General features: G+C 43.3%; 2 protein-coding genes across 2 annotated transcripts; one reads left to right on the forward strand and one right to left on the reverse strand.

Annotated features, from left to right (window-relative positions):
• The first annotated feature begins 3120 nt into the window (after nucleotides 1-3120).
• On the forward strand, nucleotides 3121-13478 carry LOC127054521 (steroidogenic acute regulatory protein, mitochondrial-like). Its single transcript, XM_050960757.1, has 7 exons — nucleotides 3121-3174; nucleotides 4150-4250; nucleotides 6889-6978; nucleotides 7903-8061; nucleotides 10723-10907; nucleotides 11917-12010; nucleotides 13377-13478. Exons 1-7 carry the CDS (start codon nucleotides 3159-3161, stop codon nucleotides 13476-13478), a joined length of 747 nt encoding a protein of 248 aa, XP_050816714.1. The 5' UTR covers nucleotides 3121-3158.
• A 9232-nt stretch (nucleotides 13479-22710) lies between these two features.
• On the reverse strand, nucleotides 22711-117796 carry ADAMTS14 (ADAM metallopeptidase with thrombospondin type 1 motif 14). Its single transcript, XM_050959302.1, has 23 exons — nucleotides 117715-117796; nucleotides 115948-116369; nucleotides 95924-96080; nucleotides 93704-93718; nucleotides 89474-89670; nucleotides 60593-60676; nucleotides 55267-55423; nucleotides 49454-49559; nucleotides 48292-48435; nucleotides 46670-46802; nucleotides 45722-45835; nucleotides 41444-41592; nucleotides 40175-40350; nucleotides 38452-38585; nucleotides 37471-37594; nucleotides 35367-35450; nucleotides 32695-32858; nucleotides 31588-31753; nucleotides 28697-28829; nucleotides 27903-28110; nucleotides 26719-26848; nucleotides 25715-25825; nucleotides 22711-23339 (listed from the first exon to the last, which is right to left on the reverse strand). The coding sequence occupies exons 1-23, from the start codon at nucleotides 117794-117796 to the stop codon at nucleotides 22711-22713; spliced, it is 3819 nt and encodes a 1272-aa protein (XP_050815259.1).
• Nucleotides 117797-134365: the final 16569 nt, after the last annotated feature.

The raw sequence follows: 134365 nt of genomic DNA on the forward strand, positions 1-134365 counted from the left end.
GTGAAATATGATGTAACATCCTGAGATAAAAGTGTACTGTGCTAAACATTTTATACTGTAGCTTTCATTAATTTATGATTTGGACAGGAAAATGTTTGAGAAAACTGAAAAAGGCAAACTCCCCTCATTCCTCCACTGGAACGTTTTTGACACCCAAGGTCAAATGGAAGTTATGGACTTGATGCAGGAATTACTGGATGAGTTTCTAAGGCCTGTGTTACACAGAAGGCCAGATTATATTATCATAATGGCCTTAAATTCTAGGACTCTATACATATGGTTCTTTTCTGCAAGCTACCAACAGTGTAATGGGATTAGAAATTTTCACCATACCACTTAAGTGTCCCTCATTTTGAGGGATGATACTAATTTTAGTCCCCAAATTGTCCCCTTACCTTTATTGTTGAAAAAACTGTTTACATTAAACTAAAGTATAATAAGTACTGAGGTTATAAAAAGACCATTTACCCTGATGGAAGCAATCCCACAGCATCTGAAGTTTCCTATATGAATATTTGGTTCATGGTCCTTATTTTGGGCCATCATCACAAATTTGGCCTTGACAGTTCATGAGGCCAACACATACCTTACTGAGAGGAGTCCTGCTAGCTCAGATTGAAAAATCAGAACATTTCTTGTGAAAAATTTTCTGTAAACTTTTTGCATGAAAAATTTTGAAACTCATCACTTTTCTGCCAGGTAAAAAAATTTGAAACATTTTGGTCACCTCTACAGTTCCAGGCAATTTTCTGGCAGTTCACCAGATTCTTCCCTCTCCAAACAGTTGATTGCTACTCTACCATGGCTGGAAAAAACACCTGCCATGAGGCACGAGGGTTCTTAATTTTATTTTCCAGCTAAAATAAACTAAAGCATAAGGCATTGAAGTGCCTTGCCCAAAAGCCATCCACAGTCATCCAGTCGAGTAACTCTAATTAGTGTTCTCTTTGCTCTTAGACCTTTGCTTCAAGCTCCAGGCCAACGTGCCTCCGTACTGAATGTGATACATTTTAGTAGTGGTCTATGTTTGTCCCCCCGTAGGTTTGAAGAGAATGGCTCTCTCAGCTACTGGGCATGACACAAGAGGACTCATGTCAAAAGGATCTCACTGCATGTCTTCTACAGTTCCTGATTATATTCGGAGGATAATGTGGAAGGGCCCTGGTAAGAGTTCTGTTTATCACAGATGCTTGGATGTTGCATGTCCTAAGAAATCTCCCATAAGTGGTTCCTACTGCAGCTGACACAGCCTCTGTGTGCTACCTGCAAACCAGTGGATGGAAGGATGGATGTGTATTAAAAGACTGTTCTGAATGTGGCTGATTAACCAGATGTAGTGCTATACTGCAGGGAGCACAGAATTAATGTTATTCTCATCACATGAGAGGTCTCAATACCTTGAATAATTCATAACCATCTCAATGGCTAGAGGCCAGAGTTTTGTAATACCCAATGGTATATTCATCCTGAGACTTGTAAGAGAAACAAAATGAACTCATCACAAAATGAAATCCAAAGACTTGTAGAAAAGGTTGAGTCCAATTAACAGTGTTTTGTTATATCTAGACAGTGTTTTTAAGCCCATCTAATAATTACCTAAAGATTTGCAGATGGGAGCTACCTGTCCTGTTCTTTTGAATCATTGGGTGGAGAGGCAATGTGATGTGTGTAATGCTACTAAATAGTCCCCATCTGCATTCAGTTTCTATCACATTACTGTTGGGAACTAGTTTTAAGTGCCATTTTTTGAAAATACTTTTCAGCAAGTCAGCACATAGTTAGTACCTGTCTCCTGCGAATGGTTTTGATTTTATAAAGCCCCATCTCTACTGACCAATACAACTATGGTCACTGAAAATGGTTTTTATACCTTGTACTGAAAAACAGTTTCTTATAATGGTAAAAACTGTGACGTAGATGCCGATGCCGATATGTCAACACTGAGCTTTTGAGAGCCATTGTCCAAGTGAGGCTGTTGTAGAAGAGCCCTTTCATTTTGTTTTATATACGTGGTTTGATTTCAGGAAAATTTTGTTATAGTCGGTGGAATGATGCTACCTGAAGTGACTGGGCCAATCAGCATATTGGCGATAGTTTATTTGGATATTAATGCTATTGCTTAAAAAGTCACCTGTTTAAATGGTTTTCTACTTGAAAGATATTTTATGCCGCAGTTGCGATGTCATGACTAGGACTCATAGCCTTCTGACATCAATGATGGGAAAACTGACTAAAGGCCTGGTCTACACTATGCGTTTATACCGATTTTAGCAGAGTTAAACCAATTTAACACTGCACCCGTCCACACAACGAGGCCCTTTATATAAATATAAAGGGCTCTTTAAACCGATTTCTGTACTCCTCCTCGATGAGAGGAGTAGCGCTGAAATCGGTATTACCATATCAGATTAGGGTTAGTGTGCCCGCAAATTGACGGTTTTGGCCTCTGGGCAGTATCCCACAGTGCACCACTGTGACCGCTCTGGACAGCAATCTGAACTCGGATGCACTGGCCAGGTAGACAGGAAAAGCCACGCGAACTTTTGAATTTCATTTCCTGTTTGGCCAGCTTGGAGAGCTCACCAGCACAGGTGACCACGCAGAGCTCATCAGCACAGGTAACAATGCAGTCTCTTGAGAATCGAAAAAGAGCTCCAGCATGGACCGCACGGGAGGTGCTGGATCTGATCACTATATGGGGAGATGATTCTGTGCTAACAGAACTCTGTTTCAAAAGACGAAATGAAAAACATATGAAAAAATTTCCAAGGCTATGATGGAGAAAGGCCACACCAGGGATTCAGTGCAGTGCAGAGTGAAAGTTAAGGACGTCAGACAAGCCTACCAGAAAACCAAATAAGCAAACGGAAGGTCCGGGGCAGGGCCGAAAACATGCCGCTTCTATGCTGAGCTGGATGCAATTCTAGGGGGGGTCCGCCACCACTACCCCACTCCTGTCCATGGATTCCGAGGTGGGGGTGGTAATCTCAGCCATGGCTGAGGATTCTGTGGACGGGGAAGATAAGGAGGAGGCAGAGGAGGACGAGCTTGCAGAAAGTACACAGCACTCCGTTCTCCCCAACAGCCAGGAGCTTTTTCTCACCCAGACGGAATTACCCTCCCAGCCCTCCTAAGCCAGTATCCCAGACAATGAAGCCATGGAAGCGACCTCTGGTGAGTGTACCCTTGTAAATACAAAACATAGTTTAAAAGCAAGCGTTTTTTAGTGATTGATTTGCCCTGAGGACTTGGGATGCATTCGCGGCCAGTACAGTTATTGGAAAAGTTTGTTAACATGTCTGGGGATGGAGCGGAAATCCTCCGAGGACATCTCCATGAAGCTCTCCTGGAGGTACTCCAAAAGCCTTTGCAGAAGGTTTCTGGGCGAGGCAGCCTTATTCCGTCCACCATGGTAGGACACTTGACCACGCCATGCATGTAGCAAGTAATCTGGTATCACTGCATGACAAAGCCTAGCTGCGTATAGTCCCGGTGATTGCTGGCATTCAAGCAACATCCGTTCTTTATCTCGCTGTGTTATCCTCAGGAGAGTGATATCATTCATGGTAACCTGGTTGAAATTCAGGAATTTAATTAAGGGGACAGAGATGGCCATTCCTACTGGGCTGTTTGCCTGTTGCTTAAAAGAAATCCTTTCTTGCAGGTAGCCAAGTGGGGGGAGAGGAGAGGGGTAATGGCGCTGAGCTTTTTTGCATTTGGCTAGCAGGGATCTTCCCTGCTACCAGCCACGTGGTGGGGGAGGGGTAAAGCAATCATCCCAGAGAATTGGATGAGGGGGGAGTGGTTTCTGCTGCTGCATGTTAACAGGAAAGCAGCAGCACTGAACGGGCTTTGCTTGGTATTTGGGAAAGGAGGGCACTGTGTATATGAAGGCTGCAGAAGCTGAAAGACAATGGCTTACCATGGCCGCATGCAAGCTGAATTCTGCTGCCCGGACCTGAGTCTGTGAGATCTCTAACACCGGAGCCGCAGGCACTCAATATTAAGATGCAAAATGCGACCTTGGAGTGAAATCACATGTGCTATGTAAGGTGAATAGTGTTGTTCACTGTGAAAGAGTATAAGCATTGTTCTGTAAAATGTATCTTTTTAAATACTTCTCTCCCTTTTTCCCCCTCCCTCATGCAGCTGCACATTTTTCAAGCCTCCCTACTCCATCCCGAAGGCTATCTCAGATAAGGCAAAGGAAAAAAAAGACGCAAGATGAAATGTTCTCGGAAATCATGGAAGTAACCCGCAATGAAAGAGCTCATCTGAATGAGTGGAAGGACGTGGTATCAAATTACAGGAAAGATGCCAGTGAACGTGAGGACAGGAGGGACCAATGTGAGGAGAGGAGGGACGCTCGAGATGAGAGGTGGTGGCAGGAAGATCAGAGGTGTAGGCAGGAAGATCAGCGGTGGCGGGATGCAATGCTGAGGCTGCTGCGTGATCAAACTGACATCCTCCGACGTCTGGTGGAGCTTCAGGAACAGCAGCAGGGTCACAGAGTGCAGCTGCAGCCCCTGTGTAACCACCCTCACCACTCACCATGTTCCATATCTTCCTCACCCAGACGTGTAAGAACACGTGGGGGAAGGTTTCGTGCACCTGCCCACTCCACTCCCGTGGACAGCCCAACCAAAAGGCTGTCATTACTTTGAAATATCTTTAGTGGCCTTTTCCTTCCCTCCTATCCTCCTCCCAAACCACACCCGGGATACCTTGTCAGTTCTCTCCCTCTTTTTATAATGACTTTTTAATAGAGAATACATGATTTTTAAACGATAGTGACTTTATTTCCTTAAGCAAGCTGTAATCAAAGGGGGAGGGTGAGTTGCTTACAGGGAATGAGTCAATCAAGGGGGGGGTTCATCAAGGGGAAACAAACACAACAGTCACACCGTACCCTGGCCATGATGAAACTCGTTTTCAAAGCTTCTCTGATGCGCACCACTTCCTGGTGTGCTCTTCTAATCGCCCTGGTGTCTGGCTGCGCGTAATCAGCGGCCAGGTGATTTGCCTCAGCCTCTCACCCCGCCATAAAGGTCTCCCCCTTACTCTCACAGAGATTGTAGAGCACACAGCAAGCAGCAATAACAAAGGGGACATTGGTTTGGCTGAGGTCTGAGCGAGTCAGTAATGTGCGCCAGTGCACCTTTAAAAGGCCAAATGCACATTCTACCACCATTCTGCACTTGCTCAGCCTGTAGTTGAACAGCTCCTGACTACTGTCCAGGCTGCCTGTGTATGGCTTCATGAGCCATGGCATCAAGGGGTGGGCTGGGTCCCCCAGGATAACTACAGGCATTTCAACATCCCCAACTGTTATTTTCTGGTCTGGGAAGTAATTCCCTTGCTGCAGCCGTTTAAACAGAGTAGTGTTCCTGAAGATGCGAGCGTCATGAATGCTTCCCAGCCATACCACGTGGATATTGGTGAAACGTCCCTTGTGATCCACCATTGCTTGCAGCACTATGGAAAAGTACCCCTTGCGGTTTACGTACTGGGTGCTCTGGTGCTCCGGTGCCAAGATAGGGATATGGGTTCCATCTATCGCCTCCCCCCCACAGTTAGGGAATCCCATTGCAGCAAAGCCATCCACTATGACCTGCACGTTTCCCAGAGTCACAACCTTTCGTAGCAGCAGCTTAATGATTGCTTTGGCTACTTGCATCACAGCAGCCCCCGTAGTAGATTTTCCCACTCCAAATTGATTCCCGACTGACCGGTAGCTGTCTGGCGTTGCAAGCTTCCAGAGGGCTATTGCCACTCGCTTCTCAACTGTGAGGACTGCTCTCATCTTGATATTATGGCGTTTCAGGGCAGGGGAAAGCAAGTCAAAAAGTTCCATGAAAGTTCCCTTATGCATGCAAAAGTTTCGCAGCCACTGCGAATCGTCCCACATCTGCAAAACTATGCGGTCCCACCAGTCTGTGCTTGTTTCTCAGACCCAAAATTGGCATTCAATGGCTAGAACTTGCCCCATTACCAGAAGGATCTTCAAAGCGCAGAGGCCCGCAGTTTGAGATAATTCTGTGTCCATGTCCTCATCACTCTCGTCGCCGCTCTGCTGTAGCCGCCTCCTCCTCGCCTGGCTTTGCAGGTCCCGGTTCAGCATAGACTGCACAAGAATGCACGAGGTGTTTACAACGTCCACGATTGAGGTCTTGATCTGAGCAGGGTCCATGCTTGCTGTGCTATGGCGTTTGCACAGTTCACCCAGGAAAAAAGGCGCGAAACGGTTGTCTGCTGTATCATGGAGGGAGGGGTGAGGCTATACCAAGAACCACCCGCAACAATGTTTTTTGCCCCATCAGGCACTGGGATCTCAACCCAGAATTCCAAGGGGCAGGGGAGACTGCAGGAACTATGGGATAGCTACCCACAGTGCAAAGCTCTGGAAATTGACGCTAGCCTCGGTACATGGACGCACACCACCGAATTAATGTGCTTAGTGTGGCCGCGTGCACTTGACTTTATACAATCTATTTTACAAAACTGGTTTATGTAAAATCGGAATAATCCCGTAGTGTAGACGTACCCTAAGTGGCTAGCTGGCAATGGGCTGTTGCTCTGTACGTTATATTGGAGATGGCCTCCCCAAGCAAAGATGTTCAGGTCTGGACTTCTCCAAAGTCAGAGAAGATTCAGATCTATCTTCTTCCAAGCCTGGGCCTGAGCTGAGAGGCCCATCAGTGCACACTAATTCCACACACAACTCATAAAACAGCAGATCTATCACGTAGCCTTATCAAAGGCCAGAGTATATGGGCAAAGTAGGGAGGCTTTGGAACATTCATGAACAAGCACTTTGCGCTTGCTCCTGTAGCGGCGGGTGAAAAACATGGCTCTGAAGTTAACTCCAGCTGGTTTTCAAACACGGAGCTTTCCTATGTGAATCAAGGAGAAGCCGCCCTGCATGAGGCTTTAGGGATACTGCAGCAGCAAAATGGCTGGCAGACAGAAACCTACCAGGTACAGTCCTTGCACTTGTTGCTTTTGTTACTCCAGTAGTCCAAAAAAGCTTCCATGCTGAGAAAATCTTGGGGAATGGGAAAGGGCTAGATGGAATCAATCTCGATCACTCCCTCTGATTATTGTTAATAACTATCTCTAGCAATGCCCTCCCCCACAGATCTCCTTTCAAGACTAAAAGGCCAGTGTCAAAAGAACAACGGCAATGTGTTTATCACATTTCCACCTGTCTGTGCATGGAAAGGACTATGGGTGAATTAGTTTGAAAGGCTAGGGGGCTGTGTGTGGGGGAGAGTGGGTGTGACTGCCAGGGCACAAGGTATGTGTGAAGATACAGAAAAGCAGGTAGATAACAAGAGTGCTTACAGGAAACTATTCTACATTATGGTCAATGTAAAAGGAAACAGGTGAAACTTCTAACAGACAATTGGCTAAGCACACACACAAATACATTAAACAAATAGACAAGATGAAAAGGCTTTGAGGGGAAAACTCAGTCAATCATAGTCCCAGAGAAAGTTCAGAATGTTTATGCTACAAAATTAACAGACACCAGTTCATGGCTGTGTTCTGGTTTTTGTTATTTAGGTGTTTATATAGTAAGATCTTTACTAGGATAGTTTCCGTTAGCTAGAAAGGAAACAGCAAGCACAGAATGAACTTCTGGTGGTGAATATTTTATAAACAAATAGCAATGACGTGATTTAAATATAATGACTTTCATCTATAAAACAAATGGTGATGAAAAAGGACCAAAATCATTTATTAGAAAGGCCCATTATGTCAGTGAGCGATTCAGTGCCCTGAGGTGCATGATCTGACAGGGGGTGTGGGCAGGCTAACTGACATAGGCCTGGGTCCTGATGCCAGCACACCTACATCACTGTGGTCAGAATTACCCTGCCAGGTGTTCTTTCATCCCAGGGAAAAGGAGAGTTGGTGCTGAGTACAGTTCTTCCCAGGCTCGGCAAAGTCTTCCGAATGGAGACAGTGCTGGACGTTCCAGTGGACCAGCTATACTATGAATTGTTTGAGAAGCTGGAGCAAATGCCTGAGTGGAATCCTACCCTTAGTCGAGTCAAGGTAAATGGAGAGATGAGTCTGGACAGTCTATTGCCTCCAGTTTCTCGTCTGCTACTGACTTGCCTGCTCACAAATCTGTCCCAAAGCCTCCTGCAGTTATTTTACATTTATATAAATGCTCTCAGGACCCTTGACAGAATTGAAAACACAGGCAAATTAAATACCCAAATATAGGTAAAGTGCAGCTGTGTCCTTCAGTATAACCCTCCAGCAGCAAGCTAGGCAACTCAGGAGGTCAAATCCCCTTTTCCCTCTAAGTAATTCCCCATTTATGACAGCTTCCCACTCCCCTCCATTTCCAATGCCTAGATACAGAGCTGAAGTTTGTAGCATGGCCTGAAGGTCAGCAGGCTGGGGTATTTCAGGCCAAGGGGAAGGGTGAATTCTGATGCCATGGGGCCATTGTTAAGAACACCCTGCCAGCAGCCCCTCTGTGTATTGTATAAGCCAGCAGGGCTTCAAGTCCAGCTCCTCTGCTGATCTCAGCTGTGACAGTATGTCACAGGGAAAGAGGTAGTCTCTCCGATAGGTGGGACATAAGCCATTTAGGGCTTTGTAGGTCAAAACTAACACTTCAAACCTTACTTAATAACTCACAGACAGCCAATACTGATAGTGGAGCTCCAACAGAACGTACTCGTGGTAAGATTCTCCACCTACCAACTAGACCTAGGATCACAGGAACCTATATAGGATCTTAGAAGAGAGAAATGTGTTGAATGTCAATGCCATTCCCTGAAAGGGCAGGATATAAACCCACAGACAAAACTGCACAGAAGGACTCCAGCTATTTAGAAGAGGTGGAGCCTATTACATACAACTATTGCACCTTGCTGAGAATAGACATGAAACTAAATGCAGTAAAAGAGCAGGTGTTAAAGTGGAGCAAGGAGTTGTGCTACACTAATATATATGTTAAGATTTACTTGAGAGTGTGAGGGAGGGCTTTTTGTTTTGGATACCATATTCATCAAGAAAGAGGAAGTAAAATAATTCCCTAGGGCACCCTGATTGTAGGAAACTTATATTGATCATTGTCCAATATATTAGTGACTGGCCCATGAGCTCAAAGATGGAATCAGAATGAGAGGGTCATCCCCTCATTGTGTGATCAGCTGTTAGATATTTGCATTGGGTCACAGCAAACAGTAAACTGGAATAGTTTAGTTTTTATACAGAAACAAGCTGCTGCCTTTATGCCCCTCCTGCAGACATCAGTGTGCAGAGTTTCTTTATAAGACCATCAAGTTAAGGGCCCATGAACTAATGCATAGAGAATACTAATTAACTGAATGAAATGAATGTATGTGCTAAGTCATTTAATGAAGTCCATGTAAACCAAAGTTCACAAGTCAGAGATGTACAGCAGAAACCTATTGGAATGCTGACAGCTACCTGGATAATTAAACTGATTATACAAAGATCTTTGACAGGGTCTTTCAGCAATAAAATAGAGAAACACACCTCCTTTCCCCACCCCAAAAACAGCAGAGGGTTGGATTCTGAGATGGGCCTTAACAGGAGGTCAAGTACCTAATCAGAAGTAAAGAAATAACTAGTCAGAGCAGAAGCAGCATTTTCCCATTGGCTAACAGGCTGTAGATCTGACTATTCCTACCCTGGGATGTTTTCCCAGAAATGTTCTGTTCTTCTCAGGACTGCTAGTAATGCTGCTGTACTGCAGGGAGAAACACAGCACTGGGAGTGAATTTTGAGTGCATTGCAGTTTAGAATTAAGTTTCTCTACTTTGTTTTGATTTGGCCTCTAATTCCTGCTCTCCTAAGTTTAGTAACTTGCTAGTCAGAGATTAGTGTTACCTCTACTGCATTATAGCTCAAGGCACGTCCCTGGCGAGCTTCTACTCAGGCTAGTGGAGTCACACAGTATTTCCTAATCAGTATATTCTTTCTCTTTCAGCCTAGCTTCCACACTAGTATTAGAAACACTCCCCACCCTTTTAAAGGAAGTGAAGTACCTAACCCATAAACTGTTGCTAGCTAATGACATTTCTTCTTCCATCAGTAGGACTAACCACTTCTTTCAGCCCTCACAGCCTATCCCTCCTAATATTGGTTAACCCAAGTTCCTAGGAGCACATCCCCCTTATACTGTACTGGGAGGATTACTTAATTATCCACAGCTGGTCAAGCTCTCCCACCCTGCCAGTCCCTGCACTTAGCGCTTGCAGCTGTGATCTTTCCTCTGCTGCTGAAGATAGTGTTAACCCCATCCCTGCCAACTCTTAGGACAGGCTGATACTTTCCCAATCATTAAACCTATATAGGCAAGGAAGCAACAAGTTCTAAATGGGACATGAAATCCAACCTTTGCTACTGTACATATGCCTTGATCATAGCAGCTTTGGAAAAAGATGGGGGGATGGTTAGAAAATTCCACCTCTACTACTCAAAGATCTACCAAGAATATATTTAAAGATGGGTTTCCACAGCTATGGAAAGGTGCCAGCAACAAGGAAAACAAGCATTTGTTTTGCAAAACCATTAGTGCCTTTAAGGGAACAAAATGGCCAGCCAGTTCAAGGGCTGTTGTCACTCCTTATGCTTGTTTGGAAGGGGACCATGTTTTCCAGACTGTTTGGTTATTGCAGTTTCCAATCCAGTAGTTTCTATTCAGTTCTTTGGTTTGTGTTCTTGCTAAAGATCCTCCAAAGAATTGGGAAGGATACCCTGTTGACTCATGAGATCACTGCTCAGCATCCTGGGAACCTCATTGGTCAAAGGGACTTTGTCAGCGTACGGCACTGCTGGAAGAAGGAGACAACTGTGTATCTGGTTGGCACTGCAACCCACTCCGAGTTCATGCCCATGCAAAAGGGGCAAGTCAGGTGAAGGCTCTGAATGTTAACAAGAAACTGTGCATGCATTATTTTAGCATGTGTGTTGTGCACTCAAGAGGTACATCTTCCCTATAGATGCTGTTGTGTGCGTGTGTGTGAGAGCACGAATGCACAATTTCAGTGGAAAACAAATATGTTCAGCACAACACACATCTAGGGCCACACAGAAACCACTCTTCTGAACAGTTAGCACCTAGCAACTGCAAGACAGGTAAGATGTTACATAATTGAGTGTTTACATTTTATTTTTAACAAGGCACCATTACAAGTGAAGATCCCAGCCCTCTTTTGGGCCCATCAAGTGCACAGATGGACACCAATATCAGTCTCTAATCAGGAGAAGATCTGAAACATAATAAGGTGCAGCTCAGGAATGTGATGTCTTGGTAGAGGGGGCAGGACTGGAATGATAGGGTCTGATGCAGATTCGGCCTGAGGTGCATTAGACGGGCTGTATAGTGTGCTATGCCTGGTTTCTAGCCTGCATCGCTGGTATACTCCATTATGTTTATGAGCACTAAATTCACTTGCAAAGTACAGGCCTGACCCTACAATAACATCTGTACAGGAATGCCCACGTGGCCATGCAGAGACACATTAGCAGCAGGAGTCTGCCTACATAGATGTCATGGAAGGACTAGGCAAGGAATCTAAAATGAAATGTTACTAGTGAGGTGATGCCTATTAAGATGAGAGCTGATACCTGTATACTTCAATGGTTAGACAAACTTCTTCCCCCAGGAAGAACTACCCATCTGTGGCATTATTATTAGACCTCAATAAATGTACTTTTAATCTATTTGTATTTAATTCATGCACAAGTGGCTCAGTCCAATAAGAAGGGTTGTCATGGAGAGCTTGTAAGCAGGTTTCAGTGTGAGCAGATGTGCTAATCCAAACCTGAGGTGGCTGGGACTACTTTAGTGTTCAAGGCAGACGGTTCAGTCGGTCTCTCATTGGAAAGAAGCTAAATTCCTTTTTCTCCCGCAACTGCCAGGGCCGAGTCTGGGTTGAGTTGCATTGTTCTGCAACCGCTGGAGGGTGACCAACGTCAGACTCGCTTCACCTGGCTCCTGTGCATGGACCTCAAGGTAAGTTCATGCTGCCTTGCTAGGATATATGACCACTTTGCTCCTGGCACCTGTGGGAGGCAGACTTGCGGTATGAGGAGGACTCTAAGGCAATGATCCTTTCTGGGAGCTGGGGAATGGATCGCTGTAAAGTAATAGCCAGACACTAACTTTACGTTCCTTAGCATGGTGTGTCATCACATTAATGCTGGTAGCTAGCCAGGCTGTTTATACTCTCAGGAGCCCCTGGGATGGGTGCATTCTCTTTTCCTTTGTTTCAGAGAAGGAACGCACAGTGCAAGCTGACACTGTACTCCTGGGGGAATTCTGTGCTACTGTGCATGTACCGAATTTATGTTCCCTGCAGATTTCTTTGCTTCCCTGTCAGAAAGTCATTTTTCTGCAGGGAAGCAAAGGAAAGCCACAGGAGCAGTTATGCAACCTTTCCCAGCAGTATGCTTCAGGTGCCCAGGGCAACTGGCAAAGAGATAAATCACTGTGGGGTAGGGGGCAGGACCGGCTGGTGGCTCCTATCCTGCACCATCACACCCAGACCACTGTGCTGAGCCCCAACCACCTTCACCTGGACCCCCCCTGCAGATTCCCATTATCATTGCGCCCAGAACCCCCCAACAAACCCCTGTGCATCCAGATCCCCCACACACCTGGATTCCCCACTGAGCCAACTGCATCCAGATTGCCCCACACAGAACCCTCTCAATCCACACCTGGATCCCCCCACACTAAGCCCCTCAACACTTGGATCCTGCCTTGCCAAGCCTGCCTGCCAGCACACACCTGATACACCTGGTACAGAGGGGCAGGGCCCTGGGGTGTTTCTGGGGCAGGCCTGGTCCTTGCACTGTGTCAGGGTCAGGTGCAACCTCACTGCTGAGTCTGCGTCCAGGGGGAATCTGTGCACAGAATTTTTATTTTTTTGGCACAGAATGCCCTCAGTAGTAAGGGATGTGCCATGTGGGCATGATTCACCCCTGTGCTGCCACTGGGGCAGGGACCAAGAGGAGGCATCTTGCACAGCCATTATTCAGACTAGCTTTAATTGCCCAGTCACAGGATAACCTTAGGTCTCTGTCCTTGTCTCCTCTAGTCCAACCTTCTATGAACCCCAACGCCAGGGCTACTGCAGTGGGGGCACAAAGCCGACACAGTCGGTTCTGCACCTGCAAAGTGCCCCTCTCCCTCCGATCCACATGCTCCCCACCCCCACACTGGTGGTACATTCTCCAGGACGGACTCCAAGCTGCCAGACTCCTGAATTTGCACCTACATGGATGGAGCCCTCTCTCCAAAACTGAGCTGAAACTGGAAAATTTGTTGCCCTGACATCTTCAGCCCTGCTTATTTAAATATGTTTCATTTTTCTAAGGGATGGATCCCCAAGTCCATTATCAACCGTCTTCTACCTCAGTCTCAAGCGGATTTTATCAGATACCTACGTCGGCACCTTTCCACCACAGCACACCTCTGAGAAAGCAGTGACCACTAAGATACACACTGCTGCCTTCTCCACATTGCAATCAATTGCCATTTATAATTAATGTTTGAATATGCTTATCACTTATTATTATGTAATGTGTTGACAGAGTTCTTGGTGCTTCAAAAAACAATGAAAGACACTGTTCCCCCAAAGCTTACAGTCTGATGGATTTGTATGTAGATTATACACAATTTATATATCTGCAGTCCATACCCAGATTTGCCAGTAACAACTACAAGATGATTTTTAACCTGAGATAGAAGATTTTGCTTTGTGATATTCCCAAAACAGGCAAATCATATGAATTTTCTCATCTATTTAAAAAAAGTTTTTGTTTGTCATTATTAACATAAATAAACTTTCCATACAAGTATTAACAACTCCTATTCATAAGCTGTATTTGCTACCTTTAAAAGTCCCATCTGTGTTTAGTAACTTCTTCTTGTTTATGTATTTATTTTGTTCAAATTCCAGAAATGGTCATACATAATATAAAATCTACTTGAGCCTGACATAAGGCTGTCCATCGTTTTTTTAATGGAAAGGATTTCCCATAATTTATTTCTCTTTGCCACTAATGATGGGGTATTTATCTTTTTCCAAAAATGAGCTATTACACAGCTGGGTGCTAGCAGTAATTGTGTTAGCAAGGAGCCCTACTCCAAGTTAGTAACTTCTTTTAAAATGTTACCTAATAGACTCACTATGAGTTTTGTGGGTGGCCTCACTTTAGTTACCTTGAAAATTCTATTTGTTCTTTTCTCCAGAAATTCTATTATCTTAGGGCATTCACAGCATACATGCAGAAAGGTCCTTATTTCTCTCCATCCTCTCCATTATTTATATATATATTACTTCACTTAAATGGTATGAGGTACCACCGATAACATATTTTGTAGTAATCTTCCTTAATGGTTACCCAAATAGATGAGACTTGAAATTAGACGAAGGTTTCCAACCATTAGGGGAGTGAAATTCTGGAATAGCCTTCCAAGGGGAGTAGTGGGAGCAAAAGACATATCTGGCTTTAAGACTAAGCTTGATAAGTTTATGGAGGGGATGGTATGACGGGATAGCCTAATTTTGGCAATTAATTTGGCAACTGATCTTTGATTATCAGCAGGTACGTATGCTCAGTGGTCTGTGATGGGATGTTAGATGGGGTGGGATCTGAGTTACTGCAGAGAATTCTTTCCTGGGTGCTGGCTGGTGAGTCTTGCCCACATGCTCAGGGTTTAACTGATCGCCATATTTGGGGTCGGGAAGGAATTTTCCTCCAGGGCAGATTGGCAGAGGCCCTGGAGGTTTTTTGCCTTCCTCTGCAGCATGGGGCATGGGTCACTTGCTGGAGGATTCTCTGCACTTTGAGGTCTTCAAACCACAATTTGAGGACTTCAGTAACTCAGACATAGGTTAGGGGTTTGTTACAGGAGTGGGTGGATGAGATTCTGTGGCCTGCGTTGTGCAGGAAGTCAGACTAGATGATCAAAATGGTCCCTTCTGACCTTAAAGTCTATGATAGACTCTCTCACAGCACAAGGCTGCCATAAAGGGAGGAGGAGGAGGATGCAGGAAACAAGCTCTAGGCCTGTGCCTTTCATGTTTACTTAAATGCTGCTACAGCCAAGGCGGCATTACAACTGGAGAGCAGCTGAAAAGCAAAATTCTGATCCTGGCATGAAACACCCCAAAGCTTGGAGGGTGTTCAGCTGCGGCACATGGGCTGCACCCATTGTAGGGCTAGGGCTATAGGGATGGTTTGGGCTTCTCTCTACTTACGTCTTTCTCCACCACTTTTCTGCCACGAGCTGAGCTGGGCAGTGACCCCAGCAATATACAAGTTGTGTTCTGGGTAGCTTGTAACACCAATAGGAGCTCAGTTAGTGGGCTGCTGTGCTGTGTTCAGAAGTGGGTGGATGTCATTGAAATAATCTCTGCTCATTAGCACTACATTAGCTCAAATGACAAGGCACTTGCCTAGAGAGCCTAAGGATTACTCCTAAGTGTGAGCTCACCACTTCCTGTACTAGAACAGTAATATGGTGTCTGGCTCCCTCTAGTGGTATGTCACCTCCTACCAGAGGACCTACAAGGTATTTCATACTTTTTCATATTGACTTCTGTTTGACGTTTATGAAGCAAAGTTTCTTTCTCTGCTTTAGTCTGTTGTCAGTTTCATCTGACACTGAAAACTTGGGTGGTGTTCTTTGGCTTGAAGTGGTCAGTCACCTTTTCTTTAGAAAGTCTAAACTGATTTTTATTTTTCTCTAATTTGATGGTACCGGATATAAAGAGGGAAGCTTCAGTCCCCAGAGCCCTAGGTCCTGTCTGGACTGGCAGAAAGGGTGTGTTTTTCAAACATGTTAGCTGGTGTGTTGATGGAGCTTTCCAGTCTTATTAAGCTAATGCATTTGAAGCCATGTTAGCAGGCTGTGCGGTAGCCAAGGATGTAGCCTAGGTTAAAACAGGGCCAGGTAACATGGCTTCGAATGCTTGAGCCTAGGTCGTAATGCTAATCATGCTAAGCCAAGTTGAATGAGGTAACAGGCTTTTTGTCCATCTAGACAGAGCCCTGATAATTAAACTGTACAGAGAACAGGGATGGAATTGCAGTGAGTTACGAATACACTTGGATTCCATCCAGGGATTCCAGTAACATTCTAACCTGTGAGTAGAGGTCATGATCTGTCCATGAGATGGGATTTCCTGGTGGTTGCATTGCTACACATTTATAACTAGGATAAATCACACTTACTACTCCAAATTTGTAGCTTAAAACCACTGGGAGCAATTTCTTTGGCCCTTTAACCAGCATGGCCTTCTTAAAAATGGGATGTTTGTTTGAATGAATCCATCCCCATTTTGCTCACCGAACAGATGGCCGTATCTCTCACTGCACAGAAACTATGAAGCATAATTAAAACCAAACACTGCAATAGCGGGTCAGACTGCATGAACCAAGCAGGCTCATCCAGTTTTTATGAAATGTAGTTATTGCAGCCCTTTCAATGTGCTTGCTAATTTATAAGTGCATGTGCTTGTGTGTTTCTTGGGCCATTCTCATTTACTGAATAGAAACACTGCCAAAATATCTCTAAGATTTCATGGGACCCAGCCAGGTGTGTGTCTGTATGGGATTTGTTGAAGTTAAATAAAGAAATGAAATACTGTTCTTCTTAAAGCATGAATTAACTGATACTGCCTTTGATTTATACCCCAGCCAGAGAGGTGGACTGGAGGTGGGGAAAGGGTTATTGAACACAGTCCCCTAATGATAGAAATATGGACAAAGCTCATTCTTTGGACGTTACACTCCACTAATCCAGACTCAGTAGTACTGAATACTCACTTTAAACAGGTGCAAGACAGTGGAGATGAGGCCCATATAAGGACCTCAAAGTGCTCTACAAACTAGTGTAATGGGTCTCTGCACTTGGCATTTTACTTCATCTAATGATGGGACTTTTCCCATCACTTTTATAATCTTCCTCCCCATATCACTTTTCCTGAACCCGGAATGAAATCTACTTCCTGCCCATTCCTCTCCTCTTGCATAACGTGCAGACAGATACAATCTGGGACTACTGCCCAGGACCCCTGCTACTGCTCAACCCACTTCTCAATAAACACACACAGGTTGCATTATTCACATGGTATATTTCCCACACTGCCCTCAAAAATAAACCAACAGAAAAAAGTGAGGGCATTGAATGGATTTTTTACATTAAGAGTTTCAAAAAAACACCCAACAACAAAATTAATAAATATTAAAAAGCTCTGAATCTTTTATGTACAAAACTTTACACATCATAACACTGGACAAGTTTACATCACAGGAATGATTTGACGTGTTCATCGGCCAAGGAGGAGATAGGAAACCACCCCAAGTCCCACCTCCACTCACCCTGTTAGGTAACGGCTGCAACATACAATCTTCTTGTAGGTGGGAATGGCAGAGGTGGGAGGAGACAAATTTCACTACTGCGGGAGGGAGAGATTGGTGATGTGACTTGCCCCATACACATAGTGTCATTAGCTGGTGTAACACTGGTACATCCCTGTGCAAGACCTTAAACTGCACCTCCTTCATATACATTTGAGTCTCACTGTTGTGCCCAGCTCTGGTGGTGACTAGTGTTTTCTCTGGTTTGCAAACCAGGTATGTATTAGGACCTCACCAACATCAAACAAATGCCCAACTCGCTACAGATCAGTCTACACTAAGCAAGAAAACCATTTTAGGGACATCAGTTGCATCAACTGGTTTGTTGTGTTGCTTGTCCTCGCAACATTAATACTTTTGCATAACTCTCTTGCTACATCCACACACAATATTACAGCCACTGTTGTACCAGTGGGTTCCAGGTTCCTTGAAGCACCATCCTATAGTGCTCTATCATGTTGCAGGGAGTGAGGGCTTTGGGGTAATTTCCAAACCTGACACACTGCACTGTGGGACATAGGCAGCAGAAATGGGTGTACTAGTGTAGCTGCTAAGCCTGTAGCTTCCTGCTCACAGTAGGTACAAACTACTTATTCAGCCAGTCCTGAAACAAAGACTTGCCCCCAGATGCTGCAATAGAAAAGTCGTACAACACCTAGGACAGCTGTTGTGTGTGAAGTGCAAGGGCCTGCACATGCGCTGCTTTCTGGAGACATCCCAAGCAATGATTGTTAGCAACCGTTTTTTAATGCTTGATGTAAACAGGTTTTGTGGGGGGCAAAGAGCAAATGTGTTGAACCTGCTTAAGGGAAAAATTTTGCTTCACTGGGAAAAAGCTGAAAAACTGCCTATGTTCATCTTAATGCCAACACGGTATTCAGTTGCCACAGAACTAGCAGGAGAGATGCATGTTATCATATCCACCAGGGAACAGTTCCCTCCTCTCAGCTTTTCCCTGTGGATTCAAAGTAAATGTCATAGCAGATGTGGCCTACAAGTCACTAGTTCACATTATGACTTTGGAGCTGATGCAGTGAGTCATCACAATTACGTACTATGTTTTAGTGCATAATTTATATTAATTATGTGCTATGTTTATATAATGTGTCAAACCCAAGCCCTGAAATCAGGGCTCAGTTTGACTCCACATGTGACAGGTTTCCAGACCTTAGCTATGCTGGTGCACTTGGAGTAGTTGTTGGTGAGATGGCAAATGGTTCCTACCCCACCCCAAACTCTCCAGAGGCTGGGGCTGAAGTGGAGCTGCTGGCATTCTGGCACTCAAACCTGCTTACAATACTGATCAGGGATGACCACTGGCTACAGACAGGAATTGTGGAGGATGATGCGGTATTTCCTAACCCGTTCCTCCCAGTGGGTGTTGCCATCAAAATAATGTACCTTGGTGGGAGCTGTTAGCTTCAGGTGAGAGTCTTAGAAAAGAATGCTCTTTAAAGTGTAAACAACACACAAAATGAAGCATTATCTTTGGCATAATAAATAAACACTGACACTCAAGCACTCCCTTAAGAAGTTCATAATGATATTTCAATCAGAGGGACAAGCCACTAATGTTGTGTGCAGTTTGCAGTAAGAAGTCGTCTAAGGGCCAGACTCTGATTTGTTACACCCATGTAAATCTGGAGTAACTCTATTAAAATCAATTAGGTTACTCCAGATTTACACTGGTGAAGCTCTTGCCAGAATTGGGCCCACGGTCTGCAGCAAACCTATGAAAGGGTCCATGATGGTTCCAGAAACCTGCATGCCTCTATCACAGACGTCCTGTTACTCCGTTTCCTTACATGGGTTGTTAGTTTTAAGAATGCTTGTTTGTTACATTTTGGTAAGGGGTCTGCAATGGTCTGACATGAAATTGCACTGGAGTAAATGAACCTTTGTAAGCCAATCAGGTTTCCGCTTTCACTAAACCCGTTTTATATATCAGTAAATCTCAGGGCTGGGAAAGTGTCTCTGAGGGACAATGGGTCACAAGTAGTTTGCATTCAGGGATTGGTTGATCTGATCTCCAACAGCTTCAAATTCCCTACAACAGAATCAGCTACAACAGACCAGGCAGGTATTATTGATACAGCATGCATAGCGTACCAACTAGGCACTCTGTCCATGGCTTCCTTTTCTTGGGCTAAGTCTCCAGCATTACACTGGCCTTTAAATACTTAATGTAGCCTTCAGAAGCATATAGCTGGGACTCTGAGTTCCGTGCCTGCCAGTGACCTCACTCAGGCCCAAAACATGTGGGCACCCCAGCTATGCCTCCCCGTCTCAGATTCCGAGAGATGGTTCCCTACCCATCTTGTCAGCCACATGTGCGAGTGCAGAGAGTCACTACCAACCCATGCATCTGACAAAGTGGGTATTCACCCACGAAAGCTCATGTTCCAATATGTTTGTTAGTCTACAAGGTGCCACAGAACTCTTTGCTGCTATTACCAACCCAGATACTCAGCATTTTTTGCCCTTGGCTAAAATGTCACAGCAAGCCTTCCAATGCAAAAGGTAAAAAACAGAAAATGTAAGAGGTAGTAAAGAAAGAACGAACCATTTTTCACTACTTCCCATTCCTGCCAAAAGGTCCCAAAGGATTTCATTAGTTTAACAAATTATTGGGGTTTTTTGAGCATTTCTACCCCTTTTGTCACTTTGGTGTATATATACTTCATTCATACTATAGAGCCCTTCTTCTTGCAAACACATCATTTAAAATTAAAGCTTTGAAAGCATTAACCAACAATATATGCATACGGACTGGATTACACCTTGTTATGGGTTGAGTTAAAACCTCACTGAAACTGACATATGAATGTGACTTCCACTTAAAATAGCTGAGAGACATTTAAGGGACCACACTTAAAACAAGGCCCAACAGAGCCCACTGAGGAGTTTTGGATCATGTAAGTGAAGGAGTGAGTTGGGGAAGAAGGGGAGAACACACAGAAACTGAAGACAGACAAGAATAGAGAGGCACGCAAAAAGCAAGAAAGCCAAGCTTATGAGCACAGTCTGACTCCGGACAAAGCTAGTGGGAAAAAGCTTTTGGGCCCGTTGGCTAAAGAGGCTTGGGACAGTAAGCTAAGGAAATGCTCCTTTTTCTCTCGATTCCTCCTGCAATCAGAGAAACAGGGCTTTGCACATTCCTTGTAAATAAACAAGATTGCAGCAAAGAAAATACTAGACTCCATCAATTGTTACTTCCAGCTGGAACATCCCAAGGCCCTGAAATATGACTAGCTGCTCGGGTCAAGAAGGGGCAACAAGATCTTTCTCTTTACAGCATCCGTTTGAGGCAAGTGAGCGTCCTGGTCTCTGACACAAGAGGAAGATTATCTAGGACCCACCCCTTCAGGATGCTGGGCACCACCTACAAAGGGCTAGACTTCCTCAGCAGCCAAGTCAAGACGAGGTCTGGACTCAGCCCTTCACACGAGGCTTGAGGTGGATCTGACTCTTACTGAGCTCTGAACACTCCTTAACTCCATCAGGCTTGCAGTCTAGAGACTGAGGGCATGCTGCAAATCAGCTGACCCACATTCTTTCCTGCACCAGTGACAACTACAGGGGTGCAATCCTGCTCCCACTGAAGACAGCAGGGAATTTTGCCACTGATTTCAGTGGGAACAAAAGCAAGCCCAGAGTAAGCACAAATGTCAGAAAAATGTGAGAACGGATTTGCAGCCGGACTCATGTCTCAACATCTGGCTGCCAAGCCAGGCCTGGCCTTCAAACCCACCTACTATTCCAGCAAATTTGCCTACCTTATTCTCATTTGCAATGATCCCTCACCTGCCTTTGCCCAAACTGTTGTCTTGTCTTATTTGTATCCATCTTGTCCAGATTAGGCCTGGCTCCTGCAAAGCACCAAACGCCAGCTGCAATCTTCTGAGAGCCCTCAACTCCCACGGAAGTCAGCCCTCTCAGGAGACGTTCAGCACCTTGCTTGACTGGGTTTAATCCTGCCTGTGGGAGTTTTGTCATTGACTTCAGTGGGAGCAGGAACAGAGTCAGACTAGATGGGTATGTCCACACTAAAATTAAACACCAGTGGCTGGCCCGTTTCAGCTGACTGGGGCTCACAGGGCTCAGGCCACAGGGCTGTTTAACTGCAGTGTAGATGTTTATGCTTGGGCTGGAACCCGGGCTCTGGGACCCTCCCCACTCACAGTGTCTCAGCAGGAATCAAAACAGCACCTTACAGAACAGTTTTAGAGGACAAGCACACATACCCCCAGCCAAAATTTCAAACGAAGAGACGTGCATTGTCAGATCCACACATCGCTAACCAAACTGTTCTACACAGGGGATGCTCTCCTCGGGACCTTCAGGGCAACATACTTCTTTCACAAACACAGGAATTTGCAACATATTTATGTACTGAATTCCCTCGTTCTCTCTGCAGGTAATGCCACACTTCTTCCCTCACTTCTGCCTCTTTCTCTGGTGACTGTCCTTGCCATTGCCTCACTAGGTAGAACCTCTAGACACAAACACCACTGCCAGCCTTGAAAGGACACTCTACACAGCTGGAGACAGGTTGTAAGCACAGTGCAGTCCAATGACCACCCACCCTCCTCCCCCGCCCCAAAGAAGCCAAACACCCCTGCCATGTACCATCCCTCTCCCAGTTGGGTCAGGATACTGACAGCTCCTCTCCTGACCCTGCTTTTGAAACTGGGTCTCCCCATCTACACGTAAAGAGTACAAGTCCATCTGGCCTGCTGTTCCCCTGCCCCCTTGCTCTGCTCTTCACTGAGGTTAAGAATAGAAAATCTATTTGCAGCACCATTTCCAACAGGATTTCAGAATCCACTGTGATCCTTGCCACATGGATAACAGCAGCAGGTGAGTGAGGACTGAGCTGAGGGTCAGCGGTCCTTTCGGTTGAGTTTTGTTTTATTGCTTGAAAAATCTCTTTGTAGCACCTTGGAAGGAAATGCCCAATTGATTCAAGCCACTCTCTGAGGTAACCAGGTGTGGTCTACAAAAGCTGTGCGCGCTCAGCCACTGTTTGGGGTTCATTTGCAATCCAGTGGCCAGTGCTGCTTCTTCCTTTTGTTTCTTCCTTTAATTTGATCTTTTTTCGTTATTCCAATAAAGAATTAAAAAGTGCCACTGCTGAAAAGTCATAAAAATGAAGTCGTTTTTTCGGTAGCCTTCTGTTTGGTTTTTAAATCTGTGTCTCATCCGTTTCCGAAAGTGGCTCGGAAACTTGGCTGCTCTGCCCATGTAAACCGTCGACAAGAGAGACACTGGGAAAATGTTTCATGTCACAACAGGGGAGGAGGTCCTGAGACTGTTCCCCAGCTGCTCGGATCCCGTACTATGCCTTCTCCATTGTGCTACGCCCTGGGAGGGGACAGAGGAATCGCTTTTGCTGTTTACACCGGCAGGTTTGTTCAAGGCAGGAGAAAACCATTGAAAGACAGTGCTGCCCCAGAGTTCCCCAGAACTCTGCCCTGCTGCAGCATGCCGGCTAGGAGGTAGTGGTCTTGAGGTGCCAACTTTTGAAGTATCATCGACTGGAGTGCCCTGAGATTGAGTTGCAGCATTAGCCCAAGAGGTTCCATGGGCAGCAGAACCTTCCGTGCTGGGCAGCTGGGCATGAGCAGCTTGGGATGTGTCTGTCTCTTTGGCAGCTGGGCTTTGTATCCTATGAGGGCGGTGCCAGGCAGTGGGATGAAAAGGCAGGGGTGTGACTGGGCTGGGAAAGAAAGCAGCCACATGAGTTCCAGTCTCTGAAGCACCTTGGTTTACACTGGGCGGCACGCTGGTGGTGGAGACCTTTTTGCCACAGGACTCACAACAGAGTTTGTGGTAGCCAGGGATGGAGCAGTAGCGAGCCAGAACTTCCATCTGGCAGAATATGGACTTGTCTCCAAGGCAAGGCTCTTCTGTTGACAAAGACATTTATAAAGAAGCTAGTGAGTATAACCAGGACGTACAATAATAATGTGCACAAAATACAATCCAAAATCACTGCATACATGGGTTTAAAATTATCCCATAAAGCTGCTGTCAGAGTAAAATGCCATATTACACTTGGTGCTACATTATGTTTAGCATTGGTCAAATTTCAAATTCAAGGCTTGATTTAAGCATTGAAAACTGTGAATTCTCCTGTGACCCTCTCTGAATCTGTACATCTTGACTTTCTGGTTTCAGGCATGTTGGAAGCACTCAGCTCCTCAAAGGAAAGGTGGAACAGAAGTACCAAAATATTAATTATTAATTATTATTATTAGATAAACTGTTCATACCAAAGCTACAGCTTGCTTCTCTGCAGTATTTTGGTACTCCCACCTCCTAACAAAGTCAAGACGTGCAAACATGCACAGATGTTTTCTTAAATGAACCAAAATGGTGAAATGTTTGGCTGAGGGGATTAGCAATAGGATGTAGGACCTTTCACCTTTAGGAGACCAGTTGAAATAAGGCCAACATTTTAGAGGGAGTTTACAGACTCCAGATGCAGCCTTATAAACATTGCTACTATTGTCACTAGAAATCAACATAACCGAATAACTCCGTTGTTTTGATTTTACTAGATGACGTTAGCGTTGAGTGGTAGGTGCTGGAGTCACATTGCTGCTGAAGACGTCCACTCACCCACAGGACAGAAGAAGTAAAATTAACAGCCATGGAAGTTCCTCCATGCCAATAGGCCTCAATGCTGCTGAGGAAGAATCATCTTTAAGGATGAGACGCTAATTAAAGACTCCAGGTTCATTTAGGGCCTGATGCAAAGCCCAGTGAAATCAATGGAAGGCATTCCAAGGGCTTTGGATCAGACCCTTAATCCTTCTCATGTCTACTTCTTTGGAGCCCTGATACAGCAAGGTACCTAAGAAAATGCATAATTTTTATCATACATCCCATTGACTTGAATAGAATTACTCTGTATGCATGTGTTAAAATGCCTTGCTGAACTGAGGCCTGGGGCAGGGACTTTGTCTTCCTCACATCTAGACAAGAATCTAGCATACTTTTGGCAGGAGCAGATACAAATGATAAGAAAGTCATTTGTTAGAATCATGTTATGATGTTGACATTTGCCCACTAATAGAATGGGACTATCAGCTTAATCCAGAGAGGCCATCAAATGATAACAACTTCCTGTCACTACCTCCTTATGTCAGATTTGAAATAACTTAAAAGTTACAAATTCCCTGTCCATGTAGCTATGCAGTTTCCTAACACAACCCAAGAACTCTAAGATTAGGAAAAGGCCATCTGACCCAACGTGTCACTGCTCTTTGTACCACTACAAAAATAATAACATTAAAAATAATGACAATATTTACAAGGGAATTCACTTGCCAAAAAATATTGGGGTTTGTGCATGTGTGTATGTAAGGAATTACCTTACAAGTGGAGAACCAATGTTGAAGGCCATTGGAAATTGGCCTTCAACATTGGTTCTTCACTTGTAACATAACTCCCTTCTCTTCATGTGCCAATATGTATTTATGCCTGTATCTGTAATTTTCACTCCATGCATCTGAAGAAGCGGGTTCTTTACCCACCAAACCTTATGCCCAAATAAATCTGTTAGTCTTTAAGGTGCCACCAGACTCCTCGTTGTTTTTGTGGATACAGACTAACATGGCTACCCCTCGACACTACGAAAATCCTTGCAACTGTGTATCAAGGGCCACTAGATGGCACCCTAATTTCAGGGTTAGATACAAAAGTGAAACCTCAGTAACTTGTTTAATTGTCAAGCGAAAGAGTCAGAAAAGAGTTTGGGTCATTCTCCAACTGCAAAACCCACAGAAGGGAGCAGGGAGGATGGCAAGGGAAGAAACAGAGAAGGGAACCTACAACACTTGAACAGAGTACCGCAAAGGTCTGGTTTCTGAACAAGCAGCTCAGGTGAGTGCTGAATGCAGACTTTAGGGAAGGACAAAGAACAGTGCTAGTGGTCTAACTTCAATCTCACTACACATGAAATAGGAAGGTGGTGGGGCACTTCCCAGCACACCCATCTTAGCATGGTAGCATTTCATAACTTCAGACTGCAACCAAGCTAAGTTTGTATTCTCCTCTGGTGTCCGTTATGGGGCTTTAACCTTTTGATCTCCCTTTGAGAAAAGTCTCCCTCCACTAACCTTCAAAAAATGGTGTCCTCCATTAAGTTATTTCCACTTCAGTCACGGAAGAGGAAGAAGGCAGCTTGTAAACATTTAACAGCAGAATCCCTTCCTGAGTAATGCAGGTAAAGAGAGTTCTGCTCCTAGAGACAAACTTAGGAAGAAGGAAAACTTACTTGAAGATATCTTGTTAACAGGATTTTTGGGCCCATCCTGGGGTACCCACTGTACTTTCGGAGTCACATGATCACTGGTGTCTGCGTTTGCTGCAATACTTGGTAGCTTTCCTGTAGGTAGATCAAGGCCAGAAAGTTTAGGCATAAAGATTAGCCCAACAGAGGCATTTCCAAAAGAATCTGAGAGTAGGTATGGTGGGGAGGGTTCCTTGCACTAGCCCTTGTCTTCTAGAGACACACATCAAGATTTTTTAAAGTAACAAGGGTTTTGGGGTGCCTCAATTTTTGGGTATGCAACCTGAGCCACCTTAAAAAGGGACCTGATTTTCTGAGAGCAGGTGCTCAGCTTTCTGCAAATTAAGCCCCTGTAAGGAATCTTAGATTGGGCACCCAAAACCGAGGCATCCAAAACCACTGTTAAAAATCTTGGCCAAAGATTAAAATAAATTTGATGGTCTCACCTTAATCATCAATTATTCACACATCGTAACACCATCAGAAAAGTTTACACGAGCTCTGGTCCTAAAGAAAGGACAAAAACTGGAAAGGCCAGGAGTGCTGTACATTTCGGAAATGTCGGTCTTGTCTGTTAACGTTTTTCCCTGCTGGTCCTCAAGGTCACTTCAGCTGTGTTGCCATTGTGTCATTAGCATTCCCCTGAAGCTGATGGAACATCAGGGCTTACTGACTAGTACAGTTAGCAGCGCAGCACAGGTACTCTACCAAGACGGCTGTTTTAAATTGAAGCGAATGGGAATATGTGAATACCTGTATCTATGGAAGTGGATTTTCAGGAACAACCTGAATCCTTAACTTATATCTTATAACACCTTCTTCTGCTCCTCGGCATGTAAACTACATCACCTTCCATAGCCTTACACATCAGTAGAATAGATCTCCATGCAAAGAAGTTCAACTTGTACCACACCACTGACCGTTTCTCAATTTGATTCCATGACTGACTCTAGGAGAGTCTGCTCCAGCGACATTTCAGCTCCTCTCACCTGGGCACACTGCCATTTTGCAGACTTGAACAGTCTCTGGTTTCTCATCTTCACATTGCCCAATGCTATTGTCACTGGCCTTGCACACCACCTGGCGCTGCTGGATGCCTTCTCCACAGCTGACTGAGCACTGTGACAAATCATCAAGGAGGGGAAAAAGTACACCTATCAGTGCCGGGGGGAAAAGCAGGGACAGAGACATCGAAATGCACCTCATGGTACAAGGGGCTTCAAAAAGAACTCTGTGTGTGTGTGCACATGCGCAAGACTATGTATATAAATACACACAAATTAGTATTCAGACCAATGGATAGAGATCTCCCCAGCTCTGGTGAAATTTGTTCCCTTGGTTGGATACTGCGTAACCTTCCAACTTGAGAATGACTTTCATCTCTATATCATAAAGGTACTTCTGGAAATGAAAGGTTTGGCTTCTCAAATGCACTGAAGTGAATTACATACCAAGCATTTCCCCCTAAGTATAATACCACTGGCCCCCAAAATCTTCCATCCCTACTCTGCCACTAATGTCTTAGCTTTCTTCTTGGCTGGACAGAGGCATTACCATGCCCACATATACACATCCCTGTCTGCCTCTAAAAGGACTACACAGAAAGCTACTTTTCTCTTGTCTTTCTACAAACCCAAACAATAATGTCAGCAGCCGTCTATGTCATTATCTAGTTCACTATAGAATTCATTTGCTGTCTAGGTGATTTACATTAACCCATAACAAATGTGGTCCTCCCACAGGCCTTGTTCTCTAGGGCCTGATCCAAAGCCCAAGGAATTCAACAGAAATCTTCCTATTGACTTCACTGGGCTTTGACTCAGGCACTTAGAATGAAATATATCTCTGGATAATGTTATACTGTGAGTGCTGTATAAAATTATCCTCCTGACTGTGAAAACGCTCTCAGCTCCCACCAGAATAAGAGAGGTTTCAGTGCTAACCCCCAGCTATTCAGCATGGCCACTGGCCACCAATCACCCAAGATTGGTGAGTTTTCCATAGTAGTGAAGCAGGTTCTTTTGCATGCCAGCTGGCTCCCAAGATGTATGATGATCATGCTTTCTCGAGTTTTTGAATCAGGTAACAACTAATTACAGATCTACAGATCTGCGGAATAAAAGCTTTACTATGTCCCAACATCGTATGCATTGCAGAACCTGAGCTCACGCACCTGGGACCAGGCTCCTGTCCTCCATTGGGTTGGACAGGGCAAGCGGCTGCAGGGCCTGCGTGTATCTGGTCGATCTCCTGTGCAGTATTTGGTGTGTACCGTCCGGTTCGTGCCATTCAGGAGGTGCTGGACACACTGCACCACCCTTATCTGAACTCCCAGCTTGCCACAGGACTTGCTGCAGGCTCCCCATTCATCTGCCATCCAGCTGAATCATTAAAATACAGCACTGTCAACAGGTTGAGGGGGAGAATATTTGGACTTTTTCAGATTCTGATTGGCTTATCTTTCTGAAGCTTTGAGATCACAGATTGAGAGTCTTTGGAAAAGATCTGGAAGCTCATATTCCTAGCTGTAGCATAGACGTCAGATTAAGGAGCAAATCCTCAGCAGGTGTCAACCAGGACAACTCTACTGAACTCAGTGGAGCTACCTGATTTACAGAAGCTGAGAACCTGTCTCTCTGAGCCTTACAGTTGGGTTTTGTGCTGATCTAATGTGTTGGACTCCAGTAGGCCAAACAATGGCAAGTTTGTCTTGGTCCCTCTACGACAGCCTGCATAACCCATTAGGAATGGTTATGCCTTCCATGATTTAAGTCATTGTCAGTTCCTTCGCACATGTCCCTGCCTTATTTGGACAGTACTGGGTCACCAAGATTTTATACTTTTCAGGGGGGTTAAAAGAAAACTACAATTTTCAAATAATGAAAATGACCAGAGCCTCCGGCCTTAACCCTGAGCCCCTTCCTGCAGGCACAGCAGAGTGTCATGATCGTAGGGGGGAGAACTCACACTGGCTGGGAGCACTCCTGTGGGTTACATCGCCTCCGGATTGGCTTGGGTTTCTTGCCATTATCGCAGAAGTTCCGATGCACCATCCGGTTATCGCTTTTCCTCCGACAGCCATACTTGGTGTACTGGATGCCTGAAGGAACCACAGAAAGAAAAATACACAGGGAGTAAAGGAATCACTAGTATAGAAACAATTTAGTTTGGAACTCCACCTTGATGACCATTAGTTGGATCCCCCTAACTAGCTCCTCTTGCTTTTCTGCTATGACTTTGCACTCCAACTATGGAGTTCAGCATGTCATACAAGGGGCCATAATGCAGCCAGACAATACTTACTGTAGGCTGTACACACACAAACACACAAAGGCACCAAATATATTTGCAGTCAACAAGGAGGTGGTGGTGAGATATTGCTACTCAAGTCATTCCCCAGTCATTCCCATCTTCCTGCCTGACCCATATAGTTGCTGGCTGCTATGCAGCCAATGGGAAATGCCACTTCATCTCTGCAAAAACTAGGACCAGATTCCAGATTGCATTCTGACTGCATCCAAATTTTGCTCAGACACAGGGTGAGTGTGCAAGGGAGTAGCTCTAATTTAGGCCACTGCCATAAGGTCCCTAAGGGATGACAAAGGGGACTTAGCAGAAGAGCCTCTGAGCTCTGGTGCATTTTGTGACTATTGAAAAGAGTTTGATGGACCTCACTTGGAGCTTACTTCCCCTGATGGAAAAGAAAAGAATCCACATCACAAAAGAGCCCCAAAATGTTGTTAGAATTTGGCACACTGGTCACATTTGCTTGGAAAAAGACCAGATCTGGGCTAAGCTAGCCTGAAGCATGAGCTTCCATTCACTCTCCTAGAGGTTGATCCCTCCATGTCAGGATTGTGTTCATTGGTGGAGCACGTACAAGAGAAGGTCATATTGCAGCAACTTGTAGCTAAAACAAGGATTTCAGTTCCATCCCTGCCAGTCCCTGAAAACCTTCCCATATGCCAATATTTATTTTAAAAAAATCACAGTTACAAGGAAATGAGAACAAGATGGAGCCATCAGATCTGCTTTGCCTTTTAAAAACTGATTTATTTCAGTGCTCTGGATAGAGTTTACATTTATTTGCTCCATAATTATGATGATTTCACCCGCCTTGAAACGGGTGCTATAAGGATTTGTAACTTGTGTAAGTGTGGCATCTTATCCATTCATTTGCGTAACAAGCACCCCAGAATCTGCACACAGACACACACACTTCCTGTTCCTCAGTGTAGAGAATGACTCAGGTACCGGCGGGAACAAACCAGCAATAACAGGTGGAAGTGCTACTGGGTCTTACAGGCCTTTCTATTTCTATAAGTTCCTATGATTAGGCCCTTCCCCAAATCTGTAAGAATAACAGTGAGATGATTCTCATTTGTATAGCGCCTGGGTCTGTGCTTTTAAGCAAAGCTGCAGAAACCTGACTTAAAGACCCCCTGGTTACATTTTCAGGAATCCTCCTTAACTGAGATTACAAAAATTGCTAGTGCACCTTCTAATTGTGCAAAACCAGCATTCAAACATAAAAAATGGCACCTGTGTGCACAATTACCTATGCTGTGTGCACAAAAGATATCCACTCAAACTTCTGCAGGTATCATTAAAAAAGAATGTTGAAAAATATGACATTGTGCGTTTGGAGTAGAGCTGCATCAGAGAATGTTCTGCAATAATTGCAAGGGTCTTTATAACTGTCATGGGGCAGCCCCTTAGGGTGCCCCCCAGCGTCATGCCGCAGCACATCCCGGGCACATGCCTGTTTCCCCTTCAGTGGATCATCTCAGAAATAGTCCACAAAGACTTTCTAAGGATACCCAGCCTTTGCAGGGTTAGTTTATTGCCCAATAAAGCTCTGTGCACATAAACCATAACAACAGTCCCACAACCATAATCCAGAATTCCCCAGCACAGTCCAAATAGTACAGTTAGTTTCCAAGTCCCAATAGTCTATGAATACACTAAGTATGGCCCCATCATCTCTCACCATACTCAGGTTCTCTGGTACAGCTCCAACATCTCTCACCACGCTCGCCTTTCTAGTATGGCTCCACTGTCTCTCACCATGCCTCCCCCAATCTTTAGTCCTCTTCTGGCTCTCCAGCTCAGCTCTCCGGCTCAGTGAGCCAGCAGCTATCTCTCTCTGCTGCTCTCAGCCTTCAGCCCTTTCCAGCCTTTTCTGGCAGAGATGGAAACTCTCTGGCCCAGGAAGCTCAGCAGGCTAGCCCCTCCATTGGCTTCCTGGCCCTCAGCCCTTTCCTTAGCCAGAGAGCCAGTGCTGGGAGGCTGAAAAGTCAGCAAACTAGCCCTCCTTCTTTTCAGCTTTCCCTGGAGACAATCCTCCAGATTGCTGATCTCTGACAGCTCTCACCTTCCAATCCCCAGATTGACCTGGTCTGTTGTTAGGCTCTTCCACTTATATGGCCCAGGTCCCATCTCTTAAAATCCAACTGGGAAGCAGCTGACATATCGCAAGTGCATTGGACCACTCCAAAAGCTCCTAAAGGGGCCAATCTCCCTGTGACACTCAAATTACCATCTCAGAAATCCCAGGTTTTAAGAAGCCACAGAAATCTTAAGCAAATGAGAGAATCAGATGATGCGTCAAACCAGACTCCCAAAGAAAGCAGTATATCAGAGTACTGCCAAAGGAAGTTAGATTGGCTCCCCAAGCATCCTGGAACTTAAGGCTTGGAATTGCTAAAGAATAGAGAATTAGGTAATTAAGGTATATGGATATCTAAAACTCAGAGGTCTACTTTGACTCACACTGCCCTACAGGTCCAAAAAATCTGAGCACGACATATATGTGACCATGTACTACAGCTTAACAGACACATAAAAGAGAAACAGACCTCCTCCGCAAGCCTTTGAGCACTGAGACCAGCTCTTGAGGGCCCACTCATAGGAATCCGTCTCTTCAAGAAGGACATTATTGTTGCCAATCACCGGCAGCAGGTCTTCATGGATAATGTACTTATACATCAGGCTGCTCTTCGACTCATCTTCCTGTGGGATAACCTGGAATCAGAGAAAGAACAAAGGCAGTGTAGAGGGAGCAAAGAAGAGAGAAAGAGAATGAAATTGTGGGAAAGGGTGAGAGGGGAAGGAGGAGAGGAATTAAAGAGGATGCAAACAATGACAATGTAGCATGTAGACACATAACATGAAAAGTAGAAGAAAAGAAAGAAGAAGAAAGTAATAGGAAAGAAATTAAACAAATACCACAGATAGAAAAGAGAAAACTTTTAGTTAACATGAAGAACTCTTGATCCATTCAAAATATTTCAATTAATCTAAAATGACTGGAAGGATTCTAAAATACTCACAGAACATACTCTGTATTGGACCACTGTACATGTGCAGAAAATGCCTATGACATATCAAAATATATGTTCAAACTCTAGACTTCATACACAGAACTTTCTACCTTATCTGCATAAATAGAAAACTGTACTATAATTTTAGAAATACAAGGAGGCATAGAAGTGTTGTTTGTAACACTCTATACCAATAAGTGAACACATATTCTAAGACATTGCAGGGCAGGGAGGATGAGCTTTTCTTCCACTGAGGCATGGGGAATCTAGAACTCGTTAATGCTGGGATAAGCCAGAACTGGGTGTGTATGGTAGGCTATGGTCGTATGCCTTGATACTTTGTCAGATGCAAGGTCAAAAACATTCAGGGTTCTGAGAAGTGCATTCGTAGCGTATTTCTGCACGTCCTGAAGTATTTTAATCGCTATTAGATTATGGCTAGTTAATTTCATTTTTTAAAATAACTTTTAAGAGTTTTGTGGCATTTACGCCATATGTCCTTCCACTATGAAATTCCGCCATTCCATTCTACATTGTATATCAGGCTTTTCTAGCATTTGCAACAGTGATTTCACTGTGTGCTCTGCTTCAGTGAATGATTGTGCCCATCACATCTCCTGAGGACAAGACAGTGTGACTCACCAGCACACTGATTGCTTCATGCAGGGGGCCGCTGGTTTTCAAGCTCTCCTTGCCATTCTCGATTGTGTATTCCCACTCCAAGCCCATCTCAATGAAGGTTTTGCTTTTGGCTTCCTTGTCTTTGGCATTAAGGATGAAGTTTCCAGTAGCTTGATTCTTAACAGCTGGGAAAAGAAGTTCACAAAGTAATTTTCCCCTGCTAAAGACCTTTAGGGACAGAAAAATGAATTGTGAGCATAATGCATGGGAATTTAACTGACCAGAAGAAATCCCTAAGGATGAGAATTGTATGAATAGACCTTCATGGTGAAAATATTCCTCATTACAGACCAGATATTCATAAAAAAGATCTCAGAATTTGGGCTCAGCTGGTTGGTCTTTTGAAAATCCAGCCATTAAGTATCACAGTGGGAGCAGCTGGGAGCTGAGCAATTAAAAATCTGGCTCTTGTTTAGGTGCCAAAATAGCACCTGCAACTCTGGCCCTATATACACCTCTACCCAATATAATGCTGTCCTCAGGAGCCAAAAAATCTCACCACTTTATAGGTAAAACTGTGTTATATCGAACTTGCTTTGATCCGCCAGAGTGTGCAGCCCCTCCCCTATAAAGCACTGCTTTACCACGTTATATCCGAATTCGTGTTTTATGGGGTCAAGTTATATCAGGGTAGAGGTGTATTAACAATTGTATACTACTGACTGTAAGCAAAGCAAGTCCTATTAGTCTTTCGATTGTGATCTAATCTTCTGCCAGAAAGGTAAAAATAATGTTATTCACGGACGAGACTGCAGGCCTGGACTGTGCCATGGGTTAATGCACTAGGTCTTTACAGAAAAACATCTGGGCTCAAATAGTAGCTTAAATGGCAAGTGAAATGGGTTTGCCCACATCACAAACCGACCATTTAAGATAACACCCCTAGGAATCTGTGTACAGGGAGGCCCAAAAAAGAGATAGCAGAGGTGCTGTAGGTCAAGAGTGAGATGTACTGGCAGAGCTGTGTAAGGCCCAGGACTGGAATAGCAGTATTGCTTGTTGGAACTGAGAGGCACTGGCAGAGGCCTCAGGCCCAGAATTCGAGGGAATATGCAGGCAGATGAAAGTGTCCCTTTTCTGCCCTTCTAAAGAAAATACATCGTTGTGGGGCTTGTGTCTGCAGTGCAGAGAACAAGGCTGTGAGCAGCTGCTCATGGAAGAGCCTGAATACATTCCACTGAATGAACAGGCATGTGCGTGTAGGGCTGATCAAGACAGACCAATCCCCCTGACATTCCTACTCATCCTTTGAATTAATGGTCTTCTGAGCAGAAAGAAAACATACAGACACATACACACCCTTCCTATGTCTGAAAGAGATTTGGCTTCAAGACCCAGCCCTCTGAGAATATACCTCACACAGAGGAGCATTGTGTGAATTCTCACTACAGGATCACACAGCCAGCTTCACTGGAAGGTTCACTAAGAAGGATTTTGGAGACAGCAGAGGAGAGCTGCAAATTGAGATGCAAGAGGCTGGGAAGCAGCTACTCCAGCTTAACTACTTCGTCATTTTCAAGTAACTTTCTCTCTCAATCATATGCGCACACACAAATACCCACTCACTCCAATGTGCTTTTAAACAGTGCAGAGTAAGAGAAACAGAAGGATCACTCTATAGAAGACTTTAAAGGCCAGGATGTTGCCCTGCTGTGCCTCCCTGGCCCTGTTCTAGCAGCACAAAGGGGCTGTTAATCTGGCTTAACCAGATACACGGGCTTCCCCCAGTGTGGAGAAATCCTCAAGTGGCCTAGGGCCAGCACAGCAGCTCCTACACTATCCCCTATGCTCCTGGTATAGACAGGAGTGGCTGAGGAGCTGCTCTATCTAGCCAATCCCCAGTTGTTGTAAGGTCCCTTGGGAGCCATTACCAGCCAGTGCAGCTTAGAACAGCCATGAAGATGTTCTTAGATGCAACTCATGACATACTTGGCACCCAGCAGCCACAGGACTGGGTGGAGTAGGATGGATTTTAAGGTTGCCCCTTAACATCCTTCCTCTGTCCCAAGGATTTGGCCCCAGGACTCTACATTTTCTTTTTTTTCAGCTGACTGTTAGTGCTCATGGAAGTGACAGAATGGAATCATTGGCTAGTGCCAGCCATGAACAAAGGCAAATGTTGTACAAATTCTTTGGCCTCCTGCTCCCAGCTCTGCCAACATACCTCAATTCTGACATGGAACACGCCTTGCAATTCCACTCCTGAGCACACATACCCAGTTCTGCCAAAACAGTTCAATTCTTCACCACCCACTGCTATTCCATTCCAAGGCTCCTCCTAAGCAGCAACTGATATTCCCACAGAACCGGCTAAATTGTCTGCTAGTTCTGTGTAAGAACAAATGTTGTTGTTCTCTGACTTTTATGCAAGGAAGTGGGCTAAGGGCTACTCATTTCACTGGGATCTGGGTGATAAATCAGCCTTTTGCACTCAGTTTCCCATTTTATCCATGCACTTGAATATTTTGTGCATGCAACTGCCCCTTTGCACTTCCATACACATTTTGAAAGTGTGACTACCACATCTATTTTAGATAACCCAAGCCTGAAAGCTTTGATTAATCAACACTAGGCCAAACTGGCTAATACCCATCTCTGAGTCTGTCTGTGCTCTCTGGTTGTTCAGTACTCACCAATGCTATGGGAGGCCGGCTCCATCTCTTCTATCTGAATGTATCTGGCCCCAGCCGGAATCTCAAACATTTTCAAAACACCCACTGAAAATTAAACAAAAGTAAAGCATTCTCAAAAAACTGATAGCAAAGCAGGCAAGTTTAGATTCTGTGGAACAGTGCCACTAGGTTTTGAAACCACAGGTTTTTATTAACTATGGGTCAAATTCATAAGATCCAGTGATTCAATTCAGATAATCATCCAAAAATGTGGATTCTTATCTGGAATGTACATGAACATGAGTTGTTTGCCCTCTCATTCTGCAGTTCTCTCATAACTCCCTGTTTTTTCCTCCTGAAACCTCCCCAAGATTTGCCTAAGAGCCTCCTGGCTCCTCTTCTTCTTTCTAAATCTTACTTCAATGAGAGCCTTCCAGCTTCCTATCTTTCTCTTTCTGATAATCCTACCCCTGCAAAAGTATTGCATGATCCTTCTCATCTCCTGGTCAGGTTCCCAGCATTCCGTGGCTACCCCCTGCACTCTTCCTTGCTCCTATCACATCTCTCCCTTCTTGCAACACCACGTTTCTCTAGAAAGGCTCTTGCCTTTCCACTACTTTGTCCTACTCCTAACCCCTGTGAGAGATTAGGTAAAGAGACAGACATTATTTTCACATGGATTGCTAAAGATACTGTAGTATCTTGACTACTCTTATGCAAAGGGCTGCCCTCAGCAAAGCTCTCTCATTTCTGACTTCCTTCGTAGTCTTGAGGGGTCAGACTCCAAGTGGCATCAGTGTGATCCCACCCATCTGTTAGCAAAACACCTACATGGGATGTATGTCTTACAACATGCACTGAAGTTGGCAAGGTTGGGAGCTCAGGCTGATTGATCTACAACACAAGCAAGTTCCATAACCTTCACAAGGTACGCCCTGGACTCTATCAGCTAAATGAAGCTGCCATATGTGGGTGCAGACAGGGAAGCAGTTACTGTGATAGCCTGGCCCCAGTACATCAAGGGCTTTGTAGATGAGGCCCACAACCTTGAACTCAATAGGCAAACAGGGCCTGATCCAAGCCCCACTGAAGTGAAAAGGGACTTCTTCCACTGATATCAATGGTCTTTGGATCAGGCCTCTGGCACAAAGGGAAAAGCAGCGGTGTGATATAGTTGTGCCAGTTTGTGCAGTTTAGCAGGTAATCCACTGTGTGCTGTAACAACTGTAACTTCTGGGTAGTCTTCTCCTACAGTGCATTGCCTCGGTCTAGCCTGGTGATGCAATAGCTTGAATCATATAAATAGCCAGCTAATAGATAGGCAGAAAGAAATAGATACCATAAATAAGCTGTTGTAATTAACTGACTAAATGATTGGGTCCTTGCTCAATCAACAGAAGACCAAGCACAGCTGGGAGCTATCACTTTGGCAGTTATAGAGGGCACATCCTTAGATAATATCAACCAGCAGAGCACCAATGAAGTCAGTAAAGATACACTACCTGATGACCCTCATATCTGAGCACACAACGAGCACTTGGACATCAAGTTTCTGGACTTTCATTTTGTTTGCCAAAGGTCTGCAGAGTAAGACAAAGGTCTAGTCTTCTTTCTCAGTATTTTGTTTTAATTTCAAAATGCAAAACCTGTATGTAATAGCCTGTTAAGTGATGTGCAGTTGGCCAGAGGCAACATAAGCAAGCATTCTGAGCCTGTGGATACACTTCTGGCTAGAAAGACATGGCCTTCATTTCAGCAGCAATATCGCTCTAACCTTCCTGTTCTGTGTTTGTACTGTGCTTCTCACAATGGGGTCCTCGTCCATGACTAGGGCTCCTAGACCTTATGATAATACAAATAAATACTACTACTACTGATGATAAACTATGAGATGTAGTTGTACGTATATCTGTAGGGCCAAATTCTCATTTCAGCAACACCTGTGTATATCTGTAGTAATTCCAATGGACTTCAACAGAGATACTCTAGAATAGGTTTACACAGGCAGAACTAAGAGTAGGTTTTAGCCCACAGATGGATAATATTTGTTACATGCAAAGGTACATTAAAGCAATCACTTCCAAAATATGAATACTCTTCCACTACTCCCAGGCCAGACTCTCACCTGGCTGCTTTGGGGATTTGATGAAAGTCCCTTTCACCGTCCGGCAGTGGGAATTGTCACCCCCGCAAACACCACACTTGTCATCCTGCTTCAAAGAGCCAATTTCCTTGTCACATCCAACATGCTGTCACCAAAGAGGAAGAGAAAGAGAGTTTAAAAAGGTCACATATGTAGAGCCTCAAAATTCAAGGCAGGTATCATACCTCGTAGCTTGTCCTGGGCTTTGGCCCCCCTCCAGTCTTACAGCAGTATGACAGCTGTGCAGATGTGTATGGCAGGGGAAGATGGTAGTGACTTTCCAGTGCAAACCCTCACAAAAAACTCTGCCAGCTGGTGAATCATTCTCACTAGCAGTCACTCCCCATGACAAATGGGAGATAGATCTGAGATCAAGTGCCCTACTTCTTTTATGGTGCTAGGGAGCTTTTAGGCTAATGTAAGCCTTCAGGGTTGTCCTGCTTCAATTCTCTGCTACACTTGACCACCACGTGGTAGCTCCAAGTCCCCTTAAGTCCCTCAGAAAGAGTCTATAGGGGTGAACTGTGCAAACTTGGATGCCAACTTTGGATGGAAGTCTTAGCCCATCCACCAGTATAATCAGCCACTCCTCTACTGGCACCCTTGATTCTCTGTTTATAAAAACAGTGTGACATAATAAAACAGAACTTGGAGGAAAATATTTAACGAGCTTCCCCCACATTACTAGTTGAATGCACATGAATTGCCTCCTACACATACACAGCTTCTCTACCATTGTGAGTGCCAAGGAAGCCTGGGTAAATAACAGTGTATCTAAACCTTTATTTACTCTTCACACAGTGCCCCAGTTTAGAAAGGAATTTTAGATTCCTATGGAAAAGTCTATAAAAAATGTAAAACATTTAAGATTCCACTGACTCCAGAAATGTTCATGCTTGTTCTCTCTTCCTCTCATTTGAATAGGCAAAAACTGCCAGACCCAATGATCAGTTACATACGTACCACACACTCCCCCCGAACACAGGCACTGTATTGGTCTCTGTAGCTGCATCTGGTACCATCATGAACCACCTGGTTCATGAACACCACATCTCCTGTTTCCTCTGACTGACAAATCAGCTCACACTTCTGAGCATCTGCAGCAAAATAAGCATTGAAAAACCCATGTTCATGGCAACACAATGGAGTCAATACAAAATACAAACTATCTTAATAAGAGGAACTTGCTATCTTGAATTAGAATATTCTCAAGAGCCATTCCCTTCTTGTCTCTAAGTCCCTCCTACATTTGCCATTCGGTACTCTATATTCTCGTACAACAAACTTAGGGAGGTGGATATTATCCACAACATATTAAGATTTGACTCTGGCAGAGTAAATTAAATGATCTAAAAAGTACATGGATTGGGCAAGCTGTTTTCATTCTTTGTTGAAATCTGAAATGATTGTTTATGTAGTGAAACACCAAATTCTGCCTGCAGATATGCACGTGCAAGTCCCTTTGACATCCTCGCAACTGCAAACACATTGAGTCAGCTGGTACACCGCTACCTCGATATAACACCACTCAATATAACACGAATTTGGATACAACTCAGTAAAGCAGTGCTCTAGGGGGGTGGGGCTGCGCACTCCAGTGGATCAAAGCAAGTTCAATATAACATGGTTTCACCTGTAACGCGGTAAGATTTTTTGGCTCCCAAGGACAGTGTTATAGCGAGGTAGACGTACACTACAGAATCACTTGATTCCTTTAATTCAATGAGAGTTGTGCATATCTGAGGACAGAATTTGTCCCACAACAGCTACAAATACAACATATCATCCAGCTGTGTAAAGCAACACGGCATTATGAAAAGATTGTAAAACAGTGACAAAAATCCAACCTAAAAAAAGTGCAGATAGATAAATTTATGTTTAAAACAAACAGCATATTCTCTCCTGCATCAAAAATTCCTATTGGTGGAAGACAGTGGGGGAGATATCAGAGCACTGCTTATGGCGCTCTGATTCTGTTGGCTTGTCTTCACTATCCCCAGCTCTGATGCAGGTCAGAGGCGCAACTTATGGGCTGCATTAACAAATACGAGTGGCACATGAAAATCAGTTTTGCTCCTCTTGCTTGCCTGGATCCAGGTGCAGAGGTTTTATTTCCCCTGCAATTATTGACAATATCACATATAATACAAAGAGCATTTTCCTGCTCTATTTCAGGTGCTTGTGATGTTCTTAGTGCTCGCGATGGAAACCCTCAGCATAGGCTTCTGTAGGTAAGGGAAAGTGATTTTTGGGAACCTGAAGGGCTGGTGATGAAATATGAAGCTTTTCTCTTTAAAGAGCACTGAGATCATACAAGCATGAAAGATGTCACATAAAACCCAATTCAGTTTTTTCTCTTTAAATGACAGCTGAGTGCAGGGGTCTTTGATAGTGTCCTTGCAATGTGAAAGGCATAATCACATACACCTGTAGGAGCCACTACAGTAGGCCAACAGTGGCAGCAGTGTCATTCCAATAGCAAGGAAAAAATATATATACAGGTCATAAGGAACTCAGGACCAATCCCAGAACTGTCCAAAGAAAGAGCTATCCTCATTGCCATACTGTAACCTATCCAAACTCTTCTGAATGGTCCCCAGGGAATGTACGCAGCCCACAAACCAAACAGAAGTCCGGTCGATGACTAAACGAGCACTGCCTGGCCGAATGGGCTGTCTCCACTTACCATCGTGGTGCTCATAAGGAAGCCAGGTGTGTTTGGAGTTCTGGTGGGTATAATAAGAGTTACGCTTAGAACACTGCTGGGCACGGAAATCTTCATAGGGTCCACGACACTCTTCAGTATTGCAGACTTGGTACTCATAAATGGCACCTGGGCAATGGCGACCACCATAGGCTGGACTAGAAAATAAATAGGAGGATAAAGAATTTTGAAACTATTTCAGAAAGGGGTACTCAGACCTGATGCAGCACAGTCCTACTTCAGATCGTGTGTGAGGGAGGCTTTCATGACTGCCTCTCTGAAGCCTGGATGTTCTAGTACAATGGCATGAGGTCTCATGAAAACTTTAACTCTAGAAACACTGTCCATAGGTCTCCGTGAAATACTTTTTCCTCTTCACTCGACTGACTTTCCCCACATTCCAGTCCAGACTACCATCATGTTAAAGGACAAATACATGTTTGCACAGAAAGACTTATTTATATTAGGTTAGTCATTTAAAGCACCAAAGCAACTGTGAAAGCTGGTGAGCCCACAATCCATACCTATCACAACCAACTTTGTGCTAGTTTGACAGTCCATGTAAGCACACTTGGCTCACACGTTAGGATTCTTGTCCCCTGCCAGCATATAAGAGCAATGAAGTGGTACAAAGTGCACGTGTATTGCCATAATTGCTAGCTGCTATCACCAGGTCACTGAGCCAAGAAGCTGAGTTTGATCCATTTGAAGCCCATCTGCCTTGACAGTGCTTCTTTGTTGTTAGTGCTCCTCTGGGTTAAAGGAAGGTGACCAGCTCAGTTTGATTACGTCAAGCTTCAATCCTATTAGGTGCATGTGAAGAGAAGGAGTTAAACGAATTGTAGCTCTGCATTTAAATTTAGGGATTACAGCTGGGATTTTCAAAGGAGACTAAGGGAGTAGGATAAACAAATCCTATGGGAGTTAAGAGCCTAATTCCCTCAGGCTCCTTTGACAATCCCATCTTACATATCTGACCATAAGAGATGCCCATGATCTATAGCAACAAAAGCAAAGAAAGGATGGACAAGCATATCCCTAAAGTTTGCTAGGCTCTGGGAAGGAGAGTTCCCTTTAATGCTCTGACACTCAGTGCATGGCCCTTCCTCTCTCCAGCTTACACTCAGCTGTCCAGAACAACACCTCACCTTCCTTCTGACTGACCTACTGGAGGCAGGAGGAGGAGGCCCTTGTTCTCTGCCACTTTCAATACAGCAAGGACTGAGAGAATGAGCAGAAGGCCAAACTTACGGTGGGTTGTTGCAGTTCCTGCTGCGGGAGCGCACCCCACCCCCACATGTCCTGGAGCAGGAGCCAAATTTGGACCAGGAACTCCAGCTGCCATCCTGGCTGTAAGGCTGCTCTGAAGTCTTCCAGATGCAGTGACCCTTGAAACACCACTGGAACAGGAGAAGAAACAGGGGTTACCGGAACACCTGCCTCTTCATAACTGTCCAGTGTTAGTGAGGAGAGAGATTCTATAGTCATAGGGGCACCCAGCTTAACAACATGGTTTAGAATCTGGGTCTCCCACTCCTATTGGTCAGATGGACATGACAGACAGTGGTAACTGTGAAGTCATGAAACCTTAAAGTAATAAAGAAAGGTCTTGGGGGCCTGGGTGAAAGAGTGGACTAATGAACTAGCCTATCACCTCCAGAGAGCCAAATTCAAAACCTGACATAGGTCACCAGTGAAAGTGAGCTGGGTTTGGTGGTTTCATCCTAGTTCCCATTTGTTCACATCACATTAGGTAAAACTTCTGCTCAGAAGACAGCTAGGAGTAGATTGGCAGGGTTCACTGCACAGGTACAGCTCTCTGTGTCCGAGCAATATAGCAAAGGACATCACAGATCAGGACTGTGGCATTTGTCTCTATTATGCTTGGTTCTCACATGTGCAACAAACTTCTCACTTTCACAAACACAAAATTCAGTAATAAATGTTATAACAAAATCTCCCATAAAACAGAGATTTGTCTCCATGAAAACTGCCTGGGTCCAGAACCTCAGCTACAGCCAGACAGCACATAGCTCAGTTCAGAAAGGGGTGCAAAGGCTGATCTAAGTTACGGTTGCCAATGGTTCTAAGGGGCACATACAGCACCAGGGGTACTGAAGGAATATCGAAATGTCCTAGCCATGCCTCCTTTCTCCCAGCCACACCCATTATGCCAGCACCCTGGGGCTGGTTGTGCTAGCTACGTGCCCAGATTACAACAGTGAAGTAGCAGCACAGCACCCCAGGACCTGAGCCATAGTTTTGTTGACTTTGGTTTTGAGCTTGATACGCTGCATCTAATTATTGCTGACCGCAGGGTGTATCCCACAGATCCTGCAGCGCGAATGGCACGTGTCCCTCAGCTCTGCATTTAAACAGACAGTGGAGCAATCCAAATCCAGTGGCTTTGCCACAAGAGCATAGAATTATTCTGTGGCCAGGACTAGTAGTCTATAATGCTTCAGAGGAACATTGTCAAGCAGTTGAGGCCCAAAATTTGACTTTCCTTAGAACTGTTACAAACTGATGAAGAATATCCTCTAGTTGTAAATATATAGGGCCAGATCCTCAGCTGGAGTAAAACAGCATAATTCAATTGAATTCACTATAATGATTTACACCTGCTGAGGGTCTTGCATCTGGTTTGTTTTGGTGTTTTGTTTTTTTTTAAATCATCTCTTTGTATCTGAGAAACTGAAAAACACAATCTTCACTGTTTATTCATGACAATATCCTGTGTTTGCCCCACTGCTGTAGAGACAGAGGCAGAAAGTACAGGACGACAAGTTCAAGTTTACCACCTGTGAATGCACAAACCTTGCTAGAAGCTGTTGAATGCACAAACACACATCATTGGATGAGTCATAGGCAAGAGATGCCCTTTAAGATGCTTTTTTATGTAAACTGTTTTTTGGGTTCATGGCTTGGCTTTCCCTCAACTGTTAACTTTCTATCTGTCCAGAAACTCCAGCATACACTGCATTGATGATGTCAATAACTCCTGTCATTAGCGCTGTAGTCTGCATATGAGGCAGGATAACTGTGTTTGTATTCAATATTCAGCAGTTTTCTACATTTTCTGGATTTTTACTTTTGAGTTCTATAGGATATCAAATAAGAATATTCAGCCAAAGCGCTCCCTTGGCCCTTCTGCAGGCAAAACTCTTGTTGAAATCAGTGGGAATTTTGCTACTGTAAAAACTGAGTGAATTTCAGGATCTGATCCTATAAGGAGAAAATGTTATTTTGAATAGAAAATGACTGGCTGGGATGATTTAGTTGGGGACTGGCCCTGCTTTGAGCAGGGGATTGTACTAGATGACCTCCTGAGGTCTCTTCCAACCCCAATCTTCTCTGATTCTATGACTTGCCTTATCTTGAAGGCATTTGGTAACTTATAAAAAAGTTGGCTTGCTTCTTGACAAACCATGTCCAGAAATATTTGCCAAATTGAAAAGGTCCCAACCACTAGGAAAAGGAATGTTAGGAGACAATCAAATATGCTAATAAAATAAGCATTTTAGCAGGATTGGCTGTATTCCTAGCTCTGCCACTAAACAGGTGTATGACCTTAGGTGAGTCACTTCATCTCAGTTTCCTCTGCAATCCATTGTCTTTCCTCTCTATTTAGACTGTTAAGTTCCTCGGGCAAGGACTGTCTCTTGGGCTGTGTATGTACAGCGCCTGGGCACAATGGAACCCTGCTCAGTAGGTGCTACTGTAATAAAAACAAATAATTTGATACAGTGCACAGGCTTTCACATCTAGTCAGCCAATTCAAATCCTGCCCAGGCAGGGACATGGAGCTGTCTCAGCAAAGGCCTTTTCTGAAATGGGTTGGTCCTCTCAGTCCAGATCCCAGTGGACAACGATTCATAGCCCCAAACCACCACCACAACTTGCACTAACTAGACCAGGGGTCGGCAACCTTTCAGAAGTGGTGTGCCGAGTCTTCATTTGTTCACTCTAATTCAAGGTTTCACGCGCCAGTAATACATTTTAATGTTTTTAGAAGGTCTCTTTCTATATGTCTATAATATATAACTAAACTATTGTTGTATGTAAACTAAATAAGGTTTTTTAAATGTTTAAGAAGCTTTATTTAAAATTAAATTAAAATGCAGAGCCCCCCGAACTGATGGCCAGGACCCGGGCAGTGTGAGTGCCACTGAAAATCAGCTCACGTGCCACCTTTGGCACACGTGCCATAGGTTGCCTACCCCTCAACTAGATCCTTTTTGGCAACCACAGGAGAGAGAAAGAGAAATGAAAAGGTCTGGAGACTAAACTGTCTTTCACCTCTAGAAGCGACAGCTCGTGGTCAGGGTTGAGAAACACTGGCAGGATGATGCCACTGCTACACATGCTATCCCCGTTGTGTGGGTAAACCATGGATTTCAGTCTCCAGATGTTTCAGCCTCGGCACCTTTCACCACCATTATATATAATGTGCACAGACAGATTAACAACCTGATTTTAGAAGTTCTAGACAGGGCTCATTTAAGGAGAGGCCGTTCAATAAAGCAATATCTTGTGTGAGATCATTGTGACATTTTAAAGTTATTAGAAATTCTTCATTATTTTAAACACATCCATCTATTGTGAAAAGATTTCCTTCTCAAATATTGGTATGATGTGGAATAGAAAGCTTCATCCTACAATGTCTAAACATTTTATATCCAGATTTCCCCCCACCCCTTTCAAATAAGTATTTTGGGGGCAGCCTCTTCAAACTGCAAAGTTTTCTGCTGTCATTGCCTCTGGGACCTTACGTCTGAATAAGAATCAAATCTCATGCTCCAGTTGCTTTTCTGACTCATTGGCACTTGCATACTGTGGTAATGAACATTATAGGAAACTCTGAAGTAGACAGATCCTGTGATGAAGTCATACTCATGAATTTATGACATCAAAGCCTGTTAACATGGCATTAACTGTAACATCACAAAGTTAGCAAGCAGTACGGCTTCACTTCAGAACCGAGTAGCAGGAGCAGATGGTCTGTAAGGAAGAAAAGCCTTTGTCTGAACATAGATGTATTGGATAATTAGAGAAAAAACAATAATAACTGTACTTCTTTAAGTGAGGAAAATGTTGAAAGACACATAAGTGGAAATGATTATGAATGAGTTATTATAAAGAAATCCTTAGCATGGACGCTTCTTTCAAAGGCTCACTGTTACCTCTAAAGGAATGGGCCCTTCCAATCTTTCTGAATAAAACATATGGTACAGAGCAGCTGTAAAGAAGAGATATGCTTTTCAAGTTGCATGAGACTATAGTTCTTCCCCCCAGGCTTGTAATTTAAATATGACTTACAAACAATTTTCTTACAAAATACAGTGTACATTCAGTGTGTGCACATGCTTGGATCTCTGTGAGTCAGTGTGTGCACACTTGTAAGTAAATATCTGTGCATGTATCGGTGGATTTGCATGCCTCGGCATCTATGTACCATTATGATGAGGGTCATGTCTATTTCCCAGTAATAGTGAATCCAGTCTTTATCCTGCCCACTACCGCAGGTACCTTGCCTGATGAACATTCGGTCCCATCCAAGGGGGGCCCTTTCTTGGTTTTGCAGAAGTAAGGGTTATCTGGATGGCTGCACCACAGCTGCTTGCAAGGGTCAAAGGTTCTGAACTGTGAAGAAAACAAGAGCCTTTCTGTTATTTTAATGAGTAGATAAAATAACAGCCTCATCCACTCCCAACCCTGAAATTATGAGCATGTAAGAGAGAGAGAGCAGGTAGAGTCAAGAATCATAGAATATCAGGGTTGGAAGAGACCTCAGGAGGTCATCTAGTCCAACCCCCCTGCTCAAAGGAGAACCAATCCCCAAGCAGATTTTTGCCCCAGATCCTTAAATGGCCCCCTCAAGGACTGAACTCAGAACCTTAGGTTTAGCAGGCCAATGTTCAAACCACTGAGCTATCCCTTCCCCTGCTCTGAACCTTTCCCATTGCAGAGACTTAGACCCCAGGGAGGCAGAAGCAACTTTATGAAATTAGTTTTGAAGTGGAGCTGAAAGTGTCTCTTGTTTCAAACAACTGTTTTCAACCCACTTGGACCCCTTCCCTCTCCTACAGTCTGAATGTGGACAATCCCGGTTCCTTCATTTTGAAGTTACTTTTCTAACCCCTAGTCCAGAAATTTGTTGCAGCTCTTCCATCAGGGCAAACAGAAGATGCAGTCATCCTCCAGGGTGCTATCACTTCTGATCCAATCTGGTGAACAGGCAGGAAAGGAAAAGACTGGAGCCAGAATCCTCTTGGTGGCTAAAAAAGCCTAATAAACCACGCCGGACAGAGACTTGGCAAGATGCTACCAAACCCAGGACTACGTCACACTTGGCCCACAGAACCACTATGCAACCCCCCTGCTGCTTCCTTAGCACACTCTATCACTGAGGGGGACTTGCTTTCATTCTGCAGCAAGAGAAAAAATTCCGACTCTATTAATAGGAGCAATACTCACAGCTGTGCATGTTTTGTAACCCACACCAAAGTCAAAGCGGCACTGTTCATCCATAGAGTAATTGATTCCCGGGAGCTCTGGTAACTTGGGCCATTCATGCTCAAAGGGATCGTCTAGCAGACAGTCATAGGAACTGCAGTGACATCAGGCAAAGACAAAGTTGGGTTGAATGTTGCAAAATTTACTCTTTCTCCACACCTTTCTTCTTTACTGTTTTGTGGTTTTACCCATCTATTTCCCTGACACACACACACCCATATTAAGACATCTTTGCTGTCTTGACCATCCCCCACATCCCTTACAATAGCCACCACCACCATGTGCATTTTTCCATCAGCTAGGAGAGGATGATGCATGGCCTCTACCAAAGCCACTTCACAGGCTGGGAGCAGCACCCCTCTAGAAAAAATTTGTCTCCACTACAACAGCTCTGGTGGTGTCCATCATCACTCACTGACAACTCCTCCCTTGGAGTGAAGAACCAGCAAGTTCACTACCAGGTGCCTAACTGTCACTGTCAAGGAAAAACTCTATGTTAGCAATAGGTGCTGTTGTCACAACACATTCAAGGTGGTCAGAAGATTCCAGTCTAGGATTTATTGCTACTTCTCCTGCCCAAAATAAACAGGTTGAAATGCAACCAAATCCTGGCTAGACTCAGCTGGTTATAAATCTGTCCCTCCAGTAATCCTTTTTCAATTTTACTTCAAACAAATGCACAACTTACTGGGGTGTTACACTTTCTGCAAGATGCAGAACACTGGCCAGTCTAAAGGATAGGCAGGGGCATTGCAGGTAGAAACATGTGAACTGATCAACTCAAACTGCAAAATTACTTAATATCAGCTTTGATGTTTCCTCAAAATAGCAATGATTCACTTGAAGAGAGAGAGAGAGAGAGAGAGAGAGAGAGAGAGTGTGTGTGTGTGTGTGTGTGTGTGTGTGTGTGTGTGTGTGTGTGTGTGTGTGTGTGTTTTGTGAATTTCAGCTTCAGTGATATCCGCATCTTTTTTCAGGCTACTATTTGCACAGTCCATTGAGTAAGAACCTGATTTGTTAAGGCAGGTCACGTGGAGAAGGTCACATATTTTTCTAATGTGTTTCTGAATGGCTAGACCTATCCCAGGTGATCATAAGTGTCATTTCAGCAAAAGTCACTTTCACATAAACATTTTTCAACGAAGATATGAACATGATCTTTGGAGAGGCCCAGGGGCTCTCCATTCAATATGTTTTTTTCATGTATTGAGTATGGTATGTTCTGAGCCTATTCAGCAATGATCATCAGTCCATAGCACAAAATTAACAGAGGCTTGCCAGTGCAATTCATTATATCACTAAAAGATGGGGAGAATTAACAGGGAAGCTAAAGCGAGCACTATCTTTCGAGGTCAGGGTTCAGAGACCAGAGTTAAGGCCCTAAGAGAAAGTTTATATTGTGTTTGCTGCACAAGATTCTTTTTGGTTTTGCTCTCCTTATTCAAATGTATCTTTGCAATAAGATGCTTCCATTCTCATTCTTCCATGCATATGCTAGTTCACACAAATACATGCAATCATTCATTTGTACAATAAAAACATAGGCTAGCTAGTCTAAATCATAGTTGTTGAAATTGACCTACTGTATGTATCGGTTCAACTCCTGCTTGCTGCATCGGGACCAATGATAACGGTGGAATGCAGCTTGCACCAGTGGTGCCATAATGCTCCCCATGCTGGTCTCATCTGCACACCGGTTCCCCTGGCCATCATGTTCCATTCCTAACCTGTTAAAAAAGCCTGTGAGTTGTGTTCCAAAGAGACATGCCAGATAGACAGTTATCAGTGGCATTCTGAATAAGGACATTTCCTCTAAAAGCCTCTATTTAACTGGATGAGGAAGGAGGCATATTCACTGTGTCTCTTCCACTGGTTGGACCAATAGTTGCCACTTTTCCAGCATTCCATGCAATTCCAGCACCAGTAAGAGTGCAGGTCTGTACAGAGACAGAGCAGGAATAAAATGCAAGGAACTGAACTTACCAGCTATGGCTATTAGAACTATGATCCAGCTTCTAGGATATGACTTAGGCTCAACTCAGGGGCATAAGAAAAGTCTTTGTCCAAGACAGGAACTTATAGAAGAGGCTTCTAAATGGCACAGGTTTTTTCTTTAATTTTATCCTCTAATGGTGCTAAATGGAATCCCATGAGAGACACTGAATGGATACATAAAAGGAGGTGATGAGGTTGTCATTTCTGGGGTTGGCAAAGGAAAGATATGTGTGTTAACGGGGCACATTGGCGCATTGCTGAAAGAGGGCAGAGTTAAGGTTGTATAGGCAACCTTGACTCTGCATTTCCTGGTTTTCAGAAGTCAGAGTGTTGCTCAGGTCAGCATTCTGCAAGATGACATACCACCTAGCAAACCTTAACTCTGCATTAATGTAGATTGTACATACACCCATTCAATTTCCAGACTCAATCTGGTACCAAGGTGACAGATCCTAAGATGTGCAGATATGTACAGACAGACTGTAAACTCTAAGGCAGAGATTGCCTTTGAGTTGCTCGCTGCACTTACTATACCACAAATAGATTTATTCACCCCTGTATTTACCCGTTTTAGCAGCCATGTTAGTAACTTGGAGGGCCATTATTTCATCACATCACAACTTTGCATACATCAGAAAGTCCACTGCATATGGCAATGCTGAGCCTGGGGGACTAAACGCCCTGCTGAGCCACCGTGCAATGATGGAAAAAAAGAGATAAAATGTCCAGCTGTCTCCTCCAATGACTTACACATGGCCAGTCTCATGGGCAACCACGAATGCTGAGGAGAATCCATCCTCATGGTTGAGAGTGCAACTGCGTAGAGGGTGGCACATACCAGTGACGGGAGCATAACCTGGAGCGAGACAGAAGACAAAGCAAGAGAAGGGGGTGGAGTTCATGAGAAGGAAAAAACCACAAGCTAGAGCCATTCCAAATGTATTTCAAGCCCAGCTCCCTGCTGAGGGACACAGACTCCACAGCTGCCTGGGAATATAAATGAAGCCTATCATATGTTCCACCAGCTCATAGAGGGAAATGGGCTTGGAGGGTATTAGAATTACACACTGCTTGAACCTTGCCTTGCCACCTGCAATAACTGTGTAGCATTCATTCCTGACTCATTCTCACACTAAAGGAACAGTGAACATTGTCCATATCTTAAACAAATGCACCAGCAACTGCTATAATCCAACGGCCACCTGTACGGATGGATTGAAAACATATTTGACAGCCTCCTTGCCCCTTTCTGCACCTATTCACATCTCTGACTGCATGTCTGACTTGCCAGCTCCTTCTCAGATTAATCTCATAGTAGTTTCCTTGTAATTCTCCTCAGAAGCTTGTTGCACTAGGTGGCAATAGGGACTGCTCATGGGTTACAGAGTCTTCCACCCTTAGACTGCTGTTTCGAATCTAATCCAATCCACAGGTCCTGAAAACTGTAATCATCAGATGGCTGCTTGATAATCTATGTCAGTGACTCTCAACCTTTTACGACTACTATACCCCTTTCGGGAGTCTGATTTGTCTTGCATACCCCCAAGTTTCACCTCACTTAAAAACTACTTGCTTACAAAATCAGACATAAAAATACAGACATGTGTCACAGCACACTATTACTGAAAAATTGGCATACTTTCTCATTTTTACCATATAATTATAAAATAAATCAATTGGAATATAAATATTGTACTTACATTTCGGTATATAGTATATAGAACAGTATAAACAAGTCATTTAGTTTGTACTGACTTCACTAGCACATTTTATGCAGCCTATTGTAAAATTAGGCAAATATCTAGATGAGTCGATGTACCTCCTGGAAGACCTCTGCATACCCCAGGGGTACGTGTAGCCCTGGTTGAGAACCACTGGCCTATGTGAAATGGACTGGCAATCTCAGCCCAGTTTACAGTAGAGAGGTGGACACCAACTGACAATCTCATCTGACAAAAACTTAATGAGCCTGGAAGCCAATCTACCTTCATAGCTTCTCGAGGTCAAGGAGAGGGGTGGTGTGGAGCAGCCTGTACACTGCAGCTGTCAGCACAACGGATATACAAGGGATAGTCTCTGGGGCAACTTTCAACAGCACTAAATAAAAAAAAAACTTCCTCTTACCCTGGAATGCTCCCTGGCATTTTGGGGCAATGAGCAAATGGAGAGAACTGATCAAGGATGAGTGGGAAGTTCTCTCCTGTCCCTCTCACAAGTCGATTTAATTTGCACTAGTTATTCAGCAGTGAGTGATAGTATCTGGAGCACTGTCACAGCAGGCAAAACTAAGAGGGCAACATGTCAGGTAGGTGACAAGAGGGGAAAACAAACACTACCAAGAAAGAAACTTAAGCCAAGGAGTTTACCAAATACCTCAACTGGTCAGTACCCACTGGAACATGGACATGGTTTCCGGTGAGGTCATCTTGGCTGCCAGTGCCAAGAACAGGCTAATATTACACGTACATACCCAAACATTCCTAATATTTTCCATTCCGTAATGGTAATGCATCTTGACTAACCAGACTGCATGTGTAGAATGGCACCACTGTTCAATTTAACCCCATCTCCTCCTACAGGCAGCAGACCTCCTATAGGTGCTCTGCTCTAACGACTGTTTCAGTCTGACTCCCTCCCCTGACTGGTATCCCTATTTTGAACACTGACACTATGCTGTCGCTTTTCCGGGAAGCTTGTGACTGCAGTGACTTCTCTGTACTATGTATCTTCTAGGCCATTTGTTCCCCAGAAACCAAGTGGTGGGGGAACAACTAATAATAATTACTCTGGAACAAGGTGGAGGGGGAAGGATGTGAGTGGAACTGAATCTAATTCATAAACTGAATGAATGAGCGAATCAGCTCTCTGTACAAGTGGCCAAGGATGATAAAATAAAGCAAAAATGAACAGTTTCCTGAAGACTCCTCCCAAATGAAGGTCCTGAAGACAGCAGTAGTTTACTCCATGGCCACCCTGATAGGACTGAATGCCTGCGATAAAGGCAGTTGTTAAGAAAAATGGAGTTCAATTAAATCACTGTGTAATTCTTTACACTTTGCTCTCTGTCTGCCTGTTTACCTCATCCTGCAAGGAGTTTCCAAGACCAGCAACTATGTTCCAGTGTTCCCATAGTAATGGTCCACTACAAGTAAGGTAGTCAACTGGGCAAACACGGAACTGGACAAGACGTGACTTCTCAGCTCCTACAGAGACAATGAATTGGGGTTGCGGCCATGAGAGTCGTTTTTGTAAATAGGATCTCAAGGAGGTAGATAAGCAGGGCGCTTCCAGGGATCTTCTGGAAACACAGGCTGAGAGAGTCATAGAAGCTATATATTTGGGGTGAGGGCCAAGGGTGTAATACACCTGTAGGTGCTCCATGGTTGGTAACCTAGCAGCCACTGTTGTTAAACAGGGATTTGGGAAAGGGAAAAAAGAAGCCTCCCTTAAATAGTCTGAAGGTGGTAGCTCAAAGACTGAGCCACATGGAGCCCAGAAGAGACTAGGGAAGAGGAGAGGATAGAGGAACTACAAGAGACCATGTTGTGTTATTGGGCTGTGCTGGGTCAGATACAGCCAGTTATGGCCACACTGCTGGGCACATTAGAATTACTGCAATACAATCCCCAGGCCATTAAAGAGAAATCAGATGGTGGAAGATGAGGAGCAGGATAGGAGCTATTGGGATTTTGACTCATATAAACAACAAAAATACACTTCAGGAGGACAACAAGGGGGGCATATAGCTGGTGAGTATGCAGCAGTCTCCCAAACAGCTGATTCCCAATCATTCCTTAAGAAGAACTCAATAATGATACAAATAGGCACCAGCCTATCAAATGATTACTCCTGACTTTCAGTCACTCTTATTTAGACGCCCTCAGTGTGCAATTGCATAAGAAACCCTATGGCCAATTCTGGTAGCTACCTCTGATTCTAGCTTAATAGTGTGCCCCTTCTGAGATGCATGTGGACACAGAGTATGTGCCATGCTATGTATGTTTATTGAGAGGCTGGATTGAGTACTATTTGGTGAATATGTTATTTGTCAATTTTGTCAATTTTCAACAAATAATTTTTAATGATATTCAACCAGCTCAATAACGCTGAAATACTACGCATCAATTAAATTGTTTGCTAAAAAACCCTGCAATTTTAAGTGAATAATTTGTTTGAATATTTTTTCTGACATTCAGCCAATTGTCCTTAGAAACAGAATATTTTCTATAGAGCCTGCTTACTCTGGAATTTTCAAAGGATCATAAGTTTCTTAAAATACCATTTTTCATTTTGTTTTTTTTTTTTTTCAAACCAACCCAAGTCAAGTTGGCCTTCTGTTAGAACAAGTATGGTGAGAATTTTTCAACTTTGGAAATGTGTGTGCACCCTCTCCAAACTCAAATGGCTAAAGGAACTTTATTCAAACTCAAACTTTTACTCAAACTTTCAGACAAAAAGATATTATCTTCAGAAAAAGACCGATGCACAATTTTTGAGAGCTTAACGAAATCATCTGCTCTAGGTGAGGAGGTGGTCAAAATGGCAAGCAAGATGTGGCAGGCTGAATCAAGAAAAAGACAAAGAGTAATGCTGAAAGTACAAGAATCCCATTGTATGGGCCACACCTTAAATACTGTGTTCAGTTCTGGCCAAACCTTTTAAATAAATATATAGAAATGGTTCCAAGAGGGACAACAAAAAATGATTAGACCCATGGAAAGTTTTTCTTTATGAGGAGAAATTGAATAGATTTTGTTTAGAGTTCAATACTGAATGGAAGGTCCATTTACTGAAAGGAAGGTTCATTTAGTCTCTCAAAACAGAAGACCACCAATGAAGGAGGGTACCCAATGAATTAAAAGGACAATCCATTTGAAAATGATAAAAAAAATTACTCAAAAAATACTTAACCTGTGAGCCTCACTGGCAAAAGGTTTTATTGAGGCGAAAAGCACAGTCAGATGCAAAATATGATGAGATATTTATATGGATAATAAAAATGCCCTAAATTATATCAGCTAGCATTATAAAATATTCAGTAACTCAAATGTTCCTGTTTCCAGACACATGCTAACCACTAACTGGATTTAGCAAGAAACTTCCTCCAACTGCCTGTTATCAAATTATTGCCCATTATTGAGGGTTTACTCCTTCCTGTGGCACATCTGGTACTGGTCACTGTCAGAGGAAGCTACCAGCTTAGATGAACCATTAATCTAACCCAGTATTACAATTCCTATGGTCAGGCAAAGACCAGGCACAGAAAATTTCAAACCAATCGATTAATGTTTTGGAAAATTATGGGCATAGGAAAACAGGATGCTATAATGCAGTGGTTCCCAAACTTGTTCCACGCTTGTGCAGGGAAAGTCCCTGGCAGGCCGGGCTGGTTTGTTTATCTGCCGCGTCCGCAGGTTCGGCCGATTGTGGCTCCCAGTGGTCGCGGTTCGCTGCTCCAGGCCAATGCACATGGTAGTGGGAGAAGGGACAGCAGAACTGCTGGCAACTGATAGCCTGCTGGGCGGCTGCAGCACAGGGAACTTAGGGGAGTGGGGAGCTGATAGGTGGGCTGCCGGTCCACCCTGGTTACAAGCCCCCACCAGCTAGCTGCAATGGGCTGCTCTTCCTGCAAGCAGTGGACAAAGCAGGCAGCTGCCAAACAACATTAGAAGGGAGCATTACACAACTTTAAATGAGCATGTTCCCTAACTGATCAGCAACGTAACAACGAAACAACCTTAACGGGGACGACTTTAAGTGAGGAGTTACTGTACCAACCTCCTGCCCAGGATGGTGATAGTGACTGTGAAATGCTCAAGGAGATTAAAAGAGGCTATAAAACCAGAAAACTCAGTAATAATGGAGGATTTCAACTCACAGATCAGTAATTGGTTAAAAGACAGGAAACAAAGGGTAGGAATAAATGGTCAGTTTTCAGAATGGAGAAAGATAAATAGTGGGATCCCTCAAGGATCAATACTGGACCAGTGCTGTTCAATATATTCATAAATTATCTGGAAAAAAGAGTAAACAGTGGCATGGCAAAGTTTGCAGTTGATACAAAATTACTCAAGATAGTTAAGTCAAAGCACACTGCAAAAAGTTACAAAGGGAACTCACAAAACTGGGTGACTGGTGAAGAAAATGGGAGATAAAAATCAATATTGATACATGTAATGTAATGAACATTCAAAAACATAATCCCAACTACACATACAAAATGATGAAGTCTATCTTTCTTGAGCAGCAACAGCTAATTTATTTTGGAGTCATTGTGGATAGTTCTCGGAAAACATCTACTCAATGTACAATGGCAGTAAAAAAACCTAACAGAATGTAAGGAACCATAAGGAAAGGTCAAGATAAGACGACCCCCATAGCATTCAATTTTTGTCTTTCCTCCATTCCTTTTATTAAGTTCTCATCTTTGTAACTTTTTCCAAAACCTTTGTGGACCTTAGCCAGTAGGCACACAGACTGTGTTAGCAGGAAATCCCTTCCAATTGCTGGGTTTCCCCCAAGCCCAGTAAACTGCACATACATGATCAAGATGAATACAGTACCTTGCATACCTGCTGGACCAAAATCTTGCCTGGTGAGGAATACGGCATGGTCATGGTATTCAGCATGGTCTGGGTCTGAGCGCTGCTGAGAATGGGCCCAGCGGCAGACCTGCTCCAAGCTCCGAGATGGGTTCCCCCGCTCTATCAGGCTGACTGACTGGGGGAGTGAAAAGAAAGGAGGGGGCATTACCGGGTGACAATGAACCTGTCCCAAGTTTTGAGGTAGAGGGTACAGAAGATCCCCAGATAGAGTTTCCACGACATTAACAATGAAAACATAGTATATTAAATTTCATAGAATCATAGCTTAAAGCCAGGAAGGACCACCAGATCATCTAGTCTGACCTCCTGTATGTCAGAGGCCACCTAACACCACCCAGCCCTGCACAGCAAACCCAACAGCCAAAATTAGACAAATGTATCACAACCCTCAGGAGACTAAGCTCTTGCATATCACAGGGCGAGAACAGGAGGGTCCAGGTGCACCGGTGCCCAAGGCCCCTTCAATGGCAGGGAACTGATTGAGATATAGCCAGTCGATCCTGGCAAGTGACCTGCATCCCATGCTGCAGAAGAAGGGAAAAAAATCCCAGGTCACTGCCAATATGATCTGGGGCAACACTCCTTCCCGACTCCATGTACAGCGATCATTTAGACCCTGAACATGTGAGAAGAACCAGCCAACCAAGCAGAGAGAGAAAATACTTTGTGCCACTCAGAGTCCTGGCCCACTTTACCCAGTGTCCCATCTCCAGCCATGGCCATCTCTGATGCTTCAGAGGAAGGAGACCAAAAAAAAAGCCAAACAGAATATATTTGGGGCAAAAAAAATCCTTCCTTGGCCCCTCCCCCTCCAGAAATTATAAACATGCAGCACCCCCAGGAATGGAGGATGTCTGGCACACAGTAAATGGAATAGTAGTATAGGGAGGGGTAATGCTGGACAAAGATTCCAAAGTAAGTGCCTAATCTTATGAAAACCTAGGTAAGATCTTCAAGCACAGCAGAGAGGATCTTGATTGTTCAGATAACCCATACACAGTAAACTGCCTGGAACTCAATGTACTGTAGAAGAATGAAGGTCTGAGTTGGCCCTGTAGCTTCTAGTTCACATCTCAATGTTTAGACTTTCTGCTTTTGCCTCCTTTGCATCTTCAGTATATCATCATCAATTAGATGCCAACATTAACACCTTAGCTGAGAGGCCAGAAACCCTATCTCCTTCCTCAGATGGAAATGATGTTCTGCTGTCATCTGCCTGGGGATGCTTGCCACAATGTGGGCTGCCTCAAATCTTTTCCTCATGTACCTGGGAAACCATGATCACCGCCTTCAGGATGCACGCAGTTTCTGCTCACCAGGAATATTTCTCTTGTAATCAGATATTTTCCAGGAAATGCTGGTGTTCTGTATCTGCAGCAGCTCATAAAATGGCTATTTGCTTCAGTTCAGCAGTAACCAGACAGAAAAACCCTTCCATCAGTGTAGGCTGCATCTACATTACAGGGCTATGGAAGCACAACTATGCTGGTAGGGCAGACATATCCTTTGACTCTGTCATAAACAGATTGTTAAGGGTTAATGTCTCTTGTACCTGTAAAGGGTTACAAGCAGGGAACAGGACACCTGACCAGAAGACCAATCAGAAGACAAGATACTTTTAAATTTGGGCGGAGGGAAGCTTTTGTGTGTGTTCTTTGGGTGTTCTTCTCTCGGAGGGTCTGAGAGAGACCAGACATTACTACAGGCTCTCTAAGTTTCTTTTCTAATAGTAAGTAAAAACAGGCGATTTAGGTTTTTTGATTGTTTTACTCTATTTGCAGTTGTGGATCTGACTGGTTAACTTTTATATGTGCAGTTGCTGGGAATATTTTGATTTGTATTGGTACTGGAGGGAAAGTCTCTTTCTGGTGTCTGTAAGCTATAGGACCCTGTAATATTACATCTTGAAGTTACAGAGATAATTCTTTACTTTTTCCTTTCTTTTATTAAAAGATTTCTTTTTTTAGAGAACCTGATTGATTTTTTTTTCTTGTTTCCCTTGTGTTATTCCAGGGGATTGGGATAACTCACCAGGATGGGTGCGGGGGAGACGGGAGGGGGAGAGATAGAATCTCTCTTTGTTTTCCTTGAATCTGTTTACCTCTTTGTGGAAGGGAAGGGAGATGCTTCTCTGTATGGTGATTTAAGAGGCTGGATCAGTATCTCTCAGGATAGCCCAGGGAGGGAAATTCTGGGAGGGGGAAAGGTGGGGGAATGGTTTACTTCTCCTTGTTTTAAGAACCCAAGGGATCTAGGTTCTTGGGGTCCCCAGGGAAGGCTGGGGAGGTCAGAGTGCCCCAAAACACTATATTTTTGGGTGGTGGCAGTGCTATCAGATCTAAGCTGGTAATTAAGCTTAGAGGATTCAGGTGCTAGTATCTCATTTTCTGAACTCTAAGGTTCAGATCTGAGAAGGAATGCTATGACATGGTTGGCAGCTGAGTGGGATAGGTAAGAATCCAAAAGCCAGTAAGATTATTAATTTGCTTCTCTGCTAGCTGGTTATAAGCAGAGGAAAGGGGTTTATTTTTTTAAACTGCAGCCAGAGAAATTTTTTTTTCCTTGCTCCGTGCTAGCTGGGCATAGGGAGGGCTATTAAGGTTTAACAACGGTCGTTTGTTAGACAAAGCAGCCTTAAGTGGTCAGCAACGCACTCCAGCCAGGACACATTTGTAAATGAAAGAGAGTTTTCTTTTGCTTTTTAACTCTTTCGGGAGAGGCTAGTAAGTTAAAAAGGACTCTGTTGCTAAGCAACCCCAGGAAGCCAACAGAGAACCAGCAGTTCAGGCAGTAAACACCAGAGGGCACCCCAACACAAGAAAACAGGAACCATGACTACCAAGGACCTGAAACAGGAACGAGCAAGACTGGAGGCAGAGGGACAAATCAGAAACGCAGACCACAAGCGAGACATGGAAAAGAAACTACAAGAACTAGAAATCTTTTAATAAAAGAAAGGAAAAAGTAAAGAATTATCTCTGTAACTTCAAGATGTAAATATTACAGGGTCCTATAGCTTACAGACACCAGAAAGAGACTTTCCCCCTAGTACCAATACAAATCAAAATATTCCCAGCAACTGCACATATAAAAGTTAACCAGCCAGATCCACAACTGCAAATAGAGTAAAACAATCAAAAAACCTAAATCGCCTGTTTTTACTTACTATTAGAAAAGAAACTTAGAGAGCCTGTAGTAATGTCTGGTCTCTCTCAGACCCTCCGAGAGAAGAACACCCAATGGACAAAGAACACACACAAAAGCTTCCCTCCGCCCAAATTTAAAAGTATCTTGTCTTCTGATTGGTCTTCTGGTCAGGTGTCCTGTTCCCTGCTTGTAACCCTTTACAGGTACAAGAGACATTAACCCTTAACAATCTGTTTATGACAGACTCCTCAGAGAAAGCTTTGTATGCCATTTTGTTAGCATCATCACAACACTTTGGTCTTATGCTGTACGTTATAGCACTTTAATGAGAGGATCTCAGTGTTCCACATCAGCTGACCAGCCCTGTGATTTAAATATTCTATTTACAGATAGGGAAATAGGCACAGAGTGGTCTAAAATCACACAGCAAAAAAGTGACAAAATCAGGATTTGAGCATATGAGACTCATGAGAGGCAATGTTCTCCAGTGGACTGAGCACCAAACTAAGCCTGACTCCAATCCTGGCCCTGACACTGATTCACCGTGTGTCCTAGGGCAGTTCACCTAACCTTTCTGTGTTCTGGTTTCTCCATTTGTAAAATAGGAATTAAAATAGTTACCTGATGGACTATTGTGAGGATTAGTTAACACTTGTCCTCTGCTTTGAAGAGGTGAATCATGAAGGCCCCAATTTGGGAAAGCATTTAATTGTGTATGCATAATCACCAGAGCACTTAAGCATATGCTTCACTGGAATTCAGTGGGACTTGAGCATGTGCGTAAGTCCTGTCCTGAATAGCAACATTTTCCTGATTTGGGGCTTATGTAAGTGCTAATTATTAGTGCTAGTAGACACTACACCAGACTGTTGCTGTGCACTTAATTCCCTTCTGAAGGGCGACAGGGGAGTATTATCCCTTGACTCTGTCATAAACAGATAGCTAAGGGTTAATGTCTCTTTCACCTGAAGCACCTGACCAGAGGACCAATCAGGAAACCGGATTTTTTCAACTTTGGGTGGAGGGAATTGAGTGTCTGTGTCTTTGTTTTCTGGCTGCCTGCTTTCTCTGAGCTTTGGAGAAGTAGTATGACAGACTCTTACTGCTATTACATGCCCCCTCCACACTGCTCTTTGTCTTGGTGAAGAGCTCAAAATAAGTGCAGCTATAGCAAAATAAAACCCAAACGCCACAGAACCAGTCCAGAAAGCTGCTTCTCTGCGCTGTGGTGTGACAAAATCCCTGCAACCAATAATTAACCTCAGTTAACCAAATAAGATGTTAATTACTGAGAGATTAACCCTCCTGCCCTACCCCTTCCCAAGCCAGCTCAGAGCTGGAGTCAGCAGCAGCAGCAGCGGGGGAAGGGTAAGATTTCTCAATCAAAAACACAGGGGTACTGTAAGGCAGAGATGTCCTCATGTCTGCCTTCTATAGAAGGAAAATCTTTGGAGTCTAGGAATTTCACAAGTCTCACGTGAATCTGAGAGAGATTCAAGGTAGTTTTGTTTCAGTCTGGCAAAGCCACAGCATGTGACAGCTGCTTACAGAGGGAATGGAACTAATATTTCATATTTAAACAGAAATCTATTTGCCTTTCACACTTTAGCAAAAGATCAAAAATAGCTCTTCAGAGCAGGGAACTTGCCTTACTGTTTGTAAAGCCCTGTGCAAATTCACCACACTGCACACTATTTTTAACAACAATAATTGTATTTGTGTTTAAAGTAAAGCATTTGTTCCTTTGTTTTTCCACCCTAGCAGGTCCTGTGCTGAAGCTACAAAGCTGATTGCTGACCCTGTGAGATCCCAATCATTTCTACGGAACAGATTTTGATACTACATACATCTGCACAGAGGATTAGCTCAAGGAGAAGATTGGCTGTGTGGAAGAGGATCTCTAATGCAAACACTAATATATAACTAGACTGAATCCTGAGTTATCTCCCCAGACATATACACCAATCTGAAAGCAGGGGGTGCAGACAGACGGGGAAGTTAGCTGAAGGTGTCGTTTTTATAGACATAACCCAGTCTGGAAGCTCATTGCATCCCTCAGCCCAAGCCTCAGCATGCTGTATATTGTGACCATCCCTTTCCCCTAGATAGCATCTTCTCACTCCAGCCCTGTATTTACCTGTCTGTAGCCCACCATGATCATTCTGACCAGGACAATGTTAATGTGAACCCCCAAGGACTCGTCGTGGTAAATTTCATCCACCTAAGAAAAAAAAAAAGAAAATAGAAAATAAAAAGTTAAAAATAACCCTACTGTTTAAAAAAACACTGGCTTTTGAAATGTCCTCATGCCTATAACAACAGGCAAACCTCTCCAGATCCTACAACAGTACAGAATATCTGCTAGCTTTCTTCATGTGACTATTGATCTAAAAAGGTGCAGTGGAACACTAAGAGGAGACACTGTCGGATAACATCTTTAAAAAGCAGTATAATATTTTGTCTCTCTTGTAATTGCTTCTTCAACACTTGAAAATAACACTTACAGTAACTGCTGATCCCTTTCCAGGTAGAGCTGGTATAAGCAGTATCTCTCTGAAAGTTCAAGCCCTATTTCAGCGTGTTAACCTCTTTTATCGCATGGGAGTCTCTGGTCACAGTCAAGAGATTCCCTGCTGAGTAATACCTCCAGGATTTACTCCACCCTTGTGTGGTGGAGTAGCATGTTCTTTAATTTCCAAACACTGAAAGCAGCAGTGCCAGCTGTACCCTACTTTCCCCTCACAAGACCACTAGTGTATTAACTAGGTCTTTGTTCCGAGCTCCTCCTGCCCCTACATGTAGAGGGTTTGCTATTTGATGTAGTAGTTCTGGTCTGGGGGAAGGACTTATGTAGTATCCCAGTTCTGAGGATGCAGTGTAACAGTTCTTATGAAGCAGGTATTTCTATCTGTGGCTCTGATTACATCCATTTTAAAACTCTCTTGGGGAACACAACGCAATCATCCTGCACTGTGGTGGTTCCCTCTCCAAAAGGGCTTTGTTGCTACTCCTTGAAGAAAAACACATTGTACTTGATAAGTAGCTACTGACACTAGCCCACTACTGGGGGTGTAGTCTCATAAAGGAGACACCCCATATCACTCTCAATCGAAGGAGACAAAAGTATGCTGGATGCAGGTCCTTGTCCACACCATGGACCGTCAATGGCTATGCAGGGTGTGGAAAGTTTTGCAAATCCAGCAATTCAACTAGGTGGACATCCATTCAATGCTTTAGATGTACATTATTGCTTTGATACATCACTGCCCAAACCCCAGCCCTCCAAAAGCACTTCACACCATCATCCATAGCAAAAAAAAAAAAAAAAAAAAAAAAAAATCAGGAAAAGCCTCCGATAAATAGCTTTCAGAGTCTGTCTTCCAGCTGGCACAATTGTCTTTCTGCCACTGCCAAGAGATCCTATCAGAGGTTCTTTTTGAGGGGCAGCTGACAGAAATGTCCCAGAGACACCAGAAGATAATACAGAGACAAAGGAAACTTGCCAGATGTGATTCAATGCCCTTCTCTCTCTCACCGCCCCCTTCAGTACACAAGCTCCTTCCTCGCCCTGTCCTTGAACAAAGCAGACTGAATTCAATCTGTTCTGATTCATTCTGTGAGGTCTCTCCAGACCACTTCACCTTCTCTCTCCTCCCAGCTCTTCGCCCTTCCCTTCCTTTCTCATGTTTGCTATGCATTCATCTTATGAAGTCCTAACTCACATGCCTCACAGGAGCAGGAAATGGTTAAAATAATCTTCCCTTGCTTCATTTGAAAAAAAACACTGTAAAGCAAAACTGACGGCAGGATGACAAGGGTAGAATATCCTTCCTTTCCGGGGTGCCTATCACATAACCCACATGAAATCGCCTTTCAGTTCTGGAACATAGTGGGCTGTTTGTCTCCATACAGGGCAAGAGACAGACTCTCTTCAAAAGATGTAACACCAAATAAATATTTAAACACAGACACACATCTACACATACTCTGTTTGAACAGTCTCCATAGTGACACTTAAACACTGGTCCCAAAGCCTTGCTTAAAACCACTCCTGCTCCTTTCCTCACTCTCATTCTGATATACAAAGTCATGCATGGCTCAGTGCAGAGTTAGTGTCTTTCTTTTTTTAATAAATGGTCCATTTTTAAAAAGCAAAATTTCCAAATTATTGGGCGCTTTGCTGTCTGATGATATCCCTGTTATCGTCAACTGAGTCCAGAACTGCTAGATTTCCCATGGCACTTGCATCAACCTCAGATCATCCTGCAATGAGTGGTTATTAACAGTGGAGAGTCTGAACTCATCCAGTGGAAGGAACTGTTTCATGTTCTAATATCCTCACATTTTAAGGAGAAAAATGGCATTTCAGAGAGAGATACAAGATCTTATCAAGCTGAGTGAATTAGTCATCTGAAAGCCCACATCAGCTATAAATCTGACCTACGCATGCCAAGGAGGAATCCAAATGAAAAGACAAATACATTTTTAAAGGACAGGACCTCTTTACGAAGCATCAGGAAGAACAAAAGATGTGTTAACATTTATAGTTAAAGGTAACCTGCAAATGAAAAAAAATGGATTTGTGCCATTTTATTCCCCCTTTCAAGGATGTATAAAGGAGCCTTGCAAGGGTCTTTTCCATCAGCTTCAAAAAAACTTTTCTTCCACACATGTTTAAAAGCAGAAATTCAGGTCTTGTCTATCCTGCTTTTCCTGGAAGACCCTCTGGACAGCTTGAGAACTAGTAGGATCATGACATCACATATAACAAGCAGATGAAAACTGACTGAGTGAGAGGAAGTTATTTTTATTCAGACTGTTTACAACTATTTGTTTAGAGGTTTTTTTTTTTCTGTTAACACCTATTTCACTCATCATGTACTATAAATGGCCAGAAGAAAATATCTGTTACTTAAGATATAACACCCAGCACCTTACAGTTAAAGTTTAATAAAAGTCTTAAAACATATCAGATGCCTCCAACAAAAACAGAGAGGGAAAGACTTGACATTCTTTGAATTTCTAAGGTAAATACAAGCAGGAAATAATAATTTAAAAAATCAGCCAACATTTTCAAGAGTCTCGAGTGATTTGGGATCTCTCAGTTTTTGGGTGCCCTATTGGAGACACATTAAAAGACCCCACTATTCAGAAAGTGCTGAGCAGTGCCTCCCCTGTCTCTGATAATCAGGCCCCTGTAAATTGTCTCAGGTTGGGCACCAAAAAATCACTAGTCACTTTTAAAGAGCTTGGCCTTCAAACCTTCATTGCACATCATGGAGAAAAGGGACAAAGCCAAGGTTTATTCTTTGCAGGTCACCTTTAAGAGGGACAAATCCAGGGTCTGAATTCTTACTGCTATTCCCACTGGTCCTTGCCCTCCATAATTCAAGAAAGGGTTTTCTTGCAGTATTTTACTGAGCAAGAGGATATGGGACAGCTTTAGGGGCATAGGAACTAGGTCATTGCAGTAGAAAGGACCGCTAACATGTGCAGGTACTCTCTGTGTCTATTTATCTCATGAAATAATCTCTGTGTGAGAGAATGTGTCAATTTATTATCTGGCCTAACAAAAATTATCACGAAGCTCGAATCTTGCAGACTTCACAGGGCTGGATCTGAAGATTTTTTTTATAAACCCTGCTACTGTTATTCTCTTCAATAGCCTACTCTGTCCTTTCTTTTGGAAGCTATTGGAGAGTCCTACGATCAGGGCCAGCTCCAGGGTTTTTGCCACCCCAAGTGGCGGGAAAAAATAAAAAGAAGCCATGATCGTCGACTGCTCCACCACACCGCTTTCTTCTTTGGTGGCAATTCAGCGGCAGGTCCTTCCCTCCGAGAGGGACCGAGGGACCCGCCAACAAATTGCCGCCAAAGAGCCCGACCTGCCGCCCCTTCCCCTTGGCTGCCCCAAGCACCTGCTTGCTGACCTGATGCCTGGAGCCGGCCCTGCCTACAGTAAACAGATGCCCAAAATAAAATTTTAGACTAATGAACTACATCTGCCAGCAGTGGTAACTTCCATCCCAGTACAATTTCCCTAACACACTAGTGGCTTTTGGGAGATGTAGTACATTCAAACCAACTATCCTGGTGGAAACACAAAGGAGGTTGTCTGAAAAGTGGAGAGAATAAAGTCTGAAATACTGAAAATGTTCTTTAAAATGGTTTTGTTAATGAAGTCAGCCACTAAGCAAAACACTTGCACAGATGCCAAGAAATCTAGTCTGTGCATGCAGCTCCAGTGACAAAATATATACAAAAGCAAGAGAGACATCTGTGGCCCTCAACCACCCACAAAACAGATGTGAATTTGGCAGAAAAACTGGTCTCTAAAATATTTTGATTTTTATAACATCAGACTTGACTTTTTCAAATGCTGATCAGGTTAGCACTGCTATGGGGCACACAGCTGGAGTGGAGGTAGGAAGGGTTCCAAAGCTATCAGAGTTGTTTTTTGCTAGTTCCTCAGTCTCCTAACTAAACCACTGGAAATACAAAAGCTGGAGTCATCACAGATTTAAGCAAAAGGTGAACTGGATTGCCAACTATCAGGAAATATATTTAAATCTGTCAGTTACAGTCAGTAAAAAAATGTACAGTATGTCAGTAAAAATGGTAAGTTAACTTAAATAGTTTCCTTATTTCATCCAAAAGAGAAATATTTTTCCTTTACTCTTCCATAAATGTCCAGACTATAAGAATATTTTAAATATGTCATCCAAATTTATGGGACTTTTCTGTTTTGATGGCTAAAGTTGTGGATTCTTTAAAAATTCATAGAGACATTGTATGAAGCCAGAATTGCAATTTTCCAGACTACATTAATACTTTTTAATGTATGGAACCTAGAATGTATATACACCTCTACCTCGATATAACGCTGTCCTCGGGAGCCAAAAAATCTTACCGCGATATAAGTGAAACCGCGTTATATCAAACTTGATTTGATCCGCCAGAGCATGCTGCCTCACCGCCTCGCCCCCAGAGCGCTGCTTTACCGCGTTATATCCGAATTCGTGTTATATGGGGTGGCATTATAACGGGGTAGAGGTGTACTTATTTTGTATTTGAAATGACATCAGTAATTAAAAGCTGGAGTGTAAGTCAATTTTGAATACAGTGCAACTTGGCTAAATCTCTCTAGGGATTAATACAGGTACTAAGAATTACTGATGTTTGCAAAGGAGTAATTTAAGCCCCGATCCTGCAACTTATTGTGCACAGGCAGACACAATTAAAGTCAATGGGACTGTCTGTGCATTTATACAGTCTCCTCACATGCAACAAGCTGCAAATCGCCTTAGACATTTAGGGCCTGGGCCTGCAGCCCTTACTCTTACGATTTGTCTCAGTGTTTCCTGTGAGACTGACTACACACAAGCAAGCAAAGTTTGCACAAGTGGGCCCTTATTCAGCAAGTGCAGTAAGCAAGCAAACAAGCCCAACAAAATAGCAAGGATAACACATCACAAAATGTTTTCTGATCATGTATTCAGCAAATGTAGCTCAGTGGAGTTGTGATAGTATTTCATAGCATATTAGTAAGCCTTCTGAAGTATATTTTGTAAAAATAATGAAATATTTTAGTAATTACTTGCTTATTCTTTCTTACTGGAAAAAGAAAGCTTGGGTCTCTGAGGGTTATAAGTAATTATTTATCCATCTTGGAATTTCTAGCATATTCATCATCATAATCAGTGCCGTAACCAGGGTGAGGCAAGTGCCTCGCTTGCCTCAGGCATACAAAGCCAAAGAGAGCAGAAAGTGGTGGACAAAAAGGAAAAAAAAAAAAAAAGCCACTGGCTGGCACAGAGATATTTATAACTCAGGTGATCTCCCCCCCGCCCCACCTGCCGCCCCCCTGTGCTCCCCTGAGTGCCCCTTCCCGGCCTGGAATAGAGCAGCTCCATGCTTCCAATCCCTGCAGCAACTGCTGCCGCAGGGTACTAATGCCATCCCCCTCCTCCGCATAGCTCACTGCCAGGGCAGACTGAGTCTGAGCCTGCCCTTCCCCCTCAGACCCTTTCATTTTCCAATGGGACCCTCCAGCAGCACAGGGAAGTAGAAAAGAACTGGAGTTAGTATGACACATTTCATACTAAGTTCAGATAGATCTCAAATGTGTTTCACAAAGCAATGAATTCAAACTTCATCTAGAGTAGCACAATGCTTATGGGAATGTTTGTAGCCATTACAGGCTCAAAAATAGATTATGTAAAAGTAGGACGCTGGAAACTATTTTACTGAGAGAGGGAATTTCATCCCTACTTTTTTTTTAAAGCAATGTCTTGGGATCTTTAACTCCCACCTGGACAGTTATGTGCAGAAAGAACTTCAGTCCAATGTCTCCCCCAGATGACTGTTGCTAGTAGCTCCTACCTTTTATGTACATAGGTGCTGAAGCAGAAATCTAATTCTCTACCACTAGATACAGATCAGGGTCGTTTCTACAACACTTTAGTAGGAAACTAAAGGATCCATATCTGATAGAAACTAATATGACTTTCACAGGTTAATTTTAAAAAACCCACATGTGGATTAGCATTGCCCAAGGGGTAAACTGCATAGCATATTTTTTATATAATTGATTGAACAAAATCAAAAGTTTCTGCACTGGCAAGAAGCACAGGGGTGCGTTGCTTTCTGGTGTGATGAGCCCAACCCCAATCAGGAAGAGTTTCTAGGAGAAACGCCAGCACAGGGCCAGCTCCTCCTGCCCTCGGGCTAAAGTGCCTGTTGAGTTAGAGAAAAGCTGGCAGAGCTTCAAAAGCACACCAAATGCCAGCTCCTCTATGAACCTGACAGCTCTGACCTGAAGTGCCTTAAGAAGCATTCTGGCAGCTTACGCCACCCCCTCAACTGGGTTAGACTTGGCTGGAGTGGAGAGGAGGTAAGAATGAGGGCAAGGAGAGAGGATGGGCAGCAAGAATTTGGGAGGGGGGGTGGAGAAGAGAAGGGAGAAGCTGTAACCCAACATCATGAAAAACTTTAGGTTAAATCTGCCAATTGGTAGCAGTTTGTTTCTCTCCACCACATGAAATAAATCCCTTCCCTTGTCTCCACAACTCAAAGATGATTAATCCTTTGCCATATACACTTATGATTTCAAGTTAGATTGAAGTTGAAGGGGACAGAAGGGGAAGGGGGCGGGGAGGGAATCCTTGGCCACTCTTACTTTGCAGGAGATGCTGTTATACGCTTTCCTTTCTAATCAATGGGAAAGATACAGTTACACAGATACTGGAATATCCTGGAACACACTCAAGCCTGCACTGAGTAGAAAAGCAGAGCGGCTACTGCAGATGGAAACCTTCTGTGCACTTGTTTCTAGGAGCAAGCCCCAGAGAATATTTTCATTGCTATGTGAGGAGCATTAAGTGAATGGGATGACTCTTCATGCCCTCTGCTGATACCATTAGCTGGTCAATGTCTTAAAAGAAAATCCCTCTGTGCAAATACCTGCTCAGCAAATGGATCTGTTAAAGGGACCGGCTACATGAAAACAGCTGGCGTGAAACTCTTATTATCAGACTTATCAGATAGTTTATATACCCAGCCCTCATAATGCTATGATGAGGAATACCCTCCAAAACCAACATGTCTATTTAATAAACAAATTTATCACCAACATTATTGCTAATTCCTAGAGTCTACCTATGATTTAGGTGCCCAATAGCATGAAAAATCAATCTGTATGACCCTGGCTGGCTGTATAGCAGTAGGTAACATCAAAGCTCCTAGGACTGTGCTGACATGGTGGATGATGCTGGTACAGTAAAACAAGAAAGTGAACATTAAAATACTGGATACCACTTCTCCTGTCAGTCACTTGATAAACTTGCCAGTTCCATCAGGTCCTTTCTGAGTCTGGCTAGTTCTGGAGGTGAATCTTACAATTCTGCCACATACCATGGGTCATTCTGATGCTCCTAATTCACAGTGAGTACTTGCCCAAAAACAGCGCATATCACTAATATGTAATCATGGCAAGAGGCACCAGAGGTCTGCATGACAACAAAACAAATTTGCAGTTTCTAGACTTCACTATCTTTGAGCAATGACTTGACAAAAAAAAATGGAATTTTCCAAATGAGCAAAATCACTGACATTTCTAAATCCCAGATCTCAGATTCAGCTTGACAAGCTCCTCTCAAATTAACTTCTGCCTCAATTTCCATGCCAATATGGACTTGTGAAAAATCTTTTCTGGAGCTTTAAGGGCGGGGGCAAAAGCACTACTTACTTTACTAAGTATACTCAGAGCTAATACGAGACAGCACCTTACATTTTTGGGTGCCACACAAACTAAGTCGCTTTCCAAACATTTCTGTAAGTTAGGTAAGTGTAATTATCCAGATTTTACAGATGGGAAAACCGAGGCACAGAACAATTAAGTGATTTGTCCACGACTGCACTGCAAGTCAGGACTTCCTAGCTTTAGCACCAATCTCTACCCACTACACAATACGGCTCCTCAACAAAACAACAAATGTGTGAAGAGCCTCATATCCGAAGAGGCAACCCCCTCTGTTAACCATTTTATAACATAAAAAAGAAGCCTGTTGAAAGTTATGTTATGACCCCTTTACGCTGCGAGTGGCTTCCACCCTGCTGGATTTGCCCACTACGGAATACCCCTAATGTAAATGAATTCTCCACATGGCACAGAACTGGCTAAATGATTTTTGCTGGTTGCCACTTAGGACAAGTTTCTCTGTATATGAATTTTTAAAATAAAAACAGTAGCTCATACCTTAAGAGTCCTTCACACAGTTGTACTACTATGATTAACACTGTCCCTGCTGTTTGCAACAAGTCTTCCTAATAATGCTATTGTAGTGATGGCTCCCAGACACTGTGCTTAGTTACTGTACCAAGTTGTCCCTTCTTGACCCAATGTCAGCTTTAAAAAGGGACTTTTCATGCTGAAGCAAATTTGTAAACCAGTTATGCCTAAAGCATAATGCTTTGACATTCTGTATTGACCCTGTCATGGCTGAAGATGTGTGTTTGAATAAGAGCTTTCTCCCTCTCAATATAGTACCACATTCAGCTAGTTGGCCCTTCAAAGTATTCACAATAATACTTGACTTTTGATATCACAACCATGGAAATAACTGTGATCTCAGAAATCTATCATTGTGACTGATCGAGGCAAAAAATTAAAATGGCCTGAGGAGGGTAATGTTCCTCATTAAAACACCAATATCTTGTATAAGACTGTCAAGGAAAATTGTAATACATGAAAGTGCAAGTCTGTTCTAAAGAATTTCCCCAATGTGGCAATCCCCTTTCCAGAGTTAGAAACCTTCCTGTGGATTGTAGTTGTTTCTCCACCAAGATTCTTCCAGAGGAAAACCTTTTCTCTTAAACATAATCTCCACCTAAAAGTAGTTTGCATTTTCTAAAACCTCTAAATAAGGCTTCACTAAAGTTCTGTTTTGCTGAGAACTTACAAACAATTAAATGCTTGACAGAATGGTAGGATGTAAGTCACTCCTCTAGCAGAACTCTGAGTCAGGAGGTTTCCTTAGCAACCCAAAACAATAGGAAAATACTTAGTAACTTTGTACTGTCAAGCAAATTCATTGGAAATATCTTATCACCCAGGTTTTCTTAATAGGTAGATGCAGAGCATTGGTGAGAAAACACCAATAGGAAAATTCCTAGGCTGCAGTTTGGTTCCAGTGAAAGAAATCTTTGTCTACCTGCCCACCCCACTACACAGAAGTAGAAAATGAAAATCCTTCTTCCTGCAACTTGGTGAAGGCAGAATTCCTGTTGTAGCTACACTATCTTTGTATCTAATGATACTGGTTCTACTCTGCCTACTGTCTCAGTTCTGCAGGTGGATAACATGCCCAGATTAGTTCTGTGAGCACAAAGCATCCAGAATTGGTTCTGCACAGAGAGAAAGAATGCCCAGGATTAGCTTTGCAGGCAAGTTTCAGAACCTAGAATAAAAACTAAATCCAGCCTCCTGAGTGGATCACTTTGCACCTCATCTTCAATTCATTCCCGTGCTGTGTTGAGAAATATAGTATCACTGATTCCTCTCTGGGTAAATCCTCTAATCACCTGTCAAATCAAATGCTGGAATGAACGCAAATGAAAAGGGTGTTTAACTTCCAAAATCAGAACCAAACTGAGTGATGACTCCCCAAAATCTAATTGAAGGGCACTTACAGGGAACCAGTGTGGCCTGAAAGTTGGGCGAGATGGGACCGTCTCCCAGATTAGGAGAGTGGAAATTCCAATTCCACTGAAGGATTCTGGCTGTGTTCCTTATAACGCCTGGCGACAATCAAAAGGGAGCAGGAGTCTGAAATCTGATAACAGACCAGGGATTGCTGCTGCGGAGTCCCACAGGGCTCCTACTCTACGCTTGTTCAAAACAGTAACAGAATCAAGCTTTTTACCATGTCCTTTTGTTTTCTCTGTTATAAATTCACCCTCCTTACTCTTTATTTTTCCTATTCCCTTTGGCTGCAGTTACTGTAGCTCCCTGGCTGCCAATATTTGCTCCTAGCCATTATGGTCTTGTGCCACATAGCACACTTAGGCTCCTCTGCCTGAACATGGCTGGTTGCTTTGAGTTAGGTCGTATTTTTAGAATATAGTTTTATCTGTTTGATTTCTCTGTGGGTTCTTGTTGTACCTGAACCTTCCCTCCAAATCAGAACCTGAATGCAAACCCCAAATCCTCCCCCTAATTCCTATTCCTTGCTATTCAAGCTTCTTCAAGAGCAGTTTATTAAGCAATCGTGCTCCAGCCCATATACGCTAATATCCATTTATGGAGCCACAGCCAACAATTTTCTGTATTGAGTGCAATCCCCTTTCTTCTTTTGTCAGAGTGGGGCCCAGCCTGATCATTAAAAATATAAGCGTGAGTGGACAAATGCTGGTGGGAACTCCAGAGGAGAAAGCAAAATGACACCCTTTATGTGACAATGTTCCCCATGAAATCTCCTTAAAGGGATTAAAGATGCACACACACATATAACAAAAAATCCTCATATAATGAACAGGATGAAGTTCCTGCCCCACTGGGGGAAGGGTATGAAGGGGGGAAAAAGCTGACAACCTTCCATCCTTTCACCTCCCAGCACGGGCCATTCTCATCCCACTACCTTTCAGAAATTCAGAAGGATTTAGAGGGATGGCCAAATCCCACTGCTATGATATGAACCCTGGTAGCAGCAGCAGACGGTGAATGGGATGGTGATGCTGGGGTAAAAGGAGGAAACAACTCCTCTGCATTATTCTTTAATCCTAAAATCACGTTTCCCATGTCTCGGCTTTAGAATCTCAGAGTCCCAGTCTTAATTGGTTAATTCCCTCTTCATGAGCTCAAAGGAATGACAACAGATTGAAAAGCAAAGCTGGGTACAAAACACTTCCTCTCCTCTGTCCCTCAAATAGTGTTAGATATAGTCTTAATTCCCACCCCCAGGAATCCCACACCATACAGTGCCTCTCTCACACAAACTGCATAGCCACTGAAAATGCTAATGTTTTAGTAACAGGAATTCTAATATTATTTTTCCCACAGGCAACAAACTTTACAAAGTAGGAGCTTTAAAACAATACAGATAATCAAATACTTATCTCTAGATGACAACATTCTGGACATATATAGGATGTATACGTAGCTAATTTATCTCAGTTATACAATTAACTTTATACTAAGTTCTTTGTTGGAGAAAATGCTTTAAAAAGAGGCTGGTAAGAGGAAGACAATTGTGGGAGAAGAAGGAAATGGAAGGAAGATGAGAAAGAGGGATATGTACTACCAGATATTCCACACTATTATTCTTGGAGGATCATGCTGTAAGACAAGTGAGTCACGGAGCTGCTGGGTGCTCTGTTGTAAATCTGGCTCTAATTGTGTAATACGTGCATGCACGGAAAATTTAAATTTGTAGCTACACAGTTCTGCAAAGATCCTGAGGGTGATCAAATCTCAAGCTTCTGCGTGTAAGTTGGTCAATCATCTTTGGGGCTCAGAGAGGACTTTCCCCCTCATATTCAGCACTGCACAATTTTTCAGGGACATTATGGGAGCATTGAGAACAATGGGATTTGTGAGGTGCTGAGCTCTTTTGAAAATATGACTGACTCCTGTACAAACCCATGGAAGATGAGCATGACCTATAACAGTCTAACAAATCCTGTTGCAAGAGGAATTTCCAGGACTGAGTTTATATTATCAGAGGTCATAGTCAATATTCATAACTATTTCACAGTCTGATAGAGTTTAAGGCCAGAACAGACCATTAGATCATCTAATCTGATCTCCTGTCTATCCTGATTTCTCCATGAGCTACAAAACATACGGGATTTCTAAGTGTCAGTAGTTGTTCCTTGTCCATTTACAACTTGCTCCCATGGAGTCCCTAGTGCAGTGTCAAACAGGTAGAAAAAAATTAACAATGTTTTCTCTTCAAATCATCTGGTTTTGGAGTCCCTCCAAATTTTGTTTTTCACAAAATTTCAGAAGTCCAACTTTTCTTCCACCACAGATCAGTTTTCAAAATCCATTTGTAGCTTGAAATTTTGTGTTTTCCAAATTTTCCACAGATGTACAATGGTGGTCATCTCTGGTACTTTTAACTTTTCAGTATTTAAGTAACTCAGCTGTTTAAAAAGAAAATCATCCACACTCCCCAAATAAACGCACGCATGCACATACACACACAAAGAGGAATCCGTCAGAACAGAACAAAGAGGCAATCAAATCAGGGGAGATAAGGTGTTTCATCTAACTCCCAAAGCCAAACAAAAATCCACCACCCTACTTTTTCCCATTATCTGCAACTAAATAAAGTAAATAAGCAAGTGACTACCGATTTATCAGTAAGTTTGATCTGGGAGTGAATTCATAATAAAGGGTATGCCTGGTGCAATTTAGAACTGCCTGCAGTGTCCCTCAGTTGACCACTAGATCATGATAAAGGAGACGCTGACAGAACCTTAACTGCAGCAGTGCTGTACCAAGCTCAGCAAATACCAAGCTGACAATAAAGCCTATGGACTATACATGACTATCTCCCAACTCCTCCCTCTTACGGCTCCATTTACTTTCAAAACCAGCATTTGGGACACTGGATAATCAGGACACCTCGTTAATGCCAAATGGTAACTGTTACAGATTGAACCTGGCTCAGTGTGAGAACCTGATGGGAAGGAATTTCCCCCTCTAATCAGATTAAGGTGGCAGGAACTAGTGGGCCCTCCTAATGAAAGCCAACAGGCTCACAGAGAGCAGCCTAAATTCCTTAAGCAGAGGATCATGTGGGAAAATAGCTTTTTTCTTCCCAAGGTCTGGAAAGCCCAATGCTGGGGAGTTTATTTGGTGAAGGTTCTCAGAGCCTTCTCTCTCTCCCTCTGTCTGGATTTCTGTAGTGCAGTTTCAGAGCCTCCAGCCTGTTTGTTTTGGAATGCATGACACACTCATTCAATGAGTCATAGCAAATATATTGGGCCTGATTCTCAGGTCTGGCTGATACTGGCTGAGATGAAGATACTAGTCCTGATTCTCAAAACTGCTCTGGTCAGGAGCCAGCTTAAACTGCCAGCTGAGGATTCCCCTGACCTGAAGAAAACCCCTGCTGGCATAAAGCATAGCTGATACTCTGTTACACCCTCACAGCATAGGCTGGCCAAAAGGGAGCATGGCCAGGATGAGACGGGGCTCCTGTACTCCAGCAATGCCCAGCGGCTGCAATAGCCCTGGACTGTTGGCTGCCTGGTGCAATTCAAAGCAGCCCAGAGGGGCCCCCACAGTTGGCCACAAGATCATGGTTTAATCTTAATTTTCCTTGCTGAATAATTATCACAGCTTCACTGACCTTGAAACAGGACCTCTGGGTACGTTGAGATATGGATTGGAAGGTTGTCTACTTTCACTGTTTCTTTGGTAAGTGCTTCTGTGTCCTGTGCAGAAATAGTGTTTTGAACTTCTAATATGATTCCTTCTTGGTGAAACATCCTTACTATAGCAATAGGACACGAAGGCACCAGCAATGTACGTATCTATCACTGTCACAAAAAGCTTGTACTGCATCAGGACACCAACCCTTTTTAGACTGACACCTACAAGCCCTGCATTAAAATTATGTCACTCACTTCAGCAACGAGGCTCCAAGCAGTAACTGCTAACGGGTGCATCACAGGAAAGGAGAATGCACCTTACCATCATTACAACCTCCAGAATTAATAGCTGTTTGAAGAAGAGAGTCTCATGCTGGTAAAGCCATCAGGAATAAAGTACTGGCATGTTTATGCACCTCTATCTTACAGAGAGGCTCTTTATATATAATGCATATCTCTCCCAGCACAAGACAAGGAAAGATATCTTTTGAGTAGAGAAACCAAGGCGCACACTGCAAATCAAAATTAAAATGGATTTGGGAACAGCTTTCCTAAAGAGACACTGCTCACATTGCCAATGTGAGACTATCAATTAAAAACAAAACAAAACTTCTTCTAAAGGTTCTCTGACAAACAAAGCCGGATAGAAAATGGCATGTGCACAGCCTTGTGGGGACTGTGGACCTGTTACAACACAAATCACAGCAATTTCCTGCCTTCATCCTCCTCTAAAAATATAGCTCCATTCTACTTAACATGGCTGATAGGCTAACGGCTCAGTGCAGCCTGGCTGCTGGTGTTACGTTTCCTCTACTGTACTCTTCTGCCAGGGGTAGTCCCATTAGACATATTACTGCAACCTGGTTGGCTTTATATTTTGCACTGGTGAAGTGCTATTATCATTACAGCCCAATTGTGCAAAGATACAGTAACTCTCACTTAACGTTGTAGTTATGTTCCTGAAAAATGCTACTTTAAGCTAAATGATATTAAGCGAATCCAATTTCCCCATAAGAATTAGTGTAAATGGGGGGGAGAGACACCTGAATTGCCCAGCCCTTGATAGCCTTCTGGGCAGCTGCCACACAGGGAACTTAGGGGAACTGATATGGGGGCTGCCAGTCCACCCTGGTTCCAAGCCCCCACCAGCTAGCTGCAACGGGCTGCTCTCCCTGCAAGCAGCGGGCAAAGCAAGTGGCTGCCAACCAACATTATAAGGGAGCATTGCGCAATTTTAAACGATAATGTTCTCTAATTGATCAGCAACGTAACAACAAAACAACGTTAATTAGCCTTCTGACAGTGTCTTAAAAGGTAGCGTCTCTTTCTTCTTAGTGCAGGTTGTTAACCAAGCCTGACCTCTGGCAGAAAAGGTCTTAGGGACATTTCTCTTGTTGGTCAGACCACTGGTGCCTCAGAGACCTGACTGAGTTGCAAGATGAAACTGAGCTCACTCAGAGGTCAGGGATGTTATCTCAGAGTCAGAGATCTGTGGCAACCAATTAGCAATCTGTGAATTATGGCATTTGGTGTGACAGTTCCCTGATGCGTTCAGCCACAGTAGTGTCATCAGTAAAGGAGATGAACACGGTTAACAATACAGTGTCAAGCCCCTACAAACTGGCCTGGCCCAAAGACTCTGCATAAGGGATAGAAGCAGAAAGGGGAGGGGTGCGGTGGGGAGTTGCTCCTCAGTGGCTGAGAATAGCTAACTACTGTGAAACGGCAAAACAGTGGTAGAGCGGCCTCTGACCCGGCATGGGGCTGAAGCAGCACTGAAAGAGCCCTGATCCTGACCTGAGAATTGCTGGTATAAATAAATGTAATTCTGTTTATATGTTATAAGAAGTACTTCTTAGGCTATGAACTTTCAGAATCAGGATCTGGTCAAAAACTAAAGATGGTTTATGTCTGAATACACCTCCATTACATAAGGGTTGAGTAGATATCTGGCAATAGATTTTTCAAAATATTTGTGGCAAGTTAGCTCCTGCATCTCAGTTTAAAAGCACCAGTGAGTAGAAATCCCTAACAAACACCTTGAATAAATGGTCCCGTCCTCCTCCACTGGCATAAAATACCTTGAGATTCTTGAGTTTACGCCCTCCCAAGAGCTGTGATGATTCTAAATTTTGCAAAAATTTCTTGATGAGCTTCTGAATTCATTGCTCGTCTAACCCCTTTACCTAGGATATATTTAGATTTTAAAACTCCAGGAGTTTTGGCTCTCATCTGAGCCTGCCTCACTCTTTCTAGTTAGTCATACCGCACTTCAGCCTTGCCATGGTTGAGCTACCAGCTCGTTAAATCCTCCCTTGTTACAGTCCTGGTGGCACACCAGCCAAGCCTCTCCGCTTTAGCCTCGCCTTGAACGAATGGGATTAGTACTCAATTGTGTGGTCTTGGTCAGCCTGTGATTTATAGACGCTGGCATCGTCCTCTTGCGCACTCCTTCCCAACGAACCCCTAAGCATCCTCCTATCCCCTGTGTCCTCCAGACCACAAAGCACAGACTATGCGGCACATTCCACTAACGTGTTTTCAGTTTAAAAAAGGAAAAACAGAGAACTATTATAGAGGAATGTTACCATCCAGCACACTCTTGTGTTCCGTCCGCAGTGCCAGGACAGTCTCGTCAGTGCTATGACCTGTCTTCTCACTATGACTATATTGTGTAATTCTCATGGCACACTTTTGGCTCACCAAGTACATTTTAAAACCTTTTTCTGCTGAATTCGGTCCTTTAGGGAATTACTACAACAGTATGTAAAAGGGAAGCAAGGAGGTGATGTGGAAAACTCCACACCAAGACACCTTCCCCCTCCCATATATATCCTGTAGCCCTTTGTGACATCATGACATGGTGGGGGACTGGCTTGACGAGAAGGCTCAGAGGGGTCCCAGACAATGATGGATAACCAGCGGGTGAGTCCATTAAACTGTGAGTATCGCCCACTGAGTGCAAGAGATGCATCAGAGCCAGAAGCAAGAAAGGAAAGAAAAAGGCCTCCTTGAAGGGAAATGCTTTGGTAAACTATTCATTTAGCATATTACCCAATGGGGTCATGTTTTCCCCTTTTATAGATCTTTTCTTTCAAACTCATTAAACTCACAAACAGGCCCTTTATTTCAAAAGACAGCTGTCCCTCTTTCACTCCGACAGCATCCTGAACATTCACACAGTGAAAAGCATTCCCCGCTGCGTATAAACCATGAAATGTGTTTGAAAATAAAGCTTTTGATTAAAACTGACAATTCTGAGCTTCCCATGCTGTCCCCCAAGCTGAAAAAAATGACATCATCTGTGACACCAGCAGTGTGGTGAGAGACAGGTGTCAGAGCATGTAACCCCTTCCCCGCCTGATTTCAGAATAATTTAACAAACAATTCAACGGGGCAAATTTTCGAAGGGGCCTCACCGCAACCTCTGTTCATGAACAGATAAGAAACTTACTTGCATTTACAATTCTTGTGCATGCAAATGACAGGATTTAGGTACATGAAACCAATTTGCATAGTCAAACTGTGTTTTACAGATGTGACAGAACAAAAGAATTATTACCATGACTGAGCACACAGAGACAAAGTCAAGGGCCCCCGATAAATTGGCTTTTAAGGTTTCAGGGAAATATTACAAATATTTCAGTCTCATCCAGGCTCTGACATTCATTGATGTCTCCTCAGGAAGAGAAGTGCACTCAGTCAACTAAAATGATCACTTTAACTGAAAACGTTATTTTAAAAAATCATGAAAGCTGCCCTGAGGATTCCACCTCCACTAAGCAAACTTCTCAAGACACCACTTTAAAGTAGCTCCAGTGTTTGCAGTAGTTAAAAGCCATTTGACCTTTTGTTAAAGAACAAGTAAACATCTTCTGCTGGTCTCTTTGGGGGTTGCTTAATAAGATCTCATTATAGAGTTCTCACGTTAAATCCAGTGAGAAGCATGTGGACTTTCAGGCAAACCTGGATATTATTAGCTTAAAATTGAAATGCAGAGCGCTCATAAAAGTGTAGTAAGCAATGTAAAGTCCCTGGTCAGTTACAGGATCTTTGACTGGGCAATTACACCTTACATGAATTATCTGGAAATTGGATCTTCCCACATATGCTGAATCTATCAAATTCCGTGATCAAGATTCAAGATTTCCTCCGCAACAGCTGAAGACCACACAGATACCCAGCCTTCTCAAGCTATTCCCAGCTCTGTCATCAACTGCTACTGGGGAGAAATGGAATCCCAAACTCAGGTTCTGTCAGGTAAGTAATGAAGGAACTGGATTTTCACCACTCTGCTTCACTGCTTTGTTAGCTTCCTTCTCTCTCACTCTCATCTTCGTACCTTCTTCCATGTTCCTCTCCCCCACCTGCCTGGAATACCCTTTCTAGTCCAGTACACCTCATACTTAGCCTTCTTTTTATTCGAGTCTCTTTCTGAAAAACTCATTTCCCATATAAAGCTCATAATGCTAAACCATATCTGTAAAACACAGCCCCAAACCTTTCCTGAAATAAAAACAAACACAGAGTAAAACGATATAATAGTGAACACTCCAAGGCCCTGATCCTGTAAACATTAACCACATTCTTTGCATATGCAAGTAGTCTAAACTTAGTCTAACGTGAACTCAATGGGATTATTCACATGCATAAAGCTAAATAAGTACATAAGAGTTTGCAGGATAACGGCCTAAGTTACCACCATGCTGAGGGGCTCTTAGTGAATTTCTGAGTTTTATCTTTGTCTATTTACCCTTTAAGCCAGGGGTTCTCAAACTGGGGTTCGGGACCCCGCAGGGGATTGCGAGATTATTACATGGGGGGTCATGAGCTGTCAACCTCCACCCCAAATCCCACTTGCCTCCAGCATTTAAAATGGTGGTAAATATATTAAAAAGTGTTTTTAATTTATAAGGGTGGGGTCACACTCAGAGGCTTCCTGTGTGAAAGGGGTTGCCAGTAAAAAAGTTCAAGACCCACTGCTCTAAGCGCTGGGGGCAGGAGTCTCATATTTATTTGTGTCTTGTGCAGCATTGAACAAACCCTTAGTGCTTAATAAATCAGGAGAATGCACAAGAATAAAAAATTTCACATACCTTGTTTTAAAATTTAAATCTCGCTATAATTTTAAACCCACTTGTATATTTGGGGATGGCAACAGTGTTAAACAATAGTGCAAGATAGCAATGGAGGATGATAATGCCAATTAGGTATGCTTAAGGAACTGCACAGTACAGTAGGTTCACAGTAATCTATCCATGTCAGAACTATGTTTATTGCAATTAACAGAAAAAAATTACCATGAAGCATTACTATTTCTTTATCGTTATACTGATATGCCTTAAAATTCAGACTTCAGGAGCTAAATAGCGAGCAGGTGTGTTAGGAATTTAGCTAGCTGATTGACTCACACTGACATTAATGGGAGACATATAAGTAAATCCTTACATCTCACACTGATAATTTACCCCTAGTCTGATTGGCACCATAGCAGTTGCAATGTGAGTTAATGCTGTTTTGGTTTCTACATTTTGAAAAGTCTTCATAGATTTGTCACTTCAGAACTGGTCATGCCTGCATAACATTTTCCATGACCCTGCAGAAAAGAATTGAAACAGGGAGGAAGGGAAAATGCATGAAAGGAAGAATAGCTGTTTTCATTCTCCAGTTTCCAACTGTACAGATACTACTCAGTATATCTCAGCTGGTCCACCTGACATCATTTGGGAAGCCAGTTATAAGAAATAGGGCTTTCAGCACAGAATCCACGTCTCTAGCTTCCAGACACCAAAGCAGCGAACGAGAAAGCAGGAAAGACAACAGGGTTAGAAGGAATTTCTCTTCAGGCCCTATCTGGTGCACAGACACTGCGTCTACTATGTTCAAGCATGAGACATTCAGCCAGGGAAGGAATGAGGAAGGGAAGGGAAGATTGAGGGAGGAGGAGAGAGAGGGAGGAGGGAGAGAGAGAGACAACTGCTCATATTTGTGACGACTGCTCATATCTGCAGCTATTTAGGTGCCAAATGCTCAACAGTGCAAATGCTTTGAACGATTAGTAGTAAAATAAATACTGGTCTTCCAGGTCAACCAGCTCTTTTGGAATATGCACATTTTTCTTTTTTGTTAATAAATGGTTAAAGGAAAACTCTTACAGGTCAGTAGGAGGGAAGTTCTAGAGTAGGGTTCAGGGGAAACCAGGAGAGGCTACTCAGAACTGATGGAGAGGAGCTACGAAATGAGGGAGAAGCTCCTGATTTTCATCATGAATAGCTGCTCTCTGAGCACGATTTTCAAAAACAACTAAGTGACATAGGAACAATAATTAAAAAAAACTAAATGCAATAGGCCCTTCTCTGTTCACTCCGGAAGAACAGTTTTCACAGCATTTCCTGGGATTTGGCAGACAGTTTTCAGGGAGGTGCAAAAGGAGGTGACATTTCTCTCTCTTTATCCCTCTTGGAAACATCCAAAACAAATAGGACATTCTCAGTCTGCTTTTGCTGAAGAAGGTAATGTGAATGAACCCCACACTTTTGTTCTCTCCCCTTCTCCCATCCCACCCACCCAACTTCAGTGCCCTCAGTCAAACAGGTGTTCTGGACAGCAGCCATCATCCACAAGACCTCTATAGGGATTTTCATACAGATCTTTTTGTTTAGGTCATAAGCCCCCAGCTCCAGCCTGTCAAGAGTTCTGCAAAACCATGAATTGTTTATATACGTGCAGAGAAAGACAACACCATTCTTGCTAATATTTCCCTGCAATGAGGACAGTGTCAGTAGAGCAGTGTTTCCCAACCAGTGTGCCATCAGAACCAAACAGGTGACCCACAGAATTTTCTGAAAAACTACATGTGAGAACAAAACACCTCTTCCCTTTTATTTTAATTAGTGTCAGAGCCAGATCACATTCTGGACTTTTCCTCTGCGGGATGAGGCCCCTTTCAAATATTATGCATGCATCACGATCTATTCCCCAAAGTGAGGTTGTCATACACAAGTTCAAATGGTGAAAACCCTAAACTGGGATGTGGTACAGCCCTGTAGGCAAACAGCAACTGCTGCAACACTAGGTCCCAATTATTGGAGAATTCGTTGATGAATTTTCGTATCATGGCCCCCAAAGTTCCATTGAACCTTTCCACCAGGCCATTGGTTTGATGGTGGTACGGGGTGGCAACCAAGTGATTCACCCCATGAGTTTCCCACAGTTTTTCCATGGTCCCTGCCAGGAAATTAGACCCTGAATCTGTAAGGATGTCAGAGGGCCAACCTACCCTGGCAAAGATGTCTGTTAGGGCCAGGCACACAGCGTTAGCCCTGGTGTTGCCTAGAGCGACTGCTTCTGGCCATCGGGTAGCAAAGTCCACTAAAGTCAGTACGTACTGCTTTCCTCTGGGCGTCTTTTTTGGGAAAGGGCCCAGAATATCCACAGCTACTCGCTGAAATGGGACCTCAATTATGGGGAGTGGCTGGAGAGGGGCCTTGACCTGGTCTTGAGACTTTCCCACTCTTTGGCATACCTCACAAGACCGGACATACTTGGCAACGTCCTTGCCCATCCCCTCCCAGTGGAAGGACTTCCCCAACCGGTCTTTGGTTCTGTTCACCCCAGCATGGCCACTGGGATGATCATGGGCTAAGCTTAAGAGCTTCCCCCGGTACTTAGTTGGAACCACCAACTGTTTTTGCGGCTGCCATTCTTCCTGGTGTCCACCAGAAAGAATTTCCTTGTATAAAAGTCCTTGGTCTATAACAAACCGGGATCGATTAGAAGAGCTGAGAGGCGGTGGGGTGCTCCGGGCCGCCGCCCAAGCTTTCTGAAGGCTGTCGTCTGCTTCCTGCTCAGTCTGGAACTGTTCCCTTGAGGCTGGGGTCACCCGTTCTTCCTCAGACTGTGGACTTGGGCTTGGTCCCTCTGGAAGCAATGTAGGTGATGGGGTTGTTTCCGTTGCTGGTAAACCGCTCTCCGCTGGTGCACCTGAGGGTATTTCAGGCTCTGGCTGAGCCTTTTGGGTATGGCTGTCTGTTGCTTCTGCCAGTTCTGGCTCGCTGGCGCCCTCTGGCGTTGAGTTTGAAGATGTGGTTGCACTTGCTGGTGCTGATTGCTGTTCCAGTTCCGGGCCTGGGACTGGAGATGCTGTGGCTGTTTCAGTGGTTGGCATGGAATCCGGGTCCACTACCTCTGTCTGGGTCTCTGGTAACACAGACGGGGCCTCTGTGGACGGCTCAGGAACAGGAATGGGTCTGGAAGCTTGCCTGGTTTGGCTACGTGTAACCATTCCCACTCTCTTGGCCCGCCTCACCTGGTTGGCCAAGTCTTCCCCCAGTAGCATGGGGATAGGATAATTGTCATAGACTGCAAAAGTCCACATTCCTGACCAGCCTTTGTACTGGACAGGCAGTTGAGCTGTAGGCAAGTCTACAGCTTGTGACATGAAGGGGTAAATTGTAACTTTGGCCTTTGGGTTGATGAATTTGGGGTCAACGAAGGATTGGTGGATAGCTGACACTTGTGCCCCCGTGTCTCTCCACGCAGTAACCTTCTTTCCGCCCACTCTCAAATTTTCCCTTCGCTCCAAGGGTATTTGAGAGGCATCCGGGCCTGGGGATCTTTGGGGTGATGGTGGTGTAATGAATTGCACTCGCATGGTGTTCTTGGGACAGTTGGCCTTGATATGTCCCAGTTCATTACACTTAAAGCATCTTCCATCTGATGGGTCACTGGGCCGAGGTGAGTTACTGGAGACTGGTGAGGTGGAAGGGTAGGGTGTCTGTGGCTTTACTTGGGTGGTATGTGGGGTCTTTGGCTGTCCTCGGTTGTAGGGTTTATGGTCTGTGTGCCCCCTGGGGTATTCGTTCCCCTTGACAGTAGCTTTCTTGCTTTCTGCCAGTTCCATCCATTTGGCTCCAATCTCCCCCGCCTCAGCGAGATCTTTGGGTTTTCCATCTTGTATGTACCGTGTGATGTCTTCAGGAACACCATCCAAGAACTGCTCCATTTGTATGAGGAGGTGCAGTTCTTCCAAGGTTTGAACTTTGTTTCCTGTTATCCAGGCCTCATAGTTTTTTGCAACGTAGTAGGCGTGTTTGGGAAATGACAAATCTGGTTTCCACTTTTGGGTTCTGAAGCGCCGACGGGCATGATCTGGGGTTATCCCCATTCTGTATCTGGCCTTGGTTTGAAAAAGTTTATAGTCATTCATTTGCTGCTTAGGCATTTCAGCTGCCACCTCTGCTAAAGGTCCACTGAGCTGTGACCTTAATTCTACCATGTACTGGTCTTCGGGGATGTTGTACCCAAGACAGGCTCTTTCAAAATTTTCCAAGAAGGCCTCGGTGTCATCACCTGCCTTGTAGGTGGGAAATTTCCTGTGCTGTGGAGCAATAATTGGCGCCGGGTTGTTAGGGTTGGCTGGCACATGCAGCCCAGCTTTTGCCAAGTCCAGTTCATGTTTTCTCTGTTTTTCCTTCTCTTCATTCTCTTTTTGTTGTTTTTCCATTTCTTTTTGTTGTTTTTCCATTTCTTTTTGGTGTTTTTCCATGTCTCGGCGGTGGGCCGCCTCTTCTTCTTCTTGCTTCCTTCTGTGGGCCAACTCATCTTCTGCTTGTTTCCTTCGGTAGGCCACCTCTTCTTCTTCTAGTTTTCTTTTGTGTGCTGCCTGTTTGATTTGTTCTTCTCTTTCTTTCATCTCCATCTCCTTTTGTTTTATTTCCAGTTGTCGCCTGTGTTCAGCTTCTTTGATTTGCTCTTCGGCCTCAATTTTTGCCTTAGAAGTCATGATTCCTGTTTTCTTGGGTTGGGGTGCCCTCCGGTGTTTATCTTCAGAACTGCAGGTTCTCTGTTGCCTCCTGAAGTCTGCCTAGCAACAGTGCTTTTCTCCTTTTCTTCCTCTAGCGTAAACTAGAAAAACCACTTTATTTGCATATATATAGTGCTGGTAATGACTCTCAATGGGAGTGCTATTGTGTGACAAAAGACTCTTAATAGCACCTTAATGGTTTCTTGCTTATGATGCAAGCCACAAACTGCCAGAGAGAGCAGAAAAAAAAATTCTCTCTGGTTCCCTTTTAAAACCAAACTGTTTCTCTCTGCTAAAAAGCCCTTAGCAGAGAAAAGAAAAATATAATATTCCTACTGGCTTCTGGATTCTGTCTATATCCCAACCGCTGCTACACCATGTCATAACCTTAGTCCCAGATTTGGACCTTAGCGTCCAAAATATGGGGGTTAGCATGAAAACCTCCAAGCTTAGCTACCAGCTTGGACCTGGTACTTGCTGCCACCACCCAAAAAATTAGAGTGTTTTGGGGCACTCTGGTCCCCCTGAAAAACCTTCCCTGGGGACCCCAAGACCCAAATCCCGTGAGTCTCACAACAAAGGGAAATAATCCTTTTTCCCTTCCCCCCTCCAGGTGCTTCCTGAGAGATACACAGACACAAGCTCTGTGAAACTACACAGAGTGACTCCCCCTCTCTGTTCCCAGTCCTGGAAACAAAAAGTACTTTCCTCTTCACCCAGAGGGAATGCAAAATCAGGCTAGCAAATCCAACACACAGATCTCCCCCCTGATTTCTTCCTCCCACCAATTCCCTGGTGAGTACAGACTCAATTTCCCTGAAATTTCCCAGTAAAGAAAACTTCAACAGGTCTTAAAAGAAAGCTTTATATAAAAAAGAAAGAAAAATACATACAAATGGTCTCTCTGTATTAAGGTGACAAAACAGAGGGTCAATTGCTTAAAAGAATATTGAATAAACAGCCTTATTCAAAAAGAATACAAATCAAAGCACTCCAGCACTTATATTCATGCAAATACCAAAGAAAAGAAACCATATAACTTACTACCTGATCTCTTTGTCCTTACACTTAGAAACAGAAGATTAGAAAACAGAACTACTTCTCCAAAGCTCAGAGAAAGCAGGCAGACAGACAACAAAGACTCTGACACAAAATTCCCTCCACCCAAAGTTGAAAAAATCCAGTTTCCTGATTGGTCCTCTGGTCAGGTGCTTCAGGTGAAAGAGACATTAACCCTTAGCTATCTGTTTATGACAGAGGTTAAGAGGGATAAACGGTAAACAAAGATGATGTGCCCTGATGAATGCAATTAGCCTTTGATGATGATGCACACAAAAAAACATACAAGTCAAGCCTAAGTTTTATATTTACATTTGACTTGTGGTAAAAGCCAGAATGAGCTTATTATTATTGCATGATAATTAATTACATTGCATTTTAAAATGGTGGAGAAAGTTACACGCACTGGGGAAGACTATTTTGAGAATGAGAAGAAAGGATTAATTATTAATTGTTTGTCATCCCAAAATATTATTCTCAAGTGCAGGTCACTTTCTCTACTGAGCATGCGTTTGTCCAGAGTTCTGATATTTAGCTTTAACGTTGGTTCCCACTGTTGAAAATGTTAATTCTGGCACAAAAGACAGGTCGCAATATAACATTAGCTGCCATGATTGTTTTGATTTTAACCCTACTAGCCTCATTCTGGATTGGCTCATAAATATTCATGAGACAAATCATGGTAGATGCAACATTACACTATGGTTATATGAACTTGATGTTACGGGAGTCAAGTGGTGGTTAGTACGTTTTTCAAATCTTACAAATCTCAAAAGTTACAGTGGTGAATTCTGAATTTATGACCCCACAGATGGACAGATATTTAAAGAAATTTTTTTTTAGCAATTTCACACCTACTTGCAGTGTTGAAGCTGAACCTAAAATTAAGGAAGTGAAAGTGGTGAACTGACACTTCTGCGAGAGTTATCCTCAATATAAGGAACCATCCTGCACTCTTCCACATTGTCTCATGTGCAGGGAGAAACTCTCAAACAATGCCATGGGGCCAAATAAGTTAAAACAACACCTTACAAGCAAACATTCATCCCTTGCCAAGAAGGACACACTTTGTTTTACACATTTGAGGGACCAGAATGAGAAGCAAGCATGACTGACGATAGACTGTGCTACTGTTTCTGACAAAGCACTGGAAGCAAGCTACGTAGCTGCTGAGCTTGTAGCAAAGGCAAAAGAGCCACACACAATCAGGAAGACGTTAATTTTACCAGCATGCAAAGAAATTGTGAGAATATTGTTAAGTGCACATGCAGTCAAGGAAATTGAAGAAGTTCCCCTTTCAGATAACAAGATAAGTCACTGCATTGATGTCGTCAGGTGATATTAAGATGGTGCTCGAAGAAAAATTAAAACCAAGTGGAAAATTTGCATTGCAGCTTGACGAATCAACAGGTATCAGTGGCCATGCTCAACTCTTGGCTAATGTAAGGTAAGTTGACGGAGATAGTATCAAAGAAAATTTTTTATTTTGCTAAGAACTGCCAGGTCATGTGACTGGAGAGGATATATTCAGTGTGACAACAGCCTACCTTGAGGAAGAAGAACTTCACTGGAAAAATTGTATCAGTGTTTGCACCAATGGGGCAACCTGCATGACTGGCAAAGTGAAGGGGTTTGTAAGCAATGCCAGGGAACAAAACCCAGATGTGTTGGTGATGCATTGTTTCCTGAACCATGACATTCTTGTCACCAAAACACTGCCAGAAGAAATGTGTTCAGTGTTAGATGGAGCAGTAAAAATAAGGAACTTTATAAATTCACAGGCCTAAATATCATGCATTTTCTCCTTGCTGCGTAAGGAAACAGAAACAGAGCACCAGAGTTTACTTTTCTACACTGAAGTACACTGGCTTTCCCATGGAAAAGTTCTCTCATGCTTGTCTGAGCTGAGAGAGGAGATCATAATGGTCCTGAACTCAGATAAATCAATGTACACTGACTTAATTGCTTATGTGGCATGGGCTGTAAAGCGTGTCTACCTGTCTGATATATTCTGCCACCTTAATGAGCTGAACAGGAAAATGCAAGGTAGAAATGAGCATCTTCTCTCCAACATGGATAAACTGCATGGGTTTACGTCTAAGTTAGCCCTCTGGCATGAAAAAGTAGCAAAAGGAACAATAGAAATGTTCCCCTTGGCAAATGCAGCAGATCCTGCTGGCAATATTTTGGGCAATGTTGTTTCTGAGCATTTGGAAAGTCTGGAATTAAAATTCAGTTCATATTTTCTTTCAATTAATAGAGAAGATTTTGACTGGTCCAAGATCCTTACAGCTCCTCTGCAATGCAAAGCACTAAGAATGTTACAATAACGGCTCAAGATCAGCTTGCTGAACTAAGGATGGACGACGTTTTGAAAATAAAGCTTGATGATACGCGGGGGACTCCTGGTTGAAGGTGGGAGGAGAATACCCTGTAATCTCTGACCACAGTATCTCCATTCTGTTGCCCTTTTCAACCTGTGCAAGTTACATTTTTCAAGCCTGACTTACATCAAGAACAACCAAAGAGAGCAGTTGAGGTCAGTGAAGCAAGAGCTCAGAGTGGCACTGATAACATTTCCTCCCAGGGCTAAATGACCCGCGCATCAAGACAAGCTCAGGTGTCTCGTTCAAAGCTTTTTGTTATTTTTAATTCTTGTATATAATTTGTGGTCATTAATCACAGACTGTGAATCACAGCGTGCATCGAATTCAGGGTAGCATTCCAGAGTTCCATTCTGTGCCAGGTGGTGCTAGGCTTGCAATCTCTGGAGTCTGGCTTTTGCTGTTGTTCACTTCCAAAGCCATACAAAAGAAGAAATGGCTCAAAGATGAAAAGGGAATACCGTAAGTCTTGATGCAAAATAATATCACTAGTTGACCTTTCTTGATTGGTACAACTTTTGTAGTATTTGTTGTTCACCATATACTAAAACAATTATTTTTTTATTTGACATCTTGCTGATGTGCATGTGTGAGTCGACTGAAAATATTTGTCACAATCTGTACAGTGATGTTAGACTTTAATATGGTGGTGTGCCTCAAAATAATTAAAGGTAGCAAGATGTGCCATGGCAGAGAAAAGGTTGGGAACCACTGTAATAAAGGGATAGTTCACTTAAGCTCTCTCCCATAACTATGCCTTATCTGCACTCTCTCATATACTGCAGCTCCAAAGCTGTCTTCCAGATCTAGGCTCACATATGGGGAAGAGAAGGAAAAATCTTCACCCCTTAAATAAAACAACTGAGTGAGACACTTAAACACCAGCCAGATGGCAACAAACTACTTCCCCTTCCTGGGACTCCCAGGAACAAAAGAAGAACCGATTAGGAAGCTGTTTTGAGACACTCTGCACTGACAATGCACATACAGCTTGATGGTGCAATAGCACAACTGGGTTACGGTGAATTAAGAAAACCACAACCACCAATCAATACAGACCAATAACATTATGGAGGACACTATACAGTCTTTTTAGCGTATGTGCAACATGCCACAACTAGCACGTGACCAGAATTCATCACTGAGTTTGGTCTGCTGGTTGAATCAATGGCTTCTCCGGCCTGGGCTCGGTACTGACGGTGAGTGCCACGTGAACATTGATCCATGCCCTAGTAGTATGCATTTTGCAGTGGTTGAGACAGTCACAGAGATGAGTATAAAACCAATTTTGCCGCATATCAACTACATTTCAACTACATTTGTTAAGTGTCAAAGACAACCCTTCTCAAGGCTTGTTTTTCAGAACAATAGATTTGGGACATCACAATAAGTTTTGTGTCAGAAGACTGTGATGGCAAAACAGGGCGTAAAGGCTTCACTTCAGGACACCCTACAGCTAGAAGGGCACCCTAAACTCTGATCCAAATATCCAAGAAAGAGGGGGAAATTACACTAAAAATAAAACTGTCTTTTGTACACAGGCCCCTTCTGCCTCCTGTCTGACCCCAGTGTGAAAATTCCTCTTCAAAGTCCAGAAAGGAGAACCAACAGCCTTAATCAGGCAAATCCATCTCTCTTCCAAAGGCACACTGAAATATACCTGGATTACTTGACTTATTTATATTCAGAACTCAGCCAAACCGCTAGTGAATAAACTGGCTATAGAATTGCCACTATATGAAATCATACACACTGCATTTGTAAACAAAGCAATGCTATCAATGGTAATTATCACTATCAATTTCTGTTTGCATCCACTCAATCTCTGCAACCTCCCACATCTCTTTTAGGACCAGTGCTTTATAAACAATAAAAGAAAAGAAAACCTCACTATGTTCATGAGTGTGAGGACATAATTCTTGACGTGTTCCTTCCCATGGAACCGCACAACTGTATCGTCCACGGCCAGCAAGACCTCAATGTTGTAGTCATCCTTCTTGGCGTGGCGTCTCTTCCGGTCCACTTCACCGAGCCGGTCTTCAATCAAGTCCAGTGAGTTTGGGAGCTCACCCACACTGAAGCTTGGAACTGAAGGGGTGAGAGGAAATGGTGAGAGATTTCAAGGCTGCTTCATGCAGAACAATGTGGCTTTAGCAATGTTTCCTGGCTCTAATAGTTACCGTACATACTCGTTCATAAGCCAAATTTTTTTAGTAAAAAAAGGAAGCACCAGAGATGGGGGTCAGCTTATGAACGAGTATAGAGAGGGAGCAGTGGGACACAGCCCCTTCCCCCAACAGAGGGAGCAAGGAGAGGCAGTACAGTCAGCAGAGCCAGAAGGGAAGAGGTGAGGCCAGAGTCTGTCCACTTCTGGCCACGCTGCTCTGCCCCCAGGCTCTGAAGCAGCTGCAGCTCTGGGGCTGGAAGGCTGCAACCGTGCCACTCGGCCCCATTGCCCAGAGCAGGCTGTGGCTGTGTCGCCTGGCCCGCCAGAGCAAACTGTGGCCGTACCGCCAGACCCAGATCACTGGAACATGCTGCGGCCGCGCCACCTGGTCTGACTCACCAGAGCAGGCTGCAGCCGCGCTGCCCAGCCTGCCGGAGCAGCTTCAGCCAGGCCAGAGACATCCTCCCTTGGCCCTCCCCAGATAAGGTGGGAAGGGATGGGATGGGGAGAGAGTGGGGTTCCAGGTTAGGGGTGGGGTCATGTGGGGGGTGGTCACAGGGATTACTCCCCTGACTCCCAACTTCTCCCCCACAAAACATTTCCCCACCAGTTGCTGTCCCGGCCCGTCAGGGTAGGCAGCTGGCGCGCTGGGACACTTTGTTTACGCTCAAGGTAAACAAACCATCTCGGCCCACCAGCGGCTTATCCTGATGGCCCGGGAATCAAAGTTTGCTGACCCCTGAATTATAGGGTCGGCTTATGAATGGGTTATAAAAATTTTCCATTTTTACTTATCCATCTGGGGGGGGGGGATCAGCTTATAAATGCACCAGCTTATGATCAAGTATATATGGAACTTGTCTGTTTTCTTATATGCATGTGTCATCTGTCAGTATCAATGCCTATAAAATACCTGCCCGCCCCCTGTATTGATTCGCACCCCGCTACCCTCCAGCCCTATGTTTGTTCCAGATCCCTCTCCTCCTCCTGAAGGTTCTGGAAGGAAAGACACAGTTTTGTCAGCCTGAGGAATAAAGAAGTGCCTGGTGGCTGTTTAGCAACAGAGCTGCAATTTCTGTTTTTTTATTCCATTTCAGGAGAAGATGCATGTGTGCTCCAATTTTTATTCACTGGGGAACTGGAATGCAGTTTTGGCTCCAAGGCCCAGAACCAACCATTTCTAATATCAGCTTTCTCTGGCAGTCACGACTTCTCCAAGCCCAAAGGACTGCTCATCCTGGCTGCCAAGAGGAATGTCACTCTCCATGTCTGCATACACCTTGAGACCCCACACTGTGCCTACTCTCTTCCCACCTCTGCCAATAACCATGTGGCTATTTCAGATGCTTTCTATTTCTGCAGTGAAATGTTATCATGTCCCTGATGGGAAAACAGCAAGTCCAACATTCTGAACATTTTTTGGCTACTATCTTGCTTAAAATCTCTAATGACAGCAATAAGAATGCACCTTCACTGTTACTGTTCAGTGTTTGTATCCAGGATTAGGCCCTATTGTGCTAGGAGTTGTACAATACATATAAGAAGAACCATAGACAGGCAAGATATACAGAAGAACGCAGGAAAGCGAAAGGGAATTAGAAGAGTGATCAAAGGGAGACAAAAGGAAACAGAAAGTTAAGACCCAGAGATCCCCAAAGGCATAGGAAACAGGCAGCTAAATACCTTTGAGGAGCTGGCCAAAATCCATCAGATGTCATTTCTGGAAGCAGCACCTCTTAGTGGCTACTGAGAGCAGGCATTGCCAACACCAGAAAGGATGAGTTAAGGACCAAGAGAATGTTTTATTTTAAAAGTGACTATCATGGTGGTGAAAAGTACAAAACTAGACATCAGAGAGAGATGACTTCCAAGGACACTAACAGCATGGGAAGCAGGAACATTATCAATCCCACTCCTCACTAAATTCAACACTAAATTCAACACTCAAGCCAAAGATCTGAGTAAGTGCCCCCAAAATGAGTTTTAAGGGTTCTCTGAAGACAATAATAACTTACGAGGCAGCTGGGCAACCTCTCCACCCCCAGGCCTCTTGATAGCCACGTGATTCTTTGATACTTGTGCCCTATCTGGGAGCATGTCATCTAGCTAAATAAAGCTGGATGACATTAAGAGAATTCCATTGCTTCAAACAGTGAGTCACATAAAGCATCTCTCCCTTCTGGTGTAAGAGCTCTGATCTCCACACAGCACATCTTGCAAGAATTTCTGTATTTGCCAACGTGGGGTTCGTTTTCAGGCAGACGGATGAAGACTGTGAGGCCCAAGCTGTGAAACTGTGTTTAACATTGATCAAGAACATTAAATGTAGCAAAAAAGCTAAGCTCTCACCACAACTCAGACTTTGGCCCCAGACCCCCATCCTACCACCTTTAAAATAACTTATCCAGTCACAATGTTTCAAGAAATTCCTTCTCTATTTTTACCCTCTCTCCTTTCTACAGAGCAAGCTTTGACAGACACATCACACATTTGTGCCAGAGTTGTCGATCCACTCTTACATGATGTCCTCATTGGCCAGGTGCCTGGTTATAGCATAGAATGTGCAGATAGATGGGAAAGACCCAACAAGAATGCAAGTAAGTAAACACAGCCAGTGGGCTTTGCCTCGGGTGACATATTCACTCTTCCTATGGTAAAGCCTTTCTTTTTAAAGTGAATTTAGTGCTCGTGAAACGTGCCTGACTGGCAAGTTTGATTACCCACCACATAGCCAACAAGTGATGGTGACTTGCAGGGGCCGATTCCAACTTCCTCTGCACCCTGTGCTATTACTAGTGCAAAGTGGGGGTAACTTATTCCCATTCTGATGGGGTAGTGATTTACATCCACTTTGCAGTAGCGTAAATGATAAGACAAGGTGCAGGGTAACGGAATCAGACCGATTGAATCCACACAGGAAACAATGATTTCTGGATGGCATCATCATCACCTGAGCATTCCAATCCTCCAGCCTCCTCTAAACAAGAACTAGTAACAAACATGAAAGACTCCACCTCCAACCAACAGTCCCAATAAGTCATTTGTCACCTTCTCTTTGCCCCTATTGCTTCATGACTCTTTTCAAAAAAATTTTATGAGATATACTTAATCTTAAAGAGCAGCTGACATCACATAGGAGACTTTTAAAATCCCATTCTCTTCAGAGATAATTCTGTTTCCGGTATGTGCTGCATTTTTGGTGTATTTCTTCACCTCCTTCTTTACTATTGAAGTACATAGGCTTGATAATAGGATCTTTTCTTTGTTGGGATTTATTTGCTCCTGCCTCCATTCCATGCTGTGTTTGTAACAACACAACTTTTAGCTTTGGAAATGAGTATGATGTTACAAGAAGGAAAAAATACTCAAGAACGTTAACTCTTACTCAAACATATACAAAGTGCCTGTGCTTTACAAACTTTGGTCCTGGTCCTATAAAAAACTTGTGCACGCACTTAACCTTATGCACGCAAGTAAAAAAGTCAGCAGGACTATTTATGTGTGTCAAGTTAAGCACATGCTCAAGTGTCTACAGGCTCAGGGCTATAAATAAGTCATGCCTCATGCCCAAAAGACCCAATAATCTAAAAAGGAGAAGACAAACACACAGAAGACAAGACATAGGACAAAAGTTCAGGAAAAGGAAGATTTAGGGATTGTTATTTACATCCAGAAAAAAATCAACACCTAGTTTCACTAAGTATATTCAATTAAACCAAAAACCTGCATCTACACATCTGTCTTCAAATCAAAAAAGTTTCAAAATTACAAACAGAACCAGCCATTCTAACCTCAATTCACCCTTATCCCAACTGCACTTTACCCTGGTGCTTTAGATCATAAAATGTGAGATTATCTATTTTATCCTTTCTTCTTGGCCTCCTCTCTTTATCTCAGTGCTAGGGAAACAAGCGGCTGACAGCAAAATCAATTTATTTTAAAGATAAGTCTCACCTTTTCTTGTTGCCACTAGGAGGGAAGAGGGAGAAAAAAATGAAATTTGAATCAGAACTCGGTTCCAAATGTTGCAATTATGGATTCTCTAGACAACAGACCAAACCATCCAATTATTTTACTTATAGGAAAAGCCTACAGAAAACACTAAACCTAACTAGTACCCTAGCCTCACTTAAAACTCTCAGGCATTAACTCTCATTGGACCTCCTAACAGTAATCAATGCTGAATGTAAATCTGCCAAGAAGATAGTTGCCTCTGTTTAAGTGATCACTCAAGCAATTTTTCATCATTTTTAAGACTTTTTTTGTTCATTGTTGTTGATGATAATCCATTAGGGGGAGATAAAACTGAAACTGGTTCCTTTCTGACAATTTTGTTTCCTCCAACACATTTGCCCAGGCTGGCTTGTTACTGCAGGGCAGGGATAGGCAACTTGCGGCACGCAAGCTGATTTTCAGTGGCGCTCACACTGCCCGGGTCCTGGCCACTAGTCTGGGGGGCTCTGCATTTTAATTTAATGTTAAATGAAGCTTCTTAAACATTTTAAAAACCTTATTTAATTTAAATACAACAATAGTTTAGTTATATATTATAGACTTACAGAAAGCGACCTTCTAAAAACGTTAAAATGTATTACTGGCACATGAAACCTTGAATTAGAGTGAATAAATGAAGACTCGGCACACTGCTTCTGAAAGGTTACCGACCCCTGCTGTAGAGTTTCTCAGATGTGGCTGGGCTGATGGCACTGATTATTTGTTTCTCTTTTTTTCTCACTCTTATTTTTTTTGAGGAAAAAGAGCAGACTTCTCTATGAAAAGTTAAATCATAAAGACAGTAAACAGTAGGAAAAAATTAAGCAGGCATGATGTAGGCCTAACAACTAGACACCATCATTTACATATATTGTCATGATACTTAAGGCCCTAAAAAAGCAGGTGTAGAAATGTTGGATGGGGGCATCTCAAAGTGGATTGAACAAAGCTGACTCCACCCTCCTGATTCCCTAGCCCTTCACCCCTTTCTCCACAGCAGCCTGGATGGGAAATGCTCATGGCCCTTAGTTCTCCACACCCTGCAAATGATGACTCTCCCTGAGGGTAAATGGTGATCTATAGATATTGGAGACTAGAGTGATCTAGTCTGGGCTCCAGATAGTTAAAGGGATCTCTCACAAGTTTTGCAAATATAACTGAATGAAAGTGAGACTGATTACACCCATGAACCAGATAAGCTTTGCTATTCCCAGACACCAGCTCCACTGTCACACTGAGATAGAGAGATCAAGGGGGAGTAGCGCTTAGAACAAAGGCTGGAAATCATGAGACCTAATTTCTAATCTCATCTCTGACAATGACCCCATGTGTCCTTGAGAAAGTCACTTAACTATCTTTGTAACAAAACCTACTTTACAGGAGTCCTGTGAGGCTTAATCACTTATTGTTCATGAAACACACTGAGAGTTTCAGGTGGAAGGTATTATAGAAATGCAAATGTATAGAAATACTATTATCATTACTGGTTTCTTAAAACTGGTCTCCCAATAAAGTCATCTTTACAGCATTATGACCAAGTACCAGATCTTTAATTGCATTGAAACCCGTACAGAATTCAAAAACATGCCTTATCATACTGAAGAGAATACATGAACTCAGTGACAGCAGACTTCTCCATTTCAATGTTTATCCAGGGAGAGGAGACTTGGAGTTTTCTCTGCACCCAGTCACCTGCATTTTTATTTTTCTACAGATGAAACACATATCATTTCCATTCATTGGAACAAAATTATGGAGCCGAGTCATCGCAAGGTACTTTCACTGGATTTAGGAGACTCTGGCTGCCAAATTCTCTGGTGCTTTAGGGCATAAAGAGGCCATTAAGTTTAACTGAGCTCCAAAGGATTTTCACCAGGATTCCTCCCAATTCCCAGCACAGGTATCATGGCTGAGCAAACAGCATGGCTAGCAGTGATTATCAACCACCAGAAAGCTCCCTGGGAGCTGTGGGTAGCCAAGCATAAGCTAAGAAGCACGATGGATGAATATACACCTGATTCAGGGAAACACAAAGGTTGCTGAAAGCTCCCCTTATCAATCAGATTTCGTGCCCTAGCACAGCTCAGCCAGAGCAAGTGAAGCATGTGCATGCAGCATGTAGTAAAGTCACACACACACACACACACACACACACACACACACACACACACACAGTCCTACCTTCATTATGAAGATCCTTGTGTGATTCTGCTCTTTCCTGTCTGATGGCAGATCTGCGGTAGACCACGTGTGCCCTCCCAATCTCTTCCTTCTCCTGCTGCCCCTTCTCCAAAGGCTCAATGAAAAACTCACTACTGTCCGTCCGAATCAGGCCAGCCTAGAATGCACAAAACAGAAAGGGGAAAAGGAAAGAAAGAAAGAATATATATATACATTCACGGTACTGCTAAAAGAGTGCATTAAAGAGAACATGCAGACATGGAGTGAAAAGGAACCCCAGAGTACACAAGACCATCCCCATAACAGTGTGGACCAAGGCAATTTGCATTAAACTCTTTAACACTAGAGCATCACTGTTCACTACAAAAAAAGAAAAAAGAAGAAAATGCAAAAGTCTCATGTGCAACAGCCAACTCCTAGAGTAAACTCGGATATTATATTTAATTAATAAACTACCAACAATGACAGCTGGTGATGGAAATCAGGATAATCCGAAGTCAGCAAATTCACTTTACTTATGACCTTAAATTCAAAGGTACACCCTTGCACATTGGTTAGCCTACCCTTCTTAGACCTCACGTTATTGCCAGAGACATTTTTGCCAATATTCATGGAATTTGGAAAATAACTGATGAGATTACTTGCACAGAAAGGTATTACTCAACCATGAGTGTGGCAGTATTGGTCCCTTATGGCATAAGCTCTTTAGAGCTACGACCAGTCTTCCGTGAATTTTCTCTGAAGAGGCTAGTACACCTGTATGTGCTATAAAAGAAAATAAAATAAAATGCACATCAATAAAGAGAGAAATATAGTGACACATTCAGTTGTTTCTACTCCAGAACACTATCTTATGTTCCATGATAATTTACAAAACATACTAACCCCTAAAGATTTGAATAATCCTTATGATACTGCCTTAGATCCCTTAGACATTTCTCAAAACCATTTTAAACACCTTTGCAATATTTAGAGTTGTTCACTCAAAACCGTGCAGAAATTCCCATTTCAGCCCCAATAGGGCAGATTTCCCCTCCTTGTATCTTCCATTGGCTCCCCCTTCTCCACCACATGAATGGCAAGCTTGCTATCTCCATCTATAGCCCTTTACAATTAAGCCCTGCCCTATCCATTTGGTGCATATTACCATAATGTCAACTTCCACCTGTTCTTTACCAACATACTAGCCTTTGTCATCTGCCAGTATGTTGCTTTCTCAAACACCTCCACGTTTCCTCTGATGCCACTCCTTATGAGTGGGAAAAACTCCCTGAAAAGAGCCACAAAGCCTCCACCTTATCTCCTTCAAATATCTCCTTAGAAGTACCTTTACTGTCATGTCTACAATACAGCTGGTTAGTTCAGCCCTCTTCCTATTGTACAATGACGTACTCACTTTACTGCTGTCTTGCCTTGGACAGCATCTTTGTATCATTCACATTTTGCATCTTGTCATAACCTAAGTCACAAGTTCTTTGGGGCAGGGACTGTCCTACTATGTGTCTGTAGGGTGCCTAGTAAAATGTAGCCCCAATCCTTAACTGGTGCCCTTAGATGCTACTGCAATACAAATAATAATTTCCCTTTGTTTTCCATGCCCCATTATTCCCCTTACAGTAACATGTATAGGAACAACTCATCACTTTCCATGAAGGGCCTTCATCTGCAACCTTTCCATCAGTCCAAGTAGCAGCACTTTCTTTGGGAGATTCAAGAGAGGTATCTATTCAAATCAAATCTGTTTTGCAAAACTGAGTGACAATCTATCAGACAAGACAGATTGAGTGGGCATCTTTTAGCTGTTTAATTTCCTTTGACTCTTGACCACCAACTGTCATGAAAGGTCCCTCAACTTCTCCTTCTTGATGGAAAAGAGGAATGAATGAAAAAACAATTTCAAACTAAGCTCCTTATTTGGTTACAAAATCCCTTTTCTTTTGATCAGTTACAAGTGTTTCTGTTTAACTCATCCACACCCTGGGATCCATCATCTATCATGCACTCCTGCTTTCAAACTCTAGCAACCCTCAAGGGCCCTCCCCAAAGAGGAGATGATGAGGACAAAGGGAAATCAGCCATTCTACCAAACATATTAATTCCACTCACAGCTACAAGAGGATGATCATCCTTGGCCATGAAGCCTTTTGAGAACATTGGATTAAAACCACTTTATAAATACTAAGTATTATGACTAGTAATACCTTCCAGACAAGGAAAAGATGTATGAAATAACAAATGTTATTAGAAATATTTTTTGGCTACCACCTGTTCTTCATTAGCATGAAGCGTCCATTAAATTTACCTTGAAATTGACCAAATCAATTATGCACTGAAACTCCAGCTGGCTAGGACCTTAGGCAATCAAATGGAAATCACACACTGCGGGATGTCTAGTTTTAGCAAAAACAAGTACCACGGTCTAGCAGTCACCAAGTCCTTATATCATATCATTTTTATTTCATCCAGTGACCAAGAAGCAAGTTCTTTCACAACACACACATCACAGTGCCTTTGGAGACTCAGCAGCAGGACTAAATGTCTTTCATAGTTTTAATTTTTTCCCCTTTGTTATTAATCAACAGGCTCCTTCAGGAGTTTGAAACTTTAACACTGTCATGTTACGAGAGTTGTTGGCTTCCATCATGCACATGTTTGGTAATTTGTTCCTGCAGGCTTACCCATGAAAGATGGGCTGTCCACACTGGCTTATTATTGCATGAATGCCTGTGAGTACCAGGCTGAGCATACTGATTTGTTTCTATAATATTGCCTATGAGCGCTGGAGCTGTACATACTGGGTTACACATCAGTACTAGGCTACTGGAATTTCTATTTAAGTGCATTGAAAAGCACTGTTTTACAAGAAGTACAAACAAATGACTGGACTTGGGAGACATATTTAGATGGGACAGGAAAGGCAAATCTGGGGCCCTTCCAAGCTGACTGTGTCATTTGATTCCCTTCATATTTGTGTACGGTTGTATTCATTGTGGCATGAGCCAACCTGGCTTGCTTGTACTCCACCAAATTTCCTGCCCCACTTCAGTTTTATTAGCTGCTTAATGCTTTTGGAAACAAGTTTTTCCCCAAGAAAATAGGTATATTTAGTTGTTCTAGGATCACAACAATGGCCTAAAATACCATTTCTCAGGCCCTTCCCGTTTTACTATAGCCTTATGAAGGTCTTGTTTCTGGCTGCTTCCCAAGGCTCTGATTAACATGATTACAACTGCACTCTGTTACTAGCTGGTGGCACAGCCCAGGATAGACTTGATCAATGCTGCTCTGACTCCAATCCCTCCTTTCCTCTACCCCTGCCTTTTTTCTTCCTTCTCTTCAGATTCCCCTTTTCTGTTCTCTTCTCCCCCTGTGATATAATCTTATAGAAGCTCATCATTGGGTGGTGCAGAACTGACAGAGGTAACTTTCTATCTGTTACCTTGGGCTTTTCTTCAGCTCCCATCAGCATAGTGTCTAAACGTTTTCCGTTCCTTTTCTTCCTCCCTCTGAACATCTCATTGTTAAGAATTGGGATGGCAGAATCAGCATTGTCAGCCAGTCTTTATTCTCCTCTTCTTCTCTCCTCCTTTTCACATCTCTTTGTTCCCCCAACTCCTTTCCTTTCTCCTTTCTTCAATTCTTACTATTCTCCACCCTCACTTCCTTAATCTATTTGCATATTACAATCCTATTAACTAAAATGCCTTAACAGTCTTGAATCTTATTATTAAAACTTTAAATATTCTTCCTGGCTATGAAAACTGTGCTTTCCAAAGTGGAACAGGACCACAGCAGTAGTTTACTGCTCACAGAAACATCCACTGACCATTCAACATTATATAGGATTGATTTAATAACAAAGCCCACCTGTTACACAAATATCATTTCTTGGGCTTTTCCTTACTTCACTACTTTAAAAATAGAACATTTAACACAAAGATCTTTGCCTTCCCTATAGTCTCCTGTACTCCCTACACTATTATTGAAGAAGGCTGTGTTTGAAGATGGGCTTCTCACCTTTGCAAGCCAGCTCCTCCTCTTTGATTATGTAGTGTGAACTCATGACTTTCTAACCATCCTATTGGCCAAGGAGTGCTGAAGCCACTCATTAAGGGGATAGTCAACCCAGTTAGGCCCCCAAATGTACCACTCTTTGAAGGAAGATATATTCCTGGTGGATTTTATTATTTTATAGATTTAGGCCTAAATTTTCAAAAGTCACTAGTGATTCTGGGTGCCTCCGTTTCTGGGTGGCCAACCTGAGACACCTTAAAGGGGCCTGATTTTCTGAGAGTGTGTGCTCAGTACTTTCTGAAAACCAGACCCCTTTAAGATGTCCACTTGAGCACCCAAAATCACTGGTCACCACCTAGGATCTACCTAGTAAGTCTACCAAGAGTACACTACCTAGAAAATTTAGACCATACACATACACATATGTAAAAGGGATACACAAGAGATATTTGCATAACTATGTGATAACTACAGAGCCATATGATATGTTGCAAATATCATGCAACCTTCAGCTTCATAGGCCCTTCCACGTTTCTGGGTAGTACTAGAGCATCAGTTTGTGTGTCCTGCTGGTGCACACCATCTCAGCTCTTCACCCTGGTTCTCATAAACCCAATTACAATGGCACAGAAAGATTACACTGTCAAAAATGCAAAGCCATCTTACTCCGCTTTTCCTTCAGATTCCTAACAACATTATTATGCACTCACAAATGTTATACTTTTTTAAAACTCTGCACATTTGAAAAATACTTGAAGACACTTGGTGACATTTAAAGGCAACAAATGTAACATGGATAAAATACCTTTTATGCAACACATCACCTGGGAAAAATCCTATGAATCAGCATACTGGGACAATCATAAACTTAGTCCAGACGAGTGACATTTAATTTACCTAGGCACAGATCCCCAGAGGTAGTTAGGTGCCTAACTCCTGCTGAAATCACTTTTGTGCTATAACTGGAATGTGCTTAACAAGGTGCTATTGCATACCCTGATTTTAGCTATGGCTGTCTCTTTCACTGTATTAAGATCCTTTCCTACCATTGTCAAGTCTTCAAGATATGGAAAAAGCTCAGTAGCTAATGCAGGGAACAAAGCCAACATTGCATTTCAAAAATTAGGGACTGTTTTCTTAGCATCCCCGCCCCACCTCTCCTCCCAATATTATTAATAAATAATAATCAGTGCTCACCTACGTTCACCAGGGCACTTCTTGCTTCTTTTTGGAGCACTCAGCAACTCCCAATCTTGTTGTACAGAGATGAAAAAATAAGGGACGTCCCTTGTAATAAGAGACTGTTGGCAACCATAGTCACAGGGTCACTCCTATTGAAATCAGTGGGAGTTGGGAGTCTAAATAATTTGAGGATCTGGGCCTTACTACCCGCTGCACCTGTATTTTAAAAGGTTGGGTATGTTGCTTGAATGGTGTATCAGAGTTGATATCAAATGAAAGTTAGCCTCCTGTTTCCATTTCCTATAAATGCCACAAATTGACAAAAGTAATGCGTGCTTTGTCTGTCCCACCCATCACTTTGCTAAATTCTTTTCTGCTTCCCTTAGCCACTTACTAATAGTGCTTATTAATAAATAATAATAGTAATTTCTGTAGTGTTTTTTCATATTTACAAAGTGCTAATTAACTTCATAATGCTCAAAACTAAATTGGTTGACATTTTTGAACAACATTTAAAATAAAATAACAATTAATAATAATAATAATAATAATAATAATAGACTGTTTTTCAAAATTGAAAACTTTCACAAAGCCAGTCTGGGTTTTCCTTTTTCAAAGTTTTCCTGAGATTTTTTTTTTTTTTACAAAAAGTGTAACGTTAATTATTCTTTCATGTGGTTATCATATTTTGTTTGTCATTTTTCACCTTTCATTTGACATTTTCAGTTTGTCTTGTTTATTTTTTAAAGTTTATTTTCCATTGCCAGTTTTGATAAGCCACACAATGTAATCATTTCCAAACAGATTATTTTGATTTTGAAGGTTTTCAATTTAAAAACAGAAAAAAATCATTTAAAAAATTGCTGACTTGAAAAACAAAACAAATGCCACTGCATTTGTTTTGTTTTGTTTTGCTTCCAAAAACAAAAAAAAATATTTTTTGCTTAAGTTTTAAGAACCCCTGTGAAATTTCTGTTGGTGTTTGAACCAATTCTATTTAATATCCATAAAATGTAAGTATTCATTATTTTCCCTTTTTTAAAGATGGGGTAATAAAGCACAGAGTTTTGACCCCGACCCTGCAAACTCTTAAACATATGCTTCACTTAACTCACATGAGTAGTTCCACTGATGTCAGTGAGACTCCATGAAGTCTATGGGAATACTACATTAAGCATGTGCTTAAGGAAATCACTGAATCACGCATTTAGGCACAGATTTTTAAAGATATTTAGGCATTGCTGTGCTCAGTATTGCAATGACTACCTGATTTAGGAGCCTATGTCTAATTTTCAAAAGGGATTTACGTGTTTAGGAGCCTAAATCCCTAAGTGCCTAAGTCTCTTTAAAAATCTTGTCCTTAGTGACTTGAGCAAAGCCACAGTTAATCAGTGGCAGAGCTGGGGTTAGAATATGGGAGTACCTGGTTCCCAGTGCGTTTCTGCAGTTTTGGAATTGTGCACACTGCAAATTACGTATGGTCCAGAAAAAAAGTCATATTTTCTTGTCAATTAGATACAAAATCCATGATGACTTGGAGAAAAATTACTCGCCTATGCTTTTTTACATTCCTGTGAAGCTAACTGTTGTGGAATAATATTGAGGCAAACAATTCAGTAAAATTCAAAAGAGGATTAGACATTGTGAGCCAGATTTTCAAAGTCAGACAAATCCAAATTACTGTGCTTGCCTAATTTATGTTTGCAAATCTTTGATGCATGTGTGTAAATCAACTGCTTGTGATGCTTAGCTGTCCATGCATTATGAATAGTTGATTATGGTATGCACATAGAAGATTGCCATGTATATGTTAGACAAGTGCAAAAATGTTGACTGCTTCGTTTTTGAAAATCTGGTCCTATATGAGAATACACTATGAATTTACACTAAGAACAATTAAAACTTTAAGGGCTTTAAATCCTCATGTTTTAGGATATAAACTGGCAACAGGAATAAATAATCCTCACCTTCATACACTATAGTGTCATACATTTTTAGTAGTGCATTATACCGGGGGAGTTTGCCTGGTTCTGAAACATCCAGCCTTAGTCAAGAACAGAGGCAGAATACTCAAGTAGTCACTGAGCAGCTTGAATGTTAGTCATGCTGCATACAGGAACATCTTTCCTTCAGAAAAAAAAACAATGGTGCGTTTAGCAATTCAAGCAATCCTATGGCCTGAATATATGTGGGTGATTTTGAATTTTCTTTTGAAACAAAGTCATAGCTGTACATCTGCTAGTGACATATCCCAAACCAAACCAAAACAGGAGCCTAATATCATAATTTTACTTCTCCTGACAGACCCAGGACCAACCATTTCAGTGAACTAAATCACATGTTTCTCTCAGGAATCTTCTCTGCAGAGCAGCTCCAGAGTTTAAGCAGCTCAGAGCCAAGAGAGATTGCTTGGCACAAAATCCTGGCAGCCCCAGGACAAGATGACAGCAGGCAATGCTTCAGCAATCATTGCCAATGTCTGCAACGACTGCCAGCTGCCTGTGACCACTGCCAGACGCCTGGTACAAGTTAAGAGTTTCAGCAATTAGGGTAAAGAGGGGGAGGTGATTACATCTTAAGATACTAATGATTTTGTTAATTATAAATTTGAAAAATGACAAACTTCAGAGCTTCCCATATCAGTGTAGAAACACTAACGGTTTCAGTGCACAAAAATTCCATTGGCTTTTTGCACTACTGGTGTTCTTCTATCACTGGAAAAAAGAGCAATAAACAAGAAATAGTTCCGCTAGCATACTGCTGTTGTGGGAGGCACGGGGATATAAATTGCAGTAGACTGAGTATTGACTAAGGAAATTACAAAAGAGCATTTTTACCAGCAGGGGAAACAGAGTCATTTGTAAAGTCTACAGTGATACGGAGTGTAAGCTTCCAATCCATTTATCAAAGTCCAGAATTCCCACTGCAAGGCAAGTGAAACACTAATGACTAATGTGTGCACTTAATCTAATAAATAAAAAGTAAAGCACAAACCACAGCAGCCTTTAGGGTTCTTGAAATCAGGGCTTTGGAGCTGTGCTCCGGCTCCGAGCCAGCTCCAGGTAAAAACCTGCAGCTCCACTGCTCCAGAGCTGCTCTGCACTCCAGCTCCAAGCTCCACTCCAAAGCCCTGCTTGAAAGAGAAGGAAGGCTCTTGGAATGTACAAGTTTGCCCATTCTAAAACCAGTACTGTTTTATTTAAATATTTCAGCTGTGTAAGAATTAAAGTGACACAGGAAAAAGCTCTCAGATGCAACAACCCTGGTTCAAAATACTTAGCCTGAATCTTTACAAGAGGGTTATTGGGTCATCAGTGATTAAATGAGTTTACCACTTTTGGTCTTGCCCCCACATCTCTGCTCCATCCATTGACATCAGGAGATCCAGTAGCAACACATCATTTTAAGTACCACACCTGCCGTAGTGGACATCAGAAAACATGGGCTCCATTCTGCCCCCTACCCTCTGCAAATGCAGCGTGAGGGTGCCTGTCAGCATCAGTCATCTTCCATTATTCTCTCTGCTCCTCATATCCTTAGATTCACATGGACACTCTGCACACAAGCCTCCTCACTATGGTTAGAGCATCATGAGGTAGTTCCATGATAAATGCATGAATACCTTTTTATCACAAATGGCCCAATCCTTAAGCGTGTGTTAAAACAAATCCCATTGTAGTCAATTATCAGAGGGGTAGCCGTGTTAGTCTGGATCTGTAAAAGCAGCAAAGAATCCTGTGGCACCTTATAGACTAACAGACGTTTTGGAGCATGAGCTTTCGTGGGTGAATACCCACTTCGTCAGATGCACCTGACGAAGTGGGTATTCACCCACAAAAGCTCATGCTCCAAAACGTCTGTAAGTCAATAAGGTGCCACAGGATCCTTTGCTGCTATTGTAGTCAATGAGCATTTTGCCTAAGTAAGGAGTTCATGACTCAGTTCCTATTTATCAACATCTATGCCTTGTAAAGTGCTTCACTCTTTCTGTGTGTGCATGCACTAGCGAGCCAGGGAATATGTTCCTCTGACAGGGCTTTATTAAATGGGCTCCATTCCAGGATGGTGCAATTTGATTTTACTCAGCATCACTCATAGAGCTCATTTAGCTTTCTGAATACAAAATTACTTTCCAAAATCTATTTCTATTGATGTTGTATTTGGATATCACTCAGAGGATAGATTCTGCTTTCCACACTCATACTAAATAGTGCCTTACTCCACAAGTAATCCTGATTACTCACGAGTAAGATACTACTCAATATAAGTAATATGGAGAAATATGACCGACATTCACCAGCCTGACAACTGGTCATTAGCAACAAGTTTCAAGCCATTTCCTTTATTCCCTTTGATATTTTCAGCGGTTGGGAAAAAAATCACATTGTTTTGAGTGCCACTCAGCTACTGGTAAAAATGGCACAACTTGCAGGGGTGCTAATCAGAGCCAATTATAACTTGATTGACCTGACTTGTACCTTTTAAAATACTAACTAGAACTAAATCTGTCTTGGCAAGATGGAAATATTGTTGCTAACTTAAGAAACTCACTGTTTTATGGAGCTGGCTATAGTTTTCAGTCAAAGATAATTATCAAAGCAGGGCTTGCCCTAATCAGTCTTTGTCACAGGATTCCACCATAAACACTCATAAATATATTTAAAATATTATAGTAAACTTATTTCTATCTAGGCTCAACCTTTACAAAGAGTACTGGGGAAGGAGGCTGGAGGATGAGTGGGGGGGATGGGAGGAGTGTGAGTTCTTCACTGATTGTCAATGTACACTGAGGGACAGTGCAATTCACAGAGCTGGAGAGATGCCATCCTTCCGAACGGAAGTCAGACAGTTGGACCCAGAGATGGCCCACGGAGCTAGGGGTAAATCTCTCCCCCCATTAATATTTCCTCTATAATCAGTGGGCAAAAGAGTCTCAAACCCCCACAAAAATATAAAATTATCATTTCACCTGGATAAACAGTACTGGGAAGAAGCGATATCTGAGCAGAGGTGCCATCCTTCAGCTTAGACATTGAACTGAGCTCTTTTTCATCTGGAAACCTATCAGTAGGAGTTCATGCCTACTATATTCCATTGCAGTAGAAGGCAATATTGTGTTAAGCTGGCAACTGTATGGCCCACATTACTGGTATATAAGGACAGAAGCTGTCTATCTCATGGGGGGCTGATCTCTTGACACATTTCTACGGGCCAGATTCTGATATCTATACTCATGTTGGATAGCTCCTTACTCCAGGAGTAGTCCGACTGAAGTCAATGGTGCTATTCAATAAAAGAAGGGGTAACAGAATCTGGCCCTAAAAAGGGTAAAGGATAAACCTGTTGCCCTGATCTACATTCCCTCCTCTGATAAAACAGGTTCTGATGTTTGACAATTGTTGTCATGGGTGCATGATAACTGCGGCATTTAGCTAGAGAACTCTGTATCTGACCCATCACATTGGAAAGCAGCGTACAATTCCCTAAATATGAAAGGCACCATTCAAAACCAAATTCTGTTCAATAATAAAATTTATTGCACAGATGGTATGTTTCAAATGAGACAATATATTTAAAATATTACAAAATTAATAGCCTTTTTGAAATATGTTATGGCATAGTACTCTGCACCTTAAACCGATCCCATATGTCATAATTTGGGCAGCAGTGTAACACACTTCCAGTATATTTTATACATTGTTACATGTGGAATAATTTTTATAAAACACAGCAAAATATGGAACAAATATACTGAAACTAAATTAGAGACTTTTTTAGCCACTTGGATAACTCTAGACCAGTACATTTCTTGCAAATGAATATGGGCTTGATCCAGCACAGTTCTGCTACGTGAAGTTACTGGGAATTGAGGTCTTTATCTGCCCTATTTACTCTGTTGGTCCTGTGTCACAATCTCAAGAACATGCTGAGTGGCGATGTGAGAGGTGTCTAAATATTCTTCTTTCAGACTTCAAAGTGGGAGCTAAATTCTCCCCTCAAATATGTTTGCCTCATTCCCATTAAAGTCAATGAGAATGGGACGCTCATTTATCCTGACGGTAAAATTTAGTCTTACAGCACTTTGGATTGAAGCTGAATGATCAGGAAGCAAAAAGATTAGCTTCAAATGTGAAGAGAATTATTGAAATGGGACCCATATGTACAGAATTAGTGCACAACTATGTCTGAGAAACATGACTCCCGTGCAGACTAAATTTCCCAGCTTCCTCCTTTGACTTGCTCAATCTTCCAAAAAGAATAACCGGCTATATAATAAACGCATAACCCTGCAACCAGGGTTGTAGTAGATAAAACTCCAGGTCTTATGCTACGTATGAATGAAAGCTACGTAGCTATTTTTTTAGCAGATTTAATGCTCAGGAAAAATGAGAGAACAGAACTGGGTTGAGCCTGGCACAGTACAGGCAAGAACTGTTCAAGTTTTTCCTGCAAACCTTTGCCAGCACACCTCAGTCTTGATCTTCAACATCTCCTACTGCTCTCGTTCTGGGCTTCCATGCAACCTTGTCTATGCACATCAATTCTGACCTGCAACAACCTTCCTGTTCTAGGTATGGGCCTCTCCTTACCAGAGATTGCCAACAGTGCAAAAGTGTGCCAAAATGAGAAGTGGTTTTGTGATGTTTATGGACAGGAACTATTCTGAACTCATTGTTACTTGTGCCCTAAATTGGAATTTGAATCTAGGTCTTGCAGAGGTGAAAGTCAAGGGGAGAGAACCACTCCACTAATTAGCTCTTCAGCCAAAACAGGGCCTCATTTTGATCTCACTTACACCACTGCAAATGAGGAGTGACTCCATTCAAGTGATAGAGTTAGACCCCGGTAAAATCAGTCTCAGTGGAATTGGTATCATGCCTATAGTAAGCAATTAGATATACCATCCTATGAACCTTTAAACAAGTGATCTGTCTCCCTCCTAACACTAAGCCCATGCTCCAGAAATTACAAGCATAATCCTAAAAGACAAACATCTACATTTTGGGGTCCAACCCTCCTCCTCTCGAGATTCATGGCAAAACAATCATTATATTCAGTGAAAGAAGGAGTAGCCCTTGTGGAGGAACTTACATAGTGCACAACCCTGGGGAAAAAAAGATTCAAAAAGAAATTTATTTATCCCTTCACTTTCTTTGTTGCTGCTTCTTAAAGACAATGGGCCCTGCTTTTCTGTTGTAAAATGCTAGCGGTCTGATGTGGTCGCATTTTACACTTACTTTGCCCTGGAGTAAATGACTACTTGCAGGATAACAGAGAATGAGACTCACTGATGTATAAATAAATACATTTCCACAACCACCTAAATTCATCTTCTGCTGGTCCCTGCTGTTAAGACACAATCTTGTGTTCAAAGCATCAAAATATCAAAAAATGGCAAAACTCCCTTTGCCTTCAATGCAGCCTGGATTTCACCCCAAGTCTGTTCCCCTGGAATTGATTGTGATGTCACAAATACAGCATTATATTGTTAGTGCTGCATCAAAAAGGAGAAAGAGAAGTGATTTAAAGGAGAATAAACCTTTGCTTCTAAAAAAATCCTCCTTGATAATTAGCAAAGAAAATTATGAAAAACACAGGCATTGATCAAACTAACTAGTGGTCAAGTATATTATTTTAGCATTTTTCCCCAAAATGGGTGTCCATCTTTACACCTGAATCCAGTGTCTCATATAACAGCAGGATATGTTCTCTCCCCACCAGCAAATGACCTGTGCAATTAACAAAACACAGTGACAGCAAGATACACAAAGAAAAGCAGAAAAAACCATCAAGGGCTCTGCTCCTGATCTGTGTCTGTGCAACACTCAATTGCTCTAATTACTGTTCCCATAAAAATACTTGGAATCTTAGCTCAATTTCATGTGTGTATATATATAGTAAAACACTGCCAAAAAAATGAGATTCCTTAGCTTCCAAGAAAACTTAGGAGCCTGCAGAGGACTATGTCTGGAGGGGAAAGTGTGATGGCAAGTCAAAGGATTATAGCTATTCCACTCTTACTGTTTCTGAACTCAGGGCCGCCTGTGGAACTAATATGACAGACAAGGACTCAACAGCCTATTACAAATGCACCTGAGCTACCCATGACAAAATTTTCAAACACAGGTGCCAAAAGCTAGTCATAAAAATGGGAGACGCTGCGGGCTCAACACCTTTGAAAATCAGGCTACCTATTTACGTGTGTAAATATGGATTTCGGACAATAATTCTAAGCACTTTCTAAAAACTCATGGTCCCAGTTCCCAGTTTTGACACAACATAATTTATCTGTACATGTTCTTCATTTGAAGCACTTAACTTTATCAACACTGTGTGGTACATCTACACTGCAATAAAAGGCACACAGAATGGCCATGGCTGGCCTGGGTCAGCTGACTCAGGTTTGTGGGGATCGGGCTGTAGGGCTAACAATTGCAGTGTAGATGTGCAGGCTCAGGCTGGAGCCCCGGCTCTGAAATCCCGCGAGGGTGCCCAGCCTGCAGCCCGAGCATCTACACCGCTATTTTCAGTCCTATGGACTGAGCCCCGTGATCCAGAGACATTTGATCTGGGCTCAGAGTCTCGGGGCCACAGGTTTTTTACAGCAGTGTAGATGTACCCTTAGTGACCAAGAGATCCTATGTGTCCCACACAAGCTATACTGGAACGTAAGAGCTATATTCTCTTTTTGAAGTTTGTGGATAACTGCTAGTAAAGTTAACAATTACAGGACATGTACATAACAAAGGGAAATGCAACACCCCTTTGGCCAGATTCTCCCCTATTAAAGGGGCAAGTTTGTACAGCTCTGCTATGCGATTATGTACATGTTCTTCTAGATTTCCCAATTATCTTACTGCCTACCTTGTAAATCAACACACCCACCTTTTCTACGCTTAATCACATCTGCAAATCAAGTGTGGTTATGGTCAGAAAAGTAACTATAAATATTACCTTGAAAATTCTGCCCATATTTGTTCCCTGAATGACTGCTGAATTTCTGAGTGTTATCTACTACAACCAAGCTTTTACTCCCCTTCAACCTTATAGGTCCACTATGGGGGCCAGATCCTCAGCTAGTGTAAACTGTCATAGCCCCAGTGAAGGGACTGGAGCTATGACAATGTACACCAGCTGAGGATTTGTCCCTGCATGCAGAAGAGCAAAACTAGATACGACTTTGGACAAAAATGTCATTTGACACCCTGAAATCACAGTCTGCACTTAGGTCCTGTCTTTCTGACCCCTCCTCTCCCAACTTGGAGATGCCGCTTCCATTCCAGGTACTTGGACTAATGATGAGAAGGAACTTGCTGCCTGGGGAAAGGTTACTTACGTTTTAGCAAGAGAACAAGAAATGCAATGTCGGGAAAATTAGCAGCCTTTTTCTTCCCCATGATTCTATTGGAGCTAGAAAGAAAGAAAGAAAATACCAAAAGGCAACGTATTTACTTTTTAAAAGATGTAACATCTTGTTTTGATTTAGCTTGGATGACGGGGGAGACCAAAAGTGAGTTGCAGCCATTGGGAGTATATGGTTACCGAAGCTCTGAAAAAGAGCATACTGCAATTCTACTAATCTCGCTTTGCAAATCAGCAAAACCCAATGAATCCTGCTCTGCACAGGGCTGCCCAGAGGATTCAGGGAGCCTGGGCTTGTCAGCAGCACGGGCCCCTGCCGCCCAATTGCTGCCAAAGACCCAGCACTTTGGCGGCGGGTCCCAGGGCGGAAGGACCCCCCGCCGGGGTCTTTGGGGCACTTCAGCGGTGGGTCCCGGAGCGGAAGGACCCCCCGCTGCTGAATTGCCGCCGAAGACCAAGAGCGGAAGAAGCTCCAGAGGCCCAGGCCCTGCGAGAGTTTTCCGGGGGCTCTGGAGCGAGTGAAGGACGCTGCTCCAGGGGCCCTGAAAAACTCTCGTGGGGGCCTGAGACAAATTGCCTCCCCCCTCGGGCAGCCCTCGCTCTGCAAATCAGCATGTCCTACAGAAACACTATTTACTGAAAATTTTTGAATGTATGTAAGATACAAAATCCTTTATCCATCTACTACAAGAAAATTTCTAGATAGTTTGGTATTTCTTTGGGCTACCAAAAGCATGTGATATGCGGTAAATTAGGCAATGGAAAAAGGCATTCATAGACCTCTGAGGAGGCTGAGAATTGTTTTACTCACTGGGTCACTGACTATGTGAAGAATGAGAGAAGAAGCTGTTACAGGGGTAAAGGGGAAAAGAACGAGCATAACTATCAGTGGACCATGACAAGAGGCAGAAGAAAAACTCCTGAAAGTCAAACAGGAAAGAGACATCGATCTCCACTCTCAGGAGCCAGGAACAGGGGAGTCTCTGCATACCTACCCATTAACAAAGTAGAGCTGTTCTCCTCTTAAAATCTTAATTCTACCCTCCCAGCCACCACTCCTTTTCTCCAGGTGAACCAGAGCTTTGATCACCACACCAACCACTGTTTCCTAAACATTATGTCAAACCTCTCCAACTTTTACAGCGCACTGAGCTCTGCAGCAAACTGTAATGCAAGGGGAAACATCCACAAACAATTTGTTATTGAATTCAATGCAGCAAAGACCTTTTTTGAAATGTATTTTAATATTTAATTTAATACAAAAACTTCCATTCAAAAATGATTTTCCATGCTGCTCTGAAATTTTGAGTTTGTTGCAAAATCCAGCACAATACACAAACCTCTGCCAATGTGAAATGAATAGGTCACTTTAGTCCATTTCTTATGCTTGGCCTATACACAGATTTTGTACTGATTTAATTATTTTGGTTAGGGTGTGGGGTTTTTTACCAATATAGTTATACCAGTAGAAGCCCTAGTTTGGATGCAGATGCAGAATGATAAAGGTAACTTATACTAGTTTAGCTTATTACCTTTCCCATACAGGAACAGCTATCCCGGTATAAAGCATCTTTCCAGTATAACTACATCCAGACAAGGGGGAATTGTACTACTTTAACTATACCAGTATAGTTCAAACAGTACAATTTTTGTGAGTAGACAAGCCTGAAGTATAGGAGCATCCACATCACATGCTACCTCCACAATTAATGCTATTGTCATTAGACTGATCAGGGAGCCTAAGGACTGAATGGGCCAAGAGAGGGAACACCTCTGACCTCCTGCAGTGAACTCTCTGGGTCAGAGGTGAGGTATATTGGTTTCAACTCCACCTGCCCAGGCTTATGCTTTTTTATGGAGCAGAGGATTTCAGTCTCCAGAGCTGTCAGCTGGGCATTCTTCACTTAAGAACTAAATTCATTAAAATGTAAAGAAAAGAGGATCTGCATCCCAGATTACAGATGGATACAAATCGCAGGCTAAGAGAATACAGATATCAAACAGCACAAAGGGAAACCTTAAAAATGTGCGCTTCTGAAGAAAAATCTGTGAGTGCTTAGAAAGATTCTACCATTTCTAGTGGAATCCATCATTATGCACACAGGAAATCTTGCAGAAAATCGTAGAATCTTCTATTTGCATTCTGGTGACCCAGGCGGAGTTCAGCTAGTCTAAGGGATAGAACAGTGATGGTGAGATCAGGCAGCTCAAGGAAGCAGTGTGAGATACTCACTAGAATAACTATAAATAGTGCCTTCGGGTACCCCCAAAAAAACTGATTGAACATTCCATCAAGACCTGGTGCCATAAACAACTGTTTCTCGGAGCAGCTCATTTGGAGCATATGTTACTTCTGACTTGGGCCTGAGTAAAACACAAGAATTGATTAAGGAGTGGCAGTGAGCGTGGCTGAGCCACTAAAAGCAGTAACCATAACATAACTGTTTGACATCCTCATCGGATCTTATCAGATCGCTGCCCTCGGTGTCAGGTTAAAAAATTAAAATCCATTCACTGGGAAGGGAGGTTGCTTAATATAACTCAAGTGATACTATGACAAAATAACAAATATTGGCATGTGGAATAAGGAATAAATGGAGTCAGATAAAATTTGAAGGGCAAATATCCCAAGATGTAATAAATAATAAGTAATTTCCCAAGTGTATCAAAAGAAGCCTGTGGGAATATCAGTTGGATGTCCAGGGTACAAAGAAGTGATGAAATAACTCAAAAACTTAAATACTATAGGAATAAATTAGCAATACTAGATGTAGTTCAACTATCAGTTCTGAAGAAATTAAAGTCTTGAAAAACTGAGCTATTAACAAAAACATGTACGTTATCAGTGAAAAAAATTACTATCGTTTTCTAGAGAAAAGGAGGGCAGCAATATAATACCTGTTTTTCAAAAGGTGCTTAGTGTGATCTCAGGAATTCTGTAGATCACTGAACCTTACTTCAGTAGCAGGAAACATAGCAGAGAAATTCCTTGGAAATAAAATCATAAAGCCAAATAAGTATAATTTGATATGAACCAGCACAGCTCTTGAAAGGACTAGTCACAGCGCTATAACCCATTAGACCTTTCAAAGGAGTTAACAGAATAGTGTCTAAAATGGGACCAGTGAATACAAAGCATTTATACTTCCACATTTTTGTAAACGAAGCTCCTCACAAAAGATTATTGAGGCAACCTGGTAGCCATTTAGGGCTCAATGGGAATTACAAATGCTCCAGCATGAGCTCAGCCCTTCAGCTGGGAAGTCTCCACCTAGGCCTTGATCCTACAATGGGCTCCATGTGGATGGTCTCATGAGCCTGCACAGAGTTCACTACAGACCTGAATCCTTATTACTGTATTACTTTTACTTATTAAAAGCTCAGGGACTTTGTCTTTATACCTGTCTAAAAAGTGCCTAACATATACTGTTAGTGCAATACAAAAAGCACTTGTGGTGATCACCACCATCATCACAGGAAAAAAGTGAAAAATCCTCTTATGGATTAAAAACTAGAGTAAAATTAATGGCCCGTTCTGAATGTGGAACGTGATTACTCCTAGGCTGTCCCTGGGATCAGAATCAAGACTGGCATGGTTCAATATACAGCATTTATTAGCAATCTGGAAAAGCAGGTGAATGTTGAGGTGGCAGCGTTTGCTATAAACAAAATGAAAACAATTAAGGTTACTCAACTTTAGAGACCATTTTGAGGGAAGATTGCTTCCCCTCCATTGCACATCATAAGGAAAAGGGACCACAGCTTGGGCCTGGAAGCACAGAAGGAGCAGACCGGGGCAACAGAGCACACTCTCCTGCCCCCAAGCTCATAGAAGTTTCCTCTTACTAACAACGTGCATTAGGTATCTCCTTATAATCATCCAGGAATGTTGTCAATCAGAACTGCAGCAGAGTTGGGGAGCCGCAATCCTACAAGGCAAATACCCTGGGACATCCACTGGATTTGGAGTGGATTTCCTAGCCAAAGCTAAAGCTCATCTATAGAGAAGAGCAACTAAAACTACTAGAGACATATGGATGTTTTAGAAAGAAATTATCAAAACATTTAGCAGTACTTCATTTGGGAAAAGAATAGTATGAGGAAATATCATAGCGGTATGGAAAATAATGGGTAGCGGAGAATGTTTTGTAAGTAGCCCTTTTTGCCCTTTCTCATTATTAAAGGAAAGAGGTCATTCAATAAAATTAACAGTTAACAGAAAAAAACAAAACTCAAAGAAAATATTTAATGTGCAATTTACTATCAAGTTGTGAAACCCCCTGATATAAGATAGCAAGCCTCCTCCATTCCTGACTTGGCTGCAAACTAGTGGTGGGTGAGATGATTATACATAGTTTAAATACACAGATATACATATATATTTTGTAAACTGCTATGGGGGTTTACACTTACATTATCTCAATGTAAAACATAGTTATTACATTAACTTTGTAAGATTCTAAAGTTATATGAACAAGAATGGTGACTGCAGTTACATCGACTAAGACAACGATAACAAAGGCTGTCTGACAAACCTCATGCTTCAGAGCATAAGATTAGAGAAGAGACACGTTGCACCAACATTGACCTCTTGGCCAATTAAACAACGCTGATTGGTCCTAAAGAGACTCCAATGCTACGCTCCTTGCCCAGAAGACTGATGCAGACAAACAAAAATAAGAGGACCTATAGGCAGTGAGAGATGGAGGTGAAAGGCAGGGGAAATAGATATCCTCAGGACAGAACCCTTTTGAGGGAAGTAATAGACAATATACTGTAGGCCAACTAAGGGAAAGCTAATCTGTGGCAATGAGCCAATGAATGACAACCTGCTGCATGCTGCAAGTGGTCAACCTACTACCAGATAACATAGTTAATTGGATCTGTAGTTCATCTCTCAAGAGTACCACACATAGGGCACTACAATTCAAAATCTAATGAAACATGCAAAGTTGGCCAGAAGGTTCCTGCCCTCAACATTCTAACGTGGAGAGCAAGTTTCTAGGAAAGCCTGGCACTTCTGTATGCTGGAAGAGAAGAACCAGCGAGGTTCTGGAAAAATGTCTCCTTGGCTTTTATGTTTCCTTCTGTACTAGAAATAACCTCACATTATAGACCTGGTCATGTATTTTTAGCAGTAGGAGGTGCACTGAGGGCACACTGGGAGCAGACAGGATCTCCAGGGCAGGAGAAGGGAATTGCAAATAAGCAACCAGCATCTTCCTGTTATACTTTTAGATAAACCTTCCATTGCAACAAACCAATACCGTTAAACTTGCCATAGGCCTCTCTGCTCATTCCTTGGGTTGCCAGCAAAGAGGTACTGGAAGCTCTGATGCGAGTTGCTTCTATACAAAGCCAAAATTAAATAATCAATCACAGAAAGACAGCAAAGGTTAAATAATGAGGCAGAAGAGAAAGGGGGAACATTTGTCCTGAAAAAGGGTGATCTGCCTTCTGCTTACCAGTCCATCACAGTTGCTGATAGCCACAGTGGCACCCGGCATGCCTGAGACGTCCCCGGTGAAGAGACACTCCTGCTGGAGGGGCTCTCGGAATAGCTCTTGAAAATCTTCCTGCCATTCGGCAGAGGCTCCAGGTGGCACAAGTCGACGGTTGGGCTTCAGGCGGAGATGCAGTTCTTTCCCAAAGACCGTGACATTGAAGTATAACAAGCGATTTCCAGCTCTGCCTTGGTGCAGTGGCTCATCCAGGGTGCTGCGGGCCACCCTGTGCCGAGCAGAGGGTGGGGTGGAAGGATGGCTGGCTTCAGCACTGCCAGCCGCCACTGAGCCAGATACCATGTGTGAGAGGAACCGTCCCTGGCAATCTGTACTGAAGGGCACAATCACACCATACTCACTTAGCTTTCCAGACAGGAGGTGCTCTAGTGGAAATAAGTACAGACAGAAAGACTTCAATACATTCAAAGCAAAGAGCAATCCTTTGTAAATGTGTTATGAAAAGTATTTCCTCCACAGTACTGTATGTTAATTTCCACATGCATCAGGAATTTCGTAGCCATTTCCACACGGGATTTTCTTGTTAAATTAGATAAACATGTTTAAGCCAATAAACTTTCTCCCCTCCTATAAACTCCAGTTTATTCTGTGTCTACTTTGTATTTTTAAATCAGCAGGCATATCAAATGTAGCAGAATAAACTCATCCTGACATACACTTATGCCTCTTGCACACCCAACTAACACCAAGCATGCAAACTATTTATTGTTCAGCTTCCATCTAACATTACTTCTCAAAAACAAGGGATCCCATTAAAATAAAGCATCAATTTAGAAGTGTTTGCAATGGGCCCCCAGTAGGATACATACCTCCCTATTGCAATTTCCTGTCACAATCAACACAGCACAGTTCCAGCCAGTTACATAAAAATACACCTGTCAAAACAGCCTAAAACACTCCTACCACCTAAATCATATAAGGCAAAAAATAACCAGCCGGACATGCAGACAAACAGAAATTACAAGCATACAATGAGTCTAACATTTTCAAGTCAAATATAGTAATGTATCTTTTTAATTGGCATGTTATTGCACAGATTTGATACACCACACACCCACACTAAGTAAATTTAGCATGACAAAAATAACATGGGACACTGGAAAGGTAGAATGTGCTTTCAATGAGACTGATGACTGAATGCAAATCCTGCACTCTAACTTTTTAGGAAATTATGTTTTTCCCATGCACACTTAAATGCCAGCTAAAATTACTTGCAAATCTGACAGAAGGCCCAGCACTTGTAATACCAAGCCTGCTGATTTCAGTTTGAGCCTTTGATTTCCACTCCCAGCCCCACATCCCATCTTGAGAGTGTAAATGACACTTAGGTAAGGGGTGGGGCTATGTAAAGAAAGTACTTTTCTGCACTTACTGGCAATATGGAAAAATGCTAAATTCCCACCAGTTTAAATAACTGAAAACCTAAAAACAGTTAAAAGGAAGGGAAGGTGGATGGATGGACTGATGAACACATAGAGAGAGAGATTCACATAGGAGCCAGGAGAAAAGTAAAGGAAATTAAACTCTTAATATCACACTAGTTTTCCCCTCTGTTCAACTCCCTTCTGTGAGCGCCCCTTGCAGCCCTGTTGGCTTTGCTCCTGTGAATCTACCTTTCGCTTTCCGATCTCACTGATTTAAGTGATGTCTTAATGCGTTAGGTTAAAAAGAAAAATCAACTCAATCCATGAGCGAGGGGAACTCTCCTACCTTCGGGTTTTGCTGCTCTGGCTGTCGCAAACCAGTAGTTGAGAGGAAACAAGCAGGACAGCATCACACAGAGATAATCCATTTGGTGCCAGCGAAGCGTTTTCTGGGGGCTCTCTCCGAAAACAAGCGCACGAGGGAGCAGCTCTCCAAAGGGAGATGGAGCGAAGTTTCTTCCCCTCGGCTTCCTGCGGCTCCTCCGGGAAGCCGGGCGGCGAAACGGGATCTGGTGAGCTCAGCAATGCGCCCTCCTCTTGGAGTGCTGCAGACTGTCAGAGGCGCACGCAGAGCAGGAGCCGGTCCTGCTGGTCCCCGCCGCACTGTGCACAAGTTGGACAAGCCCCCATGCATCTGGCCACGCAAAGTGGGGAGGAGGGAGGAGACACTGGCTGGGAGAGAGCCCGGGAGGCTGCTGCCGCCGCCGCCGCCGCTGCTCGGTGCAATGCTGGTGCCAGCTGGGGGGTCCGCGCCGTGACGCCGGCGTGTGAGTGTCAGGCCGGCTGCAGAGTCCCGGGGAGGTGGGGGGCAGCGAGGGCCTCTCCTGAGGGAGGCACAGACAGGCGCGGCGGGGAGGTCCCTTGCACGTGGCGCTTTCAGTATTGCTACAGCTGCTATTAGCAGCATAGTGCAGATGGAGACCCTGGGGAGCCCCACATTAGGGCTGTTAGCAGGCTGCTGCTCTCCTCTTGCGAGCGAAGAGCTGCCCCTCTGCTCCACGACACGGATTGTGACCGCATTTTGCAGCCCCGAAACCCAGCGGTCTTGTTGGTGGGGCCCTGTTTCTGGGACAGCCAAAGGTAGAAGATCTTCAGCAGAAACAAGCGGCTGGGAGGCAGGTCCCTGGCTATCTGAGTGTACCTGAAAATGCTGTGCTAGTCCTACAGCTTTGTTACAGACTAAGGAAAGTCCATGGTACCCAGTAATTCTTGGAGCCCATTATAAGCACCAGATGTACAGGCAAGGACATTCAGATCCTGCTAGCCAACCATTATTATGCAGCTACAAGCACCTGCAGCCCATGACAGGGTTACTGGACTAGTAGATGGGGAAGGCAGTACACATGATATATCTTGATGTTAGCAAAGCTTTGGAGCAAAGTAGGGAAATGTGGTCTAGATTAAATTGCTATAAGGAGCCTACGCAACTGGCTGAAAGAAAGACAATACTCAATTTAGGCGTAATTATCAATGGTTCGGGGTGAAATTAGGAGGGCATTTTTAGTGGGTTCCATAGAGGTCTGTCCTGGATCTGGTCCTATTAATTATTTTCATTACTGACTTGGATAATGGTAGTAAAGAGCATGCTTATAAAATTTGCAGATGACACCAAACTGGGAAGGGCTGCAGGCATTTTGGAAGACAGGATTAGAATTTAAAATTACCTTGACAAATTGGAGAATGGGACAGAAATCAACAAAATGAAATTCAATAAAGACAAGTGCAAAGTGCTACACATAGGAAAGAAAAACCAAATGCACAACTACAAAATGGCGGATAATTGGCTAGGTGGAGAGTCAATAATGTGATGCAGTTGCAAAAAAAGGCTAATGTCGTTTTAGGATGTATTAACACCAGGGTCACAGGAAAAATACAGGAGGTTATCGTCCCGCTCTACTGAGAACTGGTGAGGCCTCTGCTGGAGTACTGTGTCCGATTCTGGGCGCCACACTTTAGGAAAGATATGGACAAATTGGAGACAATCCAGAGGAGAGAAACAATGATAAAAACTTTAGAAACCTAACCTGTGAAGAAAGGTTAAAAAAACTCGATATGTTTATGTCATAAACAGATAGCTAAGGGTTAATGTCTCTTTCACCTGAAGCACCTGACCAGAGGACCAATCAGGAAACCGGATTTTTTTCAACTTTGGGTGGAGGGATTTGAGTGTCTTTGTCTTTGTTTTCTGGCTGCCTGCTTGCTCTGAGCTTTGGAGAAGTAGTTCTACTTTCTAGTCTTCTGTTTCTAAGTGTAAGGACAAAGAGATCAGATAGTAAGTTCTATGGTTTCTTTTCTTTGGTATTTGCATGAATATAAGTGCTGGAGTGCTTTGATTTGTATTCTTTTGAATAAGGCTGTTTATTCAACATTCTTTTAAGCAATTGACCCTGTGTTGTATCATCTAATACAGAGAGAACATTTGGATGTATTTTTCTTTCTTTTATATAAAGCTTTCTTTTAAGACCTGTTGGAGTTTTTCTTTACTTCAGGGAAATTGAGTCTGTACTCACCAGGGAATTGGTGGGAGGAAGAAATCAAGGGGAGATTTGTGTGTTGGATTGCTAGCCTGATGTTGCATTCCCTCTGGGGGAATAGGAAAGTACTTTTTGTTTCCAGGATTGGGAACAGAGAGGGGGAGTCTCTCTGTGTAGTTTCACAGAGCTTGTGTCTGTGTGTCTCTCCAGGAGCACCTGGAGGGGGGAAGGGAAAAAGGATTATTTCCCTTGGTTGTGAGACTCAAGGGATTTGGGTCTTGGGGTCCCCAGGGAAGGTTTTTCAGGGGGACCAGAGTGCCCCAAAACACTCTAATTTTTTGGGTGGTGGCAGCAGGTACCAGGTCCAAGCTGGTAACTAAGCTTGGAGGTTTTCATACTAACCCCCATATTTTGGACGCTAAGGTCCAGATCTGGGACTAAGGTTATTACATGGTGGCAGTGGGTGGGAGATAGACAGAATCCAGAAGCCAGTAGGAATATTATATTTTTCTTTTCTCTGCTAAGGGCTTTTTAGCAGAGAGAAGCAGTTGGTTTTAAAAGGGAACCAGAGAGAATTTTTTTTTCTGCTCTCTCTCGCAGTTTGTGGCTTGCATGTTAAGGGTCTTTTGTCATGCAATGGCCCTCCCATTAGGAGGCAAGTAACAGCACTTATATGCATGCAAATAAAGTGGTTTTTCTGGTTTCCCTTCATTGAACATTAGCTAGAAAGAGAAAAGGAAAATTAGCTAAAGGCACTGTTGCTAGGCAGACTTCAGGAGGCAACAGAGAACCTGCAGTTCAGAAGATAAACACCGGAGGGCACCCCAACACAAGAAAACAGGAACCATGACTTCTAAGGCAAAAATTGACGCCGAAGGACAAATCAAAGAAGCTGAACACAGGCGACAACTGGAAATAAAACAAAAAGAGATGGAGATGAAAGAAAGAGAAGAACAGATCAAAGAGGCAGCCTACCAAAGAGAACAGGCAGCCAAAGAGGCAGCCAAGGAGGCAGCACACAAAAGAAAACTAGAAGAAGAAGAGGTGGCCTACCGAAGGAAACAAGCAGAAGAAGAGTTGGCCCACAGAAGGAAGCAAGAAGAAGAAGAGGTGGCCTACCGAAGGAAACAAGCAGAAGAAGAGTCGGCCCACCACCGAGAAATGGAAAAACAACAAAAAGAGAATGAAGAGAAGGAAAAACAGAGAAAACATGAACTGGAGTTGGCAAAAGCTGGGCTGCCTGTGCCAGCCAACCCTAACAACCCGGCGCCAAATATTGCTCCACAGCCCAGGAAATTTCCCACCTACAAGGCAGGTGATGACACCGAGGCCTTCTTGGAAAATTTTGAAAGAGCCTGTCTTGGGTACAGCATTCCCGAAGACCAGTACATGGTAGAATTGAGGTCACAGCTCAGTGGACCTTTAGCAGAGGTGGCAGCTGAAATGCCTAAGCACCAAATGAATGACTATAAACTTTTTCTAACCAAGGCCAGATACAGGATGGGGATAACCCCAGATCATGCCCGTCGGCGCTTCAGAACCCAAAAGTGGAAACCAGAGGTGTCATTTCCCAAACACGCCTACTACATTGCAAAAAACTATGAGGCCTGGCTAACAGGAAACAACATTCAAACCTTGGAAGAACTGAACCTCCTCATACAAATGGAGCAGTTCTTGGATGGTGTTCCTGAAGACATCACGCGGTACATACAAGATGGAAACCCCAAGAATATCGCTGAGGCGGGGGAGATTGGAGCCAAATGGATGGAACTGGCAGAAAGCAAGAAAGCTACTGTCAAGGGGAACGATTACCCCAGGGGGCACACAGACCATAAACCCTACAACCGAGGACAGCCAAAGACCCCACATACCACCCAAGTAAAGCCACAGATACCCTACCCTTCAACCTCACCAGTCTCCAGTAACTCACCTCGGCCCAGTGACCCATCAGATGGAAGATGCTTTAAGTGTAATGAACTGGGACATATCAAGGCCAAGTGTCCCAAGAACACCATGCGAGTGCAATTCATTACACCACCATCACACCAAAGATCCCCAGGCCCGGATGCCTCTCAAATACCCTTGGAGCGAAGGGAAAATTTGAGAGTGGGCGGAAAGAAGGTTACTGCGTGGAGAGACACGGGGGCACAAGTGTCAGCTATCCACCAATCCTTCGTTGACCCCAAATTCATCAACCCAAAGGCCAAAGTTACAATTTACCCCTTCATGTCACAAGCTGTAGACTTACCTACAGCTCAACTGCCAGTCCAGTACAAAGGCTGGTCAGGAATGTGGACTTTTGCAGTCTATGACAATTATCCTATCCCCATGCTACTGGGGGAAGACTTGGCCAACCAGGTGAGGCGGGCCAAGAGAGTGGGAATGGTTACACGTAGCCAAACCAGGCAAGCTTCCAGACCCATTCCTGTTCCTGAGCCGTCCACAGAGGCCCCGTCTGTGTTACCAGAGACCCAGACAGAGGTAGTGGACCCGGATTCCATGCCAACCACTGAAACAGCCACAGCACCTCCAGTCCCAGGCCCGGAACTGGAACAGCAACCAGCACCAGCCATTGCAACCCCATCTTCAAACTCAACGCCAGAGGGCGCCAGCGAGCCAAAACTGGCAGAAGCAACAGACAGCCATACCCAAAAGGCTCAGCCAGAGCCTGAAATACCCTCAGGTGCACCAGCGGGAGAGCGGTTCACCAGCAACGGAAACAACCCCATCACCTACATCGCTTCCAGAGGGACCAAGCCCAAGTCCACAGTCTGAGGAAGAACTGGTGACCCCAGCCTCAAGGGAACAGTTCCAGACTGAGCAGGAAGCAGATGACAGCCTTCAGAAAGCTTGGGCGGCGGCACGGAGCACCCCACCGCCTCTCAGCTCTTCTAATCGATCCCGGTTTGTTATAGACCAAGGACTTTTATACAAGGAAATTCTTTCTGGTGGACACCGGGAAGAATGGCAGCCGCAAAAACAGTTGGTGGTTCCAACTAAGTACCGGGGAAGCTCTTAAGCTTAGCCCATGATCATCCCAGTGGGCATGCTGGGGTGAACAGAACCAAAGACCGGTTGGGGAAGTCCTTCCACTGGGAGGGGATGGGCAAGGACGTTGCCAAGTATGTCCGGTCTTGTGAGGTATGCCAAAGAGTGGGAAAGCCTCAAGACCAGGTCAAGGCCCCTCTCCAGCCACTCCCCATAATTGAGGTCCCATTTCAGCGAGTAGCTGTGGATATTCTGGGCCCTTTCCCAAAAAAGACGCCCAGAGGAAAGCAGTACGTACTGACTTTAGTGGACTTTGCTACCCGATGGCCGGAAGCAGTAGCTCTAGGCAACACCAGGGCTAACACTGTGTGCCTGGCCTTAACAGACATCTTTGCCAGGGTAGGTTGGCCCTCCGACATCCTTACAGATTCAGGGTCTAATTTCCTGGCAGGGACCATGGAAAAACTGTGGGAAACTCATGGGGTGAATCACTTGGTTGCCACCCCGTACCACCATCAAACCAATGGCCTGGTGGAAAGGTTCAATGGAACTTTGGGGGCCATGATACGAAAATTCATCAACAAATTCTCCAATAATTGGGACCTAGTGTTGCAGCAGTTGCTGTTTGCCTACAGGGCTGTACCACATCCCAGTTTAGGGTTTTCACCATTTGAACTTGTGTATGGTCACGAGGTTAAGGGGCCATTACAGTTGGTGAAGCAGCAATGGGAGGGGTTTACGCCTTCTCCAGGAACTAACATTCTGGACTTTGTAAGCAACCTACAAAGCACCCTCCGACACTCTTTAGCCCTTGCTAGAGAGAACCTAAAGGATGCTCAAGAAGAGCAAAAGGCCTGGTATGACAGACATGCCAGAGATCGGTCCTTCAAGGTAGGAGACCAGGTTATGGTCTTGAAGGCGCAACAGGCCCATAAGATGGAAGCATCATGGGAAGGGCCCTTCACGGTCCAAGAGCGCCTGGGAGCTGTAAACTACCTCATAGCATTTCCCAATTCCTCACTAAAGCCTAAAGTGTACCATGTTAATTCTCTCAAGCCTTTCTATTCCAGAGACTTACAGGTTTGTCAGTTTACAGTCCAGGGAGAGGATGCTGAGTGGCCTGACGGTGTCTACTACGACGGGAAAAAAGACGGTGGCGTGGAAGAGGTGAACCTCTCAACCACTCTGGAACGTCTGCAGCGGCAGCAAATCAAGGAGCTGTGCACCAGCTTCGCCCCATTGTTCTCAGCCACCCCAGGACGGACTGAACGGGCATACCACTCCATTGATACAGGTAATGCTCACCCAATCAGAACCCCACCCTACCGAGTGTCTCCTCATGCCCAAGCTGCTATAGAACGGGAGATCCAGAACATGCTACAAATGGGTATAATCCGCCCATCTACCAGTGCATGGGCATCTCCAGTGGTTCTGGTACCCAAACCAGATGGGGAAATACGCTTTTGCGTGGACTACCGTAAGCTAAATGCGGTAACTCGTCCGGACAACTATCCAATGCCACGTACCGATGAGCTATTGGAAAAGTTGGGACGTGCCCAGTTCATCTCTACAATAGACTTAACCAAGGGGTACTGGCAAGTACCGCTAGATGAACCTGCCAAGGAGAGGTCAGCATTCGTCACCCATGCGGGGGTGTATGAATTCAATGTCCTTCCTTTCGGCCTTCGAAATGCACCCGCCACCTTCCAGAGGCTGGTAGATGGTCTACTAGCTGGACTGGGAGAATTTGCAGTTGCCTACCTCGATGATGTGGCCATTTTTTCAGACTCCTGGCCCGAACACCTACTACACCTGGAAAAGGTCTTTGAGCGCATCAGGCAGGCAGGACTAACTGTTAAGGCCAAAAAGTGTCAAATAGGCCAAAACAGAGTGACTTACCTGGGGCACCAGGTGGGTCGAGGAACCATAAACCCCTACAGGCCAAGGTGGATGCTATCCAAAAGTGGCCTGTCCCAAAGTCAAAGAAGCAGGTCCAATCCTTCTTAGGCTTGGCCGAATACTACAGGCGATTTGTACCCCACTACAGCCAAATCGCTGCCCCACTGACCGACCTGACCAAAAAGACCCAGCCAAATGCAGTTAAGTGGACTGATGAGTGTCAAAAGGCCTTTACCCAACTTAAGGCAACGCTCATGTCTGACCCTGTGCTCAGGGCCCCGGATTTTGACAAGCCATTCCTAGTAACCACCGATGCATCTGAGCGTGGTATAGGAGCAGTGCTCATGCAGGAAGCAACAGATCACAACTTCCATCCTGTCGTGTTTCTCAGCAAGAAACTGTCTGAGAGGGAAAGTCACTGGTCAGTCAGTGAAAAGGAATGCTATGCCATTGTGTACGCCCTGGAAAAGCTACGCCCATATGTTTGGGGACGGCGGTTCCAACTACAAACTGACCATGCTGCACTACAGTGGCTTCATACTGCCAAGGGGAACAACAAGAAACTTCTTCGTTGGAGTTTGGCTCTCCAAGATTTTGATTTTGAAATTCAACACATCACAGGAGCTTCTAACAAAGTAGCTGATGCACTCTCCCGTGAGAGTTTCCCACAATCCAGTAGTTAAAAAGTGTTCTTAAAATGTACAAGTCTATTAGTTATATACTTAGAAGTATATGTAAAGGTGTATGTGTTGTATTAATCTGTTTATTTTCAAGTTCTAGAAGGAAATCGCCGCCAGTGAGCTTCCCCACTGTCTGCAATTTGGGGGGCGTGTCATAAACAGATAGCTAAGGGTTAATGTCTCTTTCACCTGAAGCACCTGACCAGAGGACCAATCAGGAAACCGGATTTTTTCAACTTTGGGTGGAGGGATTTGAGTGTCTTTGTCTTTGTTTTCTGGCTGCCTGCTTGCTCTGAGCTTTGGAGAAGTAGTTCTACTTTCTAGTCTTCTGTTTCTAAGTGTAAGGACAAAGAGATCAGATAGTAAGTTCTATGGTTTCTTTTCTTTGGTATTTGCATGAATATAAGTGCTGGAGTGCTTTGATTTGTATTCTTTTTGAATAAGGCTGTTTATTCAACATTCTTTTAAGCAATTGACCCTGTGTTGTATCATCTAATACAGAGAGAACATTTGGATGTATTTTTCTTTCTTTTTATATAAAGCTTTCTTTAAGACCTGTTGGAGTTTTTCTTTACTTCAGGGAAATTGAGTCTGTACTCACCAGGGAATTGGTGGGAGGAAGAAATCAAGGGGAGATTTGTGTGTTGGATTGCTAGCCTGATGTTGCATTCCCTCTGGGGGAATAGGAAAGTACTTTTTGTTTCCAGGATTGGGAACAGAGAGGGGGAGTCTCTCTGTGTAGTTTCACAGAGCTTGTGTCTGTGTATCTCTCCAGGAGCACCTGGAGGGGGGAAGGGAAAAAGGATTATTTCCCTTGGTTGTGAGACTCAAGGGATTTGGGTCTTGGGGTCCCCAGGGAAGGTTTTTCAGGGGGACCAGAGTGCCCCAAAACACTCTAATTTTTTGGGTGGTGGCAGCAGGTACCAGGTCCAAGCTGGTAACTAAGCTTGGAGGTTTTCATACTAACCCCCATATTTTGGACGCTAAGGTCCAGATCTGGGACTAAGGTTATTACATCTGGAGAAAAGAAGACTGAGAGGACGCCTCATAACAATCTTCAAATGTGTTAAGTGCTATTACAAATAGGACGGTGATCAATTATTCTTCATGTCCACTGAAGGTAGGACAAGAAGTCATGGGTTTAATCTGCAGCAAGGGAGATTGAGATTACATATTAGGAAAAGCTTTCTAACTATAAGGATAGTTAAGCTCTGGAATAGGCTTCCAAGGGAGGTTGTGGAATCCCTGTCATTGGAGGATTTTAAGAACTGGTTTAACAAACACCAGTCAGGGATGGTCTAGGTTTACTTGGTCCTGCCTCAGCAAAGGAGGTTGGACTCAATGACTTCTCAAGGTCCCTTTCAGCCCTCAATTTCTATAATTCTATGAGGGACTGAGAAAAAGGGGTGTCCATCTGGAAGCTCGAGGAGTGGATCTGATGAGCTACTTCTGGTTTTCCACCCTGACTGAAGCTAGGCATGGCAGCTGTTTCCCTTTTTCTTCTGTGCCAGGAGGCTCTGTAGAGGGATGCACTGAGGCCAGCAAGGAAAATCCCTCATCTGATGCACTGAGTTCTGGAAGCCAGATTTCATTAAATGGCCACTAATTGGACATCCGCTCTGGAAATCACACCCCCACTCACTTTAACACAAAACAGACCTCCCACCTGGGAGAAAAGTATTTTTTCTTTCCTATGGTTGCCAGTCCACAGTTTTAGCCAAAAAGAAGTTTTGCTGATCTGATAGTGTGACACTCGCTTATACAATCAAAGCGATTTATTTTAACACTGCAAGTACCATCTCCAGCACACACAGAGAGGATGGAACTTCCTGCTAACCTCTACCCCCCCTCCCCGACACACACACACACCTGATCAAATACAACAACATAACAACACAATTTAACACTAAGATGTAGCACTATCTATTTGAGCAGGTGCCTTTTGCACTAATCATTACATTATGTTTGAAAATTGAATGAGAACCCAAAGAAAAATGGCAAAATTGGTAAAAAATTAGAGAAATGCAAAGAAAAATTTAAGATCCAAATACAGCAGTGCACCTAAGCATGTGCTTAACTTTAAGCATGTGAGCACCCCCCTTGAGTTCAATGGGTCTTTTACAGAAAAAAAATCAGAGAAGCTTTGTAAGCATTGGCACCATTTGGATTGCAGCAGAAAAGTGTGTAGGTGAAGTGCGTAAGGACTGTTCTGTTTGCCTATTCAGTTGGTGCTTTGCCAGTATCTAACGCTTTACTTTGTGAAGTGCTTTTGATTCAGCCTGTATGTAAAGAGATGCAGAAATGCAAATATTATTGATATATAATATTTCCATATATGGTGCAGAGAGAGAATGCTGCACACTAAGAATGCATAACACTCTAAACAAAGACACAGAAGTCGAAGCCCCATCATTGTGATTCTTCACAACTGCCTTGTAAAATCATTCATAATTTTAATTTCATTTTGATACTGGTCTGTGCACATTAGTCCATTCTGGCTTCCAGAACACAGCACATTAGTCAAAATTGTGACATACCAAAGGAGGATCCTGATCAAATAAGCCCAATGGGCTAAGCCAAACCAAATTATTTGAATCCCTTAAAGAGCATCTTGTGCCTCAGGGGAAACTTTGAAAAATATTTTGTTTAGAAACAGTTGTGTTTATTTTTCAGAAATTCCCTCTTCTTTTTTTAGGGACATTTGCATAAGACTAGGATCTTGTTTCTTCAAATTACATCTTCTGTTGCATATTCCCCAGCTGAAGCCATAAGACATCTTTCATCTGATTATTTCCACATCCACTGAATGGAGAATTCTGTCTTCAGGTGAGAGGTATGCAGCAGAAATGGAAGTTATCATAAGGACCTCAGTTCCCATATTCAGAGAAATACAAACGACACTAGCAGAATGGCTTCTAACTACATCTGTGCATAAGTTGCCTAAGAGTCATCAGTGGCTCTTTAAGAATAAGATTTACGGAGATAGCTTTTTGCTTTGTTGTTTTGCTTTATAAACTTTAATTTGTGATTAGAACTTTAAAATAAATTATTCTTTTCAGTTTAGCATGAGTCGAAACAGGAAAAAAAATGTTCCACGATTCCTTGCCAAACAAGAATGAGAAGGACAAAGAGCTTAGAAATATAAACACCATGAACTAGCAGAAACTATCAGACCATCGGACCTAGCCTTTCTCAGGGCTTATTCACAAACTCTTCTGGGCAAGAAGAGAAAGTAGGAAAAGAAGGGGAAAGAAGTAGCGTAAGAGAGATCCTAGAGAAGTAGTAAGTGCATTACTTTCATTAAATCTTCGTTTGACTAACCTAGAACAAATATTCTCCTTAAAGTTAAACAGCATTTCAACAAATTCTAATACAAAAAAGAGGCTTCACTCATCATCTATGTTCACTGTAAAGATCCCCATCAGGAATCTGGCACCATATGATTACAGAACAGGTGATGTCTAGATCCATCTAGAACACAGGCCCACTAATGGCTTACAGTCCTGCTGGTGCACCTCAGCTGATGTCCCATGGATTAGAGACCTATAACAAATAAATAAATACAAACGATATAATCCTATTCATAAGGGTTGCCATGAATATTTACTAGGGCTGTCAATTAATCACAGTTAACTCATGCAATTAACTCAAAAAAATTAATCATGTTTAATCGCCATTTTAATCACACTATTCAACAATAGACTACCAATTGAAATTTATTAAATATTTTGATGTTTTTCTAAATTTTCAAATATATTGATTTAAATTACAACACAGAATACAAAGTGTACGGTGCTCACTTTATATGATTTTATTACAAATTTTTGCACTATAAAAATGATAAAAGGAATAGTATTTTTCAATTCACCTCATACAAGTACTGTAGTGCAATCTCTTTGTAGTGAAAAAGCAGCTTGCAAATGTAGATTTTTTTTGTTAGATAACTGCACTCAAAAACAAAAGGATGTAAAACTTCAGAGCCTACAAGTCCTCTCAGTCCTACTTCTTGTTCAGCCAATCGCTAAGAGAAACAAGTTTGTTTACATTTACAGAAGATAATGCTGCCCTCTTCTTATTTACAATGTCACCTGAAAGTGAGAACAGATGTTTGCATGGCACTTCTGTAGCCAGCATTGCAAGGTATTTATGTGCCAGATACTACACTTGATCTTAGCTCGCCCCTTCATGCCTTGACCACCAATCCAGAGGACATGCTTCCATGCTGATGATGCTCGTTAAAAAAATAATGCATTAATTAAATTTGTGATTGATCTCTTGGGGTAGAATTGTATGTCTCCTCCTCTGTGTTTTACCTGCATTCTGCCATATATTTCATGTTATGGCAGTCTTGGATGATGACCCAGCACATGTTGTTCATTTTAAGAACACTTTCACTGCAGATTTGACAAAACAAAAAGAAGATGCCAATGTGAGATTTCTAAAGATAGCTACAGCACTCGACTCAAGGTTTAAGAATCTGAAGTGCCTTCCAAAATCTGAGAGGGACAAGGTGTGGTGCATGCTTTCAGAGGTCTTAAAAGAGCAACACTCTGATGCAGAAACTACAGAACTGAAACCACCATAAAAGAAAATCAGCCTTCTTTTGGTGGCATCTGACTCAGCTGATGAAAATGAACATGCATTGGTCTGCACTGCTTTGGATCGTTATCGAACAGAACCTGTCATCAGCATGGTCGCATGTCCTCTGGAATGGTGGTTGAAGCATGAAGAGACATATGAATCTTTAACGCATCTGGCCTGTAAATATCTTGCGACACCAGCTACAACCATGCTATGTGAACACCTGTTCTCACTTTCAGGTGACACTGTAAACAAGAAGTGAGCAGCATTATCTCCTGCAAACATAAACAAACTTGATTGTCTGAGCAATTGGCTGAACAAGAAGTAGAACTGAGTGACTTGCAGGCTCTAAAGTTTTACATTATTTTGTTTTTTAATGCAGTTTTTTTTGTACATAACTCTACATTTGTAAATGCAACTTTCATGACAAAGAGATTGCACTACAGTACTTGTACTCACCACGGTGGAGTACAGAAGTCGACAGGAGAGTGATCAGGGATCGATTTATCGCATCTACACTACACGTGATAAATCAATCCCCAGTAGATCAATCACTACCTGCCAATCCATCGGGTACTGTAGACATACCCTGAGGGCCGATATGATAGAGGTCTATACAATGATAAATGGTGTGGAGAAAGTGAATAAGGAAGTATTATTTACTCCTTCACATAACACAAGAACCAGGGTCATCCAATGAAATTAACAGCAGCAGGTTTAAAGCAAACAAAGGAAGTACTTCACACAATGCACAGTCAACCTGTGGAACTCATTGTCAGGGAAATGTGAAGGCCAAACGGTTCAAAAACAAATTAGAGAAGTTCATGGAGGATAGGTCCATTAATTGCTATTAGCCAAGCTGCTCAGGGATGCAACCCCATGCTCTGGATGCCCTAAACCTCTAACTGCCAGAAGCTGGGAGTGGTCGACAGGGAATGAATCACTTGGTAATTGCCTGTTCTGTTCATTCCCTCTGAAGCATCTGACATTGGCCACTGTTGGAAGTCAGGATGCTGGGATAGATGGATCATTGTTCTAACCCAGCATGGCCATTCTTAAATTCTTATCTTTTTTCACCTCCACCCCAAACCCCGCTTTGCCTCCAGAATTTATAATGGCGTTAAACACTTTTTAATGTATTTAATTTATAAGGGGGTGTTGCACTCAGAGGATTGCTGTGTGAAAGGGGTCACCAGTAAAAAAGTTTGAGAGCCACTAGTGTATATAGTAAGACAGTATATAAATTCTTGGTATGCCCATGCTTAAAGACTGGGACTTTTCATCTTGGAAAAGAGATGAATAAGGCCTGGTCTACACTGTGGGGAGGGAGGGGTTTGGGGTGGAGGTTGACAGCTCGCGACCCCCCCCCCATGTAATAACCTTGTGACCCCCCGAGGGGTCCTGACCCCCAGTTTGAGACCTTGTGACAGGTTGGATCACAGAAACCCTCTTGGGAGCTGCCACCCGATGTGCCAAGACTACCTCTGCTCCTGCTTTCCCTGCCAGCTCGGGACACCAGCATCCTGTCTTGCTGAGCCAGACACTCCCGTCTGCTCCAACAAAGACCCAGGGTCTGAATAATTTGCCCCCAAGCTGCAGGTCTACGTGAAAGCAGCGGCTTTTCCATAAAGGGCATATTCAGTTACAATCAAAAATAATATCACAGTTATTTTATGGAGCCTTAAATCTCCTCTCCCAGCTATCCCTCTCAAAAAGAAGGACAAAAAACTAGTCTAGTGCATATTGGTAGCAAGTTTGAGATCTAAAAACAACAATAGAATATTCTGTAGTAAGATAACATTGTCACACAGTCATTCTACAGATACAACCAAATAATCCAGCAAGGATTTCATTGGAAGATAAGATATACTTCTACATAGAAATATACATCATTAACATTAAAAATACAAAATACATTGTTTTATTTTAAAATTGCTTTCAACCTTTTATAAGGATTGGAAAGACAGCAGTGGTGTGTGAATAATTCTACCCTTTGCTCATTCATTGTTTCCTCAGTGCCTCTTTACTTTTTTGCAACATTATTGCAATTTGCTCTGAAAACATAATTTCACATCACCTGTATCTGCCTTTGGTTGTTATATGGAGAAAGATCTGTAGCAGTGGAATGGGAGAATTTAACAATTTTCTTTCATAACTAGTACAGTGTCATAATAGTTTCCGTGCAGAAAGTTGCTAAAAAAGTGAGATACCTTAATTGAATATGCCATGCTGTAGTTCAGGCTGGAGCAAGGGACACAGAGAAGCACCTGTGCTTCCAACAGAAACAAGTGTCTGATTGCCAATAACCTGGAAGTGATAAAGATAATCAGCAATCACATTACATCCAGGTGCAGTGGCCCCTTCACTCAGCTTCTTCAGTGCCTTAGAGAACATCTCCCCTCTTTTTAGTTTCAGAAATACTTATTAATACTGGAAAGTCCAACAAGGACTAACTATAAACTGTAGATGGAGGACAGGGTAGACCAGCAGTTCTCAAACTGTGGGTTGGGACCACAAAGTGAGTTGCATCCCCATTTTAATGGGGTTGCCAGGCTGGCATCAGACTTGCTGGGGCCTGAGGCCGAAGCCAAAGCCCGAGCCCCACCACCTGGAGCCAAAGCCAAAACCCAACAGCTTCAGCCCTAATTGGGGGACCTGTAATCTGAGCCCTGCTACCCAGGGCTGAAGCCCTCAGGGTTTGGCTCCCTGCCCTGGGCAACTGGGCTTGGGCAGGTTCAGGCTTCAGTCCCTGCTCCTGGGGTCATGTAGTAATTTTTGTTGTCAGAAGGGGTTGTGGTGCAATGAAGTTTGAGAACCCATGGGGGTGACTATCTGAACTTCTGGACTTGCTGAGAACGTGCTTCTTATTCCACTGGCTCTCTTGGCTTCCTATGCTTCTTTCTTTCACTTTTTGCTTGCTCTTTTCCTCCTTAACTTGAACCTTGGCCTTCTTTTTGGCTTGGCCTTTCTATTCATCTCTTTGGCTTTATGCTTGGTCTTTTCCCGTCCTCCTTTTCTGGTTGAACCCTTCTCTTTGACTTTTAGGCTTAATCTTTTTCTTTTTGTCTTTGACTTTAAGAGTAGACATTTTTCTTGACTTTTCCCCCACTCAACCCCTCTTCTTTGATTTTTTTTTGGGGGACGTCTCTCTTTTCCTTGGTTTCCACTTCCTCTAACAGCAGGGCTGTGTCAGAACTCACATTTCTTCCTCTTCTGCATCAGATATGTCAATGACATCTCTATAGCTCTCAGAGACTGATTTTTTCTGGGAGATTTAGTACCAGGACCAGCCTGGGCCCGGGCTCCTATATTGCTTCTTTCTTGTACACAGTTAAGAGGCCATAATAATTATAATTATAGAGAGCCTAGCTTCCCCAAAGACTTCTCGTAATGTCAAGTGCTGAGAGGAACGGTCTAGTATGGGGTGGCCAGCCTGTGGCTCCAGAGCCACATGAAGCTCTTCAGAAGTTAATATGCGGCTCCTTGTATAGGTGCCCACTCAGGGGCTGGAGCTACAGGTGCCAACTTTCCACTGTGCTGGGGGGAGCTCACTGCTCAATCCCTGGCTCTGCCCCCACTCCACCCCTTCCTGCCCCTCCCCTGAGCCCGCACTGCCCTCACTCCTTCCCACTCCCCCCTAGAGCCTCCTGCACACCAGGAAACAGATGATCGGGAGGTGCTGGGAATGAGGTGGAGATGCTGATTGGCAGAGCTGCTGGTGGGTGGGAGGCGCTCGGAGCGGGATGAGGGGGAGTTGATGGGGGGATGCTGATGTTTTACTGTGGCTTTTTGGCAATGTACATTGGTAAATTCTGGCTCCTTCTCAGGCTCAGGTTGGCCACTCCTGGTCTAGTCAACATGTTGTGGCAGTGATATGTCCCCAGTTTCAACAAATCTGCATCTGAAGTCTTTCGTCCAGCTTGCTGACGCCTGCAGCTGCCCTCCACCACCAGAAGTACAGCCTTTGGGGAAGGGGAACAAAGCTGACTTTAAGACCTCCTCCCTATTCAGGGCTGCTCCGGGGACCAGTGCAGCCGGTGGTGTAATTTGGAGCTACTGGGAGTTGCACTAATTATGGCACACAACCACACACCCTCCTCCAGGCTGGCTATGGGCTACTCTGCAGCATAGCACGCCTCCAATCCTGGGATTTGCAGGGGGCCTGCGTGAAACCACCTGTGACTGGCTTCTGCAGGGCCTACATCAGGTGGGAATTGTCCTTCATCCAGCTAAGAGGCCTTTACAGCCCCTGCAAACACCCACAGTAACATAAAAGGATTACGGCAGAAGGAATCTGGAGTGTGTAGCTTCAGTG

The sequence above is a fragment of the Gopherus flavomarginatus genome, chromosome 6 (genome assembly GCF_025201925.1).
Source record: "Gopherus flavomarginatus isolate rGopFla2 chromosome 6, rGopFla2.mat.asm, whole genome shotgun sequence".
In the NCBI taxonomy this organism is placed as follows: domain Eukaryota; kingdom Metazoa; phylum Chordata; order Testudines; family Testudinidae; genus Gopherus; species Gopherus flavomarginatus.

Excerpts from the sequence above, each read along its gene's own strand:
- LOC127054521 (XM_050960757.1), top strand. Across the intron at positions 4,251-6,888 it reads TGTTCTCGGAAATCATGGAA|CTTTCCTATGTGAATCAAGG; the intron begins GTAACCCGCAAT and ends TCAAACACGGAG. Across the intron at positions 8,062-10,722 it reads CTACCCTTAGTCGAGTCAAG|ATCCTCCAAAGAATTGGGAA; the intron begins GTAAATGGAGAG and ends TTCTTGCTAAAG.
- ADAMTS14 (XM_050959302.1), bottom strand. The coding sequence starts at position 117,796 with ATGGATTATCTCTGTGTGATGCTGTCCTGCTTGTTTCCTCTCAACTAC. Across the intron at positions 55,424-60,592 it reads TCATGGTGGGCTACAGACAG|TCAGTCAGCCTGATAGAGCG; the intron begins GTAAATACAGGG and ends TCACTCCCCCAG. Across the intron at positions 26,849-27,902 it reads GGACAGGAGCCTGGTCCCAG|TGCTCAGTCAGCTGTGGAGA; the intron begins GTGCGTGAGCTC and ends GATTTGTCACAG.